The sequence below is a fragment of the Macaca mulatta genome, chromosome 19 (assembly GCF_049350105.2).
Source record: "Macaca mulatta isolate MMU2019108-1 chromosome 19, T2T-MMU8v2.0, whole genome shotgun sequence".
Lineage (NCBI taxonomy): Eukaryota > Metazoa > Chordata > Mammalia > Primates > Cercopithecidae > Macaca > Macaca mulatta.
Genome location: NC_133424.1, coordinates 44,423,402 through 44,563,492, shown reverse-complemented (window position 1 = coordinate 44,563,492; position 140,091 = coordinate 44,423,402). Strand labels below are relative to the sequence as shown.

Below are 140,091 nucleotides of genomic sequence, written 5' to 3'. Positions count from 1 at the left end.
ACTCCTAAGCCCCTGCACCAGTTCCCCACTAAGGATAGAAGAGGGGCGCAGACAGCTGCCCACCGGAGGGGTGCCAGGGCCTGGGAAGGATCTCACAGGTTCCTGGGCTCAGGTCTTCCGTTGGGGACAAAGAGGGTTCCCAGAGCAACCAAATCAGGGGCTCCGGGCTTAGCAGAGGGGAAGGGGCAGGGGGCGCCCCGCCCCCGACCCCAGTCCTCAGAGCTGGTGGGAGAAGGGGGTCCTATGCAGAGGAAACTTGATGAGCAGGTGCCAAAGAAGCAGGGGCCGAGGAGCAAATCACGAAGCCCAGGGGGACTTCACTCTGAGTGCAGAGAGGAGCGCAGGGGCACTCCCAACCAGGGGAGCCTTGGTGCTGTTGGTGTTCTAGTATGTTCCTCCATCCCCCAGGGCCTTCAGCCCAACGCATGAAGGCTGACAGCACACGGGGCCCAGCCGGGGACCCCAGCTCCTTGCCCCTCCAAGCTAGGGCAGTCACCCCTCTGATTTGCCGTGCCCGCCCTGATGCCCTGCCTGCCGCGACCACAGGAAGCACTGCCCCAGCTCAGCACTTCCCTTTTCTGAAATCTGCCCCCAGCAGCCCGGTGGCCAGGGAAGCCAGACTTCCCGCTGCCCCCCCCCACCGGGCTCTTCCCACCGGTCACAAGTGGTTTGTTCCTGAGCTTCCCTGGGCAGAGGTGACCTTCTTGCCTCAACCACAGATCAGTTATTTATCAGAACAGGAAAGATGGCACCAGAGATATGTCCTCACCACCCCCAGGAGGGCCTGGCCTGCTCCAACGACCACACGCCCGTTCCCCACATCATACGGGGCCTGCTCACCACATCACACGGGCGTGCGTGTGGCCGGCGCGTGTGTGCAAGGCTGCACCCGGGAGGGGCCGGGTGGGAGGCCTCATGGGCAGGTAGGGTGGGATGTGGGATGCACCCTGGCTCGTGGGCTCAGATGAGGCTCCGTATGCCAGCCCGGAGCAGTCAGGATATCTGGCGCCCTCCAGATCTGATGAAAGTCGTCCTTCCTCCAGTCCCAGCCTCAGTCCCAAAATTCCCAGCAGGGAACACTCTGGGATAGGGCCCTGGCTGGCTCCTCTATCCCTCCGTCCAGGGCGGACAGAAGGCTCACCCCCTCGGGATTCAGGACTCACTGTGGGTGTTTGGGGTTGGATACTTCTGTGTTGTTAGGGCCATCCTGTGCATTATAAGATATTTAGCTGCATCTCTGGCCTATATCCACTAGATACCAGGAACGAGTTTCCCATCACCACCACCAACTGCAATGATCGAAAATGTTTCCAGGGCACGGTGGCTCATGCTTGTAATCTTAGCACTTTGGGAGGCAGAGACAGGAGGATCACTTGAGCCCAGGAGTTCGAGACCAGCCTGGGTAACATAGCAAGACCCCCCACTCTTCAAAAAATATAAGTATTAGCCAGGTGTGGTGGTGTACACCTGGACTTGCAGCTTACTCAAGAGGCTGAGGCAGGAGGATCACTTAAGCCCAGGAGGTTCGGGCTGCAGTGAGCTATGATCATACCAGAGTGACATAGTGAGACCCCTTCTCTTAAAAAAAAAAAAAAAAAAAAAAGTCTGCAGACATGCCAAATGTCTTCTGAGAGTACAAGATTATCCTAGGTCAAGAATCACTGATCCAGGCACACCAAAAGGCCCTGGCTTCCATGACTAGAAAGTTCTAGGTCTTAGTTGGCCTGCTTTACGATTTTTTGCTATAAAGCTATGGACTAAGTTGACTCATGAACCAGAGCCTGAAGTTCTTGGGAGGTGGAGGCTGTGCCTGTCTGCAGGATCTGTGCTGTAGGGCCTGCTGCGGGGCTCTGAGCGTAACTGCCTTGCAGAGCCTGGAGCCGGAAAGAGCACCCTTGTGACCGGAAGGGGGATGGTGAAACTGGGAGGTTTCATTCAAGAGCAGATCCAGGAGCTGTACTGTGGAGCATAAGTGAGGCACTTGGGGCCACAAGGCACAGGGTTGGGGCTTAGGCCAGAAAGAACAGGAAAAACTTCAGAATCAGGACAGAACACAGGTCCGGGATATGAGTCCTGGACTCCCCAAGGTGATGAGCCGGAACTGACCCCCTTCAATAAACCGCAGAGCTGGAAGGGCTGCTCTGCACAAAAAGGGATGTGTAAAGCTGATCCAAAAAAAAGTAGTAGCGAGGCCAACGTAGTGTCTCACGCCTGTAATCCCAGCACTCTGGGAGGCTGAGGCAGGAGGATCACTTGAGGTCAGGAGTTCAAGACCAGCCTGGGCAACATGGCAAAACCGCATCTCTGCAAAAAATGCAAAAATTAGCTGGGAGTGGTGGCACATGCCTGTAGTCCCAGCTACTCAGGAGACAGAGGTGGAAGGATCTTGCTTGAGCTTAGGAGGTGGAGGTTGCTGTGAGCCAAGATCATGTCACTGCACTCCAGCCTGGACAACAGAGCAAGACTCAATCTCAAAAAAAAAAAAAAAAAAAAAAAAGTGCTAGTGAAGCTTTCTATCCTCCTGAGGCAATGAGAGGAAAAAGTTAAGTGTGGATTCAAATGCACACAATCCAGTAGTTCTAAAACTCCAAATCCGGAAATTAACATAAAAATGTATATACAGCCATGGCTGGGTGCAGTGGCTCACACCTGTAATCCCAGCACTTTAGGAGGCTGAGGTAGGCAGATCATGAGGTCAGGAATTCGAGACCAGCCTGGTCAACATGGTGAAACCCTGTCTCTACTAAAAATACAAAAATTAGCCAGGCATGGTGGCACGCACCTGTGGTCTCAGCTACTTGAGAGGCTGAGGCAGGAGAATCGCTTGAACACAGGAGGCGGAGGTTGCAGTGAGTGGAGATCACGCCATTGCACTCCACCCTGGGTGACAGAGCAAGACTCCATCTCAAAAAAAAAAAAAAATGTACATACAGCCATGAAAGAAACTTACTTCCAAGCCACTTTGCATGGACACTTTCACAGCCCAGAAACAGATCACAGGAAAATTAATCCCTGATGAAGATGAGCTCACAATGAAAAGTAATCATGAATGACCCAAAAAAACAAGCAACCATGTCAGTGGGAGATCTTAGATCTAGAGATATTAGAACAATTTGTAAAAGACTACATAATAATAAGTACACTTAAAATAATTAAGATAGAAAAGGGAGTGGAAGACGTAATAAAAATATTATTTTAAAATAACAAGTAGATTTCAAAAGAAATCAAAGAGTCCTTCAAAAAATACTCATTGCAGTATAAAATAGAAACTCAGTGAATGGGTTACATAGTAATTAGTTGTAGCTCAAAGGGGAATAAGAAAAATATGAAGCATGTCTGAGGAAATTTCATGAAATGCAGCACAGAGCTATGAAAACAAGAAACATACGAGAGTCTAAGATTCTTGGAGACATGAATGAGAAGGGCCAAGAAGGGCTAACACACATATAATAAGAATTGCAGAAGGTGAAAACTGGAAAACCTCAAAACCTAATTAATAGTTGAGAAATTTCCAGAACTAGGGAATGAAGTCCTCACATTGAAGATGCACACTGAATCCTAAGAAGGATAAATTAAGAACAAACACACCATAGTAAAATGAAAGGCCATTGACAATTAGCCAAATTGTGGCACACACCTGTGGTCACAGCTACTTTGGAGGCTGAGGTGGGAGGATCTCTTGAGCCCAGGAGGTGGAGGCTGCAGTGAGCTATGACTGTGCCACTGCACTCCAGCCTGGGTGACAGAAGACCTTGTCAATACATAAATAAGCAAACAAATAAATAAATAAATAAGTAATTTTTAAAAAAGGATTAAAGACAAAAATGCTATCTTGAAAGTACCAGAAAAAAATGCATACTACAAAAGAATGACAAATGCATACTACAAAGAAACGCATACTACAAAGGAATTTGTGTCACAATAGACATAGCAGCAGCAGCAACTGGTCAGAAGACTAGTGGATAACACCTTCTAGGTGCAAAGGAAAAATTTCCAGCAAGAATCCTATGTGGCCAGGCACTGTGGCTCATACCTATAATCCCAACAATTTGGAAGGCCAAGGCAGGTGGATCACCTGAGGTCAGGAGTTCCAGACCAGCCTGGCCAACATGGTGAAACCTCGTCTCTACTAAAAATACAAAAATTAGCTGGGCATGGTAGTGGACGCCTGTAAACCCAGTTACTCGGGAGGCTGAGGCAGGAGAATTGCTTGAACCTGGGAGGCGGATGTTGCAGTGAGCCGAGATCACACCATTGCACTCCAGCCTGGGTGACAGAGCGAGACTTCGTTTCAAAAAAAAAAAAAAGAAGAATCCTATGTGATGCTTGCAGATGCTTTCTTTTGGGGGGAAAAAAAAAGAAAAGAAAAAGAAAACAAAGGAATCCTATCTGTACCTAAACTACACTGAAATAATGAATTGAGGCTGGGCAAGGTGGCTCATGCCTATAATCCCAGCACTTTGGGAAGCTGAGGTGGGAGGATCACTTGAGGCCAGGAGTTCGAGACCAACCTGGGCAACACAGGGAGACCCTGCCTCTACAAAAACATGTTTATAAAGGAAAAAAAAAAAGAATTGGGATACAAAGATGTGTGCTTGAAGCCGAGTGTGTGGTAAGAAGGCGGGGTCTTTATAAGAAGTCATGGGTGATGAGACAGATGGCAAGGTGCGTTCATCTGTGTTTTTGGAGGGTGGCTTCGCTTTGGATGGACACTTCAGATAGGAAAGTGCTGAAGGCCAAGGTCAGACTCTGAGCTACGTTCCTGAGAAGAATGAGATAAAGTGGCAAGAGAGTCCCACCCAGCCAGCCCTGTGTCTGCTCCTGGCAAGGTGTTGAGAACACTCTCAGAGTTCAGAGTCAGAGGCTGTGAGGGACCAGTTTAGCCTTGGACCCGCTCTGGCTTCTGGACACAGTCACACTGTCCCCGCATCTCTGCCTGGGCCGTCACCTGCCCTCAGGGCTTCTTTCCAGGGCTTCCCCGGCCTCCTCACCCGCTGCAACTTCTCTCCTCTATGCCAGCTCAGAGATTATTTTCCTCTGGCCCTCTACATTCCCTTCCCCTCTGAGACACCCACCCCTGGCTCAATGGAAACTCATCAGTACTTTCCACCCAAGACTCCCATGGCTCACTTTCCCTGGGGAGATTCCCATGGCTTCACTTTCCCAAGAGGGGTGGATTTCTCAGTCCTCAGAGGCTGTTCACAGGCTTGGCTGCACTTAGTCAGGGCAGGCTGCAATGGGTCCTGAGAGCTGGCGTGCCTTCCACTGCCCCAGGACCACCCTCCATGCCTCACGCAGAGGGTCAGAAGGCTCTGTGGGTCAGCTTGGGGGCACAGCGGGGAATGGGTGAGCCATCTGCTACGGTCATGTCAAGCTGCCATCAGTGCCTGTATTCCCCCGGCCCGTCCTCCCGGGAAGAGGTGGGAAAAGTCACAAGCCTCCATCTATTGGTCCTTGGCGGCAGGAACCCTCCACACACTTCAAGATCCAGGGCATCCTCCGTTGACCGGAGCTGGACAGAACCCAACCCCACTCAGATCCGGGGCAAGATTCAGGTCATCTGCATGGTGGGAGCGGCTGCTTCTGAGAACCACATCACCTGGCCTGTCTGTTCCTGAAATACACCAAACCCATTCCTGCCACAGGGCCTTGGCACTGGCAGCTCCCTCTGCCTGGTACACTCTTCCCCTTCTAGACTCTTGGTCAGCTCATTCTTGTCCTTTCTTGGCTGAAGTATCACTCCACCCCACTCCCGCCAGGGATCCCTTTCCTGACTTCCTTAGCTAAAGTCTTCACCGTTACAGTCACTCACTCACTCATCACACTGATTTATGTCTCTTGTGGCCTTTATTAAACGCGAAACTGACCAGATGTAGAGGCTCATGCTTATAATTGCAGTGCTTTGGGAGGCCAGGGTGGGAGAATCACTTAAGGCCAGGAGTTCGAAACCAGCCTAGGCAACATAGAACATTGTCTCTAAAAAAAAGTAAAATAAAATAGTAGCTGGATGTAGCGTGCGCACCTGTAGTCCCAGCTACTTGGGAGGCTGAGGCAAAAGGTTCGTCTGAGCCCAGGAGGTTGAGGCTGCAGTGAACTGTGATTGTACCCCTGCACTCCAGCCTGGGTGACAAAGTGAGATCCTGTAACCAAAAAAAGCTGCAATAGATACCAGAGCTAACACCAGCCTCAGGTGCCCCTGATGCCAAGCCCTGCCCGACTCTGGTGACCCCTCCCCACAGAGCTCCCTGGCCTCATCTCCCTGCTTCTCCCTGCGCCAGACCTTGGATTGCTGGGCCTCACTCTCCTCACACTTTGATCCTGGGCTCAGACAGACCCAAGTTCAAGTCTCAATGCCACTCGTTCTGGGTCATGGACCCTGGGCAGGTCACCTCTTCTCCCTGGGCCTTGCTTTTCTCTTCTGCAACACAGGCTTGCCTTGCAGGGGTCCCGGGAGGAAAAGCTAGAATAACGAATTCACGCTTTCAGGACGTGCTGGCTTCTAGCAGGTGCCCCAGCAGGGCTGAGGGCCAGGGGCTGCAGCAGACGACCTGCGACCTTGGGCAGTCAAGGTCTTCTCCAGCCCAGCAAGCTGTTTGAGGGTGGGGACATTCAGCAGAGTCTGGGGGCAATGACAGGGATGGAAACCCAGAGCCTGGCTCCCCTGCCTCTGCCCTTTCCCTCTTAGGGCCTCAGTTTCCCTATCTGTGAGATGGAGCACTCAACATCTCTTTGGCCTGGTGGCTACATCCTGCAGTGTCTGGGGAAGTGTGAGCGGTCAGCGTCCAGGGGCTGCTATCTACATCCCCTTATGGGGTTAGAGGAGGAGTCCCCCGTGCTGGGGAGCTGGGAGCCACAGCCCCAAGCTAGGAATGGGGAGGATGCCAGGTCCTGGTCTGGCCTTGTCCTCACACCTGTGGGTACTGACTGGGTTGAGCTTGGTGCCCTGTCTTCTGCAACTGCAGAAGAAGGGGCTGACTGGGCTGGGCTGAGCTGCACGTGACCTGCAGAACTTGGCTTGGGCCAACCCTGAGCCCAGCCTCTCTCTACCCCGCACAGACTAACTGTTTTGGGGCCTGGTCGCTCCCTCACACCAACAGCTCCTGCTGCTCCCCACGGCCCCCACCTGGCTGCCTCTGGGAGCTTGGCCTCCTGAGTCTCCCTTTGCCGGGCTTGCTGCGCAGATCCTCCACAGTGGGGTCTGCAGGGGCCTCATGGGGGCCGAGGTCAGGGAACAGAGGTGGAGACCTTGTGCAAGGGAGAGTGGGGCTCTGGCGTCAGACACACGGGCCTCCGGCTGTAGGTGTATCCAGGTGAGAGGGCCGCATGGGGAGAGGGGACAGGGCCACAGGCTGCATGGCACCCTTGGCTAGAAGTGCCTCTCACGGAGGGTGCCCAGCCCCAGGCTGATTCCTCTTCCTGCATTGGGCTAGACTGAAATAGCAGCCATGACAGTAACTAGCACAGACGGAGCACCTGCCCTACCCAACACTGTTCCAGGCCCCCTGCATACGAACCAGTGTCACTGCTGTATGGTGTGTGCACAAACACGACCCCCATTTGGGGCAGACGATGAAAGGGGGACACAGGCAGGCTCCGAGGGCTGCTGGGACCAGATGAGCTGGGAATCAAAGTCAAGTCATCCGCCTCCAGGGCCAGCCCCCTACCCACCCCACAGGGAGGTGCTGTGGCCTGGGAGTGCCCGAAGAGGGATGGCGGGCTTCAGAGCTGTGGGGAGGGGCTCCTGCCAGCCTGGGCTTCAATGAGCCCCCAGTTCTCAGTGGATGAACCGGACTAGACAGGACATCTACAATCTTCCAGTCTTCCAAGGAGCGTGCTATGCGCTGGTGGGACGGCCGCCCCTCACCCAGATGTTTGGGGCACCCTAGAGAGACAGGACTGCCATGGGACCTGCAGGCTGGGGAGGGGTGGGTGGGACTGGCTCTGTTCAGGTCTGGGGCAGGACAGAGGAGGGATGTCCAGGACCGCTTGGCTGAGGCAGGGGCCAGGAACAGAGGGGGGTGGTCACAGAGGTCGGCAGCATGAAAGTGGCAAAAACCCCGAGTGTCAGGCTTTATCCTGGGTACATGGGCGCCAAGAAGGGCTCTGGAGCCAGGCAAGTGCAGGTCAAAGCTCTGTGCCCCACACCAAGGGCAGGCAGAGGCGGTGGGCAGCTTGGCAGTTAGCTTGGGGGCAGCGGGGACCCTGGAGAGCCTGCCTGGCCCGTTCCAAGCAGGTGCTTGCAATGTGGTCCTTGGGGTCTACCCCAGGGCAAGGTGGGGGGGTCCCACTGGAAAAACCTGTGACGTTTCCCAGAGACTGGGGGCTGGGTTCCAGGAAGCCGCTGCTGGGTGACTAAGGCCCTTCCCAGAGGCAGCCGCCCCCACAGCCAAGAAGAATGGCAGGCACCCACCAGGCACTGGGGGCCACTTCCCATTTTCATCCCATCCTGGCCATGAGTGTGACTCCTGCCCAGACAGGCCAGCCCACTGTCCTCTAGAAGGGTCGGAGCCCAGGGCTGAGGACTGTGGCCTACAGCTGACCAGGAGGAGGGCCAGGGTTCAACAGGAGCCAACTATGGGCACTGTGCCCTCACCCTCAGTACCTGCCAAGGTTGCATCCTCCCCTAGACCCTGTGCTGGGCAAGGGGAGCCTCTCAGGAATCTGGGCGCTTTTGCTGTCTTTGTCCAGGTCATTATTCTAAAGACCTAGTGGCCACTACCACTGCCAATGCCAACCCTCCTCTGCCAGTGAAGCCCAGTAGGCAGTGACTGGCACTGGCAGTTGTGAGTCTGAATGGGCTGTGATGCCCAGTCAGGAGTGCTGGCCACTAGGCCAGGTGTGGTAGCTTATGCCTATAATCCCATTGCCTTGGGAAGCCTAGGTGGGAGGATTGCTGGAGGCCAGAATTTCGAGACCAACCTGGGCAACATAGCAAGACCCCATCTCTACAAAAAATTAAAAATTAGCTGAGGGCATGGTGGCACGTGCCTGTAACCCCAGCTACTCGGGAGGCGCCTGAGCCCAGGAGTTTGAGCCTGCAGTGCGCTATGATGGCACCACCACACTCCAGCCTGAGTGACAGAGTGAGACCCCCGTCTCTGAAAAGTAATAATAATAATTAACAAAGAGTTAGCCAGGTGAGTTGGCTCACACCTGTAATCCCAGCACTTTGGGAGGCTGAGACAGGTAGATCACCTGAGGTCAGGCGTTCAAGACCAGCCTGGCCAACATGGGGAAACTCCGTCTCCACTAAAAATACAAAAATTAGTTGGGCATGGTGGCAGGCACCTGTAATCTCAAGCTACTCAGGAAGCTGAGGCAGGAGAATTGCTTGAACCTGGGAAGGGACGTTGCTTGGACCTGCGAGATCGTATCACTGCACTCCAGCCTGGGCGACGGAGCCAGACTCTGTCTCTAAAATAATAATAATAATTAGTAAAAAGTGATGATCAATGACAGTGGTGGCCTTGGTGAACAGGGCCGCCCCTAGGCAGTGACTGCTCTGCTCTGCCCAGGAGGGCAGGGCGTCCACCCTAAAAACGCCTCGGGAGCTGGAGCCCAGCACCTGCACATTTGCAAGCCTGTTCCTGCCGTTCTGGGCCACCTGTGCCACCGGGAGGGAGGACAGCACTAAGGCTTCGGAACCCCACTGCCCACTCTCTGCAGCCTCGGGGAAGAACCCCACCGGACTAGGGAGAAGTGAGTCCTTCCAGCACCGCGCCCCACCCCTGCAACGCCGTCACAAGTAGCCCAGGAGCGTTCATATCTTCACGTCTTCGTGGCGCCTTGGGCACTTTGCAGCGGAAGAATCTGGCTGGGGTGGTGGAATGTCACACGGAGGCAGCAGGTCACAGGTCCCCGGCGCCCTGATGGCCAAGCTGGGGCTTCTGCCCTGACCGGCTTAGAGTCAGAGAACCGAGTCCGGCCTGGACGAAGAGCCCGGGGAAGGCGTCTCCACGGCCTGGAGCAGAGGGTGGGTCTTGGCCCAGGCCAGGGCAGCCCCGATGGGCCAGGCCCCACACAGTGTGGGGGCCGCTTCATCTGAACTCCCTTGTCCCAAGCAAGGACATCAGTGAGGTGGGGCCCACAGGCCACCGTAGGCCAGCATGAGGGGAATATGGAGAGTCAAAGACCAGGGCCCCTTTGGTGCCCACCCAGACCCCAGGAGGTGCGGAGGGGGACTCACCCTCTAGAGAGGGCGGGAGGTTTCTCAGGGCAGTCCCAAGGAGGTGACAAGCCCCAGGCTGGAGGCTTCAGGGGGCCAGTATCCAACTCCCCACACACAAAGCCACCCCAGCCTTCCCCCCGGGGGACCCCTGGAAGTGCCCCTTTGCCCGGCACGTCTTCCCAGACACCCAGCAGGAGACCTGCCTGGAGCTCCAGCCTTGGCCAGTGGGGGCTGATGGGACTGAGGGGGAGGGGAGGGGACACGTGGCTGAGTACCCTGCAGGGTGACTGACTGTGAGTGTGTGTGGGCGTGTGCAGCCTGCAGGGAGGCACGGTCCGTGTGGTTTGGTGGTCACGGTGTCAGGGTGGCGTGTGTGTGTGCCCGTGTGTGTGTGGTGTGTGCTTGGTGTATCTATGAGTGTGGTGTGTGTGTTTATATCTGTCTGTGAGTGTGGTGTGTGTCTGTATCTGTGTGTGTGGTGTGAGTGTGGTGTGTCTGTGTGTGGTGTGTGTGTGGTGTGTATCAGTCTCTCTGTGTGGCATGTGTCTGTGTCTGTGTGGTGTGTGTGTGTGGTGTGTGTCTGTGAGTGTTGTGTGTGTTTATATGTATGTGGTGTGTGTGTATGTGTGGTGTCTTTGTGTGTTTGGTGTCTGTATGCTGTGTGTGTGTGCGATGTGTATCTGTGTGTCTGTGTGTGTCTATGTCTATGTGTATCTGTCTACATGTGTCTGTGTGTGCCTCTGTGTGTGTGTGTGCCTGTGTCTGTGTGTGGTGTGTATCTGTGTGTCTGTGTGTGTGGTGTGTGTGTCTGTGTCTGTGTGTGGTTTGTGTGTGGTGTGTATCTGTGTGTCTGTGTATGTGGTGTATGATGTGTGTGTGTATCTGTCGACATGTGTCTGTGTGTGCCTCTGTGTGTGTGTGGTGTGTGTATCTGTCTGTGTGTGTGGTGTGTATGTCTGTGTGTGGTATGTGTGAGATGCGTATCTGTGTGTCTGTGTGTGGTGTGTGTGTGGTGTGTATCTGTGTATGTGTGTGGTGTGTGTATGAGGTGTGTATCTGTGTGTCTGTGTGTGGTGTGTATCTGTGTGTCTGTGTGTGGTGTGTATCTGTGTATGTGTGTGGTATATGTATGAGGTGTGTATCTGTGTGTCTGTGTGTGGTGTGTATCTGTGCACCTGTGTGGTGTGTGTGAAGTGTGTATCTGTGTGTCTGTGTGTGGTGTGTGTGAGGTGTGTATCTGTGTATGTGTGTAGTGTGTGTGTGAGGTGTGTATCTGTGTGTCTGTGTGTGGTGTGTATCTGTGTATGTGTGTGGTGTATGTGAAGTGTGTATCTGTGTGTATGTGTGTGGTATGTGTGTGGTGTGTATCTATCTGTGTATGTGTGTAGTGTGTGTGTGAGGTGTGTATCTGTGTGTCTGTGTGTGGTGTGTATCTGTGCACCTGTGTGATATGTGTGTGAAGTGTGTATCTGTGTGTCTGTGTGTGGTGTGTATCTGTGTGTCTGTGTGTGGTGTGTGTGTGGTGTGTGTGTGGTGTGTGTCTATCTGTGTATGTGTGTGGTGTGTGTGTGGTGTGTATCTATCTGTGTATGTGTGTAGTGTGTGTGTGAGGTGTGTATCTGTGTGTCTGTGTGTGGTGTGTGTGAGGTGTGTGTCTATCTGTGTATTGTGTAGTGTGTGTGTGAGGTGTGTATCTGTGTGTCTGTGTGATATGTGTGTGAGGTGTGTATCTATCTGTGTATGTGTGTAGTGTGTGTGTGAGGTGTGTATCTGTGTGTCTGTGTGTGGTGTGTATCTGTGTGTCTGTGTGTGGTGTGTGTGAGGTGTGTATCTATCTGTGTATGTGTGTGGTGTGTGTGTGTGGTGTGTATCTATCTGTGTCTGTGTGTGGTGTGTGTGTGGTGTGTATCTGTGTGTCTGTGTGTGGTGTGTGTGAGGTGTGTATCTATCTGTGTATGTGTGTGGTGTGTGTGTGTGGTGTGTATCTATCTGTGTCTATGTGTAGTGTGTGTGTGGTGTGTATCTGTGTATGTGTGTGGTGTGTGTGAGGTGTGTATCTATCTGTGTCTGTGTGTAGTGTGTGTGTGTGGTGTGTATCTGTGTGTCTGTGTGTGGTGTGTGTGAGGTGTGTATCTATCTGTGTATGTGTGTGGTGTGTGTGTGGTGTGTATCTATCTGTGTCTGTGTGTGGTGTGTGTGTGGTGTGTATCTGTGTATGTGTGTGGTGTGTGTGGTGTGTATCTATCTGTGTCTGTGTGTGGTGTGTGTGTGGTGTGTATCTATGTATATGTGTGGTGTGTGTGTGGTGTGTATCTATCTGTGTCTGTGTGTGGTGTGTGTGTGTGGTGTGTATCTATCTGTGTCTGTGTAGTGTGTGTGTGAGGTGTGTATCTGTGTATGTGTGTGGTGTGTGTGTGGTGTGTATCTATCTGTGTCTGTGTGTAGTGTGTGTGTGAGGTGTGTATCTGTGTGTCTGTGTGATATGTGTGTGTGGTGTGTATCTATCTGTGTATGTGTGTAGTGTGTGTGTGAGGTGTGTATCTGTGTGTCTGTGTGAGGTGTGTATCTGTGTATGTGTGTGGTGTGTGTGTGGTGTGTATCTGTGTCTGTGTGTGGTGTGTGTGTGTGTGGTGTGTATCTATCTGTGTCTGTGTGTGGTGTGTGTGTGTGTGGTGTGTATCTATCTGTGTCTGTGTGTGGTGTGTGTGTGTGTGGTGTGTATCTATCTGTGTCTGTGTGTGGTGTGTGTGTGAGGTGTGTATCTGTGTATGTGTGTGGTGTGTGTGTGAGGTGTGTATCTGTGTATGTGTGTGGTGTGTGTGTGAGGTGTGTATCTGTGTATGTGTGTGGTGTGTGTGTGGTGTGTATCTGTGTCTGTGGGTGGTGTGTGTGTGTGTGGTGTGTATCTATCTGTGTCTGTGTGTGGTGTGTGTGTGAGGTGTGTATCTGTGTATGTGTGTGGTGTGTGTGAGGTGTGTATCTATCTGTGTATGTGTGTGGTGTGTGTGTGGTGTGTATCTATCTGTGTATGTGTGTAGTGTGTGTGTGAGGTGTGTATCTGTGTGTCTGTGTGTGGTGTGTATCTGTGTGTCTGTGTGTGGTGTGTGTGAGGTGTGTATCTATCTGTGTATGTGTGTGGTGTGTGTGTGGTGTGTATCTATCTGTGTATGTGTGTAGTGTGTGTGTGAGGTGTGTATCTGTGTGTCTGTGTGTGGTGTGTATCTGTGTGTCTGTGTGATATGTGTGTGTGGTGTGTATCTATCTGTGTATATCTGTAGTGTGTGTGTGAGGTGTGTATCTGTGTGTCTGTGTGTGGTGTGTATCTGTGTGTCTGTGTGATATGTGTGTGTGGTATGTATCTATCTGTGTATGTGTGTAGTGTGTGTGTGAGGTGTGTATCTGTGTGTATGTGTGTGGTGTGTGTGAGGTGTGTATCTATCTGTGTCTGTGTGTGGTGTGTGTGAGGTGTGTATCTATCTGTGTATTGTGTAGTGTGTGTGTGAGGTGTGTATCTGTGTGTCTGTGTGTGGTGTGTATCTGTGTGTATGTGTGTGGTGTGTGTGTGGTGTGTATCTATCTGTGTATGTGTGTAGTGTGTGTGTGAGGTGTGTATCTGTGTGTCTGTGTGAGGTGTGTATCTGTGTATGTGTGTGGTGTGTGTGTGGTGTGTATCTGTGTCTGTGTGTGGTGTGTGTGTGTGTGGTGTGTATCTATCTGTGTCTGTGTGTAGTGTGTGTGTGAGGTGTGTATCTGTGTGTCTGTGTGTGGTGTGTGTGAGGTGTGTATCTATCTGTGTCTGTGTGTGGTGTGTGTGGTGTGTATCTATCTGTGTCTGTGTGTGGTGTGTGTGTGAGGTGTGTATCTGTGTGTCTGTGTGTGGTGTGTGTGAGGTGTGTATCTATCTGTGTCTGTGTGTGGTGTGTGTGTGGTGTGTATCTATCTGTGTCTGTGTGTGGTGTGTGTGTGAGGTGTGTATCTGTGTGTCTGTGTGTGGTGTGTATCTGTGTGTATCTGTCTATGCGTGTCTACATGTGCCTGTGTGTTGAAGCATGGGTCTTCAGGAGCCCCCATCTGGGGCTGGGGTGTGGTGTGTTGTGCAGAGCGCAGACCCTCCAGGGCACAGCAAGGGGAACTAGGAAGTCTTCTAGGGCTCATGGGACTAGAACGAGGCTAAGACCCCCGGTTGGCACCAGGCCCCAGCCCTCGTGGGTGCTAAGCAGGGCAGGCACACGTCAGAACCCAGCTCCACGCCCTCTGCTCCTCACCTCCTCCTTCCCTCCAGATGTTGCCCAACAGCTGCGGGCTGGCCGCCCGGGGCACACTTCCCCTCTCTGGCCAGCCAGGCAGGGTCCTGGGCACCGGGTCGGAGGAGCTGGGTGCAGACCCGCAGCCTCCCGGGTGCCCGCACAGTGAGCTCTTCCGGCAGGATTTTCCTGGCAGAGGCTGGAATGCCCAGCCCCAGCTCCCAATGCGGTTCCATCTCCTGGGTCACCTCTGTGAGTCACCTCCCCTCTCCAAGGCTCAGTTCCCCGTCGGTGGCATGGGTGTCACACAGGCCCGGGTGGGGTCATCGAGTGCAAGACTAAGCCCAAGGTCGGCAGAGAGGCTCCCAGGGTGCCCCCCACCCGCTGCTTCTCCCACCTCCTCCTCTGCACCAGGCACCCCCGTGGCTGCTGGCTTTTCCCACCTGACTGGCCCAGGTCCCAGGTGGAGAAGAAACCAAGGCTCCTGGAAAAGCCCAGAGGACTGCTTGGGGGAGGAGGGACGGCCAAGGTCATACCCGAGGCCAGTGTGAAATGTAGCCTTAGAATGACGTGTTGCTCTGCAGGGGCCTCCTGGACAACCCCCACCCCCCGAACACCCAGTGACCTCAGGGCCGGCTGCCCACACCTCCACCTGGCCTGGACTCATCCAAACAGTCCTCTGCCCCCTGCCTGGCTTGGTCCCTCCTGCCTCCTGAGAAGGCCCCGGTAAGCAGAGAGGCAGGCCCCGAGGGGCTCTGCAGTGCGTCAGCACCCTGCCCTGGCCCAGCATACCCAGAGGTCAAGGTTGAGGCTGATGCAGTCAGGAGAAACGAGGATCCTGGAGTTAGGCACACTGGAGCACACACGCACGGCTCTGCCTCTGACTACCCTCCCTGAGCCTCAGTTTCCAGCGTAGTCTCCACTCCAAGCACCCCTCGCCTGCCTGTCCCATTTTACTGAGGGGCCCCAACCATCCTCCCTCCTCTCCCTCTCCTTCCGCCTCCTGCTCCTCTTCTTCCCCTCCTCCTAGGACAGGGAAGTGTCTCGCTGCTGGAGTCTCTGAGCCACTGCCCCTTGTCCTACCGCAGACCCAGCTGGCACCAGCACAGAGCTGCTGGAACCCATGGCCTTCAGAATACCCCATGGGTGAGTGGAGGCGGAGGCGTCTCCTCCTAGGAGCAGGAGCAAGGGAAGGCGGCCAGGAAAGGGCCACACGTGAGCTGACCTGGACACCAGAGGGGCAGGTCCTGTTGTCCTGGCCGGATTTCCTGAAGGCAGGGTCCCTGGTCAGTGGTGTCTGCCAGAGAGCCCAGGACTCCCGAGGCTGTATCCCAGGGTGGTTCGGGATGTGGGGCTCTCAGCAGCACCACTGGGGTCCACCACGGCTTCTGTGGGACAGTGGACTAGACCCTCAGTTGGGGCAGGATGGGTGGGCAGGACGGGGACCCTCCCAGCTGAGCTGCAAGGAACAAGGCTCAGAGGAGGCAGTCTGTACAACCCCCTTTTCATTCCCAGGTCAGGACTGCAAGGCTGCTGGGTCCCAGATCGATCCGGAGGGCCCAATGCAGAAAGGGGTGGGCACCTCTGTGGGCTTTGGAGAGAGGATGGGAAGCCATCCTCTTCGCTGATGACTCTTTGCTGATGGCTGGAGCTCCCAGGGCCCCTGGGCTCCAGAAGGAATCCCCGAGTCCTTCATCACAGCCTGCTTGGCATAGGTGGCACATCCTCCACTGCATCCACCCCCCACCAACACCAACCACTGTGGCCCTGAGTGTGGAGTGAAGGGAAGAGGCCGGGCTGGTGGGGGCGGATGACCTCACCCTCTCCCTGCCCCTAACAGCCCGGGCCAGAGCCACAGGGTCAGCCCCTCACCCACCCCAGAGACCAGAGCAAGGGTTGGTGGAAAGACCAACAGGTTCAGGGGTCACTGTGTGTGGCCAGGTCAGAGGTCAAAGATTTGCTGACAGCAGCCTTGGAGGTATTGATCTGGTGGGGGAGGGGGCAGAACTGTGTCCCCTGCCAGGGACTGTGGGCATGGGCTGGTGGTTAGCAAACTGGATTCAGCAGAACCCACCAGAGCTGGCCTCCTGGACTGAGGAGATGGGGGTGTCAGCAGGGGACTGGTTGTCATGCTGAAAATGAGCTCAGTGCCACCCCTGGGCTGACACTCCAGATGGCCAGGGGACAACAGGGATCAAGAGGCCTCTGAGGCTCTCACGGGGTCGAGGTGACTGAGGAGTGAGGGGTTCAGAAGCCCCAGCCTGCCAGCAGGGACGGAGGCCGGGAAGGAGCATCTTCAAGAGGGCAGGAGGCTGCGGGCTAGGCTGGCTTCCTGGGGGAGAGGGTGCCAACTGCAGCAAGCCTCAAAGGCCTCTCCCAGGCTGACCTGCTTCAGGGATGGCCCCGGGTCCCTCCAATGCCTGACAGTGACCACAGCACCCACCTCGGCCCTCTGCCCAGCTTGCTTCTATGGGATGCAGGAACCATCCCAGCGCCCCCCACCCAGAAAGATGCAGCCAGGGAGTCCAGCAAAGGTGCCATCCCCTGCCTCTGCCCAGGGGTGGTAGGACACTCCTACTGCCCCTTCCTCCTCCCATACACATGCCCACCAGTTCAGACAGGGGAGAAGCCTGGCCCGGAAGGGAGGAGCTGCCAGGACTGGGGAGAGAGGGAAGAGGCCCCTCCCCCAGCTGATCTCACCCCAAACACACTGGATGCAAAGGCATTTCTCCATTCCTGGAGCCTGCCTGGGGAGGGAGAGTGAGGAGTGTTTGTCCGTGTGAGGGTGTGCCCATATGTGATTTGTACACGCATCACTGTACATTTGCATGTGTGTGCATTGATGCGCGGGTTAGTACATGTGCTTGCATGTGTACGTGTTATTTGTGTGTGTGTGTTCCTTTATGCATGGAGTACATGTGTGAGCATGTGTTCAAGCACACGTGTATTTGTGTGTGCCTGTGGACACGTGTCCTGTGGACACGTGTGTGCACGTTTGCATGTACTCACATGTGTTCAGCCCCAGGTCTGAGGCTGGGCTGGCTACCTTCCAGGTGCTGACTGGAGAGACACTGCAGCTGTCCCTTGGAATGGCTTGGCCAGGACTTAGCCAGAAACTCTTACCAGTCCCCATGGTCCACACCCTGGCAGCTGTCCTGAAACTGAAGGTTTCTGATCAGCTCTAGCCAGCTGGCGGCATGGCCAGAGGGCAGCTCTGTCCACTGGGAGGGCATGTAGTGGCGCCTGGCTCAAAGCAGACCCAAGCTTGAGGTCACTGGTACTGAGGCACAAATACACACACGTGGGCCCACTTGGGCCTGGAGCCCTCCTTGATTACACCAGGGTCTGGTGGAGGCTTCCTCCTAGAAGTGACCCTTACTGGGAACATCAGGTACTGCAGACTGGCTCTACTAGCCATTGTCATAAAAATAGGCCTTGGAATGTGGTTCCTCCCTGCAATGAGGGTATCTTGAGTTTAATCAGTGGTTTTCAAATTATGCTCCAAGAAATCTCTGGGGTTCCTTCAGGTCCCTTCAAGGGCTCCCAAAAGTGAGGCTTCCCACCTCTCACCTCAAAAAGAGCATTGAGCTTTTTGAATATATTTCTTTTTTTTTTTTTTTTTTTGAGACGGAGTCTCGCTCTGTCGCCCAGGCTGGAGTGCAGTGGCCGGATCTCAGCTCACTGCAAACTCTGCCTCCCAGGTTTACGCCATTCTCCTGCCTCAGCCTCCCGAGTAGCTGGGACTACAGGCGCCCACCACCTCGCCTGGCTAATTTTTTGTATTTTTTTAGTAGAGACGGGGTTTCACCATGTTTGCCAGGATGGTCTCGATCTCCTGACCTCGTGATCCACCCGTCTCGGCCTCCCAAAGTGCTGGGATTACAGGCTTGAGCCACCGCACCCGGCCTTGAATACATTTCTCTAAAAATGTTTTTAAATATCTAGGCTAGATTTTGACCTTTCAGCTCTAGGAGTCGGTTCATAAGTATGTCTCAATCAGATCATCTTTTAGAATGATTAATTGGGCTCTAATGCATTACTGACCCCATCTTCTCCTAAAAGGCACACAAAATTAATTTAGGGAAACTGGATAAGCCAAAAGCAAGTGGAGGCTGGGCCTGGTGGCTTACACCTGTAATCCTACCACTTTGGGAGGCTGAGCCAGGAGGATAGCTTGAGCCCAGGAGTTCGAGGCTGCAGCCAGCTGTGATCATGCCACTGCCCTCCAGCCTGAGTGACAGAGTGAGAATTTGTCTCAAAAATAAATAAAAAACAAATGGAGTTCTGCTTTAAATACCTCTTGAGAATCAGAAGAGGCAATTCAGAGAGACAGTGTCCATCAGAGGTGGGCAGCCTTGGGCTGGAGTAGATTTCATGCCCTCTAGTGAAGGGGCAGGTATGTGAGAAGCTCCCCAGGGAGGCACTACCTTGCCACTAGAAACTTGGCACGAGGGGACCCTGATAACAGAATGTCTTCACTAAATAGTCCACTGACACCTCCCCGAGGGGAGGCAGGACAGTTGAGGCCTGTCTCTCCCCGAGGCATCACCTCCTCCCTGTGATGCAGTTTCCTTCATCCTCCTACATGTCCCCAATGCCTCTGTGTAACACGTGTGGCACAGTACATTGCCCATGTTTCACACCTTGCAGTGTTTGCCTGAGGTGACTGAATGTGATTTGCTGCAGTTAAAACACAGTTCCCAGGACCATCAAGCAGGAGCAGATGTGAGGTGGTCAGTGGCTGGGCCATCCGGCCTCAGCCTGGCCCACCACCTCCAGCTTAGATTGACCCAGGAAGCTCCCCATGGGGACCATTTCTCTAGACCTCTGTGGCAGGACCTGCAGCATGCCAAGCTGACCGTGACAGCCTGGGGATCTCTTGGGGCACATGACACCTTGCTCAGGTCTTGGCCTCTGCTGGAAATGAGTGGATGCTAAGGCCCAAATCCTGGTCCTGCTGTGGCCAGATGAGGTCAGGAGAGATGGGGGAGCCTTGTTCCATTCATCCCCATTCATTCATTCAAGTATGTGTTGCTGTGTGTGCGGGCACTGCTCTAAGTGGTGTGGATGCCTCGGTAAACAAAACAGACCATTCAGCTTGCAGTGTAGTGTGGATAGTGGGAGAGATGGGCCATACAAATAAACAAGTAAAAGATCTAGAAGTTCACATGGTGATCGGGGAGAAGCAGGGCAAAGAGGATAGAAAGTACCAAGCTGGTTGGCCGAGTGCAGTGACTCACTTCACACCTGTAATCCCAGCACTATTGGAGGCCGAGGTGGGAGGATATTTTGAGGCCAGGAGCCCGAGGCCAGCCTGGGCAACATAGTGAGACCCTGTCTCTACAAAAAAAAAAAAAAAACTTAAGAAATGTTAGTCGGCCGTGGTGGTGCTCACCTGTGGTCCCCGCTACTCAGGAGGCTGAGGTGGGAGGATTGCTTGAGCCCAGGAGTTGGAGGCTGCAGTGAGGTGTGATGGCACCACTGCACTCCAGCCTGGATGACAGAGTGAGACTCTCTCTAAAAAATAAAAAAGAAAGAAAGAGAGAAAGAGACGAAAGAAAGAAAGAAAGAAAGAAAGAAAGAAAGAAAGAAAGAAAGAAAGAAAGAAAGAAAGAAAGAAAGAAAGAAAGAAAGGAAGGAAGGAAGGAAGGAAGGAAAGAAAGAAAGAAAGAAAGAAAGAAAGAAAGAAAGAAAGAAAGAAAGAAAGAAAGAAAGAAAGAAAGAAAGAAAGAGAAAGAAAGAAAGAAAGAAAGAAAGAAAGAAAGAAAGAAAGAAAGAAAGAAAGAAAGGAAGGAAGGAAGGAAGGAAGGAGAGAAAGAGAAAGAAAGAAAGAAAGAAAGAAAGAAAGAAAGAAAGAAAGAAAGAAAGAAAGAGAAAGAAAGAGAGAGAGAAAGAAAGAGAGAGAGAGAGAGAGAAAGGAAGGAAGGAAAGAAAGAAAGAAAGAAAGAAGAGGAAAAAGGAAAGGAAAGGAGGAAGGAAGCAAGGAAAAGGAGAAAGAAAGAAAGAAGAGGCCGGGCACGGTGGCTCACGCCTGTAATCCCAGCACTTTGGGAGGCCGAGGCGGGCGGATCACAAGGTCAGGAGATCGAGACCACGGTGAAACCCCGTCTCTACTAAAAATACAAAAAATTAGCCGGGCGCGGTTGTGGGCGCCTGTAGTCCCAGCTACTCGGGAGGCTGAGGCAGGAGAATGGCGTGAACCCGGGAGGCGGAGCCTGCAGTGAGCCGAGATCGCGCCACTGCACTCCAGCCTGGGCGACAGAGCGAGACTCCGTCTCAAAAAAAAAAAAAAAAGAAAGAAAGAAAGAGAGAAAAAAGAAGAAAAAGAAAGAAAGAAAGAAAGAAAGAAAGAAAGAAAGAAAGAAAGAAAGAAAGAAAGAAAGAAAGAAAGAAAGAAAGAAAGAAAGAAAGGAAGGAAAGGAAAGAAAAGAAAGGAAGGAAGGAAGGGAAGGAAGGAGAAAAGAAAAGAAAAAAAAAGACAAGAAAGTGCTGAGGTGGGGAATGTGCTTTTCGATGGAATGGGCAGAGAAAGCTTCCTGGGAAGGTGGCATTTGGCCGTCCTGCAATGGGGTGAGGGGGTGAGGAGCCCTGAGGATTTCGAGGAAAGGGCATTCCAGGCAGAGGAGCCACCAGCACAAAGGCCCTGGGGCAGGAGCGTCCCTGCTTAAGGAGTAGTGTGGTAGTGCCAACTGGGCGACAGGGAGAGTCGGATGAGGTGAACGAGCTTCTGGGACTGTGCGTAGGGTCACTGCTGTGGCAAGGTCTTTGGTTTTACTCTGGGGTTTGCAGAGATACTGCAAAGGGCTGAGCAGCAGAGGGGTGCTGGGACAGGACCTCTGCCACCCTTCCCTCTGCCTTACCCCAGCTAACCTTGCCCCCCAGCCAAGAAGACCCTGTCTAGGAGCCTGGCAGCTGGGACAGACCAGCCGTGCCCTGCCTTGGGGAGCCCTCAGCTGGTGGGGAAAGGGCCCCTCTATGTTTTTTTTTTTAATTTGAAACAGGGTCTCGCTCTGTCACTAGAGTGCAGTGATGTGATCACAGCTCACTGCAGCCTCAAACTCCTGGGCTCAAGCGATCCTCCCACCTCAGCCTCCTGAGTAACTGGGACTACAGGTACATGCCACCATGACTGGTTAAGTATTTTGGGGGGTTTTCTTGTTTGTCTTTCCACCCGTCGAGACAGGGTCCTGCTATGTTGCCCAGGCTGGACTCAAGCAATCCTCCCACACTGGCTTCCCCAAGTGCTGGGATTACAGGCGAGAGCTATCTTACCCAGCCTCTCTCGGGATTATATCTGCTCCTCAGCCTACAGGGATATGAGGGTTGGATCCTGTTTGACCCCCTGAGCCATGGCATCTTCTCCTCACCAGCCAGGACCAGCCTCAGCTAGGACAGCCCCATGTGCCAGTCAGAAGGCTCCACCACCCTGTGGCAGGGATGGCCCCTGAGGGCCTGGGGAGAAGAAGGCAGCATGGTTCAAGGCCCTCTGTTTCCTGCCACCTCCCACCTGCCTCACCTCCCCAGTCCACACAGGTCCTGGTGTTTCACTAACAGGTTTGGCTCGTTACTGCCTTGGGGGCTTAGCACGGACTGTTCCAGCTGCGCTAATGCATCTCCCTGGGGTGCTCGCCTAACTGATGCTCTTCCTCACCTGCTTACAAGGCCCTCCCTGGGGGCGCTCCCCTCCCCCAAGCCCCACCAAAGCTGCCACCTCACCCACAGCCCTTCCAGTTCCTCCATGATGTCTTCCTGTGTGTCGCTGTCTCCATTACAAATTCTCTGATTTAAGCCAGGCACAGTGGCTCACACCTGTGATCCCAGCACGTTGGGAGACCAAGGCAGGTGATCACCTGAGGTCTGGAGTTCGAGACCATCCTGCCCAGTATGGTGAAACCCTGTGTCTACAAAAAATATAAAAATTAACTGGGTGTGGTGGCTCACTCCTGTATTGGGAGGCTGAGGCAGGTGGATCACTTGAGGTCAAGAGTTCAAGACCAGCCTGACCAACATGGTGAAACCCCGTCTCTACTAAAAATACAAAAATTAGCAGGGCATGGTGGTGCATGCCTGTAGTCCCAACTACTCAGGAGGCTGAGGCAGGAGAATCACTTGAACCCAGGAGGCGGAGGTTGCAGTGAACCGAGATAGTGCCACTGCACTCCAGCCTGAAGAACAGAGCGAAACTCCGTCCCACAAATAGATAAATAGCAAATTTTCTGGTTTCTGTATTAGGCAGCTGACATTCCATCGCGCGTGAGTTCCGCCAGGCAGGGCCCTCCCAGCACACAGTAGATCTTTGCTGTGCTTTGGATGAGTGGATGCACAACAGGAGGGTGGGGACCAGCTCTGAATGGCTGCAAAAGGCCGCCAGTGGTCTGGGCGGGGCTTTGGGACCCTAATTTGCTGAGCTGGACCTAAGTGGGGATTGGGGGCAGTTGTGAGCAAGGACCCTTCCCTCCTTCATCCTGAGGCTGGCAAGCACGGCAGGTGCAGGTCCAAGCTGCTCCCTTGGAGGGGCTGGTACAAGGGGGCCCCTGCAGCAGGCACCTGGGCATCAGAGGGGCTGGGTGGGCTGGGAGGGGATGCTGCATCCCCACCTGGGCTCCGTCCTCAGTCCCGGTCTGTGTGGGCAGGAGGTGAGGATGGGGTGCTTCTGTACAGCATATGGCCTCCTGCATGGGGTAACGCCGTGCCCCCGGCTCCCCACTGCAAGTGGACCCTCAGACACTGTGACAGACCAGGGATTGCCCCCCAGCTGCGGGAGTGGGCATACCTGGGAGGTAAGGCTCCAGCCCCTCCCCTGGGGTGGGGGGGTTGCTTCTGTCCCATGGGCTCCGGGTGACACCTAGTGGCCAGGATTTCCTCTTGCACTGTGGGCCCCCATGCCCCCAAACTCCTTGGCCTGGGACATCCCAGAAAGCAAGGGCACCCCTGCCCTAGGTCTCCACCCACAGACTGGTTCTCACGGTCTCCCGCCCCCATGCGGGCTCTCCGGGCCGCACCCACAGGCACACTCACACCCGCTGTGACACTCATCCCTCCCACGCACACGGCCACAGAGCCGTGTGGGCCCATGGGGAGGGGTGTCCTGGGGTCCTCTGGGCAGAGGGTCTTCTCCAGTGCCCTACCGGGCCAGCTGCATCCCCCAGCCACCCCTCACCCCCGGGAGCGCCCGCCCAGGAGCACCCACCCCCACCCCTATGACCAACTAGTCCCCCTGGGGAGGGAGGCCTAGAGGAGGGGCCTTGGACTTTCCACCCACCTCCTCCCAGCCAGGCCTCACGGCTGCTGCTGTGAAAGTCAACCTGGGGCAGAGCCAGGAGCCCAGGTGAACACCCAAACCCAGTGGGGAAGGAGGGCACCAACCCAGCCAGAAGCCCAGGAGGGACCAGTCCCAAGGCAACACCTGCCCCAACCAGGGCCTGTCTCCTGGTGGCCCTCAAGGACATAGGCATGGAAGAGGACCCAGGAGCCAGGCCAGGCCCAGGAGCAGGCATGTGAACATCAGCCAAGAGCAGCCTCCCTTCTGGGCCAGGGCCAGGCCTCCTGCATCACCCAGGGGAGCTGGAAGAATTAGGGGAAAGGCCTGTAGGCGGGGCTGCCCAGAACCCTGCCAACCAAGGCACGGGGGCACGCATGGCCAGCAGCACGGGGCGGCACCAGGCACCTGAGACCCCCAGACCCAGCCTGCCGAAAGGGGCTGCCTTCAGGTGACACCACTGACTTTTTCCTTCCAGAGCCACCAAGAGAGGGGGGAGAAGGTCACCTGACCCGTTTCCCAGTTGCAAGCACTGGGACTTTGCAGGAACTGACAGAAACAGAAGATGTGGGCACTTTGCTTCCCAGGCTTGCAGGGGGAAGCTGGCAGCGCCTCAGGGTCTCTACCTCCTGTGCCTTCCCAGGACCCAGGCGTCCCTCACTGCCATGCACTCAGCCCTGCCAGCTGGGAGGTGGCCTCGTCGTTCACTAGAGCGCCCCCTCCCCTCCACCCTTCACCTGACCTCTAGTCCCCGCTCATGCAACGGAGGTGTCACAGAAGCCAGCCACCCACAGGGCAGGCTGGGGTCTCAGCTAGGGTTGGGCCAGGGGCTTAGTGAGCTGAGGACGGGCCGGGGGACGCAGCTGCAGCCTCTGTGTGCTCTTTCCCGCAGCCCTCACCTGTGTGCCCGGCATGGAGCTTGGCTAGAGATGGGCAGGCATGGGGGTGGATGAAGAGTGATGGGCACCGCAGCGTGCCTGCAGCTGCTGGCTGGAAGCTCATGCTCCACAAGCGCTGTGTGCCAGGGAGCTGGCCTGGAGGCCTGGGCCCCCAAAAGGGTTCTATAGGTGGGAGTTAGAGGGCCCCTGCATCCCCAGTGCCCTCCCTCAGCCCCAGTGACCATCGGGATTGGCGCAGTTCTTCCCTGGGGGGCACTTGCAGATGGAGAAGCTCCTAGGTCCACCTGAAGGGACTCCCATTCCTGTAGAAGGGGCAGAAGCCTTGGGCAGGCAGATGAGATTCCAGGTGGCTCACAAGTGGGTCTCCTCCAGCGCTGGGACGCTATCCACCCCACCTCCGCTGCTCCTCCGGTCTGCCCCAGTTTATATGGGGGAGGGGCATCGGAATCTTCGGTGAATGAACACAGAATTGAAGGGCCAATTGAATTGAATTGAATTGAATTGAATTGAATTGAATTGAATTGAAAAAGTTCACATTCGTAATCCCAACACTGGGAGGCGGAGGCTGAGGCAGGGCAGTTGCTTGAGGCCAGAAGTTCAAGACCAGCCTGGGCAACATGGCGAGACTCTGTCTCTACAAAAATTTTCTATTACTTTTTAATTAGCCAGGCATGATGGTTCACACCTGTAATCCCAGTTACTCAGGATGCTGAGTCGGAAGATTGCTTGAGCCCAGAATTTTGAGGCTGCAGTGAGCTATGACTGCACCACTGCACTCCAGCCTGGGTGACAGAGTAAGACCTTGTCTCTTTAAAAAAAAAAAAAAAAAAAGAATTGAACTGAGTGTCACAGCCTCAACTTTGCCACCAATATTTATAATAGTGCCTTTTAGGAGCCAGACTCCGGGCCAGGACTGGGATGCCACGAAGAGGAATGACTCTGGCTGGGTTAAGGGATGGTATGGGGGAGCAGGAGGCAGGGAATAAGGAACACATAATGAGTGGATGCTGTCTCACATGGGCTAGAGAAACCGGGCAGGGAGTGCTGGCCCCAGCCTATCAAGGGAGGGGCATTTCAGGAGGGCTCCCTGGAGGAGGAGGATACCTAGGCTAAGAAGGCTCCACCAACCTAAGCACTCCGCTGGAATTCCAGGGTAACTGCCGAGGAAAAGCACTGAGGACATTTGACATTCCAAGCAGCTGGAACAGGGAGGCTGGAATTAAGGGAGGCAGAAAGGCCAGCACACCAGGGCCACTGGGAGCCATGGCAGGGATGCGCCCCATGTCCCCATAGGGCCAGTGAGGATGCAGCTGTTACAGAGTAGCCAGGCCTGGGAGAGATGAGGACCGCAGATACTGCTTGCAGTGTGTGCTCAGAGGGGGAGGAGCTTCTTGGCATCACCGCCCCCACACTCACCCAGATTAGAGAATCAGGGAGGTCAGAGGCCCACAACGGCAGTTTTGCTTCTCCCTGGGGAAGTTTAGAAATGCAAGGGGGTTCACTGGCTACAGTAATGGGATGCTGTAGTCATGGGGCAGCAGGGACTTGCTATGTGAGGGGCATCCCGCCCAGCGGCAAATTGCCCTGCACCCCACACAGCATCTGAATATAGCTGTCAACTGGGAACAATTTCGCCCCTCAGGGGACATTTCTCAGTGTCTGGAGCCACTTCTGATTGTCATGACCTAGGGGCACTGCTGGCATTTAGAGGGTAGAGGCCAGGGATGCTGCCGAACATACCTCACTGCACAGCAGTTATTCTGCTCCACATGTCCACAGCGCGGAGGATGAGGGACCCTGGTGGAGGATTGGTAATAAACCCTATTGGTAATGAGCCTATCGGGAATGGCTACTTCTGTTCGACATCTTTTCCAGATGCACAATTTCCTAGGGATGCAATGAGCATGAAAGCTGAGGGGAAATGGAGCTTTGTTTTGTTTGGAAATTTACCAAGAAGCATTTGCCATTTTGGAGAAACACATCCCCAAGATGGCAGGGTGGCCCCAGCAGGCACCTGAGCCCTGAGGGTAACTCTGCTCCCATCTATGTCTGCAGCAGTGACAGCCTCTGCCATTCTGTGCAACCCACGTCTGAGTCTACTGTAGGTCACACCCAGACTTCTTTCCAACTGGATATACATAATGAACTTATAAATTACCTTCCTTTTATTTCTTCTTTATTTTATTTATTTATTGTTCTTAGAGACAGGGTCTTGCTCTGTCACCCCAGCTGGAGTGCACTGGCATAGTCGTGGTTCACTGCAGCCTTGAACTCCTGGCCTCGTGTGATCCTCCTCGGCCTCCCAATGGGACTACAGCATGAGGCACTGTGCCTGGTCTATTTCTTCCTTATTTTAAAGCTAGGGCATTAGATGGATCTTTGAAATAGATAAAAATAGAATCCCATTAGATGGGATTCTATTATCTATGAATTTTACTTTGGGGTGGTAAGGAGATACAATAAGATTCTTTACAGCAGGAGAAGGGGTCTAGTTAGATGAACCAGGTTTAGATGCTCACAGGGGGGCAGGAGATAGGGAGGACCACCCCAGGGTTCTTGTCTGCAGAACCATGGGCGGCAGAAGGAAGATGTCCCATGGCAAAGGGAAGGGAGGTGAGGCCTGGGAGTGAAGGAGGATCAATGCCTGGACCCTCAGCTAGAGCGAGGGTGCAAAGGTCTGATGCCAGGAGGAACATCTGAGTGTAGGCAACAAGGAGTGAAGACAGCAGGCCCATAAAGTGTCAAGAGTGAGGGAGGCCGGGCACAGTGGCTCACACCTATAATCCCAGCACTTTGGGAGACTGAGGCTGGTGGATCATTTGAGGCCAGGAGTTCGAGACCAGCCTAGCCAACATGGTGAAACCCCATCTGTACCAAAAATACAAAAATTAGCCAGACGTGGTTGTGCATGCCGGTAATCCCAGCTACTCAGGAGGCTGAGGCAGGAGAATCGCTTGAACCTGGGAAGCGGAGGTTGCAGTGAGCCAAAATCCCACCACTGCACTCCAGCCTGGGCAAGACAGTGAGACTCTGTCTAAAAAAAAAAAAAAAAGTGAAGAGATGGGAGTGCTGGAGGGAGCCCCAGGGCACTGCAGGGGCATGTGGAAGATGAGGGACCATGGAAGGGACCGAGAGAAACCAGGTAGTTTGGTCCAGGGAGACTCAAGAGAGAAGGTTTGAGTGGTCCTGGGGCATGGGGTTAGCACAGCAGCACCCAGATCGCCTCTCACCTATGGGGGTAGCCTCCTTTTGAGATCAAAGGCAGCTCTGGGCAGAAGCTACTGGGTCCCGCTCAGTCCCACGAGGCTGGCCACACCTGGCCATTGGCAGGCCTCGGTCTCTGACCATCAAATTGACGGGGCTGGGATGAGTGCCTCAGGCCAGCAGGGGGCCAGAAAACCCTAGGACCACATGGCCAGGCCTCCCAGGGTCACGGTTACCAGACCCCCAGGATTCAGGGTCTGGTTGCCCCAGTTCCCCACTTACCAGTGGTGAGGCCTTGGACTGATCATTCTTTCTCTCTGTGCCCAGTTTTTCCCTCTTTGAAATGGAGAGATAACATAGGACTGGCCCCACCCCCGCTCCCCCAGACAATGTCCCAATCCCATCCCATGGTCAGGCCAGGCTATCATGCCCCTTCTGCCAAGGCCCAGCCCCAGCCAGGTTGACTGGGGTCCCAGCCCATGGTCAGGGCGGAGCCCGCTGGCCAGCCTGGAGAGTCTTTATCCGAAGTTCTCCGTCCCTGTGACATGTCGTTGTGAAAGTGCTTCCACAGACATCCGTCTGCAGGGCCTGAGTGGCGGCGCTGGATAGCCCACTGGCGACTCACATAAGCACAGGATGGGGGGCCAGTTTTGAACCCTCCTCCAGCAGGTAGCTCAGTCCCCTGCAAGCAGCTGGTGCCCTGTGCTCAGAGAGGAACTCTGCAGGGAGGGTGACCTGGGCCCGAGCTGGGGTGGGGCTCTTCTGACCCTGAGACTGCTTTGCCTTAGACAGAGGGGGTCTAATCTTCTGGCTTCTCTGGACCACATTGGAAGAATCGTCTTGGGCCACACATAAAATGCACTAACACTAACGATAGCTAATGAGAAAAAAAAAAAAAAACAACGCAAAAATGTTGTTTTGAGATGGAGTCTCCCTCTGTCCTCAGGGCTAGAGTGCAGTGGTACCATCTCAGCTCACTGCAACCTCCGCCTTTGGCAGTTAGACTTTTTCTGGGGTCCCTCACCGACCTTCCACACACAGTCCCCCAGCCACGGGCAGAGCTGAGGATGCTGCCCCCCAGGGGCCACATCCAGCTGGGCCTCCACCCACAGCATCCCGTGAACCCATGCGTTTTCCGATCCGAACAACCCCTGGTGGTGTGCAAAGTCTTGTTTTTACGTTAGAAGCGTTCATTTGTTAGAAGTAAACACGTAGATTGCCCCAATTTTTTGTACCGAGTTTTGACGTGTCTTCGAGCCAGTGGGGGGAGCCCGCTGCAGCGCGCAGCCCCACGGTGCCCGCTCCCCTCCAGCCGTGGCCGCCCGCGCCTTTCCCAGGCTCATGGCCTCCCTGCCCACCAGGCAGGTGGTGAGGCTGAGCCCACGGGGCCTGCGGAGCCCCGGCCCACCGGCCGAGATGGGCCTGGCAGGGCGGCTCCGAGCTGTGAGAAACGCCAGGCCCATCAGATAAGCGCCGGGCCCTCCCGCAGCCACCGCCACCACACGGGCTCTATCGCCTCCCCGTGCCTCCCAGCCCTGCCCCGAGGCAGGTGCGCTGCACGAAATGAATCTCACTGCAAGATCTCTCTGGTTTCACTATGAATGTCCTGACCCAGGCCAGCACCCACAGCCCCTGGGGCCTCCCCTGCATCTCCCCTCTCCGGCAACAGCAGAAGGGAGCGTGAGCCGCTCTCAGGAAGGATTTTCCTGGCTCCCGGCTGACTCTAGTGGTCCCAGGAGAAGCCCAGGAATCCTAGCCTGCTCTCCTCAGCCCTTCAATGCAGGATCCAGCAGAGGCCCGGACTCTGACATCCGGAGAGTCAGGCCACTAGGTCCAGCTCAGGCACCTGGTCTCAAGGACTGACACGGAGGCTGCCCTCTGGTGGCACCTTTTGGAATGGCGGGTGTCCTTAAATGGAAGGATATGGGTAAAGGTCCCAGGGAGAGGGTACCCTGGTCCAGGAGGCTGGCCCCACAGGATGCAGGGCTGGGAACCCCTGGAAGGAGAGGAGGTCCCGGTTCCAGATCAGAAGTCCAAGCCCTACCTTCTCATGTTCCCTACTGGGCCTTACAAGGCTGTGCCTGCAGTGGCTTCAGGGGAGGACATGGGATGACAGGAAGATACAAGAAACCTGGCCTCCCTGACAGGTCACCCCCTCCTCCATGCCCCTCTTAGGACCCCAGGGCATGGGGAGCAAGAAGGGCGAGTTCAGGCAAACTGCCCGTCCAACAGCTGTGGGTACCAAGGGATCACATGCTGCCCTTTCCTTCTACCCCTCACAGGGAAAACCTGAGGCGCTCCATGTCCAATCTGTAAGTCCATGGCAGAGCCAGGACCAGAACCTGCATCTCGAAGCTCCTGAGGCAGACACTTGGAGCCTGGGGAGGTGGCGATGTGCACACAGAGTGGGCACTCTTCCATTCTGGGGACCAGGTGGTTTCCTGGCCAAGGTGATGCCTGGCCTGATTCATGAGGAACAAGTGAGCATGAAGGTGTGACAAGGTACAGCCAAGGAGGCAGCAGGAGCAGGCAAGGTGTGACCAACACCTGCTGTATCTGGGCACGCAGAGTCTGAGGCACTAGCTTGAGAGTGACCACCCATCCAGTTTGCTGGGACATCCTGGTTTATGTCTGTCAGTTACACCCTGCTGTAATTATAAAGAGCGCCTCCTTTCACTAGCAAACCTGTCTCAGTTTGGACCATGAGTTAAATGATCTCCCTCCTGACACCTGCCTGTGGGGTCATTCACAGCCTGTGGCTGCGCTGAAAGAAGAGGATCCGAGACAGGGCGGGTTCCATTTGTACCTTGGAGCAGCAGCCCTGGGTTGGGGAGGAGCTGTTTCAGCCCCCAGGATGGGGTTGGGGGGTGGAGTGCACGGGGAGGTGGGTGTATGGTGAAGGGCCCAGGTGGGGTGGTCGGAGCTCTGGGTGTAGCAACTGGGATCCCGATCCCACCCACAGGAGGGATGGGTTGGGGCTGGGTGGGATGTCATAGCCTGAAAATTACAGGGAACAACACCCTGTGGTCATTCTAGAAGCCCCACCAGCTATGGAGGCCAGGCCAACCTTAGACTTGGGCAAGGGGGTCCCTGCCATGGATCCCATCCCCTGGAGAGCCAGGACGTCACCAGCAGCAAATGCAAAGGGTCTCGCTCTGTCACCCAGGCTGGAGTGCAGTGGCCAGATCTCAGCTCACTACAAGCTCCACCTGCCCGGATTTACGCCATTCTCCCGCCTCAGCCTCCCGAGTAGCTGGGACTACAGGCGCCCGCCACCTCGCCCGGCTAGTTTTTTGTATTTTTTAGTAGAGACGGGTTTCACCGGGTTAGCCAGGATGGTCTCGATCTCCTGACCTCGTGATCTGCCCGTCTGGGCCTCCCAAAGTGCTGGGATTACAGGCTTGAGCCACCGCGCCCGGCCCAATAATTTTTTTTTTATTTCAGTCTCATTAAGAGTGTTTTAAAGGTTGATAACTGAACAACAGTGAATTGTGGGAGAGGAGAGATGTGAAAAGATCCCCACAGGCCGGAAGATGTGGGGCTGAGTGTTGAGTGCATGTGTGGATGAGTGTGTGAATGGTTGTGTGTGATTGTGAATGTGTGGTTGTGTGACAGGTTGTGTATGGTTGTGTGTAGCTGTGAATGTGCGGTTGTGTGTATGAGTATGTGAGTGTGTGAGTATGCAGTTGTGTGTGCGGTTGTGAGTATGCAGTTGTGTGTGGTTATGAGGGTGCAGTCGTGTGTGGTTGTGTGTATGTCACTGTGTGAGAGTGAATATGAGTGGCCGTGTAGGTGGTTGTGTGTGGCTGAGTGCATGTGGTTGTGTGTGTGGTTGTGTGTGGTTGTGAGCATGAGTGTGTAGGACTATGTGGGGTTGTGTGTGGTTGTATGTAGTGTGTGGTTGTGTGCATATGAGTGTGTGAGAGTGAGTGTGTATGTGGTCATGCATCTGGATATGTGAGTGTGTGTGTGGTTGCGCATGTGAGTGTGTGGTTGTGTGTGTGGGGTTGTATGTAGTTGTGTGTGGTTGTGTGCATGTGTGTGAGACTGAATGCGTGTGTGATTATGTATGTGTAGTTGTGCATGTGAGCATGTGAGTGTGTGAGGTATGAGTGTGTGGGTGTGTGCATGTGTGTGAGACTGAATGCGTGTGTGATTATGTATGTGTAGTTGTGCATGTGAGCATGTGAGTGTGTGAGGTATGAGTGTGTGGGTGTGTGCATGTGAGTGTGTGAGTGCATGGTGGTGCGTGTGTGTCTGAGTGTGTGGGTGTGTGCATGTGTGTGAGAGTATGTGGTTGTGCATGTGTGAGAGTGAGAGTGTGGTTGTGCATATGAATGTGTGAGAGCGAGTGTGTGGTTGTGCATGTGTGTGTGAGAGTGAGTGTGTGAGATATGAGTGTGTGGCTGGGTGATGTGTGTGAGAGTCTGTGTGGTCATGCATGTAGGTGTGAGTGTGTGGTTGTGCATGTGTGTGTGTGGTTGTGTGTGTTGTATGTGGTTGTGTGTGTTGTATGTAGTTGTTTGTGGTTGTGTGTGTGTGTTTTCTGGGCAGCCTGGTGTCCTGGTACTTGTCTGTGCTCCTTCCCTGTCTTGTTACTTGGTGAGATTCTCGGGAGGAGATTACAATGCCCTGGAAATGCCAGGTTGGAAAAGCGAGGTGGAGAAAGGGTGCCCAGGCCAGCCCCCACTCAGGAGCATGCTCACACCCAGGGGTCTCGGGCACTGTCCTAGCTCCCACCCCAGTGGATGATGGTCATGAGAACAGGCCAGGGGAGATCACGCCCCAGGGGCGGGCTGCAGGGCTAGGTGCAAATGAGGGCTGCACTGTGGGTGCAGTTTCATCTCTAACTTGGAAATATGTAGGCCTCCCGGGTGTGAGGCTTGAGTGTGTGTTTGCACCCTTGGCCCACCAGTGCAAGGGTTGAACATGGTTGTTGGGGGGAGGCCCAGGGAGGGTGCAGAGAGGAGGCAGGAAATGCAGAGCAAGGCCAGAGAAGGTGGAGAGAGAGAAAGAGGCAAGCACAACAGAAACAATGTCCAGGGCTGAGAATCCATGAGACAGAAGCAGAGAGGGGGCCATCAACTAGCAGGTGCTTGCAGCTTGGAGAGGGAGTGGTTTGGGTTCAGGATGGTAGAAACCAAGGAAAGTCTGGGGCTGCCTGAGGGAATACCTGGGCTGGACCTGGGAGTGAAAAAGAGAATGGAAGTGGCGTGGGAGTGCTGAGTGAGTTTAACACCCATAAGGGATGGTAGAGTCAGAGCAGGCCACAGATCCTCTCCCAGCATGCAGATCCTGACCTACCCAGGACCCTGCCCAGGTCATGTGTAATGTCCCACGTTTGTCAAAGTGTAATCTACACACACACACAAACATGCACCAATCACAGAGTGTTCACCTCATTGAATTTTCATAAACTGAACATATTCGTGAAACCAGCACCCAGATTAATAAGTCAGGCATGACCTGCACTCCAGGGTCCCTCCTCATGCCCCTGCCCAGTTCCTACCCCCAAGAGAGTAAGGATAAACCTCTATCTTGATTTCTAACATCATGCATTCATTTTGCCTATTCTAGAATTATAAATGGAATTATCCCAGAACTGGATCTCTTGAGCCCAAGAGTTCAAGACCAGCCTGGGCAACAGAGCCAGACCCTGTCTTTACAAAAAATTTTTTTTTAATTAGCCAGGTGTGGTGGCGCATGCCTGTAGCTGTAGCTGCTCGGGAGGCTGAGATGGGAGGATCACTTGAGCCCAGATGTTGGAGGCTGAGTGAACTATGATGATGCCATTGCACTCCAGCCTGGGCGATAAGCTGAGTCTCTGTCTCTTAAAAAAAAAAAAAAAAAAAAAATTAATGGAATCATCCTGAAATGTAATCTTGTGTCCAGCTTCTGTTGTTCAACATTGTTTATGAGATTCACCATGTTGCAACATAGTAGTAATTTGTTCATTACCTTTGTAGCACAGAACTCCGGAATCTACATGTACTCTAAACATGTTAATCTATTCTACTGTGAATGTTTATCTGGGTTGTTTCCAGTTTGGGGCTACTAGGAAGACTGCTGTGAATGATATCGTAAACGCCTTTTAGTACATTTATATGTTTACTTCTGTTGGAGACATACCTAGGGGTGTATCTTAGCTCATCCTCTCCAGAAAGCAGTGCCTGGGGCAAAAGCCTAGAAGGTACTTCTGTTTTGTTTTGTGTTTTTAGAGACAGGATCTGGCTCTGTCATCCAGGCTGGACTGCAGTGGTGCGATCATAGCTCATCACTGCAGCCTCAAACTTCTGGGCTCAAAGGCTCCTCCCACCTCAGCCTCCTGAGCAGCTGGGATTACAAGTGTGCACCACCATGCCCAGCTAATTTTTAAATTATTTGCAGAGATGGGGTCTCACTATGTTGCCCAGGCTGGTCTCAAACTCCTGGCCTCAAACAATCGTCCCCCATCAACCTCGTAAGGTACCGGGATTACAGGCGTGAGCCACGGTGCCTGGCCTTAGGTAGAACTTAATTGGGGGGTACAATTACAGGGAATCAAGAGTAAGGGGGAAAGGAAGTGAACAGGGAAGGCATGAGAGCCAGTATGAGGGTGAGTTTCAGAGCTGGCCACCACTTGGTACCAAAGGCAGCTGATGCCGAATCTTGTAGTAACATCTTCCAAGAGGTTTTATAAGGAATGTGATTCGTAACAGTTCATCTGGGATGAGGTAGAGGGAAGAATTTATCCACTGACTCCCATCTGTCATTTATCAATCTGCCATTGTCCAAGTGAGATAGGAGACCAGGGAAAATGAGGCAGGAAAATAGCAAAGGGAATTGAAAGTTGGATAAAGGGTAGAATAAGTAAAAGCAGAGAGCAGAAGAAGCAAGGTGAAGGGGCAGGTGAGCAAGAAGCCAGACAAAAAGCAAAGGTTCAGCAACCAAAACAAAAGTAAGATTAAAAAAAAAAAAAGTGAGCAGGGCTGGGCACGGTGGCTCACGCCTGTAATCCCAACACTTTGGGAGGCTGAGGCAGATGGATTACCTGAGGTCAAGAGTTCAAGACCAGCCTGGCAGACATGGTGGAAACTCAGTCTCTACTACAAATACAAAAATTAGCCAGGCATGGTGGCAGGTGCCTGTAATCCCAGCTACTCGGGAGGCTGAGGCAGGAAAATTGCTTGAACTGGGAGGCGGAGTTTGCAGTGAGCCACTGAGATTGTGCCACAGCACTCCAGCCTGGATGACAAGAGCGAGACTCCGTCTCAAAAAAATAAAATAAAATAAAGGTGAACAGGACCCAATGGCTGGCAGGATCCCGACCAAACCAGTAAGGGGCTGCTCTTCAGAAATGGGCATGCGCATTGGAGAGAAAAGGTATCCTTAACATAACCTCATTATGATAATCAGCTACTTAAGGCTCATGCATATGAGCTGCATATCATGTATGTACTTAGGATTATGGGATGGAGGCAAGGTGCAAACTCACGGGGGCCAAAGTAACCAAGCAACACACCTATCAGTCAAAAAGACAGACACTGGCTAGAGATTAGGCAGCCCTGGGAAGAGGAAAAAAAAAAAAAAAACGTAGAAAGACCCAAACTAATACCCGATGCACCTGTTCAGGAGTTTAACAGTCATTGGACATCCTCTTTTGGGAAGCACCTATTTAAAGTCCTTTTTTTTTTTTTTTTTGAGATGGAGTCTCACTCTGTTGACCAGGCTAGAGTGCAGTGGCATGATCTCAGCTCACTTCAACCTCCGCCTCATAGGTTCAAGTGATTCTCCTGCCTCAGCCTCCCGAGTAGCTGGGACCACAGGCACTCACCACCACCCTCCAGCCAATCTCTGCATTTTTACTAGAGACGGGGTTTCACCATGTTGGCTAGGCTGGTCTCAAACTCCTGACCTCAAGTGATTCACCTGCCTTGGCCTTCCAAAGTGCTGGGGTTATAGGCATGAACCACCATGTTTGGCCTATTTTAAAACTTTTTTCCGTTGACTTGATACATACTTTTCAATACAAGTTATATGCTTATATTTTTAGATATAAGTCCTTTATCAGCCATATGTATTGAAATAACTTCTCTCATATGTGGTTTACTCATTCCTCTTTAATCATGTTTTTTGACCCACAGAAGTTTCTCATATTAATGTAGTCCAATCTGTCACTTTCTTACTGTGTTTCTTGTGTCTAAGAAAATGTATCTATTATCTCCCCTAAGTTTTCTTCTAACAGCTTTGTTGTTTCACATTTCACACCTACATTTCACATGTACATCACCTGGGACTGGTTTTAGAGTATAATGTAAGGGTGACATTAAAAGGGTTTTGGTTTTTTCCTTCAACATATAGATCCACCACCACTTATTGAAAAGCCTGTCCTTTCTCCACTGTTCTGCAATATCAACTTTGTCATAATAAACCAGGATGGGTCTGTTTCTGGATTTCTGTTTTCTTCCACCGATAGATTTGTTTCTCTTTGCATCAATGCCACACTGTCTTCCTTACTGTAGTATAAGTATTCCAGATTTGTTCTTCTTCACATACTTTTTAGAATCAGCTTGTTGAGTTTCATCCCTCCAAAAAAGCCTTGTAATCAACAACAAAGTTGTCTGGTGCTTTGATCAAAATTACATTGGATGTATTTATCAATTCTATAGATCAATGGGGAGACCAACATCTTAAATTTCAATCCATGAACATGGTATATCCCTCCATTAACTTATGTCTTTAACAATTTCTCTCAGAAATGTTTTGTAGTTTCTTGCATAAAAATTGTACACGTTATTCACTAGATTTATTCTTAGGTATTTGATTTTATGCTATTATTAATCTCATTTTCTAATTATTGCTAGTATATAAAATACAATTAGTTTTTGTATATTAAACTTCTATCTAGTGACTTTGCTAAATGAACTTATCTTCCTTAAATTAACCTGTAATTTTTTTTCCTACTTACTGAATCACATCACATGTGAATGGCAGCTTTATCGCTCCCTTTCCTATCTTCATACCTTTTTACTTATTTTTCTTGCCTTATTGCTCCGGCTAGGACCTCCAGTACACAATTGTATAGAATATTGATGAGTGCCAACATCCCTTCTCATTTCCAATCTCAGTAGAAAGCATTCAAATTTTCACCATTAAACATGATGTCAGCTGTAGGGTTTTTGTTTGTTTCTTGGTTTCTTGGAGATTTGTTTTTAGATAGACACTTTTATCAGATTAAGGAGGCTCTCTTCCATTTCTATTTGCTAAGAGTTCTTTTGTTTGTTTAAATCACGGATGACTGCTTTTTGCATCTGTTGAGGTTTTCCTTTTTTCTCTCTATTATTACGGAGAATCACGCTGACTGGTTTTTGGATGGTAAACCAATCCTACTAACCTTTTGTTCCCATTGAAGTTTGCAGGTTCTAGTTCAATTCCACGAAAAGGACCTCCTGAGCTATGGGGCCTGGCCGACAACATACAAACTCCATCCTGTGCAAAGCTGTAGGCCGATCTTTCCCCCACAAACCCATACTCCACATTCCAGGTCCCAGAGAGACACCCTCCAAAACCACAGGCTTCAGAGCTGCGAGGCTTGGGCCAGCCCCTGCCCCTTGGCAAGCTGCCCCTGACTGCACCAGCCCTGGCTAGACCCTCTCCCAGCAGACCCTAGAGTTGCAAGGGCAACTGAGGGGCTGGGGATAGTCAAACCAGAAGGTCGAGGCCCCTGGCCCCTAACACCCGCGACAATCAGGGGTCTCCGGAGCCAGGGCTGCTCCCAACCTGCGCGAGGCTCCTTTAAGAGATTCGGCCTCTGAATGGTCTCTGGGGCTGGAGGTGGAGGGCGCCAAGAATGCCGGACTCCGACGACAGAAGCGAGAGGGATGCAGCTTCGCCGGGTGGCCTCCCCCTCTGCGTCCACCCAGCACGTCCACCTTGGATCCTCCAGCTCCTACTCCTACCCCAAGTCCCCGCCCCCAACTTCGAAGCTCCTGTACGCCTGCAAACGCCGGCCCCGCCCCGCTCCCACCTCCACGCTCCGCCCCTGCCCGGGACCCGCCCCCGCCCCCGCCCCTTCCCACCCGGGTCCACCCTGCGGCCGTCGGACCCCTGGCAGGGACCCAGCAAACCCAGAGGCCGCCACTGGGGGGGAGGACGGGGCGCCCGGCGCGGCCTCATCCACATGCAGGGGACGGCGCGTCGCGGCGGCCGCCAGGAAGAAACAAAGGCTGTTCCGCCGCCTGCAGCACCGTGCCAGGCTCGCCCCGCCCGCCGCCCCGGTGGCCCCGACGCGGCCCTCCTGGATCTGCTCCGCCGGCCTCAACTGCACAGTCCGGACGGCTTCCGGGAGGAGGCAGCCTCCCTCGGATCCCGGCACGCCCGACCCTCTCCCGCGACCACAGCCTCCTTCTCCATGTCCCCCCAGGCATTCAGGTCGCCTGGCCTCCTTGAGCCGGGCTGGATCGCGGGGGACCGGCACCAGAGACACGAGTTCTAGTCCGCTGAGCCCTCACTCTGACCTGGGACGAGGATCCAGTAGTGGGGACCTCGGGCCAGAGGTGGCCCAGAGCCTGGTGGGGTGGGAGAGCAGTGTCCAGGACTCCTCACGGGCCTTGAGTCCCTGTGATGAGAATGAGGGCCCCCGAGATCTTCACCTCGACCCTCAGGCCTTTGATCCAGGGTGCATAGGACACCCAGACCCCTCAGAGGAGTTCCAGACCTCAACCCCCACCCCTCCTGAGGTTGTCCGCCTGGGAGCCAAGGGGGCACGAGGAAGGGTTTGGCCTCAGCCCTGCACTTGCTTGGCGATCGCTACTAATCTTTGGGCCTCAACTTCCGCCTGTAGAATGGACTCACCCTGGGAGCTGTCTCCTACACACACACACACACAGACACACACACACACACCCCATGCAGGCATGGAGTACGAAAGGGAGCACGCACTGGATGCCCACATGCGGCCAGCTCCTATTCTTGCCGTCCCCCTCGGCCTCCCTGAGCGCAGGGATTGTCTTGTCTCGGAGCTCTGCTCCCCTACCCCGCCCCAAGAATGGATGTAACTCAGGCAACTGGAGGGTCCCTTCCTTCGCCCAACTGGGAAGTCCTTCCTAGATCTGCCCCAAGTCCTCTCCTTCCTTCCCAGGCCGGGACTGGGGGAGGGGGCGTTCCCTTTAAGGGAGGCGGGGGAGGGGGCTGCGGGCCGGCCCTCCTTCCGCCCCTCCCGGGCCCCCGCCACCCGGGGGCCCCAGTCCCGGGCCCCGCGCCAGCGCATGCGCCCGCCTGTGGGCGCTGTCCCGACTGCGAGGGCCGTGAGCTCACCGACCGACAAACGGACGGGCGGCCGGCCGGACAGACGGGGCAGCGCAGGGAGCGGGAACGCGGCGGGACAGCGACATGGCCGGCCACACGCAGCAGCCGAGCGAGCACGGGAACCCCAGCCCTGCGCCCTCGCCCTCCCAGGTCCCAGGCCCCGTCCCCGGCGCCTCGGAACGAGTGGCGCTCAAGAAGGAGATCGGGCTGCTGAGCGCCTGCACCATCATCATCGGTGAGCGGGACCCAGGTGGGCGGGCGCCGGGCGGGCGGAGGCCGAACGAGGGGCGCCGCCTCTCCGGGAGCTCGGACGGGTCTGCCTGGGGAACCTGCTCTGGCCTCAGAGAGCGCTACGACTGCTGGGAGGGCAGGGGCTGCTGGCCCAGGGTGCCAAAGCTCCGTGTTCCCACCTCCCTGCCGCCTATACCTGGGGGAGTTTTGGGTCCGTCCACCGCTGGACTCTTCCTCCTGACTCGATTTTGCTGCGGGGCTTTTGCAAGGCAGTTACCCTCAGTTTCCTCATCTGTGAAATGGCCATGACCGCAGTCCTGCAATTAGCGCAGGAACTTGACCAGTGTAGGGGCTGGTCAGGCTGCGGCAGGCTGAGCTCCCCAAGTTCTGGACTGTGGGTCGTCAGTCTGAGTACCTACTGTGGGCAGGGTCCAGGTGCCACGCAGTGCAGTGACTTATTCTTGGAAAGCAGGAGGGCCTGTGAGTAGAGTGAACAAGCTCGCAGCCGGCGCAGAGGGGATGTTCAGAGCAGGCAATGACTGCAGGGTTTGGCAGCAGGGCCCAGGAGAGGGAGCGGGTTAGCCAGCAATTGGGGGAAGGGGGCAGCAGTGGGCAGACCCAGCCTGCAGAAGGCCGGCTGCTCCCTGGGCTGGGATCCTGGTGGGCACTGGGCACTCGCCTGGTCTGGAGGCCCTGGACTCCAAAGTCTCCCTCTGAGAATGGGTCCAAAGTCCCCACCTGAGAATGGGTCCATGTCCTCCTGCCCCCACATAGGGGTTTCTGGGTAGGCAGAGAGCTCAGGGGTCATGGGAATGGCAGTGGTATTTTTCCACTCTGTCCCAAGTCATGGATACTGACTAATCCAGACTTATTTCTTTGTCTACACAGGGTGCCTCTGAGCCCCTCCAGGGAGGGACAGGAGAGATGGTTTGGGGGGATGAGTAACTGGGGCCTCGACTGTTCTCACCTTACTGCCAGCCAGTCTTCCTGGTCCCCTGCCAGTGTGAGCCGCTTGTGTCTTCACTGTCCTCCTACCCTCAGACCCCTGGAGATGGAGAAAGTTTGGAGGCTTAGTAGGGCAGACCCAGCATCTTCACCTCGTCCTCTCCCACCCCCACATTAGCAGCTCTTCCCATCCAGAGTCGCCCCTGAACACAGCCCCTGGCCAGGTCACTCCACCATCTCACCGCCTCCCCTTAGAATGCTGCCTCCTGGGCCGGGCGCGGTGGCTCAAGCCTGTAATCCCAGCACTTTGGGAGGCCGAGACGGGCGGATCACAAGGTCAGGAGATCGAGACCATCCTGGCTAACACGGCGAAACCCCGTCTCTACTAAAAACACAAAAAATTAGCCGGGCGAGGTGGCGGCGCCTGTGGTCCCAGCTACTCGGGAGGCTGAGGCAGGAGAATGGCGGGAACCCGGGAGGCGGAGCTTGCAGTGAGCTGAGATCTGGCCACTGCACTCCAGCCTGGGCGACAGAGCGAGACTCCGTCTCAAAAAAAAAAAAAAAAAAAGAATGCTGCCTCCTAGAACCTGGTCCGGACCTGGCCCTGGGAGCTTCTTGGCCTAGGATGCCCCTGCCTGACAGACGGTCTGCTGGAAGGAAGGGCTGGTTCCAGGGATTTGGCCAGGGTGCTGGTTAGAGCTTTTTCTTGGCCCACACCCCCTCCAGGAACTGTCCTCCAGGGAAGGGGAAGCTCACACCATGAGTGGGTCATAGGATTGAGACCAGGCCTAGAGCCAGCTACAGCGCCAGGCAGGTGCAGAGAGACACAGCTCTGCCTGGGCTCCTCAGCTAAGCCCAGCATCCTTGACCTGTCTTCCTACTCTATCCCCTCCCCACATCCCATCCTCCCCAGGCCACAGGGAGGCTGCCTGGCTCCTCTCTTCCCAGAAGGGGGCCCCAGTGGTGGTGGTGGTGGTGGTGGCGGCGGCGACAGTGGTGGTGGTGGTGGTGGTGGTGGAGGTGGTGGTGGTGGGAGTGGAGAAGGTCAACTCCACCATCACCCCCTCCTTTTCTAGGACAGACTCTAAGTTTCCCATGCAGCCCAGGTCTGCCCTGACAGCTCCCCCACCCTTCAGTTCCTTCCTGCTGTGCCAAGTCCACCACCTTGGCCTCCAAACCTTGAAGACTGAGCCAGGGTGAAGGGCCACTTGGCCAACCAATTCAGCTACAGAACCCAAGCCCAGGGCACTCAGTGGTGGTCTTGGGGAGCCTTGGTCTTGGCCTGGCCTGGGGAGCCTTGGAGGGTTACAGCAGGCAGGAGGCTGGACGGGGCAGGAAAAAACAAGGAGAGATCGACCTCAACCAGAAGGTGATAGGAGGTGGGGACTGGGCAGATGAGGACTGAGCTGGGGTCTGCACTGCCTTCCCCACCTTAAGTCCTAAGGGTCTCCCCTCCCCAGCCCACCCTACCTTTCTGCCCCAGGTGGGCTCACTCTCTCTCCACCAATACACTGGGGAGCCTGGTCAGAATCAAAAATGTCTGCAAAGTGTCATATTTTAGCTCTAAAAGTCTTAAAAACTTGACATCCTGCTTCATCTTTCTTTCTTTCCTTCTTTCTCTCTTTCTCTTTCTTTCTTTCTCTCTCTCTTTTTCCCTCCCTCCCTCTCTCTCTCTCTCTCTCTTTCTCTCTTCTTTCTTTCTCTTTTTTTTTTTTTCTGAGACAGAGTCTGGCTGTGTCCCCCAGGCTGGAGTGCAGTGCCGCAATCTTAGCTCATTGCAACCTCCGCCTCCAGGGTTCAAGTAATTCTCCTGCATCAGCCTCCTGAGTAGCTGGGATTACAGGCACGCACCACTGTATCCAGCTAATTTGTTGTATTTTCAGTAGAGACAGAGTTTTACCATGTTGGCCAGGCTGGTCTTGAACTCCTAACCTCGAGTGATCTGCCTGCCTCGGCCTCCCAAAGTGCTGGGATTACAGGTGTGAGCCACCCTGCCCAGCCAATGTCCTGCTTCATAATCTACCTTGGTTTGTTACTATTACTGAACATGTTATTTCCAAAACTTCCACAGCGACCCTCCCAGGAGATCCTATCACTCTCTCCCACATATACCCTCTGCTCCAGCTCAGACTGGGAAGTGAGGCTTTCGAAAATGGGAAGACCTGGAAGAGCAGGCTATGGGCCGGCGTGAGACTCACGTCAAGTGTGTTTAGGGCAGTGCCCGCCGGCCACCGCAAGCGCAGATGGAAGGGAATCGGCCAGGCTGGAGGAAATAGAACTGGCTGGGGCAGGGGCTCTGCAGGACGTGGTCACATCCAACATTTGTTCAGAAAAACACCTCTTACTACCTTATGAAAACGTGTTCTTCCATTATCTCATTTGAATCTCATGCCCACCTTGCAGGGTGGGAATTTTTATACCCATTTTACAGAGTGGAAACTAAGGTTGGAAGTGAAATGATACTGCTCCAAGTGGTAGGCTCAGGATTCGGAACCAGATTTGGACTCTATTCCCAATCCGGTGCCCTTTATTATTTTATTTTATTTTATTTATTTATTTTTTTTTTGAGACGGAGTCTCCCTCTGTCGCCCAGGCTGGAGTGCAGTGGCCGGATATCAGCTCACTGCAAGCTCCGCCTCCCAGGTTCACGCCATTCTCCTGCCTCAGCCTCCCGAGTAGCTGGGACTACAGGCACCCGCCACCGCGCCCGGCTAGTCTTTTGTATTTTTTAGTAGAGACGGGGTTTCACCGGGTTAGCCAGGATGGTCTCGATCTCCTGACCTCGTGATCCGCCCCTCTCGGCCTCCCAAAGTGCTGGGATTACAGGCTTGAGCCACCGCGCCCGGCTATTTTATTTTATTTATTTTATTTTATTTTATTTTATTTTATTTTATTTTATATTTTTAAGACAAGGTCTTGCTCCATAGCACAAACTATAGTGCAGTGGCATGCTCATAGCTCACTGCAGCCTCGACCTCCCAGGCTCAAGCAATCCTCCCACCTCAGCCTTCCAAGCAGCTGGAACCACAGGCGCCTGCCACCATGCCTGGCTAATTTTTGTATTTTTTATAGAGACTGGGTTTTGCCATATTGCCCAGGCTGATCTCAAATTCCTAGACTCAAGTGATCCTCCCACCTCAACCTCCCAGAGTGTTAGGGTTACACCGTGCCCAGTCCTGGTGCCCTTTACACTGTTCTGATGCTGGGCAAATTGGGGCTAGAGTCAGAGCCCTTGATGGGGGAGGACTGGGGACTGAGCTGGGAGTTTGTCCAACTAGGCTTCACTGAGCTCCTATCCTACTCCACTACGGGTGGAGAAACAAACAGATGGCCAGGGAAATCTGCCTCCCCCTCGGCGGCTGGACTCATAGGACCTCTCATACTGACCCAGGAACCTCGGCCAGCTCCCTCGCAGGATCCACAACTCAGGGAACACACCCAGGTCCTCCAAAGTGGGAGTCCCCCCTGGGTCTGCTGACCAGGCCCTTCCTCTGCTCTCTCTTTGACTTTAGAGTCCAGCTCCTGCAGGGGTTTGTGGGCCAGATGTGTGTTCAGGGACTCAGGAGTTGACGTCATGAACCTCATCTCCTCAGGAACCAATCCCTGCTCACCCAGCCTCAGCCAGGACCCTCCCTGGTCTCCAGGGCTGCAGGTGGCTGGGCTTCCCAGGGGGGTGGACCTCTGCAGAACCCCAGCCCCTCTTCACCGGGGCACTGGGAACTGGGCACTGGGAACTGTGCAGGGCTTGCCTGTTCCCCACCACACTCCCATTTACAGGTAAGGAAACTGAGGCAACCTGCCCTGGGCTCAGATACCCTCAGTGTGCTCCGGGACCACTATTCAACCACTACATACTGAATGGTGTCAGGCACTGGCTTACGTGCCAGAGACACTATGGGGGTCAAGACAGACAAAATCCATCTTCTGGAGCTGCCATCCCGGTGTGGGAGTCACGCAAACAAGATGAACAAGCTGAATGCGTGTCTCGTTAAGTGCTGAGACCAGACAGTGAAGCCAGGAAGGAGGATGGAGAGAGCCAGGGTGTGGGATCTCAGGTTGGAAATGAGCTGAGATCTGGGGTGGGGTTCAGTGTGAGCAGGGCATTGCAAGCTATGTTAAGGGCATTGCCTTTTGTTCGCTGTGAGGCAGGAACTCTGGGCTTTGAGCAGAGGGGTGATGGAATGGGGCTAGCAGGACTCACTATGGAGAAGAGGCAGTGGGGGGAATAAGTGGGAGGAGGAGGAAGGCCATTCAGAAGGCTACCTGGGTCTCCCCGGGCAAGAGACCACAGTGGCTCAGGGCAGGGCGGTGGCCATGGTGGTGTCAGAGGAGGTTCCATTCTGGATGAGTTTGGAAGATGACAGCCAAAGGATTTGTGATGGAATGCATGTCCTGGGGGAGAAAGAGAGGAATCGTGGGTGACTCAAGGTTGTGGTCCAAGCAATTGGGAGGATGTTTTGCCATTTATTGATCAGGGAAGACTGAGAGGAGCACTTTGTGGGCAAGGAGGTGAAAGTCGGGAATTCCATTTTGAACATGGAAAGTCTATGATGTCCGCTGCTGAGTGGTTCGTTGCATACACAGATTTCATTTAGCAGAGCGGTCTATGCTAGGGATATAAATTTAGGAGTTGCCAGCAGAAGTCAAGGTAATAGACGAGGTCTATCTATCTATCTATCTATCTATCTATCTATCTATCTATCTATCAAGAAAGCATAGAAAGAAAAAGAAGAAGCCCCAGGACTGAGCCCTGGGCACCCAGTGTCTAGAAGTCAAGCAAGATAAGGGATTCTGAAAAGGAGAAGCCGGTAAGGCTGGGGGAGGCCAGGAGGCTGAGTGAGGAGGAAGCAATCCACTTGCCACATGTTGCTGATGAGTCAATAACGTGGCCTGGGGCTCGACGGTTGCATTTGGCAACGTGGAACTCACTGGTGACCGTGAGAAGCCTCAGCCAGGAGACAGGGCCCCGGGCGAGGTTTGCTTGGCTGGGCTGGCTGGGCTGAATGAGCTGGAGAGGGCTGCGCACTTCCGCTCATCTCCTGTCTCCAAAGGAAAGTGGGTTAGGCTGGAGGCGGCTGCTGGCCAAGTGGCAGTTCCAGGCACATCCTGGATGTCCCCACTCACCTCCCTGGGGTGCTGCCCAGACCTCAGAGGTCACAGTCGTCGTCCCTTAAAGGTATCTGACACAGGCCTGCTGTGAGGACGTGAGGACACCCGTGCGTTTGGCGGGGTAGGCTTCACCCAGGCCTCAGCTGGTCACCCCGCGGTGTTGGGGTCCCTGAGACTCAGGTCTCAGAGGAAAGATGGGGCTGCCTAGGGTGTCTCCAAGGCAGATGGCAGTGCGTAGTGAGATCCAAAAGCACTTTCCATGGCCTCTGATGTGCCAGACGGGATCAAGATAATGCCTGCATCGAATAAAAGAATCCCTTTCCAGCCATCATCCAGGTACCACGGCTGTGGGGCGACATCCAGATTGCAGGGGCCAAGGTGACTGGTCAGGGAGAGCTTCCTGGAGGTGGTGTTGCTTCAGGGAGACCAGTGAGCTGGGGAGAGGCCTACCACAGTGGGGGACAGGGCCCCTGAGCAGACTGTTTCCGTGGCCCAGCACAGACATGCAGGGTGCACCCTCCCTGCTGAAGTCAGGGTTGGACTAGCCCTCTGCTGCCCCCTAGCCCAGTGGCCCCACCTGGCAAATGGGGAAACTGGGGCTCAGAAGGGCAGTACTAGCCTGAGTCACACTGTCGGGTGCGGAATGTGCTTCAAGGCATGAGGACTGGTGCCAGTGTCCTGGCCCGACAGGCCCTCCCTGCCGCCTCCCCAAATCAGACTGCACATTCCCCACACACACCACGGGAAGTGGCTCGCTCTGCAACTTGACCTCCACGGGCCGCCCCTGTGACCTCCGTGGTCTGCCACTGCCTCCAGAAATAGGTCAGCGTGCACCACAGTGGCCACGGGGAACAATGGCCCTTTCTTCGTTCCTCCAAGAAGCCGAGTAAGCCCCATCAGGCCAAACATCTTAATGTGATAAAAGCTACCCAGCGAAGGCTCAAGGAAGAGGGGCAGGTGGTGGAGACTCTGGGAAGGATGACTTGGGGGACACTCACTTCCTCGCCTACCTGCCCGGAGCTCTGGCCCCTGGAGGACCTGCAGGGACCACTGAGCTGTCATCCCACTGGGTGGACAGGAACGTAGAGGCCTCAGAACCCGCATGTCTCTGGTCAGCCATGGGTCAGACACCCAACAGGGGCTCGGTGGTATCTCCAGGCCCATCCTGCGCCCCCTCATCCTGTTCCACTCTGAGTTCCTGCCCCTTTAAACCAGGTTCCCCCAAGGGCTGGGCCTCTTCCTTGCTGCTTCCGGAACCAGGTAGATCTGCTTGGCTGAAATACGGAGTCTGGGAAGGGAGACCCTCCCTCACCACTGGGAGGAACCCCGGCAGCCCCCTTCCAGCTCCACTGATCTGGCTGGGCATGGTGGCTCAAGCCTGTAATCCCAGAACTCTGGGAGGCCGAGGTGGGTGGATCACTTGAGGTCAGGAGTTCAAGACCAGCCCGGTCAACATGGCAAAACCCCATCTCTACTAAAAGAAAAAAGAAAAAAAAAAGAAAAAAGAAATCCACCAGTCCCTCCCACACCCTTCCTATAATCACTGGAGCATTGGAGGCCCCCATCCCTGTCCACAGCCCCCTCCCTCCTCCATGCCCAAGCCCGAAGCCCCGGCTGCTCCATGCGGTGCCCCACCCACCCTTCACGGTGCCAGGAGCAGCCAGTGTGGGGGGTGCATGATGTGATTTTCTGCCCCCTTCAAACATGATCCTGGGGGAGATGCTGCGAGTGGTCTAGGCCTAGAGGGAGAAACCCCTAAGGACCTCAGAGACACCGGCTAACACCTATGGTCCTTTGAGTCACAAGGGAGGAAGTCCTGAACTGTGGCCTGAGGCCACGTGTTCAAAACAATAGTGGCCTCCCCACCCCTGGCGAGCCCAGTATCCGAGTCTTCAGCCACTGGGCACGAGGCTAGTGATACGGCCCTGGAAGATCGGGTGCCAGATATGGCTTCCCCCGGAGCTCCACCCAGGAGGCCCCGCCAAGGAGAAGCATGGTGGGCTCTCTGCAGGGTGGGTGGCGCAGGGCCTGGGATGCTCCCAGCGTGAACATGCTCAGCTCCTTCCAAGGCCACCCAGTCCCCGCTGGCTTCCAACCTCCCTGGCTTTCGGCAAATCCCACTCCGCCAGGTCCTGAGAACAGAGGCCCTGCTGCCGGATGGAGGGAACTCAAAGGCTCTTTAGAAACCTTACAGCCCACCCAGGCCTGGACCCCGCTGCCAGATGAGGGAGGCACTTCTCTCCCCCGAGAAGTAGACTAAGGGTACAGCTTACCTCTGGGGGTTGAGGCACGGGAATTAGTGCATCCTTATCTGGATGTATTTAGGGCTCCTGGGATGTGACTGGAAAACCGAGTGGGGCGTCGTAGCTGTCCAGACTGGAAATCTGTGTCGGCCGGGGCGGGGGCGGGGGGGCGGTGGGGGAGCACCGTGGACAAGGAGTGAATACAAATTGGCGGCTACAACCGTGTCCTTATCCAGCCCCCTGTGGGCCCGGCAGGTGGAGGAGGCGGGCTCCGCTCTGAAGGAGATGGACCCGTCCTCTCAGGACCTGGTCTGGTGTGGCTACTGCATAGAGGCCGAGCCGCAGGTGCTACCAGGGCTGTTTGTTCATAGCGCCCGAGGTTCCGGGTTTATTTCTTCTTGGACAGGCCCTAGTACAGATCTCCAGTGAGGTTACCTGATTCATGTCCACAGGTGGTGAGATCCATATAACCCAGAACATTGTCCCTCTTTGCGGAGCTCAGGGCTCAGCAGGCACTCCGAGTCTTGCTCATCCTGGGAACCCGTTCTACAGACCACAGCTGGCCCCTCTGAACGTTTCCCATCATGTCAGAAAGCAGAGGGGCCAGGCACAGTAGCTCTCGCCTGTAATCCCTGCACTCTGGGAGGCCAAAGTGGGTAGTCGATTGAGCCCAGGAGTTCGAGACCAGCCTCGGCAACATAGCGGAACCCCTCAAGTCTACAGTTTTTTTTTAATTAGCCAGGTGTGGTGGCACTCACCTGTAATTCTAGCACTTTGGGAAGTCAAGCAGGGAGGGCCACTTGAGCCCAGGAGTTGGAGACCAGCCTGGGCAATATAATGAGACCCTGTCTCTACAAAAAGTTAAAAAAAAAAAAAAAAGAAAAAAGGCTGGGTGTGGTAATACACCTGGAGTCCCAGCTACTAGGGAGACTGAGGTGGGAGAACCTCTTGAGCCCAGGAGTCCCAGGCTGCAGTGAGCTATGATCGCACCACTGCACCCAGCCAGGGTGGCAGAGCGAGACCCTGTCTGAATGAAAGAAAGAAGGCCGAGCACAGTGGTTCACGCCTATAATCCCAGCACTTTGGGAGGCCGAGGCGGGTGGATCACTTGAGGTCAGGAGTTTGAGACCAGCCTGATCAACATGGTGAAACCCCGTCTCTACTAAAAAAAATACAAAAAATATTAGCCAGGCGTGGTGGCTCACGCCTGTAATCCTACTACTTGGGAGAGGCTGAGGCGGCAGAATTGCTTGAATCCAGGAAGTGGAAGGAAGAAAAGGAAAGAAAGATGAGAGGAGAGGAGAGGAAACTGAAGGAGGAAGAGAAGCCCAAACCTGATGTGGTCACAGAGGGCTTCATGGAGGAGGTGCTACTTCCTGAGCCACTCCATGAGTTTGGACTTTGGCCGGTGGGAAAGCGGCAGGAGAGTGGTTGAAGTCCTATGTTAGCGGGCTGGAGGCAGGACAAGTGGCTGCAGGCTGATACGCCTGGGGCTCTGAGTAGACGTGAGGGTTGAGCATGGGCCTTGTGGGGTGCCTGGAGAGCCACCGTCTGCCATCACACAGGTAGTTCAGCCTCCTCACTTTGCTGGCCCCGCCTCACAGGGGCAATGGAGGGCTGAGGAAGTCAGATGAGGCCCGTCTCTGGCAGAGGGGCCTGGCCAGCTGGATGAGGTGCCATTTCCCATGTCAGGGACTGAGGAAGGGGCAGATAATAAGCCCAGAATGGCACTTGCCAGGCTTGGGGGCCAGTGGCATTCCACACCTCCAGCCCACTTCCTGCCTCCTCCTCCTCCAGGAAGCACCCTGGGCTCTCTTCCTCCTGGCAGCAGGCAGATCCCCACACGGAAGGCCAGGCTGTGAAGGGGACCCCAGGCCTGATGCCTCCCCATCTCTCCCCCAACAGGGAACATCATCGGCTCGGGCATCTTCATCTCGCCCAAGGGGGTCCTGGAGCACTCGGGCTCCGTAGGTCTGGCCCTGTTCGTCTGGGTCCTGGGTGGGGGCGTGACAGCTCTGGGCTCCCTCTGCTATGCAGAGCTGGGAGTCGCCATCCCCAAGTCCGGCGGGGACTACGCCTACGTCACAGAGATCTTCGGGGGCCTGGCTGGGTGAGTGTGGGGCACCAGCGGGTACACACCCTCTCAGAAACGGGATGGCCAAATGAGCCCTGGCGTCCGTTTCCACTCCTGCTTCCGGCTTCCTAGGGAGGTCGTGGGGATGGATGGAGAGAAGGGTGTGCGGGTGCTGCACAGCCTTCTGAGGCCAAGGCAGGTGGAACTGAGGCCCACCCCACCCCACTGATGTGTGTTGGGCACTCCTATAGGCCTCTGGGCATCTCTGAATCTCCTTTAAAATAGAGGTCCCTCTGAACCCCACCCCCTGCCTTATACTCAAGGAGAGGGGATGCTTACTGTCTGAAACCCCTAGGTAACATGAGTGCCCAGGCGAGGAGGGGCCTCGTTTTTGGTAAACCCATATGTTGCATGAGGAGCAAGGAGGGAAGTGTGATATTCTTATCATATACCCTGCATGAGGTGCCCCCTTTTTTTTTTTTTTTTGAGACAGAGTCTTGCTCTGTTGCCCAGGCTGGAGTGCAGTGGCATGATCTCAGCTCACTGTAACCTCTGCCTTCCGAGTTCACGTGATTCTCCTGCCTCAGCCTCCCGAGTAGCTGGGATTATAGGCGCCCGCCACCGTGCCTGGCTAATTTTTTTGTATTTTTAGTAGAGACCGGGTTTCACCATGTTGGCCAGGTTGGTCTTGAACTCCTGACCTCAGGTGATCCACCCACCTCAGCCTCCCAAGTGCTAGGATTACAAGAGTGAGCTGCCGCGCCCGGCCAGAGGTCTCCTTTCCATAGCACTCTGCTATCCTTCCTTCATTCACCAGGGAACATTTGCTGAGCACCTACTGTGAGCCTGGGGGTGGAGAGGCAGTGATAGAAATGCCTGTCACTGTACTCAAGCTGCTCACAGAACAGAGAGGAAGCAGCCCCTTAAATGGGATTAAGGCCTGGAGGAGCCTTGCTTTGAGAGTGTGTGCAAGAGGCAGCAGCCACACAGCAAAGAGAATGGTGTGCGCCACCTAGGGAGAACTCCCAGGAAAGCAATGCTTGCCCGGAGGCTGGGAGGAAGAGAATTTTCCCCGCCTGGCCTAGCTGACCAGTGAGGAAAGCATCCCAGGACGGGGGAAGTGTGAACAGAGGGTGTGGTGGCCCAGACGAGCGCAGGGAGTCTGCTGTAGCTAGAGGTGAGGTCAGGTTGGGTTTGCGGCAGGTACCGGAGCTTGGAGAGCATCGGGGGATTGAAGCTGTTGTATTTGTTCAGCTGCATTGTGGCAAGAGCCGCAAAGGTACAGGCAGATTCTAAAATCATTTAGGAGCCTGATTCGAGAGGACTGGGCAGCCAGCTTGGGAGAGGTGGGTGCAGCCAGAGTGGCACCCACTTCCCTACTGAGAGGCTCCTAGATGGTCTGGAGCTCAGAGGAAAAGTCTGGGCTGAAATTTACAAAGTTTGGTTCTGAGGGATATGAGCCAGGGGTCCTTAACTGGGCAGCCTTGCATGGGGGGACCTGCCAGGGCTTGCATGCCACTCTGGGTGCGTCTCTGGCACTCTCCTCTGGGGAGAGGGTCCTCAAAGGGGCTGGGACCCAAGAAAGCAGAATAATCATGCTTCAGGCCTGGAGAGGACATTCGGGAGAGAGAAGAGGGCCAGGACCTCATCCCTGGGCACAGAACATGGAGGGGGTGGGCAGAGGGGATGCCTGGCAGGGGAGGAGGGCCAGGGAGCTAGGATGTCCCAGAAGCCGAGCGGGGATGATTGTGCAGAGCAAGGGGCAGGTGATCCAGAGATGGCTGATGTCCCCGATGAGGCAGTCCTCTCCCTGGAGGGCTGGCCAGGGGCTAGGACCACCCCCAAGGGCAGACCCACCCCTGGGTGCAGGAGAGCCCCTGAGAACATGTCAGACTCACAGCCTGGGTACCCTGCAGAGGCAAGATTTAGGTAGAAGGGGCATCCATCACTCTCCACGCCCAGCCAGGGCTCTTGGTGAGGTCTAGTCTCTGCACCCCATAGGTCTCCCTCAGGGGGACACAGCTCGGAGTCACCCATCTTCAGCCACAGTACTCTGCGAGAGCCAGGGCTGAAGCTGAGAGGTCTGGGGACAGAGACCCTGGCTCAGGAAACAGCCTGCATCCCATGGGGAGCCTAGTTGTCATTAGAAAAGTGTTCGGTGGCTGGGCGCAGTGGCTCATGCCTGTAATCCCAGCACTTTGGGAGGCCGAGGCAGGCGGATCACGAGGTCAGGAGATCGAGACCATCCTGGCTAACACGGTGAAACCCCGCCTCTACTAAAAATATAAAATATTAGCTGGGCGTGGTGGCGGGCGCCTGTGGTCCCACTGAGGCTGAGGCAGGAGAATGACGTGAACCCGGGAGGCGGAGGTTGCAATGAGCCGAGATCATGCCACTGCACTCCAGCCTGGGCAACAGAGCGAGACTCCGTCTCAAAAAAAGAAAAGAAAAGAAAAGCGAGTGTTTGGTGCCCATGTTGTTCCCAGCGCCTGCCCCACAACAACACTGTCAATGTTTAAGTACGTGTAACACCTTCTCTGTTAAAACAGTCTATCAATGCAGCCACAAGACCTTAACAAGGTCAACCCTGCCTCCCTGGACTGGTGCCAGCCTCTGGCAGCCTCGCCAGCCCCCGGGTGCCGGGCCCAGGGCAGCCCTGCTGCACACATCAGGGCCGGGTTGGCTGGGAAGGGCTTTGGGCCGCCTGAGCCACTCCCGCCCCCGCTCCTTCCAGCTTTCTGCTGCTCTGGAGCGCCTTTCTCATCATGTACCCCACCAGCCTGGCTGTCATCTCCATGACTTTCTCCAACTACGTGCTGCAGCCCGTGTTCCCCAACTGCATCCCCCCTACCACAGCCTCCCGGGTGCTGTCCATGGCCTGCCTGAGTAAGTGTTCCCCTTGGGCCGCTGTCCCCAGATCAGCCGCCTGCCTGGCCCCACCCTGTCCTGAGTGGGAGGATAGAGGGGTGAGATTTCCCTTTGGACCTGGGGTTCTTGCATTCCAGCTGCTGGAGGGGGTGCCATTCTTAGGCCACCTGGGCTGGACTTGGCCATGGTCCAATGTAAAAGGTCCTGGCCTCAGCGCCCACCCCCCACTTCCCTCCGCAGTGCTCCTGACGTGGGTGAACAGCTCCAGCGTGCGCTGGGCCACGCGCATCCAGGACATGTTCACAGGCGGGAAGCTGCTGGCCTTGTCGCTCATCATCGGCATGGGCCTTCTCCAGATCTTCCAAGGTAGGGCCGAGTGGGGGTGAGGGCCGGGCTGGGGAGATAGTGCTGACCCCCGACTTCTGGGCCTCCAGGACACTTCGAGGAGCTGAGGCCCAGCAATGCCTTTGCTTTCTGGATGACGCCCTCCGTGGGACACCTGGCCCTGGCCTTCCTCCAAGGCTCCTTCGCCTTCAGTGGCTGGAACTTCCTCAACTATGTCACTGAGGAGATGGTTGACGCCCGAAAGTGAGTGGGGCCCCCAACCAGGCCCTGGGAAGCATCCAGGCCCTCTGGTGGGAGAGGCAGCCTCTCCGCTCAGCTCCACTGCCACCCGAGGCTCAGGCTGGTCCTCGGTGGCCCACGCCTGTTGCCCTGCAAAAATGGCCCCGGAAAGATAGCCGGGGGGCTTGCATTCTAGCCTGGCCCTGTTTTCTCTGGCTATGGACACATCACAGACCCTTGCAGGGCCTCAGAAAGGCTGAATATCATCATCCTGCTGTAAATAGATCCAGAAATTTGCATTTGGCCTAAAATTATGCATATGCACACAATATGGTCCCTACGAATGAAGCCAATGACTGCGTCTGATGCTCAGCCAGGGATCTCGACAGTGAACCTTTGCAGCTGAACGAGCTGGGACTGGAGAGTTCCAGGAAGACTCTGGGTCTACGGACTGGGCTCTGGGGCCATTTTGGGGAATTTTCCAGGCTGATTTTGGCTGTATGCAATTTTGTCTTTCTGCACAGACATCAGACCGTGTCCTCAGGATGTGATGGGGCCCCTTCCCCATCTCCCATCCTACCAGCCTGTGTCCAGGTGGGGATGGGGCAGGGCAGACAGCAGGGTCCCCTTGTCTCACACAGCACTGCTGCCCCCTTTCCTGCCCCAACACCCCCAGCAGACACAAGAGATGGAGACTCTGAGCCTCTCCCGTGGCTGGGTCTCCGGGGTCCTGCACCCTCAGGAGGTGACGCTGACACACTCCACTGCCTGTCCCCAGGAACCTACCTCGCGCCATCTTCATCTCCATCCCACTGGTGACCTTCGTGTACACCTTCACCAACATCGCCTACTTCACAGCCATGTCCCCCCAGGAGCTGCTCTCCTCCAATGCGGTGGCTGTGGTGAGTGGGCCCTTGCTCGGTCCCTGGCTCCTGCCCAGGCCCCTGCCCCGGCCTCACACACAGCCTCTCTCCTGTGCCCACCCAGACCTTCGGGGAGAAGCTGCTGGGCTACTTTTCTTGGGCCATGCCCGTCTCTGTGGCTCTGTCAACCTTCGGAGGCATCAATGGCTACCTGTTCACCTACTCCAGGTGACTACACTGGGGAGACGTGGGCATGGGGAGGGAAGGTTGGGCACAGGTGTGCGCAAGTCATGCGGGGGGGGGCCAGAGGAAGGGAAACCTGTCAGGGGCAGGGATCCGCCTGAAGCTAGGGTGATGATCCCACCAGTAACAAGTGTCTGATCACAACTGAAAGGCAAAGAAAGCAAGAGGGAGGCAGGTTGAACAAGGTGAAGAACTGCCCGGTGGGGCTGCTGGGCCCAGAGTGGGAGATCAGAGGCGACAGCTTAAGAGGGACATCAGGTCCAGAGCTGAGACCCAGGAAGTGGCCGGTGCCCATCTCTGCCCCAACACTAGGCTATGCTTCTCTGGAGCCCGAGAGGGGCACCTGCCCAGCCTGCTGGCCATGATCCACGTCAGACACTGCACCCCCATCCCCGCCCTCCTCGTCTGTGTAAGTTGGGGGACCTGGGCCAGGCAGGGTGTGGAGGCAGGGCTACCCGGCAATGCAGGACCTTCCGGGTAATGGCAGGGGTGAGCCATTCCGGGTTGGGGGTGTGGGGTGGGGCCAGGGCTCATCCTGTAGGGGTGACAGGAGGCAGGCTAGGGGCCGGCCATCAGCCCCAGGTCCTCTCCCAGTGCGCGGCCACAGCCATCATCATGCTCGTGGGCGACACGTACACGCTCATCAACTACGTGTCCTTCATCAACTACCTCTGCTACGGCGTCACCATCCTGGGCCTGCTGCTTCTGCGCTGGAGGCGGCCTGCGCTCCACAAGCCCATCAAGGTGAGGTCCTGGGACGGCTGGGCCCCGTGCTGGGTGCTGCCAGAGCCACCCCTGTATCCACAGTGGGCACCAGAGGCAGGTGGGATGGGAGGTGCCAGCTTTTGTGGAGTGTTGGGCCCTGCTCAGGGCCCTCTGTGCACTGAGGCATCCACTCCTCATAGCAGCCCCATGAGGACAGAGCTGTGAATGCTCCCAGTGTACAGATGGGGAAAATGAGGCTCAGGACTGGGTGCAGGGGCTCATGCCTATCCCAGCACTTTGGGAGGCTGAGGTGGGAGGATTGCTGGAGCCCAGGAGTTTCAGACCAGCCTGGGCAACATAGCGAGACTTCCTCTCTGCAAAAAAATTAAAAATGAAAGGATTAGCCTGGTGTGGTGGTGCGCACCTGTGGTCCCAGCTACTTGGGAGGCTCAAGTGGGAGGATTGCTTGAGCCTGGGAGGTCGAGGCTGCAGTGAGCGGTCCTAGGGCCACTGCACTCCAACCTGGGTGACAGAGGGAGACCCTGTCTCTAAAAAAATAAATAAATAAAAATTAAAGAAAATGAGACGGGAACTGTTCAAGGTAACAAAGGCTGCCAGGATTCCACGGGCCCCCAGAAAAACAGAAGACCATAGCCTGAGCTAAAAGCAAAGCCCCCCCAGTGTGTGTATAAATCCTTATATGGAGAAGTGCTCGGTGCCTGAAATGTGAAACACCAAAAAATCACTGACCTCCGGCCAAGTGCAAGCGTCAAGTCCACACACAACTGCTGTGTGGAACTCGGTGCCGCTGAGACTTTGAAAAATCCTCAGCAAAACTGGCCAACAGCCTGACGCATGAACTGGCCTCAGACACACTGGGCTGTCGCCAAGAGGAGGGGTAGGTGGGTGCAATTGCCGTTCAGGCTTCAGCTCCCAGGGAAGGGAGGAAAACTCCCCAGACCCTCAGGGGTCAGGGGTACAGACAGCTGGGGGTCCTGCACCATCGGTGTTTCTGCTCCCCCTTCCCCAGGTGAACCTTCTCATCCCCGTGGCATACTTGGTCTTCTGGGCCTTCCTGCTGGTCTTCAGCTTCATCTCCGAGCCTATGGTCTGTGGGGTCGGCATCATCATCATTCTTACGGGGGTGCCCATTTTCTTTCTGGGAGTGTACTGGAGAAGCAAACCAAAGTGTGTGCACAGACTCACAGGTGAGCCGGGCAGCCGCAGGTCACCCGGCACAGAGGGCCGGGGCCTGGAAACGGGACCTCCTTCTTAGAGGCTCACCCCAGAGCAGGGTGTCCTAGCAGCTGAGGTGGGAACACAGGGCCCAGCTGCGGCCACATGTCTCTTCCCAAGATGTACCCAAAGTTTCCAGAACCATGTGTACCGACGGAACAGCTCCCTGAGGACCCCTGCCCGAGGGGAGGTGTCCGGAGCTGGGGGTGACCCCTATCCCGAGAGGTCAGGCCCCAAGGTCCATCTGTCTGTCCTCAGAGTCCATGACACGCTGGGGCCAGGAGCTGTGTTTCGTGGTCTACCCCCAGGATGCCCCTGAAGAGGAGGAGAATAGCCCCTGCCCACCCTCCCTGCTGGCTGCCACAGACAAGCCCTTGAAGCCACAATGAGATGTTTGTAGAGACTAAAGCAGTTGTTTCTGTTTACATGTTGTTTATTGAGGAGGCGTTTTGGCAAAAAAGTTTTTGTTTTTGTTTTTGTTTTCTGGAAAAAAAAAAAAAAAAAAGATACGACTCTTAGAAGCCTGTTTTAAGGAAACCCTGAAATGTGGACTGGGTTTCCTGTCTTAGCGCTGCCCTGCTAGCTTTTCCTGAAAAAGCCTATAAATAAACAGGGCTGGCTGTTCGCTCGTGCTGTGGGGAGTCCATGATGGGCACAGATGGGAGTGGTCGGGGCGTACCTCGGTGGCTGCACACACGTTGCTGGCCGGGAAGATGCCATGACAGGCCCTGGAGGAGACTCTCGACATTAGGGGGCTTTGCTGCTTGACACAGGCGCTCCCTACCATGGCACCGAGTCCCCCTGCCCTAAAGGGACGTCGAGGGGAGCAGCTCAGTCCGCCCCTCCCCCAGGCCCCTCGATGCCAGTCTGAGCTTGGCCACCTAGGAGAGCTCAGGGGCTCCCAGCTGGGATCGTCTTTCTTCTCATAAACCACCACAGAGTGAAGGTCAGGACTTCAGAGCCCACAGTCTCACCCTGGCTTACAGGTGGGGAAACTGAGGCCCTGAGCTAGGATGGAGCAGATGTGGCCACTGCTGTTGGTGTCTCGGCTTCTCTGTCCCCAGAAAGCACAGAGCAGCATGTCCTGGGGGCTTTGAGGCCTGCAGGGAACTCCAGGGGCTTCCTGTATGCCAGGTATACACCCCAGCCCCGCCACAGTGCCCAGGAGATTGGACCCTCAAGGAAGGCAAAGGGCACCTGCCTGGTCAGGGGCCTGAGGGCTTGGCAGGAGCTGCCCAACCCAGGTCCTCCAGGGGCCTTGCTGAACAGGAAGAGGGTGAGGCATGGGCAGAACAGTCACCACGGATGAGACCCAGCGTCCCCGTGGCCCAGCCCCATCCTCATGACAGCTCCCAGCTCCGTGGGCGGCTGGTGCCACTGCAGGGCAGATGAAGCAAAAAAGCTCTGGTCCTCTGCTTCTTTGGAAATGGGTTCCCAGAATGAAGTGGGGGGAGAGAAGTGAGACCCCAGGGTGCTTGTGTACGCTGGGATCCTACAGACGGGCTCACCGCTCCGCCCTTCTCCCCACCGTTCAGTCCCAGAGCTCCCGCCCACCATGCCCACCAGTGCAGCCAGCTGGCTGAGGGCCCAGCCCCTCCGCTGGGGTCCCCGGAGGGCCTCTCCATAAGAAAGGACGCAGAGGCAGGGTAGAAATGACTGTGTATTCCCTGGTTACAAAGCGGGGCTGTGGCGGTCACCAGCGAACCCGGCGGTCAACAGACCAACAGGGCCTCGTCATCGCTGGCCTCCAGCATTGGGGAGCAAGGGGGCGGGGGGCTCCTGCAGACCCCCAGTGGCTCTGGCGAGTGGGGGCCCAGGGTGCTGCTGGCAGTGGAGGCCTGGGGGTGCGGGTCCTGGGCTGAGCAGGGCTCCCGAGGTGCATCCACAGGAGCTGGACCGTCTGCCAGTGGCTCCCTGCAGACCTTTCTGTCCTTGTCCACAGGCCTGCACTCTGGGTCTCGCAGGCCTGATGGCAAGGGTGGCCCTGAAGGTCCCACCTCCGGTGCATGGCTGGGGGCACTGGGGGGCCCATCTCCGGCCACCCTGGGGCTGCCTGTGTCCGTGAGCGGTGCTGGGGGGTCGGGGGCAGCCCCTGGAGCAGGCTGGAGGAACCCATCACCCAGCACGGTCTGTGAGGGGCGTGCTGCGGTCAGCAGTGGGATCTGGCCTCGGGGCACCCGCGGCCGGTGAAAGAGCCGGTTCCAGAGGCGGCCGAGGCGGCGGCGGGAGGGCCCCCTGCGGGAAGCGTGCCGACGCATCTGTCTCCGCATGGCTGTGCGAAGATTCTGCAGCACAGAGGCCTGTGGGGTGGGGCGGGGTGGGGCGGGGTGGGGCGGGGTGGGGCGGGGTGGGGCAGGGGGATGCGGCTGAGGGGGCGGCCAGGCTGCTCAGGGGCAGGAGTCAGCACACCCCCAAGGGACCTGAGACCCAAGAGACCACCTTGTCCATCCTCCCACCTGGCCATGGGCCCCCAGGTCACCCTGCCCAGGCCTTGCCTCCCACTCCTGTGACCGCTGGACCAGCCTCCTCCACACACTGTCCCACCTGGCCCCAGAGGGGCCTCGCGCCCTCCAGGGGCTCACCTGGGAGGCACTGTAGACAGGAAAGTCTTCCACGGGTGGAATGAGGCCCTGCGCGATGAGCTGACCATAGGATGGAGGTGCCTCCCGCCGCACGAACTCAGCCTCCAGGCGCGTCATCTGGGTCTCGAAGGCCCTGGAAGCGGTGGGCAGAGGGCGACATGGCTGGGCTGCCCGGGACCTGCAGCAGCAACAGGATTCCGGGTCCACCCTCCACCCAGACATCCCAAAATGTAGGGACCCCAGTGTGCACAGGGCAGCCTCCACGTAGCTGGTCCAGGCCCCCATCTGCAAACCCACAGCCACGGGGACAGCAAGCCTGGGCGATGAAGAAGCCCGGTCCCCTGGCTGTGGGCACAGCGCCCACCTGTACTCCTGCGTGCGCAGTGAGTAGAGCTTGAAGGCGCAGCCCAGCGCGATGACCAGCAGCAGGCCGCACACCAGGCTGCCGATGAGCGCCGCGGTGATGACCTTGCGGGGCACGGCGGCCAGGCACCCGTGCTCATCGCTGCCGTCCTGGCAGTCTTCCTGGCCGTCACAGCGCCACGTCTCGAAGATGCACAGGTTGGTACCGCAGTGGAAGGTGCCGGGCTGGCAGGAGAAGCAGTTCTTCTCGTCTGCGCCGTCGGGGCAGCTTTTCTGGTTGTTGCAGCGGTCGGCAGGCGTGTAGCACAGACCACTGCCACCCTCGCAGGGGTACTGATCGGGCGGGCAGGCAGGGCAACCCTGCTCGTCTCGGCCGCTGGCGCAGTGCCACCAGCCGTCGCAGCGCTGTGGTTCCGAGAAGCAGCCCTGGTCGCCCGCGCTGCCCCCATCACTGTCACTGCTGCTTCCGCACGGCTGCTCCCAGGGAAGGCAATAGCCCTTCACCTGATAGGTGGCGTTGAAGCCGTGGCCGGCGCTGCGGGCGCGCGCATGGTACGCCACGGTGAGGCGGCCCTGGGCGGCCTCCAGGCTCACGGGCCGGTGGTTGCTGCGGTAGGACAGCGTCTGCAGCAGGCGGTCCCCGCGCTCACCCAGGCCCTCGTATACCTGCACGTAGTCGTCGTAGCCCAGCCGCAGTTCCAGCTGCAGCAGCACCCGCCGCGAATCCTGCGTGTCCACCAGCCACGTGCAGTGAAGGTCCGAGGGCCCACGGGCCGCGCCGAACAGGTCTGGGGAGGCAAAGGAGCCGTAGAAGCTGCCCAGCCGCCTGCCACACGCCAGGTCGGGGCAGCCCGCCTCATCCGAGCCATCGCCGCAGTCCTGCAAGCCGTCACAGCGCCGCTCCACAGGCAGGCAGCGCGTGGAGCGCGCCCCGCTGCACGGAAAGGTCCCCCCGGGACACAGGCTGCCTGGAGGCTCCGAGGCGGGCGCCGAGCAGTTGCCCTCATCAGAGCCGTCTCCACACTCATCCACTGCGTTGCACTGCCACGGGCCGGGCAGGCATTTGCCATTGTCACAGCGGAACTCATCTGCCTGGCAGGACGCCTGGCCCAGCTTCCCTGTGGGGTGGAGAGGTAACAGGGGACAGTCAGGAGACAGAAGAGCCTCCCTTTGGCCAGGGGGCCTGGGGCCAAAAGTGGGCAGGTGGTTCCCCATCACCGTGGAAGCAGAGACCCCTCCAACACCAGGGTGGGCTCAGTCCCTGACCTGAGTCTGGGGTTAGGGGTGAGTTCCCACAACTAGCCAAGACCGGGAAGTGGGGCCAGTGACCTTGAGAGGTCTGAGGCATCCACATGCCCAGTCCTGCCACTGTCCTGAGATTGCCAGGGTGGTCAGGGGACATCCTGCAGGGAGCCGGAGCCCTGTGGAGGGTGCTGCCCCTGTGGGCCGGGAGCCTTTTGGCATGCACGGTGTGCTCTGTGGTGTCCTGCCTGCCCTGCGACCACTATCACCTCGGATGTAAGACAGACGGAAGCCCTGGGCCTGGCCGGAGCTGGAGGCGTCTGAGTGGAAGAAAATCCAGACGTGGTCTCGGGCAGAGATGAAGGCAGGCGGGATGGCAGAGCCACAGAGGCGGAAGGCCTCCTGGCGGGGCGGGGCCGCTGGGCCCAGCAGGAGCCAGTCCAGGGAGCACTGGTGGGACTCCTCCACGTCAAAGTTGCGGAAGCTGCGGGGAGGCGGAGAGGACCCAGACATGAGGCCGTAGGCAGGACCTCCATGGCCGAGGACTAGCAGAGAGTGGTCAGGCTGGAGCCACGGCCAGGACAGCCAGCCCCGTCCCAGCCGGCCGCCCCCACTCCTCGTGTTCCAGATTGCCTGGTTCCTCCACTCCCAGCCACTCTGTCCCCACACTGTCCCCATCCAGGTGTGCACAGGAGGCTCCATGAAGAATTGCGATGTCCATACAGGTCATTTCCAGCTCTGCTGCAGCTACCCTTCCCTCCATCAGTGCACACGGCCTGAAGCCGAAGTGCAGCAGGAAGTCAAGGGCCCCCGACCCCAACACCCTCCCCAAAAGGGCAGAGGCCCAAGGGTCCAGACCCCTCCACCTCGGGACCACTAGGATGGGCCCAGCACAAAGTCCCAGGCATGGGCAGTGAGGGTGAGACTGTGCCCAGGGGCTGGCTGAGGCTGCAGCAGGTTGACAGCTTGTCATCTCCAGAGATACACTGGCCCTGAACCACCTGGCCCTTGGGGAAACTGAGGCACAGAGACTAGGACAGACCCTGCCCATGCCCATCACATCCTCATGCATTGCAGCTATGGAGTAAGTCGGGGGTTGCACCTTTTGAGCTCTGGCATTTAGGAAAACTATGGCAGATGGAGCCTATAGTGACTCCCCAGCCAAATGTCCCCATGACCACTCCTGGCCAGGACCACCGCTCGCTGCCTGGCCCCCTTTCCCTCTGCATGTCCCTGCAGCTCGAGCACCCGGGCTTTGCCTGATTCACTCCCCTCCCCAAGGCCCCCTGTGGAAACCATGCTCTGGGCTCAGTGCCAGCCTGGCCCCCAGCCACCCCTGCAGGACAGAGAGGACACCTCTGCCACCTCAGAGACATCAGGCCATGCCCACCAGTCCCAGGCTGTGTTCCCAGTGGCATGTGTGCTGGCCCTGCCTTCCTGGCAGGGCTGAGTGACTGAGACCCCCCCATACCCCATGAACGAGGCTCAAACCAGGAAAAGGTCCAGCTTGGGCACCTCGCCACAGAGGCCCTTGGAGACCCAGGGCACTGGACACATTTGTGTGCATGCATTCACATGTACACATGCATGCTTATGGCTCACGCATGGTTATACCCGTTATCTTACATGCATGCACACATACACGCTCTCTGCACCTGTGCAGGCATGGCTCGTGTGCATACATGTGCTCACACGTGAACTCTCTCACGTGTCCTTTATGTCTCCCCCGACATGGGCTTGTATACGTACACAAGCACACGTGTGTTCACATACCTGCACAGACACGCACTCACATATGCACACACACCTACTTACCTGTGCTCACATGCATGCACATGCCACACACCTCAAATACCTACACACGCCTGTCTCACACAGGCACACATCTGCATGCACACACACCTACTCATAAATGCTCACACACATGCAAACACCCACACACCTGTTCACACCTGCTCACACATGGGCGCTCACACACACCTCACACATATGCTCACACACATGCACATGATCCCACACCTGCTCACACACACGTACACCCTCAGGCGTGTGCCCTCCACACCTGCTGTCACACACACACACATTCTCACTCACCTCACGCGTGTGGGTCCACATCGATTCCTTCCGACACCCCCGGGTGCCCCTACCTGATGGTAATCATGTCGCCACGGTCGCCCTGGATGTACCAGCTGCAGTTGGTGCCTGGCGGGTAGTTGAGGGGCCAGGCCGGGCTGTAGATGACCCCACGCCGCTCCGTATGCTGCTCCAGCTTCCCGCTGCAGGCTGCTGTCGGGAGAGGAGGCCGAGAAAGGCCGGCCCATCTTTGGTTGGGAAGCAGGTTGCAGTGGGGTTAGGAGCTTCAGCCCAGCCCTCCCCCATGGTGGGATCTAGCCCAGCCAAGGGTGGCCATGGCCAAGGGCAAGGCCACGACTTGTCACTTCATGGAGGTGGTGTGTACGGGAGGCCAAGTAGGGCCCCCTAGACTTGGGGCAGCTATAGCCCCCAACCCTAGGCAGTGGGCTAGAGCGTAGGTCCTGTCCCCCGCACCTCTGGCAGAGCTGGGAGGAAACCCACCAACAACCCCTCCTGGCAGCCGGCACCTCCAAGGTGTAGCCTCGTGGCCTCGGCTCAGTGGAGAATTCCACAGCCCTAGGCCTGCCCGGCCAGCATAGCCCATCCTGCGACAGCCCCCTGCCTGCCCTCCCTGGGGCTTTGCTCACTCAACATGTATTTACTGAGCACCTACTATGTGCCAAGCATGCATGGTAGGCACGCTGAGTAAGGTGGGAATAAGGCCTGCTCTATGGAACTCACAGGCTGGGGGTGGGAGCAGATGGACTTTACACAGATCCACTGGGTAGAATGAAGATCCTACAACAGAGAGGTGGCAAAGTCCAGCTGTGGCTGGAAACACCACCTGGGTCTGATCACACCCTGTGCAGAATTTGGGTTTTATCCTGAGTACAAGTGAGAAGCCACCAAAGGTAGATTTCGGAACCAGGTGAGGAAACAGGCTCACAGAGGGTCAGTGACTTGCCCGGGGCCACACAGCTAGAGAGGGCAGAGTCAGGAATCACTGTAGTCCTCTGGGGGCCTCAGCTTCTCACTGCAGCACTGAGCCAACATGCATTCGTGGAGTGCCAACCGTATACCGCTCAGGTTGAGCAAAGAGCATCACGCCCGCCAGCTCAAAGGAGGAGCCCTCCATGCCCAGCCCCACGGGCCTCGCTTTAATCCATCCATTCTCCATGCTGTCTGCTTCTAAACCATCCAGGGCAGCATGGTGAGCCTGCCCTGCCCCGCTGTGCCCTGGCCCTCCCAGGACCGGGCGGCTGGTCCCTGCACTTGACCACACCCCCAACCCCACAGCCCCCTGACCCTTCCCTGCACTGGTCCATCTGATTCTCACAACAGCCTGAGATGAAGGCAGGGCCCATTTTACAGATGGAGAAACTGAGGCTCGGAGAAGCAAGGGATGACGCTTTTCCCGAGCCCAGTGACACTCTCTCTTCACTTTCCCATGGCTGGCCCCTGGCACTGTGACCTTGCAAGCCGAGTTCTCACTGGTTCTCAGCAAGACTCTCTGGGACCCAGCTGCAGGACAGGGAGGAGAGCCCCCTGGCTGCCTCCCATGCTTTTAGCACAAAACCACAATTCACTGAAGGAGCCCCAGGCCCTCCCTGCCCCACACTCTGCCTTATCCCTCCCATCACCCCTAGCCCCCCGGACCTCTCCGATCTCTCACATTGGAGGGAACCTTGCTCTGGAGGCCCTGGTGGTCCCTAGTGGGTGCTATCCCCACCTTCTTATGCCATTCACGGACTCCTCAGCTTCCACCCCCAGCTCCATGGTCCCTTCCCAGGGAAGCCCTCCAGGCTGCCTCCCGCAGAGCTCCAGCCCTCCACCCCTCCCCCCAGCCTCGGCCACAGAGCATTTCCCTTTCGTTGTTGGGACTGACCGGATGAACATCGCACAGGCAGGCAGGGCCGTGCCGTGTTCCGGGAGTCTGCGCAGTGCCTGACGCACGGCAGGTGCTCCACAGATGTGGGTCCCTGAGTGGACGGGTCCATCTGAGGACCTGCTGGGCAGCTGCAGCCATGAGCTGAGAGCTGAAGCCCCTTCCCCCAGGGGGCTACTGGGACCATGAAGGCCCAGGTGATCCGGGACTGTGACTACTAGGGAGCTGGTAACCCCCATGAACAGCTCGTGAGAACATCAAGGATAAGAACAGAACTTTTGGTCCTAAAGCAAGGCCGGCCACCACTGCGTCACCATCAGACCCTTGACAGTCCCAGGTCAGTGAGGTGCAAGTCAGCGCCTCTCCACTTAGAACTCACACATGGCCCTGGGAGGCAGCCCCCCACAACCAGCCTCCGATCCTGCCCCAGAAATAGGGCGCTGTACACCCTGCTCCCAGCCCGAGAGGGCAGGAGATAAACTATCAGAGAGGGGTCTCGGGGTGCAGCCACCCAAACATGCAAAGTGGCCCCAGCCCCAGCCTGGTTCCCTCTGCCGGGTGAGGCCACTAGCCGTGAGGACCTCACAGAGCCCTGAGGTCTGAACTGGGATTCCTTGGGAGGTGTAGGGTTAAGAAATCCAAAAGAGGCCGGGTGCAGTGGCTCATGCCTGTCGTCTCAGCACTTTCGGAGGCCGAGGCGGGGGGATCATTTGAGGTCAGGAGTTTGAGATCAGCCTGACCAACATGGGAAAATCCCGTCTCTACTAAAAGTACAAAAATCAGCCAGGCGTGGTAGTGGGCGTCTGTGATCCACAGCTACTCGGGAGGCTGAGGCAGGAGAATCGCTTGAACCCAGGAGGTGGAGATTGCGGTGAACCATGATCATACCACTGCACTCCAGCCTGGGTGACAGAGCAAGACTTTTTCTCCAAAAAAAAAAAAAAAGAAGGAGGAAATCCAAAAGAAGAGATCTTTCCTGCTGGAGGGGTCCGAAAAGGAGGTTCCACAAAAGGGAAGGCCCAGTGAGGCTGGGGTGGTAACATCCCCCACATTGCATCTCTAAAGCACATGCTAAGCCAAAGTGTCAGCCTCTGAGTCAGCACAGCTGGGAACCTCCCACGTTCACCTTTTTGCCGAGGGGTAAAAACCTATGAGGTGCCCTGTCCTCCATAGGGGCAGGACAAGGCACTGTCCATTCCTACCCAGCCCTGGAGGCCTTCCCTAGGGGATAGACATAGACCTGTCCCTCTCCTTGGGGCCCTTGGGGGCCAGGTGTCTCACCCACACTTTCTAGGAAAAGCCAGGTATCACCTGCCACCTTTGTCTCTTCCCACTCACCTAGGCCAGAACGCTTCTCCCTTGTAGACCTATGTCTGGCCCCTTCATCAGGGGTTGGGAGGCCACCAGCCACATCAGGAGCAGAGGAAGGGACAACTGCCAGCCGCTCTGCCTCTCAGCAAAGCCCTGGCAATGGGTGCCTCCAACCAGCCTCACTCCTGGGGGCTCCCCGGAAATTTCCACATCAGGGCAACTTGGTTAAACTGTGTGCTCTTCTCCAAAGTGGGTTGGCAGAGACCACGGTGGGTGCAGCAGCAGCCCAGCCTCATGCAGAGGGGATGCGGGGTCAGAGGGAGGCTGGGCTCTGTGCAGGGAGCTGCGAGTTCTAGGCAGGGACTCTTTCTTTTTTTTTTTTTTCTGAGACAGGGTCTAGCTCTGTCTCCCAGGCTGCAGTGCAGTGGTGCGATCACAGCTTACTGCAGCCTCAACTTCCAGGCTCAAGTGATCCTCCCACCTCAGCCTCCCAAAGTGCTCACACTACAGGTGTGCCCCACCGTGCCCAGCCTAGGCAAGGACCCTGCTTGACCTGAGGCAGATGTGCATGTGGTGGGGGACTGGGGTCAGGGGCTGCCAGTGAGGAGGGCGTCTCCAGGAATGCCCCATGGAGGTGAGGTTCATGATGGGCTGTGTAGCAGTGGGCAGGCAGTGAGGGCAGATGGGAGGACTGCATGATTTGCGGGATAATGGGGAAGAGGGAGGGATTTGGGGGTGTTGGGGGCAGTCGAGAGGTCTGTCTGAGCTTCAGCTGGAGGTGACCTGCCTTCTCTCAGGCAGAAGATGGCCTGGGCCCTGGGAGCCATGGTGGCCCACACAGGTAGGGAAGGAATGACCGGGCACTTTTAGGCCAGTGTCCTTTCCTGGTCCAAAGAGTCATCAAATATTCCTGAGAGGACACTGCAAGGCCTGAGGAAGTACAATTTGCAGATCCAATTTCCAAAGCTGATCAATATCCCCGCCAACCTGCCTGGTGTAACCCGACGACGGGGAGCTGGGAGTCCCACCCCAGATGTGCCAGGGAAGCTGCCAGCTGCCTGCAAATTGCATGAAGCCCGTGCCCAGGCTCTCCCCGTTGGGGCCACAGTAGCTTCAGGGCTGAGCCCAGAGGCCGGGGGGATGCAGGAGGTGCTCTGACCAGTCAGGGCCCCACATACCTACGCTTAGGATGGGGTTTGCTGGGGGGTAAAAAACCTGTGAGGTCCCCAGACAGCCCTGCCAGACCCCTCTGGAGCCTAGTGAGGGTGGAGAAGGGGCTGGGGGAAGGGTTCCCAATCCAGGGTCCCACGCAGCAGGAATCCCAGGGAAAGCCGTGGAAATGCAGGGTCATGGAGCCGTGCTGGGAGGGGGGTATCTTGGGCCACCTGCAGCTGGTCAGTAACGCTGGAGGTGTCAGAAGTGGACTCTAGGACAGCGAGGATCCCAGACCACCACCCATGGCCTTGCACACTGGCTGTGCAGCTCCCATCACAGAGGGCACCAGGGGCTGCAACGAGGACCCTGTTGGGACCTGAGGTCTTGACAGCTAAGGACCTGGACAGTGTCCTCTTCGCCCAAGCTCCATGAGTGGCCCTAGTCCTCAGGGAAGCACTTTTCTAAACGTGGGGTATATGTGCATTTGGGGTGACACACCCACCAGCAGGAGGGTGCCCTGGGACTCACATTCGTAAGCTGTGACAGCCTCATTCCCCCTTCCCCTGACCTTCTACCATGCCCACAGACATCTGACCCAGGCCGGGCCAGTAAGCCTTTTCCTGGAAATTGGGATGGGAGACTGGGCCACCATCAGTTGTGGGGACCAGGACAGCAGACAGGGCTGGGGCTAGGTCAGCACTGAGCGAGGCCTGGCCCTCGGCCAGCCCGAAGCAGCAGACGAGGCTGGGCTCCCGAGAGCACAGCTCAGGGCAGAGAGAAAGGGAAAGAGGCCCGAGCCTGCCAGAGGAGCCAGTGAGCACAGCTTCTGTGCACCCTGGGCCTTCCCCTCAACCACAGCCAGCAGCAGGGGTCCCGCTGCCTGACAGCTCCAGGTCCTTTCTCCAGCAAGCCGGGTCCTGCACAGAACTAGAAACCCAGGCCCCTCCTGCCCCACCGAGCAGAACAGCAGGCAACGAACAAGTCAGAGGCCCCCCTTGTTCTCCCCGGCTGCACCTTGACCTCAGGTTTTGCTTTTTGTTTTACAGACGGGGTCTCGCTCTGTCACCCGGGCTGGAGTACAGCGGAGCCGTCATAGCCCACTACAATCTCAAACTCCTGGGCTCAAGCAATCATCCTGCCTCAGTCTCCCGAGTAGCTAAGACTACAGGCACATGCCAACGTGCCCAGCTAATTTTCAGATTTTTTTTGAGAGATGGAGTCTCACTATGTTGCTCAGGCTGGTCTCAAACTCCAGGGCTCAAGCATTCTCTTGCCTTAGCCTCTCAAAGTGCTGGGGTTACAGGTGTGAGCCACCACACCCAACCAGACTTAACATTTTTATGGAAATACTTATGCTTACTTTAATACCTTTTTAAGGGTTGTTGGAAATGGCAGTATATAGGCGGAATTAGCAAGAGATGCAGAGGTCTATGGGGACTTGTCAGTGATAGAATAGGCTCCCTCAGGCCCCCCTCAGACTCTCCAGGTGGCACTCAGGGCCCTGGGGGGCCTGGGCTTATCCACTTGCCAACCAGCAGCCCCTTACCTCCAGTAGTGAAGGATGGATGGGCTTGGCCGCCCCTCTAGCTCTTGATGGCCTTTGTTGTGCTTGGGGCTAGGCTGGAGCTTAAAGACAGCCAGCGGCTGGACAGACCCATGCCAACAGGTAGAGGCGGGGGCAGCGTGCTCACTGTGTCCTCCCGGATTCTGTATGTACTTTTGGCCAAAATGTTTACCTCTCTCTCGAAAGTCAGCTGCCTGAAACTCACTTTTCACGTGCAGCTGATGCAAGGCCACGCCCTCTACCCACCTTCTTACCTAACCTCCCACACCAAGCCAATATCTTCCCTGCCCTGAAGCACCCCCAGACCAGCTACCAGGCAACCAGCGGGCACCCCTATAGCCCAAGCCCAGCAGAATGACTCAATCCAGCCAATCCTAAACTGTTTACTCTGCCCTGCCTTTTCTTTTTCTTAGAGACAGAGTTTTGCTCTATTGCCCAGGCTGGAGTACAGTGGTGCAATCTCAGCTAGTTTACTGCAACCTCTGCCTCCCAGGTTCAAGCGATTCTCCTGCTTCAGCCTCCCAAGTAGATGGGATTATAGCTACCTTTCAGTAGAGGTGGAGTTTCGCCATGATAGCCAGGCTGGTCTCGAACTCCTAAACTCACTCAATCCGCCCGCCTCCCAAAGTGCTGGGATTACAGGCGTGAGCCACAGCACCTGGCTGCCGCGTCTTTCCCATGAAGCTGTGATGCCAGCTCTAACTTACACCTTTCTTCCACCCTTGCTCCTGCTTGTCCAAACCTAGTAATTCCCAGGTGGCCCTGCATGGCATGGCATGTCCCCTCCTCTCAAGAAAATCAATAAAGTGTTCTTTCCATGGCATGGGCCTCTCTGTGTCATCCCTCAGTCATACCCCTATAAATTAAATCCTAGGAAGCCCACAGCCTGCGTGAAGCACAAGATGTCAATTCCACGGGACCCTCGGCAGCTTGCCAGTGGTATAAAGTCACCATGTGCCAGGCACTGCACTAAGAGCTTGCCTTACTGGCTCACGGAATACTAGGAGCCAGGTTTTCAGTAGACCTTGTTATTTCACCCACTTTACAGATGAGGAAACTGAGGCTCAGAGAAGTTGAAGCCTGCCCAAAGCCAAACAGCTCCTTTGTGATGTAGAAAAGATGCACACAGGAACTCGGGGTGGAGCCAGGACCCTGAAGGCCTGTCCTCAGGGCCCACTCACCCAAAAGGGCCCGGAGGAATGGAGGAAGGAGACAAAGTGCTTACTTACCTAAGGCAGGAACCGCACTGCTGAGCCTCCCGGTGAGAAAGATGTTCACTGTGGGAGAGACAAAGAAAGGGTCAGGGGTCTCAGGTTCCTGCTGGGGACCAGCAGCAGCCCATGAGGGACACCACAGGTAAACCCAAGGCTGGCCCGCTGGTCCCCTTCCTCTTATAGGGCAAGGCCCAGAGCGTAGCCCAAGACCACCCATCAAGAGGGCCCCTATCCACCTCAACCCCAACTCCCTGCCTTCCCTGCTCTGTTTTCCAGGCTGGAGTGCATAGCTCACTGCAGCTTCAAATTCCTGGGCTCAAGCAATCTTCCCACCTGAGCCTCCCAAGTAGCTGGAACTACAGGTGTGCACCACATTGCTTGGTTATTTTTTTATTTTTTATTTTTGTAAAGATGAGGTATCACTGTGTTGCTCAGGCTGGTCTCAAACTCCTGGCCTCAAGCGATTCTCCTGCCTTGGTCTCCCAAAGTGCTGGGATTACAGGCACCTGCCACCGCACCTGGCCTGCTCCTACTACTTTGACTGGCTTCCCCCTCCAAGGGGAAAGCAGCAGCAGGGGCAGGAGAGAAGACAGTTCTGCTTATCGCCATTTACAGGGCATGCAGCTAGTGACGGAACCATCCTCTTCCCCCCCGTGCCACGCTGACCTTCAGAAGGAAAGCAAAACTCCCCAGCCACCCCTCAAGTGCCCACCTCTATGGGGTTTGGCCCTTACTTTCACCTTCTGCTCTGGCCGGGGGGGTTACGGGCCCAGAGCCGAGGGGCAAGCCCAGCTTCCCAGGGTTCAGGATGCGGGTCAGATCCCGCCTGGCCAGGAAGCAGGAACCGCTGCCCCCACGCAGGACACCCAGGGCCCCTGGTCAGAGCCAGGCCAAAGCTCCTAAGCATGGAGCGCCTGTCCCCCTGTCCTGCTCACCATGGATGCCAGCACCCAGCAGCTCAGAGCCCAACACACACGACCCTGCACCCAGGTTGGGGTGGGCGCGCTGAGGTTACACCCTCCATGCTCCCCAGTGGCACATTCCCATTGAGCCGGGCTCACACAGCTGGGGCACGGGCCTGCCGGAGCCTCAGAGCTCCCTGAGGCCTGGGGGTGATTACTTTGTCATTTCAGTGGCTTCGGCAAACCTGTCAGGTTACAGAGCCCTCACTGGTGACATCATAGGGTGTCCCCTAATAACCCCCAGTTCTTATAATGGCCTCCCTCCTTCATCACAGTAAATAAAGGAGCCATGTGGGTTGGGGATTTAACTCCTTCTCCTCTCGCCCACACAGGGCGCTGGAAAGCTGGACAGAAAAACTCCCGGACAGGGCGGGAGCCCCTCCCACCCCATGCCTGGCCTGGACCGGTCCCTGGCCCAACCCAAGCACCCTCCTAAACTGAACAGGCCTGCCCAGGGGCTGAAAGACACAAAGGGAAAACAGGAGTCCCCTGGAAGCCGCCTCCACACTGGCATCCTCCTCCAGCCCTGCCCCGAGTCCCCATCTGCGGCTCACACCCGCCCCCACCCCAACTCCAGGCCGGAAACAGCTTCTTCTTCAGGGGACAGCCGGCCTGGCCTTTGTCCCCAGCTCCCGGGGGCCCCCTCGACTCCAGGCTCAGCGCGGGCGGGCCGGGTAAAGGCTGCCGCCTGCACGAAGGGCCGCCTGCCAGCGCTCAGCCCGGGCTCCGGGCACTACTCCGAGCGGGGCGCGAGCCGGGGCTGCGCCACCAGAGTCGCCCTCCCAGGCCCGGGGCCAGGCGGGCAAGCGGTGCTGGCCGCTCTCTGGGCCTCCGCGCGGGAGCCACCGCGGTGCGGAGCCCCGGGATGCCGCGGCTGGAGAGGGGGGTAGGTCAGGGCGCGGGGCGGAGCTGCCACGCGGGGGACCCGGACCCATCCGGCCCTCGCGGCCCACTCACCCAAACAGACGACGGCCAGCTGCGCCCGGGCGCCCGGCGCGCCCTCCAGCCCCGCGGCCGCGCGCTTCTCCATACCGGGCCCGGCCGCCCGCGGGCGCCGCCTCCTGCCCCCCGGCTCCGGGTCCGGATCCGGATCCGGCTCCGGCTGAGGCTCCTGCTCTGGCTCTGGCTGTGGCTCGGGCTCGGGTTTGGGCTCGGGCTCCGGCTGGCGCGGCTGTTGCGGCCCGGGTGCAGGCGGCGGCTCCCGAGGCGTCTTTGTGCGGTGGCGGTGCAGGCCCGTAGCGCGCGCGGGGCCACATCGGCCGCGGCGTCACGGGCCCCGCGGGGGCTCAGCGGCGGCCGCCAGGGAAGACCCCCGCCCGCCGCTGCCCCCGCGCCCCGGGAGCCCCGCCGCGGCCGGCCTGGGCCCGGGGACCCCCGGCGCGCCCATGCCCCGCGGCGCGCAGCCCGCCCGGCCCCGGCGTCCCCGGGCCGCCCCGCGCTGCGCCCAGCCCACCCGGCTGGGTGCCGCCGGTGGAGCGTCCGTGGGTCTGTCCGTCCTCCCGCCCGGCCCCTCGCCCGCTCCCGGAGCCTGGAGGCCGCGCTGCGCCAGACACGTGACGCGACCGCCGAGCCGCAGTGGCGCTGACAGGGCGGGCGGAGGCGGCTGGGGCGGGCCGGGGGCGCACGCCCCGCCTCGGGGTGCTGGACAGCTCTGCTCACCAGCCCCGCCCCGCCCGCGCCCCCCGCCGCGCTCTCTGAGCTCCAGCCCAGCGCTCCAGGCGGCCAGTGCTCGCCTGGCCTCCTCCCGGGCCCACGAATTGATCCCTCCTGGAGCCAGCTGTGCTAGAAGGGTCGAGGAGCGAGGATTGGGAAAACGTGGGAGAGAGAGGGCTGCTTAGGGAACCTCATACGGGTGGCACAAGGCTAAGGCCTGTCTTCCTCGCAAGGTGTCCCTGTTCCTGCCCCTCCGTCTCTTTCATTTGCCGCGGTTCAAGTGCCCTGTCACGTCTCTTAAGAAGAACCCCCTGTGCCGAGCAGGACCTGTGAGGGGACATTGGTGAACACGCCAGAGGCCTTTGGAGATCTCCCAGGGCCCCCTGAGCCCACCGTGTTACCCACTATCCTTGTGAGGCTGAGGACTTGGGAAGAGGCCTGCTTCTTAGGCTGGGGCTGCCCTCTGGGGAGCTGCCCACCAAGAGGTTGAATCTGGTGAGGCAGGAACCAGGAGAGACAGGGGGAAGGTTGAGAAGGCCATTTAGGGTCAAGACGGATGTGAAATCAGAGGTGCCCAAAGGCTCCATGGCACAGAGGGCCCACCAACATGAGCTGAGGCTCCCAACCCTTTTCTGACACCCCTAGCCCCCTCATGTGATATTCTCCGTTTATGGAGAGAAGGTTGAGAGAAACTGATGGTCCGTTAAGTGAAAGCGTAGACAGTCACTCACTCACTCACTCGCACTGTGCAGGTTGATTGCATTTTAATAAAAAATGGGGGGAAGAAAAATCTTTTTAGTTTTTCTGGGTTTTCTTATTCTCTCTCTTCTAATTCCTTTGGTGATTTTTCCAAAGCAGACTTCTTAGGAAATGTATTAAAGGATGTACAAATCAAATAACAAGATACATTACAGATTGACGGCATAGAGCACTAGCCTCTGTGTAATTTGGTTTCAGAATTTCCTCAGACTGCTGACTGCAGAAGAGCAGGCATTTATTTACGCATGGCAAAAATGCTCAACAGAGGCAGGGGCAATGGTAGGGTGGATCTGCGGTTTGTTCATTTCTTCTTGTTGTTGTTGTTGTTGTCATTGTGGCTGCTGCTGCTGCTGCTTAGTGTTTTTAGAAACAGAGCCTCACTTTTTCTCCCAGGCTAGAGTGCAGAGCTGCAACCATAGCTCACTGTACCCTCAAACTCCTGGGCTCAAGCAATCCTCTCCACCTCAGCCTCCCAACTAGGTGGGATGACAGGTGTGCACCACCATGCCAGGCTAATTTTTTTCATTTTTTTTTGTAGAGACAAGGTCTTGCTCTGTTGCCCAGGCTGGAGTGCAGTGGTGCAATCATGGCTCACTGCAGCCTCAAATTCCTGGACTCAAGGGATCCTCTTGCCTCAGCCTCCCAAAGTGCTGGGGTTACAGACATGAGCCACCACACCTGGCCAAAATATGCGGTTTTGTTGAAGATGCTGCCTGCTTCAATGCAAGTCATGTAAGGAATCTAGGGTCTAGACCACTGGCTAATATGGGATTCATGTTGGAGCCTGAAGCAAAAGGAAAATGTGAGCCCCTAGACACACTTATCAAAATATCCTCCCATATTTTGAACCAAGCGGAAAGGCTAATAAAAGCTCTACAATCACAACAAGACTTTATCTAAATCCCCATGCTCCCCAATCTATGCCCATTCCATTGTGAACCCTCATAAACCCATATGGCAAGAAACGGCCAAGGTACCCAGGACTCTTGGACTGATTGGAAACAACTGTCCCCATTGCACACACACACAAAATTTGCATTAAAGCTGATTTATCTTCATTATTGAGTTTTTTTGGCATTTCCTTCAATTCTGTGCCCAAGGTGCCTCACTCCCCTATCCTACTCCCGGCCCATACAGAGATCTTGGCTATCTGACCCCCCATTTCCGGTTTGTCTCATGATGGTCTAGTGCCCCCTAGAGGCTGCTGTGCTGGCAAGACCCTTGCTGGGGTCCCTAATGCAGCTGTGGCCCAGTCCTCTCCCCCACCGCCCTCTCACCACTTCTGGAAAGGTTCCTGGTATTCCTGTCTCTGCTTGGACACTCTTCCACCCTAGCTACAGTCGCCTGGGTCTCTCCACCTCTGGAACCTTTTCATAAACCTCCCTCACAGACTTAAGCTATATCCAGAACGTGTCTATTCATCACAACCCAAAAACTTCTAACTAGTTGAGAATTCAGTACTGGGAAGGAGATGATGGGTGTGGACCCATAATATGGGAACTGGCTGGGGCAGGTGAGGGAGCAGTGGTGGGGCCAAGGGGCTCAGACATGAGAGCAGGGTCTTCCTGGCAAGAAGCTGACCTTCCCAGTTAGCAGGAAGCAAAGCTGCTGTCACAGTCTCTGTGGGCCTGTGATGCCTTCAGGAATCTGCTCCAGGAGTGAGGGGCCAGAGGACACGCAGAGAGGAGACGGAAGGACATAGAGGCATCCCATGTAAGTCCCCACTCCATCCCAAACAAGAGGGCCACCACCATTGCCCACTCATCAGCCACATACCCCAAGCCCTCATGTGACACAGAAGAAACCAGTGACTCAGGAGAGTCCCACATCCTCCTCCAACATTCACCCGCAGGCAGATGCACACTCAAGCACTCTCTTATCCAACTGCTTACCAGACACTAATGAAGAGGACTCTGCGTTGAATGGTAAGTGTCTTTCCTGATTTCAAATAACTAGAATCATCCAGATGTGGTAGCTCACACTTGTAATCCCAGCACTCTGGGAGGCCGAGGTGGGAAGATCAGTTGAGGCTAGGAATTCGAGACCAGCCTGGGCAACATAGCAAGACCCTGGCTCTACAAAAAAAAAAAAAAAAAAAAATTTAATGTGCTGGGCATGGTGATACGCATCTGTAGTCTGAGCTACTCAGGAAGCTGAGGTGGAAGGATTGCTTGAGCCCAGGAGTTAGAGGCTGCAGTGACCATGATTGCACACTGCACTCCAGCCTGGGCAATAGAGTGAGACCCTGTCTCAAAAACAACAACAAAAATCCTACTATCTATTTGAAGGTCAAAGGCCAAAAGTGACTTTGGCAAATACAACTGAAAAAAAAATTGTTTTATGATCACCTGCCCAGGTTTATCAGAGGTGACTTCCAGGAGGGCACACCCCTCATTGATCCATTATCCTAATTGAGCCATAGACCAGACACCCCTCACCCCCACATCTGCCCCTTCTCTACTGTGCTCTAGTCAGTTCATGGCCACATCCATTACTGAGTTGATAATTTTTACTCCAATCTCCCTACATCCAATCCATCACTATAACCCACAATGACCCAGCTCTCTCCATCACCATGACCACCTCCCTGGTCCCGGCCACCATCTCCTCTCTCCTGGACCTCCACAGAGGTGTCCCCTCCATGTGGTCCCTTGCCTCTCAATTCATTGCTCACATTTTTAACATGCAAATTGGTTCATTCCCACTGCTGAAAATGCTCCAGAGCAGACTTCAAAGTTTTTAGCTCAAGCTTCATGATCCTGTGGAATAGCCCTGCCTGCACCTTCTCCAAGCCCCCGTCATCACCAGTTTGCTCTGGCCTCAGAACGTTTCCGCTTCTCCCAGAGCTAATTCCTATCCTTCTACCTGTTCCATCAGGCAAATCGTCAAGCCAGAGAGCATTTGGAGGGAAGTTCTTGATCCTTCCAGCAGCCCCTCCAGCATATGGACATACTGATGGCCCCCGGGTCTCCAGGGTCCCCTTGGAGAGAAGAACTGCAAGCACCTGGGGCCAGCAGTGAAAGAGGAAAGTCTGTCTGCCTAGTCTCTCCTTGGGCAGAAACTGTCCTGAAGTGCTTTGTGCAGTGGTGTGATTATAGTTTGTTGTAGCCTTGATCCCTCCCAGGACCCTAGCAGATGTGCCTCACAGGATGATGTCTTCTAAATGGCTATTTTGCTCTCGTATACATTATTTTTTTAATTTTTTGTTTGTTTGTTTGAGACAGAGTCTCATTCTGTCACCCAGGCTGGAGTGCAATGGCGTGATCTTGGCTCACTGCAACTTCCGCCTCCTGGGTTCAAACGATTCTCCTGCCTCAGTCTCCTGAGTAGCTGGGATTACAAGCACGCGCCACCATACCCCGCTAATTTTTGTATTTTTAGTAGAGACGAGGTTTCACCACGTTGACCAGGCTGGTCTTGAACTCCTGACCTCAAATGATTCACCCGCCTCGGCCTCCCAAAGTGCTGGGATTACAGGAGTGAGCCACCACGCCCGGCCCTCATATATATTAAAATCCATGTTTCTCCAATGACATTTGAAAAGCTCAGCCATTTGGGAAGAAATTAACATGAGGGCCTGCGACTGTGGGATTTCTGAACAGAAGTTAATGTCCAACTTTGGAGTAAGATGGTGAAAGGACAAGAAAAAAAAGAAGACAAAAAATGGAGCTTTTGAGAAAGGGTGTTGATATGGTTTGGCTGTGTTCCCACCCAAATCTCATCTTGAATTGTAACTCCCACAATTCCCAAGTGTTGTGGGAGGGACCTGGTGGGAGGCAATTGGATGATGGGGGTGGATTTTCCCATGCTGTTCTTGTGATAGTGAATGAATCTGATGAGATCTGATGGTTTTAGAAAGAGGAGTTCCCCTGCACAAGTCCTCTCTTGCCTGCTGACATGTTAGAAGTCACTTTGCTCTCCCTTCCTCTTCCACCATGATTGTGAGGCCTCCCCAGCCATACAGAACTGTGAGTCCATTAAACCTCTTTCCTTTATAAATTACCCAGTCTCGGGTATGTCTTTAACAGCAGTGTGAAAACGGACTGATGCAGGTGCTAAGGGTTATTTGAATTAAAAATATCAAAACCATAACGAGATACCACCTTTGCCTCCATTAGGATGGCTACGGGGAGGGGGGAATACACAGAAAACAACACATGTTGGCAAGGATGTGGAGAAATTGACATTTTTGTGCATTGCTGGTGGGAGTGCAAAATGGTGCGGCTACTGTGGAAACCAGTATACTGGTTCCTTAAAAAATTAAAAATGGAATTACCATGTAATCCAGCCATTCCACTTCAGGGTATATACCCAGAATAACTGAAAGCAGGATTAGACAGATCCTTGTACACCCATGTTCATTGTGTCATCATTCACAATGGCCAGAAGGTAGGAGTAACCAAGTGTTCCTTGATGGATGATGAATGAATAGGCAAAATATGGTTCATCCATACAATGGAATATTATTCAGTTTTTTGTTTCTTTGGTTTTTTGGGGTTTTTTTTGTTTTTGTTTTTGTTTTTTAGACAAAGTCTCGCTCTGTCGCCCTGACTGGAGTGTGGTTGTGCAATCTCAGCTCACTGCAACCTCCATCTCCCAGGTTCAAGAGATTCTCCTGCCTCAGCCTCCTGAGTAGCTGGGATTATAGGTGCGCGCCACCACGCCTGGCTAATTTTTGTATTTTTAGTAGAGACAGTGTTTCGCCATATTGGCCAGGCTGTTCTCAAAGTCCTATCCTAAGGTGATCCACCTGCCTCAGCCTCCCTAAGTGCTGGGATTACAGGCGTGAGCCATCTATTCAGTCTTAACAGAAGGAAATTCTGACACATACTATGACATGGATGAAACTTGAAGACATTATGCTAAGAGAAATAAGCCAGTCACAAAAGGACAAATATTGTCTGATTCCATTTACAGGGGGACCTTGCATAGTCAAATTCGTACAGACAGTAAACAGAATGATAGCTGCCAGGGGCTGAGAGGAGGGGCAAACAGAGAGTTATTTAATGGGTAAGGAGTTTTAGTTTAGGAAAATTAAGAGTTGTTGAGATGGACGTGTGGATGGTTGTACAACAATGTGAATGTATTTAATGTCGCTAAACTGTACAGCTACAAATGGTTAAAATAGTAAATTTCATATGTGTCTTTTACCATAAAAACAAATAACAGCAACAAAAAATCAAACAAAAAAAAACAAGGCCAGAATCAGTAGCTCACACCTGTAATCCTAGCACTTTCGGAGGCCAAAGTGGGCAGACCACTTCAGGTCAGGAATTCGAGACCAGCCTGGTCATAGTGAAACCCCATCTCTACTAAAAATACAAAAATTAGCTGGGCCTGAAGGTGCGTGCCTGTAATCCCAGCTACTCGGGAGGCTGAGGCAGGAGAATGGCGTGAACCCGGGAGGCAGAGCTTGCAGTGAGCTGAGATCCGGCCACTGCACTCCAGCCTGGGCGACAGAGCGAGACTCCGTCTCAAAAAATAAATAAATAAATAAATAAATAAATAATAATAATAAAAATAAATTTAAGGCCAGGCACGGTGGCTCACGCCTGTAATCCCAGCACTTTGGGAGGCCAAGGCAGGCGGATCACAAGGTCTGGAGTTCGAGACCATCCTGGCCAACATGGTGAAACCCCATCTCTACTAAAAATACAAAAAATGAGCCAGGCCTGGTGGCGCACTCCTGTAGTCCCAGCTACACGGGAGGCTGAGGCAGGAGAATCGCTTGAACCCGGGAGGTGGAGGTTGCAGTGAGCCCAGATCACGCCACTGCACTCCAACCTGGTGACAGAGCAAGACTCCATCTCAAAAAATAAACAAATAAGTAAATAAATAAATAATAAAAATAAAAATAAATTTAAAATACTACAAATAAACTGGCAACATATATGGTTGCAATCACAGCATTTCTTCCTGAGCTCAATGGGGTGGGGCAAGCCAGCCCAGGTTGCTGCTTTGACTTCAGTGCAACTTCCTAGCATTTCTGCAATCCTGGGGCAGTGGTGGGGGCGGGAGGGGCAGTGGAGATTGGTCAGTTCAGGTGGGAACTGCAAAGCTCAGAGCTGAGTGCCTGCTCGCCTGTGGAAGTGCCCGGACACACCCAGCCACAGGGCACCCATCCAGCCTGCTGTGTCTGCAGGCACGTCCGGGGCAGTGGGCACAGTGTGCCCAAGTGCATCTAGCCATAGACACTCTCCAAGCTGCAGCCAGTTCCTAGAACCTTAATAGACCAGCGGCAGTAAAATCATTTTACCTTCAATATTGAGCAGTAATTTTAAAATTATAGGCCTGAAACGGTGATAGTAAGTATGTCATAAAAGCACCATTCCAAAAAAAAAAAAGTGTTTTATTGCAATGAAAATGTTAGCAGCAGGTCGCCCCTTGGTTTACATAACCCTCTCTGCAGGAAGTTCCAGTGCTGAGTGCAGTTTCCATTTTCAACCGAAAAGCTCCCTCGGCCTTGCTGAAGCACTCAGAAATACCCTGAAGCAATAATCATTTGTGTATTGATTTGGGGGAGAATCAATCCAATCCCGTCCGTCCACCTCACTAAATTATTAATGAAGTCAAGTACATCAGAAACCCCAAGACGGGTTAACAGGTAAGGTTTATTCTTTAACCCTTTTGGCGCCTGATATGGTTTGGATATTTGTCCCTTCCAAACCTCATGTTGAAATGTGGCCCTCCAGTGTTGGAGGTGGGGCCTCGTGGGAGGTGTTTGGGTCTTGGGGGTGGATTCCTCACAAATGCCTTGGTGCCCTCCACACAGTAATGAATGAGTGAGAGCTGATTGCTTAAAAGAGCCTGGCACTTCCTCTCACTTCCATCCTCTCTCGCCACGTGGCACTGCTCCCCCATTGCCTTCCACCTTGATTGGAATTTTTTTTTTTTTTTTTTTTTTAGACCAAGTCTCACTCTGTCGCTCAGGCTGGAGGGCAGTGGCACAATCTCGGCTCACTGCAACCTCCGCCTCCCAGGTTCAAGCAATTCTCCTGCTTCAGCCTCCTACGTAGCTGAAATTACAGGCACCTGCCACCACGCCCAGCTAATTTTCGTAATTTTTAGTAGAGATGAGATTTCACTATGTTGGCCAGGCTGGTCTCGAACTCCTGGCCTCAAGTGATCTGCTTGCCTTGGCCTCCCAAAGTGTGGGGATTACAGGCATGAGCCACCATGTCTGGCCTTAATTGGAAGCCTCCTGAGGCACTCGCCAGAAGCAGATGCTAGTGCCAAGCCTCATGTACAGTCTGCAGAACTGTAAGCCAAATAAACCTCTTTTATTTGTAAATTACCCAGCCTCAGGCATTCCTTTACAGCAACACAAAACAGGTTACTACAGACTCACAAGAATAAAGGTGACACCCTGAGACAGCCTGAGTCTCGAGGCTTAAGTACAGATTGTGGGAATGCAAGGCTGGACGGGTGGATGAAGAAAGCCATGGACAAGCCCTCTGTCCTAAGGAGTGACCCCTCCTTAATCATAGCAGGTGAGAGGAGCAGACTAAGCTCACTTTCAGCTAAGCTCAAAGCAGCTGGTGGAGGGGCTCCAGGTGTCTGGTAGCAAGACCACCAGCCCTGGGAGAGACCCTGGGATTCCCTGGGGGGATGCAATAGGGAGGAGTCAGTGCTACCCACCTGCCGGGACTCTGTGGGCCCCTCCGCCACCACAGACAGCCCATCTTTATTATGAGCCTAATTGCCGTATTTAAATCCATTCATTTTTATATTATTTAAGAACAGTGTTATGTTGGAACCAAATGAAACATCATTACAAAGGGGGAAAGGGCTGGGCACGATGGCTCACACCTGTAGTCCCAGCACTTTGGAGGGCCAAGGCAGGAGGATCACTTCAGCTCGGGAGTTTGAGACCAGCCTGGGCAACTTAGCAAGACCCCCATCTCTATAAAAATAAAAAATAATAATATATAAATAAAAATAACCACGCACAGGGTGCATGCCTGTAGTCCCAGCTACTCAGGAGGCTGAGGTAGGAGGATAGCTTGAGCCCAGGAGTTCAAGACTGTAGTGAGCCATGATTGCACCACTGCAGTCCAGCCTGAGGGACAGAGTAAGACCCTGTCTCTAAAAGGGGGGAGGGAGAGGATTATTATGACACGTGAACTAAATCTTTTTAAAAGAAAATAAACTAGGCTGGGCGTGTTAGCTCACACCTGTAATCCCAGCACTTTGGCAGGTCCAGGTGGGCGGGTCACTTGAGGTCAGGAGTTTGAGATCAGCCTGGCCAACATGGTGAAACCCTGTCTCTACTAAAAATAAAAAAAGTAGCCTGGCATGGTGGTGCACACCTGTAGTCCCAGCTATTCAGGAGGCTGAGGCCCAAGAATAGCCTGAATCTGGAAGGCAGAGGTTGCAGTGAGTTGGGGGATCACGCCACTGCACTCCAGCCTGAGCGACAGAGCGAGACACCATCTCACACACACACACAGAGGAATTCAATTTCCCACAAATGAAGTGTGGCAAAGCTTATGGAATTCACTGGTGTTGCCATGTTCCCCACCAATCTGAAGCTCCCCACCAATCTTTCTTTTTTTTTTTTTTAGACGGAGTCTCTGTCACCCAGGCTGGAGTGCAATGATGTGATCTCAGCTCACTGCAACCTCTGCCTCCTGGGATCAAGCGATTCTCCTGCCGCAGGCTCCCAAGCAGCTGGGATTACAGGCGAGCGCCACCCCGCCCTGCTAGTTTTGGATTTTTAGTAGAGACAGGGTTTCCCCATGTTGGTCAGGCTGGTCTCGAACTCCTGACCTCGTGATCCACCGGGCTCAGCCTCCCAAAGTGCCGGGTATACTGGTGTGAGCCACCGCGCCCGGCCTGGAATGGCCTTTTGAAAACGCAGTTACAGCATCAGCTCAGAGGCGATACCTTGCAGAGTTGGAGCAAGGTTGTTCAGAAGGCCTCATAAACTCTGAATCAGTGTCCGATAGATGGCGCTGCTGCTTCTAGCCAGGACTCGATGGTCCAGGAATCAAGGAATGGAAAAGGAATGGCACCGTTCACCATTACCCTTAATGAGCCACTAGGAAATTTTGTTTCTTGTTCCCCCCAGCTCATGCTCTGTTGCCCTAGAGCACTTAGCTCCACAGGAAGGAATGATTCCGCCAGGAGTCACAGCACTGATTCCACCGAACTGGAAGTTGAGGCTGACTCCTGGCCACTCTGAGCTTCCCATGTCTCTGAATCAATGAGCAAAGAAGGGAGGGACTGGGCTGGCTAGGGTGATGGAGCCTGCCTGCCAGGGGGAAATTGGAACACCACTCACACTGGAGGTGAGTAAAAGTGTTTGGAACTCCGGAGATCCCTTAGGGGGATCTCGGTGTATGTGTTCCAGATTTCTCTCCCAGTCTATGACTTACTTTTTTTTTTTTTTTTTTTTTTTTTTTTGGGACAGAGTCTTGCTCTGTTGCCCAGGCTAGAGTGCAGTGGCACAATCCTGGCTCACTGCAACCTCTGCCTCCTGAGTTCAAGTGATTCTCCTGCCTCAGCCTCCCGAGTAGCTGGAATTACAGACATCCACCATCATGCCCAGCTAATTTTTGTATTTTGAGTAGAGACAGGGTTTCACCATGTTGGCCAGGCTGGTCTCTAACTCCTGACCTCAAGTGCTCTGCCTGCCTCGGCCTCCCAGAGTGCTGGGATTACAGGCGTGAGCCACCACACCTGGCCCTATGGTTTACATTTTTACTTTCTCTTTAAAAAAATTTAGGCTGGGTGTGGTGGCTTACACCTGTAACCCCATCACTCTGGGAAGTCAAGGCAGGTGGATCAGTTGAGCTCAGGAGTTCGAGACCAGCCTGGCCAACATGGTGAAACTCCGTCTCTACTAAAAATATTTTAAAAATTAGCCGGGTGTGGTGGCGGGCACCTGTAATCCCAGCTACTTGGGTGGCTGAGGTAGGAGAATCACTTGAACCCGGGAGGCATAGGTTGCAGATTGTGCCACTGCACTCCAGCCTAGGTGACAGAGTGAGACTTCATCTCAGAAAAAAGCTTTGGGATTCACTGAAAGAGGGAAATCAGAAGTGCGCATTCCAGCATCAGAGGAATCTGATCAGCCTGGCTGTCTCCAGGGCTTGATTTTCCTAGGTGTGGATTTACTGAACATCAGCTGCTGGGCAGCCATCCCAGATGTCCACCCCAACGCCTGCAGTCACCCTTAGCTGTGTGCCTGTGGGACTGAGCCAGAGAAGCTCTACCGAGGAATTCAAGAGCAGACAGGCTCCTGGAGCATCAGCTGCCCTCCAAACCATCCTTAAAGCAAGGCTCCCAACCTGCTTATGCAATTCAATCCGGGATACACACATGTGCCCCAGGTAATCTGCCACACACAGCACAGTAAGCCCAGCCAGTGGCCAGCTTGGCATAATTTTATTTTTTTAAGTAACTGATCACAACCGCTTCTTAGGAGCCACTCTAAATTTAGGAGAAGGTGATACATTCTCTCAGAGGCACAGATCCGTGAAGAACAAAACAACATTGAAAGTCAGTCCACACTAATTCCAACACCACCCTTCTCTCCCCGCCTGCCTGAATTTGCCTATCCTAGGCATTGTTTTCAGGGGTGGCTGTGGGACAGGGACAGGCCACTTCTGGTGGAAACCAAAAGCATGCTCCCATTCAGCCCCCAGAATATGTAGTAAACTATCTTACACCTCATAGACATCCCATGTTTGCTAAAGTTCAATTCAGTTTTAATGAGTTTTTTGTATTAAAGTATAATCTAATTGACTGTAGGAAATAAAATGTGGTGCTAAATGATGTTTCTGTTTCCACACTAGTCAACCTTTTAAATTAAATGATGGAATCTGGTAAATACAGTCTGTACAAATACATTCACCATGACATTCTGATTTATAAAAATCACCCATCACTGGCCAGGCACGGTGGCTGACGACTGCAATACTCTGGGAGGCCCAAGAGGGAGGATCACTTGAGTTCAGGAGTTTAAGACAGCCTGAGTAACATGGCAGGACCCTGTCTCTACAAAAAAATTAGAAATTTACCCTGGCATGGTGGCTCATGCCTATAGTCTCAGCTACTCAGAAGGCTAAGGCAGGAGGATGGCTTGAGCCCTGGAGTTAGAGGCTACAGTGAGCCATGATCGAATCACCACACTCCAGACTGGATGACAGAGTGAGTGAAACCCTGTCTTTAAGAAAGCAAAACATCGGCCTGTCACTGTGGCTCATACCTGTAATCCCAGCACTTTGGGAGGCCGAGACGGGCGGATCACAAGGTCAGGAGATCGAGACCATCCTGGCTAACACGGTGAAACCCCATCTCTACTTAAAAAAAAATACAAAAAACTAGCCAGGCGAGGTGGCGGGCACCTGTAGTCCCAGCTACTCGGGAGGCTGAGGCAGGAGAATGGCGTAAACCCGGGAGGCGGAGCTTGCAGTGAGCTGAGATCCGGCCATTGCACTCCAGCCTGGGCGACAGAGCGAGACTCTGTCTCAAAAAAAAAAGAAAGCAAAAAATCGGCCTGTCACTGTGGTTCACACCTGTAATCCCAGCACTTTGGGAGCCTGAGGCAGGCAGATCACTTGAGGTCAGGAGTTCGAGACCAGCATGGCCAATATGGAGAAATCCTGTCTCTACTAAAAATACAAAAATTAGCCAGGCGGTAGTGGCACATGCCCATAGTCCAAGCTACTTGGGAGGCTGAGGCGGGAGAATTGCTTGGACCCAGGAGGCAGAGGTTGCAGTAAGCTGAGATTGTACTACTGCACTCCAGCCTGGGCAATAGAGCAAAACTCCATTTCAAAAAAAAAAAAAAAAAGGAAAAATCACCATCATTGAACAGAGGTGGGTGAGGGGAATGGATGAGTGGTTCTGCCTCCTGCAACTGAGAACTCAGTATACTGGGCCGGGCGCGGTGGCTCAAGCCTGTAATCCCACCACTTTGGGAGGCCGAGACGGGCGGATCACGAGGTCAGGAGATCGAGACCATCCTGGCTAACACGGTGAAACCCCATCTCTACTAAAAATACAAGAAAACTAGCCGGGCGAGGTGGCGGGCGCCTGTAGTCCCAGCTACTTGGGAGGCTGAGGCAGGAGAATGGCGTGAACCCGGGGGGGCGGAGCTTGCAGTGAGCCGAGATCGCGCCACTGCACTCCAGCCTGGGGCACAGAGCAAGACTCCGTCTCAAAAAAAAAAAAAAAAAAAAAGAACTCAGTATACTGGAGACCACACTCTCAGTCTTCTCTGGCAGCGAGGAGGCACTGCTCCTCCGGAGAGGCTGTAGGAGGGTTTTTCCCCAAGGTTGAGGCCACCTCTCAGTCATTAAAGCTGACACCCTCTCCTGGAAGCAGCTGATGGGGTGTGCGTATCTCTACCCTCCTAGCCCAGATGAAACCTCTCTTCCCCTCTGTGGAACCCTTCAGGCCACAGTTGCATGGGAGGTAGAAACAGAGGGAAATGGGACAGCCCACCGCCCAGCAAATGCAGGCCCTGCCCTGCTGGAAGAGCATGGGCCATGGGCAAGAAATAGTTAAATCCACATGGAGCTGATGGGGACAGGCTGGGATGACGAACCAGACTGCTGTCAACATGACTTTTATTATTTTAAGTTGTTTTTTAAGAGAGATGAAGTCTCGCTATGTTGACCAGGCTGGTCTTGAACATTTTATTTTATGTTATGTTATGTTATGTTATGTTATTTTAATTTTATTTTATTTATGTTAGAGTCTTGCTCTTTCACCCAGGCTGGAGTGCAGTGGCGCAATCTCAGTTCACTGTAACCTCCACCTCCCAGGTTCAGGCAATTCTTGTGGCTCAGCCTCCCAAGTAGCCGGGACTACAGGTGCGCACCACCACGCCCTGCTACTTTTGTATTTCTAGTAGAGACAGGGTTTTGCCATGTTGGCCAGGCTGGTCTCGAACTCCTGAGCTCAAGCGATCCACACTCCTTGGCCTCCCAAAGTGCTGGGATTACTGGCATGAGCCACCACACCCAGCCTTTAATATTTTTGTTTAGATTAGATTGATTTTTGTGCTGTGAAATGCATAGATCTTAAGCATATAATTTAATGAGTTTTGATAAACACACACCCAAACTCCTACAAAATAAAGAGCATTTCCATCAACCCCCAAAGATCTTTTTGTACCCCTTTTGAAGAAATCAATCTCTACCACCAACGCAACCATTGCTCTGCTGTCACTATAGATAAATTTGCATTTCCTAGAGTTTTGTGTAAGTGAAATAATAAATGATGTACTGTTTCACTCCACACGACGTGCAATTTCACCCATGTCTGTGTAAGTGTCAGCATCTCATCCCTTTCTCTTGCTGTGTAGTGATCCACTGCCTGGATAACCCATGGTTTATTCATCTCCTATGACACCTGAGCTGTTCATAGTTTTTTGCTATTGTATTAAGAGCATCTGTGACGTTTTCTTAAGGACGTTGTTTTCATTTCTTCTGGATAAATACTGAAGGCTGGGATTGTTCATAACCCAGCTTTTCAGATTCTGATAGAATGTGGTAATTTTCACTGCTTTGCTATACCCCTTGGGCCCTTCCTCTGCTGAAAATTATTTTGTCACTTATATGTGTTGTAGATATCTTTTTCTTGTTTGTAAGTTGTCTTTTTTTTCCCCCTTTAAGATCAAAGTTATCATTCACTATCTCAATTTGCACAATTCAGAATCTGTCAAAAAATCAAACAAGCAATCAGCAGTAATAAGACAGTCAAGACAGGCAAGAGGGCTGCTTTGAAGAGCCACATTTAAACATCAAAGCCATTCCTATTTAGCAGGAGTATGCAATTAAAAAAAATTGGAATTATCCTATTCACAGTATCTAGAAATAACCCCAGCAAGAAATATATATGACCCAGGCTGGGCACAGTGGCTCTTGCATGTAATCCCAGCACTTTGGGAGGCCAAGGCGGGCAGATCTGTTGATGCCAGGAGTCAGAGACCAGCCTGCGCAACGTGGTGAAGCCCCGTCTCTACTAAAAATACAAAAATTAGCCAGGTGTGATAGCACACGCCTGTAATCCCAGCTACCTGGGAGGGTGAGGCAGGAGAATCGCTCAAACCTGGGAGGTGAAGGTTGCAGTGAGCCAAGATTGCGCCACGGCACTCCAGTCTGGGTGACAGAGCAAGACTTGTGTCTCAAAAAAACCGAAAAAAAAAAGAAGAAAAAAGAAATATAGAGTACCTAGATTACAGAACACTGTAAACTTGACCAAAGGACTTGAAGGATGACTTAAATAAATAAAAAGAGTTTAAAAGACACTGTAACAAATTTGAAAGGCAAATGATAGACTGAGAGGTAATATTGATCATATCTATAAAAGGCAAAGGACTCTTATCTAAAACAAATTCCACCTATACATCAGTAAGGAAAACAAACAAGACAACTGATTTGCTGAGCAAAGGATGTGAACTGCGCCCGGGTGTGGTGGCTCACGTCTGAAATCCCAACACTTTGGGAGGCCAAGATGAGCGAATTGCTTGAGGCCAGGAGTTTGAGACCAGCCTGGCCAACATGGTGAAACTCCGTCTCTACTAAAAATACAAAACTTAGCCGGGTATGGTGGCGCATCTGTAATTCTAGCTACTCGGGAGGCTGAGGCAGGAGAATTGCTTGAACCTGGGAGGCAGAGGTTGCAGTGAGCCGAGATAGTGCTGCTGTACTCCAGCCTGGGCAACAGAGCGAGACTCTGTATGAAAAACAAACAAACAAACAAAACCACACACACACAAAAAGGATGTGAACTGGCAATTCATAGAAGGAATACAAATGGCCAAGAAACACATAAAAGAATGCCCAACTACATTGTTAAGCAAGGGAAATGTGGATTAAAACAATAAGATAGCATTTTGCAAAGCTTTCCATGTTGTTGCCGGGCTCCGATACTGGCAGCTGTGAAGGAGGAAGCGGAAACCAGTGTGGTCTTTGGAGAGAGCTGTTTGGCAGCAGCTATTAAATACAAAGTATGTACAAGCTATGCTCAGTTATCCCCTCTCATCTTTGTCCCAGAAAAAGTGATGTATAGAAAGAACCCTGTGTCGGGGGTTGTGCCATTCCTCTGTGTTAATTGCGGTGAGATTCAGAGACAAACCCTATACCGCCACAGTGTCCACCAACAAGGGAGAGCTCTTCTCATTCACGTAACAGCCACAGCCAAGCCAAGAATGCTGCAGCTCTGTAAGTGGGAATATAAGGAATCTAGGGGCACTCACCTGAAAAGACTTCCAAAATGAACATGTTGATCATTTATGTTAAAAACACCTGTGCATGGGATCGATCCCAGGAATGCAAGATTGGTTTAACATCTAAGATGAATTAATGTATTACACCATATCAATAAAATAAAAAACAAAAATCACATGATCCTCTCAACAGATGCAGAAAAGCATTTAACAAAATCCAATACCCTTTCATGATAAACAGACTAACAAGGAATAGAAAGCAACTTCTTCAACCAATAAAAAGTATCTATGAAAAACCCACAGCCAACATCATACTTAGTGGTGAAAGACTGAATGCTTTGCCCATAAGATAAGGAACAAGACGAGAATGTCTGCTCTCACCATTTCTATTCAACATTGTACTAGAGATTTTAGCCAGAGCAATTAGGCGAGAAAAAAATTGCATTAAAAGCATCCAGAATGAAAAAGAAAGGAGGAAAACTATCTCTATTCATAGATGACGTGATTTGCATATATAAAATATACAAACTAAGGAATTCACTTAAAAATAATTAGAATTAATAGAAGAGCTCATCTAAGTTGTGGGATACAAAATCAAGATACAGAAAACAATTGTATGTCTAACATTTGCAATTAAGAATCTGAAAATACAATTTAAAAAACAATTCTGGCCAGGCACGGTGGCTCACGCCTGTAATTCCAGCACTTTGGGAGGCCAAGGCAGGCCTTGAGGTCAGGCTTTGGAGACCATCCTGACCAACAGGATGAAACCCTGTCTCTACTAAAACTACAAAATTAGCTGGGCATTGCAGCACATGCCTGTAATCCCAGCTACTTAGGAGGCTGAGGCAGGAGAATTGCTTGAACCCAGGAAGCAGAGGTTGCAGTGAGCCAAGATCGTGCCATTGCACTCCAGCCTGGGCAACAAGAGCGAAACTCCGTCTCAAAAAAAAAAAGAAAAAGAAAAAGAAAAAATCTATTTATAATGGCATCAAAAAGAAAATACTTAGAAATGTACTTAACAAAAGAGGTATAAAACTTATGCTCTGAAAACTAAAACATTGTTGAAAGAAATTAAAGAAGACCTAAATAAATTGAAAGGTATTCCATGTTCATGGATTAGAAAACTTAACATTATTAAGATAACAATATCTCCCCAAATGATCTATTTCTATCAAATGCAATTTCCATCAAAATCCCAGCTGGGTTGTTTGCAGAAATTTACAGGCTAATTCTAAGATTCATATGGAAATTCAACAGACCCAGAATAGCCAGAACAATCTTGAAAAGAACAACTTTGAAGGACTCATACTTCCCAATTTGAAGATTTAGTACACAGCTATAGTTATCAACACAGGCATAAAGCTAGACATGTAGATTAAGGGACTAGAATTGGAAATCCACAAGTAAACCCTCATATTTATGGTCAATTGATTTTCCACAAGGGTGCCAAGACCTTTGGGAACAGAATGGTCTTTTCGACAAATGGTGTTTGGAAGAATGAAAGTGCACATACAAAAGAACGTAGTTGGACCCCTCCTTCACATCATATACAAAATTGACTCAAAGTAGATCCAAAACTTAAATGTAACAGCAAAAGCTATAAAACCCTATAAGAAAACATTAGTATAAATCTCTGTGACCTTGAACTTGGCAACGGAATCTTGAATATGACATCATAAGCATAAGCAAAAAGGAAAAGTAGATACATTAGACTTGATCGATATTAAAACGTTTGCACTTCAAATGACAGTATCAAGAAAGCAAAGAAGACCGGGCGCGGTGGTTCACACCTGTAATCCCGGCACTTTGGGAGGCCAAGGCGGGGGGAATCAAGAGGTCAAGAGATCGAGACCATCCTAGCCAACATGGTGAAACCCCCGTCTCTACTAAAAATACAAAAATTAGTTGGGTGTGGCGGCGCGCGCCTGTAGTCCCAGCTACTCTGGAGGCTGAGGCAGGAGAATCGCTTGAACCTGGTAGGCGGAGGTTGCAGTGAGCCGAGATCACACCACTGCACTCCATCCTGGTGACAGAGCGAGACTCCCTCTCAAAAAAAAAAAAAAAAAAGAAAAAAAAGAAAAGAAAAGAAAAAGAAAAAAAAACAGCGGTGGCTCACACCCGTAATCCCCACACTTTGGGAGACCGAAGTGGGCAGGGCGGATCACCTGAGGTCAGGAATTCGAGACCAGCCTGGCCAACATGATGAAACCTCGTCTGTACTAAAAATGCAAAAATTAGCCAAGTGTGGTGGCGTGCACCTGTAATCCCAGCTGAGGCTGAGGCAGGAGAAACGCTTGAACCGGGGAGGCGGAGGCTGCAGTGAGGCAAGATCATGCCATTGCACTCCAGCCTGGGCAACAGAGACTCCATCTCAGTAAATAAATAAATAAATAAATAAATAAATAGCAAAGAGAAAAAGAAAGGGAGAAAAGATTTCAAATCCTGTATCCAATGAGGGACTTTTTTATTTTTATTTTTTCTTCGAGATGGAGTCTCTCTCTGTCTCTCAGGCTGGCGTAACCATGAGCCAGAAATAAACCAGCTCCACAATGACGCAAGCCGAGTTTCCAATAAATTCATCCCTGATTGGATCCAGGTGAATGCTCCTATCAGCACTGCAAAGCGTCAAAGTCTCCTTGCAAGCTTTCCTGGGCAATGTCAATCAAAAACCACCAAGATACAAAGGCGCAAGAATTGACTGGAAAACGAGAGAAATAAACAAACAAACAAAAACAATAAACCCAGATCCATAGAGGCGGCAGAAAGAGGAACTGCTTCCGGGGCAGGTGAATTTGACTGTTTGGAACACAGCCTCATGCCATGCCTGCAATTTCTGCATTGGGACTATCCTGTCGGGTTTGACATGTGACTCCCTGGAGAATGTAAAAACTCCAATGCCTCACCCAACCCTACCCCACCACCCCCAAAGCCTCGAATGCACTTGCTCGGGAATTGGTTCCCACATGCAAATATGGGTAGAACCCCAGCGCTAAGCAACCAACCCCAGCCCAGGCAGCTGGCTTCAGCCCACACCGGGCCGTCTGCAGTGAGGACAGAGTCCCCTGCGATCTTTCCCCGGTCTGGAGTTTCCACGCAGTCATCGGACTGACGGTCACGCTGACCGGACTCAGTCCCGCACCCCTTCCCCATGGGGTCTCCTTGGCCTTGCCGGCCCAGGTCTTGCATTTGTGAAACGGCTGCAACCACTGCGCGGCTGCAGGGAGACGGGCAATCTTCAGGCCTTTGCGAGGCTCTGCTAAGCCCGGCGACCGTCGGGGATCGGCACCTGCATGGGCTCTCCCAAGTGGCAGCTTGGAGCCAGGAAGACTAGTGCGAGGAACCCATGCCACAGAAGGCGGCGCAGGAGAGCGCGTCCACCGCCCGCCTTGAGGAAGCAGCCTCGGGGCGAACACCGGCTGCTCGGTGGACTCTCAGGGCTGCTTCCCCGCCCGCCCACCTCCCAAGGCCAGCCAGCACCATGACAACCGCAGTCGCCTAGGTCCCCGCGCCGCCCACGCCCCTCAGCGCCTGAGACCCGAGTAGGTGGAGTCCAAAGCCTGCCTGCACCCGTTGGGGGACCCAGCTACAGCGGCGTCTCGGGCTCCCCCTCACATCCACATGGTATCGGGCAGCCGGGTGAGGGCACAGAGCACAAAAGCGCAGGAGCAAAAGTTGAAAGAGCTTGGACGCTCGGTTGAGGCACCGCTGGGATTCGAACCCAGGATCTCCTGTTTACTAGACAGGCGCTTTAACCAACTAAGCCACGGCGCCGCCCGTGCAAACACCTCAGGAAATGAGTCCTCATTACTATTTACCATATGGGCCGCGCGCACGCGCACAGACTCGGCCTGTTGTGGCGCACGCGTAGTGTGGCTCCCGATTCACACCGGCATCTGAGACAGACCGGAAGCTCGGGCTGCAAGGAGCGGGCAGCCTGGGAAGGCGAAGCTTACTGGTCACAATGTCTTTTTCAACGTGGAGCCAGGACCCTCCGCCTTTGGGGAACGCTGGCGCAGGGCTTGCGCCTCGGCAGGGCGGCAGAGCCCCTACCCACTCCGGAGAACCCCCGGCCCCGCCAGCGCGGCCGGGCTGCTGGCTCCCCTGGCGTCAAGTCGGGGCGCACACCCGCCTGGGTCCGACGGTGACCCCGGTGAGCTTCGGACCGTTCCGCCCGGGGACCTCAGCCTGAGAAGGTCGAGGCCCTGCCAGCTCCCGCAGCCATAACTTCAGTTGAGTCGCTTCTTCCGGGGATCCTGAGCTGGGCAAAAGTTGAGGAGTCAGGAAGGCTCAGAGGAGGGATCGTGGGCTTCGGAGTTCCCAGGCTGCTGGCGTAGGGCACCAACACCTTATATGGAGGGGTTTCTGCTGCCAGAGCAGGCAAGGCCCTCCCCTCCCTGGTTTCTCACTTGCGCCTTCTGGGTGTCCTCACGCAACTACACCAGCCACTGGTTTCCGCACTTTCCAGAGGGCCTGTGGCAACTACGAAGCCGAACACTGCCAACCCATCCACCCAGCATCCCCGCAGCATGCACAGAAAGGTTCGCCCAGCATGGTGTGCAATAGGAACCTAAGCTTCTATCTCAGCCTATTTATGGACTGATGCACGCTGTGCAAAATGCCGTGGCAGCAGGAAGAGGGCTGCACATAGGCATGGGCGTTCTGGAAATTGAGACATCTAGAGGAGAAAGCATGTGACATCCCGTGATGGCAATGCCACCGCCACCCCCTTGCCTTATCAAACGGTCCTCTGCGCCGGGCAGGTGGCCATCTGGGAGCATTAGCCAGGGAGGCACCCATTGTGTCTTGCCATCTCGCCCACAGAGGGGGCCCCACACCTTGTCATACTCATTTGACAAACTGTCCAGAACTGTTGGTGCCAGCCCCCACGGGTCATCTTACACGCAACTGCAGACTCCACAATGTGAGTCTAATATACGTTCCAAGTATCAAACAGGATGAGCACCAAGGCATAAAGCTTAGAAATAGCAAGACCGCTTTTCAAATGCACGTGCACACTTGTTTTCCAAAGGAATTAGATTTATTCTGCATGAAAACGGAAAGTCAAGTGTTCACTCCCCAAGCTGAAAGCTGAGGAGGTGGCACTGTGCTGAGAGCCCAGCCAGGGCTTGTGTCCTGCCCCAGTCTGACAGGCCTACTGAGCCTGGGAGGGGCCCAAGAGAAAGTCCCTGCAGAGCCCCAAAACCTACATGCTAGGAAGCATGTGCTGGAGTCACTCAAAGGGGCCTGTAGCTGTCAATCATCCTTGCTTCCCCCGGGCGGCGGTGGCAAGTTCTCCCTCTCCGATGATGATGATGATGAAGTGTCTGCTGGCAAGCCCCTTGTATCTATCCGGCAGAACACGCATTGGGTGAACACTTCAGAAGAGGTGTCACTCTTGAAGATGGAGAAAGGCCTGTCACATCTTTCGCACTGACATGGGATATTTTAAAAGAGCAGAAAGGAGGTGCTGGTCAGAGGGGATCCAGGCAAGCCGTTAGAATTCTCCCACCTGATCCAGCTACTTTGAGCTGGGGCAAGGGAAGGGTTCCCCTCTCTGGAATCTCTTTTTTGTTTGTGTTTTTTTGGTTTTTGTTTTTTTGAGACAGAGTCTCACTCTGTTGCCCAGGCTGGAGTGCAGTGGTGCCATCTTGGCTCACTGCAACCTCCGCCTCCCAGGTTCAAGCGCTTTTCCTGCCTCAGCTAACCTGAGTAGCTGGGATTACAGTCATGCACCACCACATCCAGCTAATTTTTGTATTTCTAGTAGAGATGGGGTTTCTGCATGTTGGCCAGGCTGGTCTCGAACTCCTGGCCTCAAGTGATCCACCCACCTCAGCTGCCCAAAGTGCTGGGATTACAGGCGTGAGCCACCGGGCCCAGCGCCTCTCTGGAATCTCTAACCCCACAAAGGCGGAAATTGCAGAGAGAATGAGCACAGCTTCTTCCCCACCAATGGCTAAGCAGGTCCTGCCAGCTCATGTCTCCTGCCATGGGGGCCCTGAGGACATGCGTGGCAAGCCCCTTGACAGTCAGGAGGATGGGGGTGGGTGTCCAGCCCCATCCATGGTTCTGTGCAGAGTAAAATTGTGGGACTGAGAGGATTACTCCCTGACATCCTGAGAACACCCAACTTTTACAGAACCATGAGACTAAAGTAGGCAAGATTTCTGAACAAAGCAGGGGTGTGAAGTAGATTGACGCGGGTGCTAGGCGCCCTCCTGTGTCCGTGAGCCTGTTTCTGGTCAAAGCTCACAGAGAACACTGGAAACAAATGGCACAACTCACCCACCACGTCTGCTTCCCACTAACAAGCAAGAATCCCATGGGATGGGGTCTCCCAGGCTATGGGCAGAGGCCCCTCAGGGGTTCCCGCCATGCATGGTCCCCTGGAGAAGAGCCTGCAAGGTGGCACGCCCCTGCTCTGGCTTTCCCAGCCCCTAGGCTTTGCTGTCTTGCCCGCTCCAGGACACTGAGGCCTGCTGGAGAGAGGGGTAAACCCCACCTGGGGCAGGCCTCGGGGCAGCCTGGTCTCTGAGGCTTCTCATGTTGATTGATTCAGAGCAAGTCAAATGCAGCAGGTTCATCCTTGCTTCAGCTTCAGGTAGGCCTCTTTCTTTTCCTTTTTTTGCAAGAAATAAATTAGATCCCAGTTCGGGCGCGGATAGCTCACGCCTGTAGTCCCAGCACTTTGGGAGGCTGAGGTGGGTGGATCTCTTGAGCTCAGGAGTTCGAGACCAGCCTGGCCAACATGGTGAAACCCCGTCTCCAGTAAAAACACAAAACAATTAGCCGGGCGTAGTGGCGGGCGCCTGTAGTCCCAGCTACTCAGGAGGCTGAGTCAGGAGAATCGCTTGAACCTGGAAGGCGGAGGTTGCAGTGAGATGAGATCGCGCGACTGCACTCCGGCCTGGGTGACAGAGCTAGACTCCCTCTCGAAAAAGAAATAGAGAAAAAGAAAAAAGAAATGTGATCTTTACCTACCTTATCCTACATTCCTACATCTCATGGTCCAACCCCAGAACAGCAGGGCTGACAGAGGAGGTGGCTCCCAGGCCCTGCCCTAGGTGGCCGGTGAAAGACAAGGGCCATCCCTGCTCTGTGGCAAGTCAGCTTTCGGGGTTTAATGGCTAACACGGCCACAGGGACAAGGTCGTTTGAGTCCGACCCCCATACTCCTGCCTTGCTGTGCGGCTCCCAAATTAGCCATTCCCAGAAGCCGTGGCTCCCAGCCAAACCTGAAAGGAGGTCAAGTCTAGGTGGCTCCAGGATTCCCAGGGAAGGACTCAAGCGGGCCCAGCCCACACTCCAAGGCAGCAGCCAGGTGTGTGCACAGAGAGGCTCCAGTGGGGAGTTGCCTCCACTGCCCAGGGACAGCCTCTGTGGCCAGCCCGGGCTGGGCCTGGTGAAGCAGAAAATTTGCTGGCCCGACCACCAAGCTCTTGCACTAGAGAAGCGCAGGCACCTGAGCCTCCTGCATGGGAAGTGGGGCACTGGGGACCTACCCAGGGTAGGAGGCTCACGCAGTGCCCAGTTGTGTACCTGGCCATTCCTCCACTGACCAGTGCTCCTGCAGGCTTCATCCCCTCCACGCCCCCTCACTCCATCCCTCCGACACACCAGACTGGCTCCCGCCTCTCAGGCTCTGCATTGGCTGTTCTCTTTGCTGGGAAGTTCTTTCCTTTTTTTTTTTTTTTTTTTTTTTTTTGAGACAGAGTCTCGCTCTGTTGCCCAGGCTGGAGTGCAGTGGCGAAATCTCGACTCACTGCAACTTCCACCTCCCAGTCCCAGGTTCAAGGGATTATCCTGCCTTAGCCTCCCGAGTAGCTGAAATGACAGGCCTGCACCACTACGCCTGGCTAATTTGTTTGTATTTTTAGTAGAGATGGGGCTTCACCATGTTGTCCAGGCTAGTCTTAAACTCCTACCTCAGGTAATCTGCCTGCTTCAGCCCCCCAAAATGTTGGGATTACAGGCGTGAGCCACTGCATCCAGCTGGAAGTTCTTTCCTTTAAATATCTACATGGCTCACCCCCTCACCACCTTCAAGTCGACACAGCGGTCACCTCTCAATGAGACTTATCCTGACCACCCTTTAAAATCTGGCAACCTCCAGCACTCCTATTCCCGTTTCTTGTGTATTTTTCTGTCAATTACTTATCACCATGCGACTTACTACACATTTTTCTTGTGTCTTTCCTCTATGTGTCCTCTCTTTTAGAATCTAAGCTCCCCCGGGGCAAAAATGTCAGTCCGTTTGTTCACAGTTGCATCTCCAGGTGCCCAAAGTTCATTTAAATGACAAATTAATTTATAGAGGGAACTAATGAAAGCCTTCCCTGGGCTTAATTTTACCCGATACCAACCTGTTTCACCTTTAAGCCCATAGCCTTTTTGTACTTGATTACCAAAGGAATTTCGTCAATTTCTTCAATGTTCCACAGTCTCATGGTCGTATCCTAAAACAAATAGCAAACCAACGGTCACAAAACAGGCTGTGGTACATCCATACAAAGGAATATCATTCAACAATCCAAAGACATGGGCTGTCAAGGCACCAAAAGACAGAGAAGCCTTCAATGCACATTGTTAAGCCATAGAAGCCAACCTGAAGAGGCTACAGAGTATAATTCCAACCACATGACATTCTGGAAAAGGCAAAACTAAAGTAAATAGATCAGTGGTTGCCCAGGATTATGGGAAAGAGGAGGAGGGATGAATAGTAAAACTATTCTGTGTGGCCAGGCGCGGTGGCTCATGCTTGTAATCCCAGCACTTTGAGAGGCCAAGGTGGGTGAGGTAGAAGTTCAAGACCAGCCTGACCAATAATGGCGAAACCCCGTCTCTACTAAAAATACAAAAATAGCTGGGTATGGTGGCGTACACCTGTAGTCCCAGCTACTTGGGAGGCCAAGACAGGAGAATTGCTTGAACCCAGGAGGCAGAGGTTACAGTGAGACAAGATCGTGCCACTGCACTCAAGCCTGGGCGATAGAGCGAGACTCTGTCTCAAAAAAAAAACAAAAAAAACAAAAAAAAACCAAAAACAAAAACAACTATTCTGTATGACACTATATTGGTGGATATATGATATACATTTGGCAAAACCCGTAGAACTATACAACACAAAGCATGAAACGATGTAAACCATGGACTTTAGTTAATAAATAATAGTTCCTGAAAGGAATGCAGTCCTGTTAATACCTGGATTTTAGCCCAGCGAGAGCTTGTCAGACTTCTGTCTTACAGAACTGTAAGATATTAAATTTGTGTTGTTTAATGTTTAAACAGTACAGTCTGGTAACTTATTATTATAGCAGCAATAAAAAAACGGATACACTGAGTATGTTACATTTCTTGATTCAGCAGTTGCAACTAAATGTCCTATGGGAAAACAAAGGGGACATTTTTGTAATAGATGTGTTGGCTTTTTTTTGGTAATAGATGTGTTGGCTTCGTGCTGAGTACAGCGGTCAGATCTTACCAATAAGCATACTTCCTACAGTATAGCAAGTGATTTGCCAAATCGTGGCAACAAAAAATGTCCTCCTTGCTCTTAGCTACTTTAATTTGAAAGTTAGTTTCAAGCTGGGCATGGTGGCTCACACCTGTAATCCCAGCACTTTGAGAGGCAGATGCGGGAGGATGGCTTCAGCCCAAGAATTCAAGACCAGCCTGGGCAATATAGCGAGACCTTGTGTCTGCAGAATAAAAAAAAAAAAAATTTGTTAGGCCGGGCATGGTGGCTCACACCTGCAATCCCAGCACTTTTGGAGGCCAAGGCATGCGGATCACCTGAGGTCAGGAGTTTGAGACTAGCCTGGCCAACATGGCGAAACCCTGTCTCTACTAAAAATACAAAAATTAGCCAGGTATGGTGCTGCATGCCCATAATCCCAGCTACTCAGGAGACTGAGGCAGGAGAATCGCTTGAACCTGGGAGGCAGAGGTTGCAGTAAGCTGAGATTGTACCATTGCACTCCAGCCTGGGTGACAGAGCGAGACTGTGTCTCAAAAAATTAATAATAATAATTTTTTTTAATTAGCTGGGTGTGGTGATGCACACCTGTAGTCCCAGCTACTCGGAAGGCTGAGGCAAGAGGATTACCTGAGCCCAGGAGTTTGAAGCTGCAGTGAGCTATGATCGCGCCACTGCACTGCAGCCTGAGTGACATGGTGAGACCCTGTCTCTAAAAAAATTAAGTTGGAGTTTTTAATCTTCTGGATTTCTATGAAGATTTTGATAAAACTGCAGAAAACCAAAGCATGTTGGTCCTCATCTAAATGCAAACTAGACTTTGCTTGTCTATCTCCATATTCAGCAGACAGTGCCGTTGTAAATTTTGGCAAATTCCATTCCTTCTGTAAATTTCTTACCGAAGCAAATGCAATGCCAAATGGCCTGCACACTTTGTACACAAAACTCCTAAAAAGGGAGTGTGGTTTTCTTACCTATAATGTTGGGTCTTTCATAATAAAAGTTTGGGGCCACTTTTCACCTTCCTCAAAATGTACAGAAGCACTTAATGAGATTTTTTTTTTTTTCTTTCTATAAGACAAGGTTTTATTTTGTCACCCAGGCTGGAGTGCAGTGGTGTGCTCTCAGCTCACTACAACCTCTGCCTCCCAGGCTCCAGTGATTCTCCTGCCTTGGCCTCCTGAATAGCTGGGACTACAGGCACACACCACTATATCCCACTAATTTTTTGTATTTTTAGTAGAGACGGGATTTTGGCATGTTACCCAGGCTGGTCTCAAACTCCTGGGCTCAGGCAATCTGTCCACCTCAGCCTCCCAAATTGCTGGCATTACAGGCATGAAACAACATGCCCAGCCAAGATTTTCAATTAGCGAAATGGAGATATCTTCCTTAAACATGTGCCTACAAGATGGCTATTATCATTTCTGAGCATAGAAAAGATGTTAAAATGGGCCGGGCACAGTGGCTCATGCCTGTAATCCCAGCACATTGGGAGGCCAAGGCGGGTGAATCACTTGAGGCCAGGAGTTTGAGATCAGCCTGGAGAACAAGGCCAAACCCCGTTTCCACTAAAAATACAAAAAATTAGCCAGGCATGGTGGCAGGCACCTGTAATCCCAGCTACTGGGGAGGCTAAGGAAGGAGGATTGCCTGAGCCTGGGAGACTGAGGCTGCAGTGAGCTGAGATTGTGCCACTGCACTCCAGTCTGGGCAACATAGCAAGACCCTGTCTCTTTAAAACATAAATAAATGGGCCAGACGCAGTGGCTCGCGCCTGTAATGCCAGCATTTTTGGGAGGCCGAGGTGGGTAGATCACCAGAGGACAGGAGTTCGAGACCAGCCTGACCAACATGGAGAAACCCCATCTCTACTAAAAATACAAAATCAGCCGGGCATGGTGGCACATGCCTGTGATCCCAGCTACTCAGGAGGCTGAGGCAGGAGAATCGCTTGAACCCAGGAGGCAGAGGTTGCGGTGAGCCAAGATTGCACCATTGCACTCCAGCCTGGGCAACAAGAGAGAAACTCCGTCTCAAAAATAAAATTAAATAAATAAATAAATAATGCACATTTTAGATAGATAGAGCCTATACCATGAGTTTATAGTGCAAAGGACTTCACTGACAAATACCTGGTCTTTTAAAGCAAGCTTATAGATTTAGTGCATTGAACATTTTTGGAGTGCTGGGAAATAAAGCCTGCAAATCAAAGAACCTGTTGTTGCCAGTAAGTAAAATCTTTTTTTTTTTTTTTTTTTTTTTGAGACTGGGTCTCACCCTGTCACCCAGGCTAGAGTGCCATGACTTGATCTTGGCTCACTGCAACCTCCCCTTCCCTAGTTCAAGCGATTCTCCTGCCTCAGTCTCCCAAGTAGTTGGGACTACAGTCACGCGCCACCAAGCCTGGCTAATTTTTGTATTTTTAGTACACACGGGGTTTCACCATGTTGGCTAGGCTGGTCTCGAACTCCTGACCCCAGGTGATCCACTTGCCTCGGCCTCCCAAAGCGCTGAGATTATAGGCATGAGCCACCATCCCCAGCCAGTAAGTGAAATGTTAAGTATCCATGCTCAAATGATTTTGCTGAGGGGATATTTAGCTTGAAGTTATCACATTGGGCTGACACCAGGAATCAGTATAATGTGGGCTTGATAAGAACAGAGCTGCGAATCAAAGCGAGTTTTACATTTGACAGTGTTCAGTTTTACCACTACAGAAACTAAAAGGATGTCCTGAAGGTTGCAAGCAGTTCAGAGAAGTATTATTTGCCATGGAAACAGAAAAGCAAAGATATCCTACTGTATTAAGGGACAGAAAGAAACATGTCATTGTTGGTTTTTTTAACTTGTGATAAAATATATACAACATAATATCATTTTAACAATTTGTAAGTATACAATTAAGTCACATTAAATACATTCACAATCTTCTGTCACCATAACCACTCTCTATACTCAAAACTTTTTCATCATCCCCAACAAAAACTCCATTACCCATTAAATAATTACTTTCTCCCCACCCTCCAGCCTCTGGCAACCACCATTCTACCTTCTGTCTCTGAATTTGGCTATGCTGGATTCCTGGTCTAAGAAGAATCATTACCGTATTTGCCCTTTTGTGACTGGCTTATTTCACTTAGCATGTCATCAAGATTCATCCATGATGTAGCATGTCAGAATTTCCCCCTTTTTATGGCTGAATTCCCTTGTATGGATAGATCACACTTTATGTATCCATTCATCCAACACCTAGGTCTCTTCTACCTTTTAGCTATTATAAATAATGCTACTGTGAACGTTGGCATATAAGTATCAATAAGGCCCTGCCTTCAGTTCTTTTGAATATAAACCCAAAAGTGGGCAGGGCATAGTGGCTCACACCTATAATCCCAGCACTTTGGGAGGCCGAGGCGGGTGGATCACCTGAGGTCAGGAGTTCGCGACCAGCCTGGCTAACATGGTGAAACCCTGTCTCTACTGAAAACCCAAAAATTAGCTGGGCATAGTGGCACACACCTGTAATCCCAGCTACTCAGGAGGCTGAGGCAGGTGAATCACTTGAACCCAGGAGGAGTAGGGTGCAGTAAGTGGACATCACGCCATTGCACTCTAGCCTGGGCGACAAGAGTGAAACTCCGTCTCAAACAAACCAACCAACCAACCCAACAAAACACCCAAAAGTGGAGTTGCCGGATCACATGGTAGTTCCGCTTAAGCTTTTGCGGAACTGCCAAACCATTTCCCACAGCAGCTGCACTATTTTACATTCCCATCAGTCATGCACAAGCGTTCCAGTTGCTCCACATCCTTTGCCAACATTCATTATTTTCTGAATATTTTTTATTATAGACCTCCTAGTAGATGTGAAGTGGTACCTCACAATGCTTTTGATGTGCGTTTCCCTAATGACTAATGATGTTGAGCATCTTGTCATATGCTTCTTGGCCATTTGTATATCTTCTTTGGAGAAATGTCTATTCGAGTCTTTTGCCTATCCTTGAATTGGGTTGTTTTTTGTTGTTGAGTCTTCAAAGTTCTTTATGTATTCTGCATATTAATCCCTTATCAGATACATGATGTGCAACTATTTTCTCCCATTCTCTAAGCTGTCTTTTCACTTTCTTGATATTACCCTTTGATGCACAAAAGTTCTTAATTTTGACGAAGGTTAGGTTGTCTCTTTTTGCTCTCATTGCCTGTACTTTTGTTGTCATATCCATGAAATCACTGCCAAATTCAATATCATGAAGATTTTCTCTACTGTTTTCTTCTAAGGGTTTTACATTTTAGCTCTCAAGTTAAGGTGTTTGATCCTGAGTTAATTTTTCTACACAGTATTAGGTAAGGGTGCAGTTTCATCCTTTGCATGTAAATTTCCAATTTTCCTAGAAGCATTTGTTGAAAAGACTGTCCCTTCTCCATTGAATGGTCTCAGCACCCTTGTCAAAAATCCCTTATTTCTGGGCTTTCTATTCTAAGCCATCAGTCTATATGTCTGTCCCTATACCAGAACCACACTGTTTTAATTACTATAGACTTGCAGTAACTTCAAAGTCAGGAAGTGTGAGTCCTCCAATTTGCTTCTTCTCCTTCTCCCGCTTATTCTTCTCCTTCCCCCTCTTATTCTTCTCCTTCCCCTTCTCCTTCTCCTTCTCCTTCTTCAGGATTGTTTTGGCTATTCGGGGCCCCTTGCAATTTCATATGAAAATGCTGTTGGAATTTTGATAGGGATTATGCAGAATCTGTAGATTACTTTGAGTGGTACTGACATCTTAATGATGAGTCTTCCTGTCCATGAATATAGGGTGTCTTTCCATTCATTCAGGTCTTCTTTAATTTCTTTAAGCAATACTTTACAGTATTCATTGTGCCAGTCTTTCACCGCCTTTGTTAGATTTATTCATAAGTATTGTTTTAGATGCCATTGTAAATGGAATTGCTTTTTCTTTTCAGATTGTTCATTGCTGGTGTATAGAAACACAACTGCTTTTTTTGTGTTGATTTTGTACCCTGAAACTTTGTTGAATTCATTTATTAGCTTTAGTAGCTTTCGTGTGAATTCTTTGGGATTTTCTATATTTATGATCATGCCACCTACGAATAGAAATAATTTTGGGGCCAGGCATGGTTGCTCATGCCTGTAATCCCAGCACTTTGGGAGGCAGAGGCAGGCGGATCATGGGGTCAGGAGTTCAAGGCCAGCCTTGCCAACATGGTGAAACCCCGTCTCTATTAAAAATGCAAAAAATTAGCCGGGCATAGTGGCACATGCCTGTAATCCCAGCTACTCAGGAGGCTGAGGCAGGAGAATTGCTTGAACCCAGAAGATGGAGGTTGCAATGAGCCGAGATCATGCCACTGCACGCCAGCCTAGGCGACAGAGCAAGACTCCATCTCAAAAAAAAAAAAAAAAGAAAGAAATCATTTTGACTGGGCCTAGTGGCTCACACCTGTAATCCCAGCACTTTGAGAGGCCAAGGCCGGCAGATCACTTGAAGTCAGGAGTTCAAGGCCAGCCTGGACAACATGGTGAAATCCCGTTTCTACCAAAAGGAGATGGAGGTTTCAGTGAGCTGAGATTGTGCCACTGCACTCTAGCCTGGATGACAGAATGAGACCCTGGGAAGAAAGAAAGAAGAAGGAAGGAAGGAAGGAAGGAAGGAAGGAAGGAAGGAAGGAAGGAAGGAAGGAAGGAAGGAAGGAAGGGAGAGAGAGAGAAGAAAAGAGGAGGGGAGGGGAGGAGAGGGGAGGGGAGGGGAGAGGAGAGAGAAGAGGAGAGGAGGAAGACAGGAAGGAGAGGCAGGCAGGCAAGTTGGGAGGGAGGGAACGAAGGGAAGGAAGAAAATTTTACCTCTTCCTTTTCAATTTGGATGCCTTTTATTTATTTTTTTCTTGTCTAATAGCTCTGGCTAGCACTTCCAGTACAATACTGAATAGTAGCAGTGAAAGTAGGCATCCTTGTCCTGATCCTGATCTTAAGGAAGAAAAATTTTAGTCTTTTACCACTGAGAATCATGTTAGCTGCAGATTTTTTATAAACACTCTTTATCATGTTGAGGAATTTTCCCTTTATTCCTAGCTTTCTGAGTTTTTTATTATTATCATGAAAGGGTTTTGGATTTTTTCAAATGCTTTTCTGTGTCAGTTGAAATGATCGTATAGGTGTTTTTCCCTTTGTTCTATTAATGTGATATATCACACTGATTTTATGTTGAGCCACCCTGTATCCCTGGAACAAATCCCACTTGGTCATGGTAAACAATCCTTTTAATGTACTATTGGATTTTATCTGCCCATATTATGTTGAGCATATTTGCATCTATATTAACAAGAGACATTGGTCTGTAATTTTCTTTTCTTGTGACATTTGTACTTGGCTTTGATATCCAACTGGTGCTGGCCTCATAGAATGAAGTCACTGCTTTATATTAAATATAAGTGATATGTGTTTAATCAGTTCTATTTTATTTGTGTTTGCTGTTTTAAACAGTCTTACCTCTATGTATGTTAAGAATATATAATATAACCTACAAAATTTATTTATTTATTTGTTGGACACAGGGTCTAGCTCTGTCACCCAGGATAGAGTGTAGTGGCATGATTATGGCTCACTGCAGCCTCCGCCTCCCATACTCAAACCATCCTCCCATCTCAGACTCCTGAGTAGCTGGAACTACAGGTGTGCACCACCATTCCTAGCTAATTTTTTGTATTTCTGGTAAAGACAGGGTTTCACTATGTTGCCCAAGCTGGTCCTAAACCCCTGGGCTCATGCGAACCTCCTGCCTCTGCCTCCCAAAGTGCTAGGATTACAGGCATGAGCCACTGTGCCTAGCCAAAAGTTTAAATATTCAATACTTTTTTTTTTTTAAGAGACAAGTTCTCACTCTGTCACCCAGGCTGGAGTATAATGGCATGGTCACAGCTCACTGCAGCCTCAGCCTCCTAAGCTGAAGCATTCCTCCCATCTCAGCCTCCCAAGTAGGTGGGCCTGGAGTAACTGAGACTGTAGGCTCACATCACTATGCCTGGCTAATTTTTTGTAGAGACAGGGTTTCGCCACATTGCCTAGGCTGGTCTCAAATTCCTGAGCTCAAGCTATCTGCCTACCTTGGCCTCCCAAAGTGCTGGGATTACAGACATGAGCAGCCACCACACCCAGCTTTTTGTTTTTAGACAGGGTCTCATTGTTTGGCCCAGGCTGGAGTGCAGTGATGCCATCACGACTTACTGCAGCCTCGACCTGCCAGGCTCAGGCCATCCTCCCACCTCAGCCTCCCAAGTAGCTGGGTGGTCTCCAAGGCTTATCCATTAGCTAATGCTTTCCCTTCAAGCCCCCCATTGGCTCCACTGCTCACCGATCCAGTCAGACTCTTTTTCCAACAAAGTTCAAATGTCAACAGTGCAGACACAGAAATACCTGGAAACTCCTTGCATTTGCGGACGGAAGGACACGCTCTCCCCATTCCCAGGCAGCTCCGTGAACACTATGGCCCAGCCAGGTACAGCTCACCGAGCCCACCCAGGAATTTTATACATGGCAATAACTCTTCCGCTATCACCAATTCTGACGAATGTGATCGATATTGTAAGCTTGTCCACTTTTACCTTGGAAGCAGACAGGATCCATTTCTTGTTGTTGCTAATGGCAACATCCATCACCCAGTCATTATGGCCCTGAAGAAATAACAAATTTTAATGAAAACCTGGAGAAAATAATTTTGAAAAAACAACAAAAACAAGCTGGGTGTGGTGGCTCACACCTGCAACCTGCCCTTTGGGAAGCCGAGGCGGGAGGGTCACCTGAGCCCAGGAGATAGAAGCTTCAGTGAGCCATGATTGTACCACTGCACTTTAGCCTGGGCAACAGAGTGAGGTCCCATTCTAAAAAAACAACAAAGAGTCAAGAACCCAGGGTTGCTAACATTTCAGAGTAGCTGGCTGAGCGCAGTGGCTCATGCCTGTAATCCCAGCACTCTGGGAGGTTGAGGTGGACAGATCGCTTGAGTCCAGGAGTTTGAGACCAGCCTGGACAACGTAGTGAAATCCCGTCTCTACTAAAAATACAAAATATTAACTGGGCATGGTGTGACATGCCTCTGTAATCCCAACTACTCAGGAGGCTAAAGTGGGAGAGTCACCTGAGCCCGGGGAGGTTGAGGCTGCAGTGAGTCATGATCATGCCACTGCACTCCAGCCTCGGCGACAGAGCGAGACTGTCTCAAAAAAAAAAAAAAAAAAAAAAAAAAAAGAGCAGAGCAGCTCATTGTACTTCCTTGGTTTCATCAACAACATTTAGGGTGGAATACAAAGTGTAAAGATGTGGGATATATGTACATTCTATGTTTTTTTGCTGTAGTTTTTTGGGGGTTTTTTTTTTTGGTTTGTTTTTGAGACAGAGTTTTGCTCTTGTCGCCCAGGCTGGAGTGCAGTGGCGCAATCTCCACTCACTGCAACCTTCACCTCCTGGGTTCAAGCGATTCTCCAGCCTCGGCCTCCCAAGTAGCTGGGATTACAGGTGCCCATCACCATGCCCAGCTAATGTTTCTATTTTTAGTAGAGACGGGGTTTCACCATGTTGGCCAGGCTGGTCTCAAACTCCTGACCTCAAGTGATCTGCCCGCCTAATCCTCACACAGTGCTAGAATTACAGGCATGAGCCACCACGCCCTGCCCACTCTATATTTATTTATTTAGTTATTTTTATTTTGAGACAGGGTCTCACTCTGTCCCCCAGGCTGGAGTGTAGCAGCTCAATCATAGCTCACCGCAGCCTCTACCTCCTGAGCTCAAGTGCTTCTCCTGCCTCAGCCTCCCAAGTAGCTAGGACCACAAATCTGTGTGCCACTGTGTATGGTTTCTTAATATAGTACTCGGGTGTTTAGCAGGATTGGGGGAGAAATATTATATTCCCAGCTGGTCTCAGGTTTTCGTTTGTGTTCTTTGTTCTAGGGAATACCCCTCAGAGGCCCTGTAAGTGAGGGGCTTTTGGCTCCCAGTAACTGTAGACTTGATCCACTGTGGCTTAAGCAGAGGAGGAGTGGGATGTTTTCTTTAGGTAAATAGGAGCTCAGAGCAGGCCGGGCGCGGTGCCTCACAACTGTCATCCCAGCACTTTGGGAGGCCGAGGCAGGCGGATCACAAGGTCAGGAGATCGAGACCATCCTGGCTAACACGGTGAAACCCCGTCTCTACTAAAAAATACAAAATATATATATATATATATGTATAGCCAGGTGTGGTGGCAGGCGCCTGTAGTCCCAGCTACTCGGGAGGCTGAGGCAGGAGAATGGCGTGAACCTGGGAGGCAGAGGTTGCAGTGAGCTGAGATCGCGCCACTGCACTCCAGCAGAGACTCCATCTTAAAAAAAAAAGGAGCTCAGAGCAGATAGCTGCTATTGCTGCCTCAGGCACTGAATGATGGCTGGGTTTTATGCCAGCATCTCTGTCCTTCTTCGGCCTTCCCCCTACGGAAAGAGGCAGAAAGTGAGGCCATCGTGTGGTCAGAGAAAAAGGAATCAGAGAGAAGGTTAAACCGCTTAGTGTGATAAAAGGACAGGAGTTTGGAGATGGGAGAACAGACAGAGAGGAGAGAAGAGGAGAGAGAATAGAACAACCAGCTCTGTCACCCAGGCTGGAGTCCAGTGGTGCAGTCTCAGCTCACTGCAGCCTTGCCTCCCAGGCTTTAGAGATTCTTATGCCTCAGCCTCCCAAGTAGCTGGGGCTACAGGTGGGCATCACCACATCTGGCTAATTTTTATATTTTTAGTAGAGATAGGGTTTCACTATGTTGGCCAGGCTGGTCTCGAACTCCTGACTTCCAATGATCCTCCAGCCTCAGCCTCCCAAACTGCTGGGATTACAGGCATGAGCCACTGTGCCCAGATGACAGACAGATTTTAAGCACAGAGAGGTTTAACATTCCATTTTAAGCTGTTTATTTGCTGTGAGTAAACTCGCTTTGTCTCCCCAAGTCCTAGGAGAAGACAGCTCAGATAGACCAGCCCCAGGGACCTGAACATGGGCTGCTGGAGGACACATGTCTACTTTGTGTCCCTGGGGACAGAAAGACCAAGAATCAGGGATGCACGCATTCACAGCCGAAGGTGACAGTGAGATCGTGAAACCAGGGAGTGTGCAGAAATCCTGGCGTGCAGGGCCCCTTGGGGGAACAGGGGCACAGCATGAGGCAATCGTGGGTTCTTGCTGTGTTGGATAACACATCCCCTTATCATAGAGCCACTCTGAGTTGGGGCTCCTCTCACATGTACCCCAGAGCATCCAGTTGACATCTCCATTTTGGAGCCCCACGCTTTCTGTGCATGCCTCACTATGGTATGTGTCGCTCTTCATGGTCATTTCTGGTTTTTGTTTGTTTTGTTTTGTTAGAGACACAGCCTCGCTCGATCACCCAGGCTGGAGTGCAATGGCACAATCTCAGCCCACTGCAACCTCTGCCTCCTGGGTTCAAACGATCCTCCCACCTCAGCCTCCCAAGTAGCTGGGACTACAGGTTCGCACCACCACACCCAGCTGATTTTTGTATTTTTAGTAAAGACAGGGGTTTCACCATGTTGGCCAGGCTGGTCTCAAACTCCTGACCTCAGGTGATCCACCCACCTCAGCCTCCCAAAGTACTGGGATTACAGGCGTGAGCCACCGCGCCCAGCCCTGCACAGTAACTTCTGCTGTTCTTGGACACTCCCACCTCGGGGTTTTTGCATCAGCTGTTCCTTCTGCTTGGACTGCCCTTCTTCTTCAAGATCCCCACTTAGGCAGTCCTTTCTGTGCTCAGCTCAAACACCTCCTTCTGCGGGAAGCTCTCCCTGCCCGTGCAGTGTGGATGGGTCCCCCGCATCTGTCACCATCATGTCACCCTGTTGTGGTTTCTCCATTTCACTCCTCACTGTCGGTGGTGTATTTGCTGGCTTCCTGTCTGTCCTTCATCAGCCCACGGAGGCATCTAGACCTGTGTCGCCCATGGCTGTGTCCCCAGCACCCAGCACTGAGCACGGGAAGGACTCAGGAGGGAAGTTCAGATCCTCAATCTCATGCTGGCCACATGTACCTTCAAGGAGAGCTTCCGGTAGCCTTCTGCTACGTCCCAAATAGCCACAGTCCTATCAAATCCTCCAGAAATGAGAAAAGAGCCTGCAGCAGAAAATGAAAGGGTGGAGATGGGGGTCATATTTCTAAGCCAAGTGAGCCCAAAGCCAGCTGAAGATGCCTTGGCAACGTGCCACCTCAGCCTATTCTGATGACACTGAAACCCCATCCTGGGGTGGCTCCATCACCCCAAGCCAATTACATCTGATTCTCATCATTCACGGTAGTTATGTTCTATGACAGGGGTCCCCAACCCCTGGGCCACAGACTGGTACCAATCCGTGGCCTGTTGGGAGCTGGGCCACACAGCAGACAGTGAGCAGTGGGCAAGCGAGCCAAAGCTTCATCTGTATTTACAGCCGCTCCCCATCGCTCATATTACCATCTGAGCTCTGCCTCCGGTCAGATCAGCTGCAGCATTCGATTCTCACAGGAGCATGAACCGTATTGTGAACTGCACATGCGAGGGATCTAGGCTGTGCACTCTTTATGAGAATCTAATGCCTGACGAATCTGTCACTGTCTCCCATCAGCCCCGGATGGGACCATCTCGTTGCAGGAAAACAAGCTCAGGGCTCCCACTGATTCTACATGATGGTGACTTGTAGTTCACTGTATATTACAATGTAATAATAATAAAAATAATGGGCACAATAAATGAAATACACTTGGATCATCCCGAAACCATCCCCCACACCTCCCGTTTATGGAAAAGTTGTTTTCCATGAAACCGGTCCCTGGCCCCAAAAAGGTTGGCGGCCTCTGTAGTTTTTGCAGACACTAAATTAACAAATACTGAGCCATCACTCGTAGGGGAAATACAGGGTCAGGTTCCTGTGAGCCTCTGGTCACATTCTCATCAGTTGATCAGTACGTAACCTTGTTTTATGTGTGTTTCTGTTTAAAGACACCTTATTGCATATACACTGTTGATTTGTTTACATTGAACTCACAGCCAACAGCTATAACTCATGCATGAATGGATGCATGCATTTTCCCCGTCATAGCGCTCTTGCACTTAGGAACAGTAAACAGCACTTCCGCACTGTGGTTAGGGATCATTTTATTTATTTATTTATTTATTATTTATTTATTTATTTATTTATTTATTTATTTATGTTTAGAGACAAGGTCTTGCTCTGTCACCCAAGCTAGAGTGCAGTGGTGCAATCCTAGCTCATAGCAGCTTCAAACTCCTGGTCTCAAGTGATCCTCCCACTTCAGTTCCCCAGTAGCTGGGACTACAAGCAGGTGCCAGCATACCTAGCTAAATTTTTTTTTTTTTTGGTAGAGATGGGGTCTCACTATGTTGCCCAGGCTGATCTCGAACTCCTGGGCTCAAGCAATATTCCCGCCTCAGCCTCCCCAGCACTGAAATTCAAGCTGTGAGCCACCACGCATGGCCAAGGGAGCCATTTTACACAGGAAAATCACCAAAAGAAAGCCTGGGTGTGGTGGCTCATGTCTGTAATCCCAGCACTTTGGGAGGTGGAGGCAGGCAGATCACATGAGGACAGGAGTTCACGACCAGCCTAGCCAACATGGTGAAACCCCATCTCTACTAAAAACACAAAAATTAGCCAGGCATGGTAGTGTGCACCTGTAATCCCAGCTTCTTGGAAGGCTGAGACAGGAGAATCACTTGAACCCGGGAGGCGGGGGTTGCAGTGAGCCAAGATCGCGCAACTGCACTCCAGCCTGGGCAACAGAGGGAGCAAAACAAACAAACAAACAATCAAACAAACGGTGGCACTAAATAGAACACATAAAGGACATTTTACCACGTGGGAGATGAAACAAGAAGGCAGAGTGTTGCCTTGTCCAACCTCAGCTGGGAGGTGACTTAGATTTTTTGCTGCTTTTCACATCTGTGAGTGACCTCGAAAGTGCCATGAATGTTGACTTTAAGTTTCCAAATAGATATCAGCAAGAAGGTGAATTCACAAATACAGAATCTGGAATAATAATGATTGACTGCACGTGATTCTTTTTTTTTTTTTTTTTGAGACAGAGTCTCACTCCGTCACACAGGTTGGAGTACAGGAGCGCAGTGGCATGATTTTGGCTCAACTGCATGTGATTCTGAACCCCGTAAAGCCAAGGACAGAAGGTGGCAGGGCGTCTCACAGTGGGACTTAGACAAGGGGTGCTGCTGAAGAGGGAAAGTTGCCCAGAAACACCCTAGCGCTTCTCAAGCCAGGCCCCAATGGCATGTGTGCCAGCTGAGGCCCCCAGACACACAGAGCTTCTCACCAGGATAGGGGAGCATACGTTTGGCTCCTGAGTGTCAAGAGCACCCGCTTTCCTCCCTGGAGCTGGCTAGCCGCGGTGGCTTCCTGTCACTGCCCCCATTCACATCTATGTCCCTTTATCTGGCAACAGCTCCCCAATTTCCTGTGGGGAAACACTCCTTGCCTACTCTTAGTCCCTCTGCATCAGGGGGTTCTGACCCCAAACCCTAGCTCTGCAGGTGGGCAAGTCACCCAGACCTGGCCAATCAGAGGCTGTCATTGCCCCCTCAGTGATTCGTTAAGAGATAGACGTGTGTCCCAAGCTGAGCCAATGGGAGTCTTCCCTGGGACTTGTTCTGGCACCATCAGACAAAGGGTCTCTTTCTCCAGGACTGCCAGGGGCCAGAACCAGGCTGAGCTGGACCACTAGAGGTCCTCTTTATCTCTTTTATTTTATATATATACACACAAACACATATATATATTAAAATATATAAAATAAAATTATATATAATTATATATGATTAAAAAATATATATATAATTATATATATACTTTTTTTTTTTGAGACAGAGTCTCTGTCACCCAGGCTGGAGTGCAGTGGTGCTATCTTGGCTCACTGCAGCCTCCGCCTCCCGGATTCAAGTGATTCTCCTGCCTCAGTCTTCTGAGTAGCTGGGATTATAGGCACCCACCACCACACCTGGCTAATTTTTGTATTTTTTAGTAGAGATGGGGTTTCACCATGTTGGCCAGGCTGATCTTGAACTCCTGACCTCAGGTGATCCGCCCACCTCAGCCTCCCAAAGTGCTGGGATTACAGGCGCGAGCCATTGTGCCTGGCCTTTTTTTTTTTTTTTTTTTTTAAAGACACAGGGTCTCACTCTGTTGCCCAGGCTGGAGTACAGTAGCACAATCACAGCTCACTGCAGTCTCAAACTCCTGGGCTCAAGTGATCCTCCCACCTCAGCCTCTTGAGCTGAGACTACAGGTGTGCACCACCACACTCAGCTAATTTTTTAGTGTTTTTGTAGAGACAGGGTCTTGCTATGTTGCCCAGGCTGGTCTTGAACTCCTGGCTTCAAGCAATCCTCCCACCTCGGCCTCCCAAAGCATTGGGATTACAGGCATGAGCCACCACATCTGGCCATCTTTGCCTCCTTGCGGGTAAAGGCTGATACACAGGGAAGCTAGGTTGAGAGACAGAGTGGAAGAGTTGGGTTCCCAGCAGCATTGACTCTCTTGTCCCATCGATGCCTGAAGTCAGACCTGCTCTTGGAGTTTTCCATTACAGGATTAATCAATTTCTTTGGTTGCATAAGCCACATTGAGCTGAGTTTCTACCACTGTAAACCGGTGCCTGTGGTCTTCCCTCTTGGCTTTTTTGTTCTCGTGGGGAAGAATCCGCCCTCCCCGTCAGCATCATTGGAAATCGCTTCTCCATTTGAACGGAACATGGAGAACTCTGCCCAGCACTCCCACAGGAATGGAGGCCTTCTGTGTGTTAATTACTCACTGTCTCTGGCAAAGTGACAGGAACTGACAGAACCTTCGTGGCCCTGCATCAGGGTCACACAGGCTCCACGGTTTCGAAACTCCCCTGTGTGGACGTTCCATATTTTTAAGTTTTTATCCCAGGAGCTTGTACACAGGAAATGGCCACTGAAGGTAAAACAGCAGTTTGAGATTGCATTGGAATGTGCCCTGAAACACAGATGGTGAGGTGCACACATTAGTGCTTTGCTCCTGGAGGACCTGAAGACATACCTAAGTGGGGGTCAGTCAGCATCTCCTGTGAGCTCATGTTCGTCTTGCCTTTGATCACTGCCTACTGTGGTCCAGACGTGAATTGCTCAGCCTGTCACACTGTTCCAGCGTTTCTCAACCGCACCAATTTTTAGAAAAATAAAATAACAGAGACAGTGTTTCGCTATGTTACCCAGGCTGCTCTCAAAACTCCTGGGCTCCAGTGATCCACCTGCCTTGGCCTCCCAAAGTTGTACTGTGATTACAGGCGTGAGCCACGGCACCTGGCCAGCCACACCAAGGTGGACATTTTGTGCTGGGTCACTGAGTTGTGGGGGCCGTCCTATGTTCTGTAGGAGGTGGAGCAGCATCCCTGTCCTCACTAGATGCCAGGAATCCCCACACCCAGTTGTGACCACAAAAGACGTGTCCAGACATTGTCAAATGTCCACTGGGGCACAAATTGCCCTCTTTTTTTTTTTTTTTTTTTGAGGCGGAGTCTTCACTCTGTCGCCCAGGCTGGAGCGCAGTGGCCTGATCTCAGCTCACTGCAAGCTCCGCCTCCCAGGTTCGCGCCATTCTCCTGCCTCAGCCTCCCGAGGAGCTGGGACTACAGGCGCCCGCCACCACTTCCGGCTAATTTTTTGTATTTTAGTAGAGATGGGGTTTCACCGTGTTAGCCAGGATGGTCTCGATCTCCTGACCTCGTGATCCGCCCGCCTCGGCCTCCCAAAGTGCAGGGATTACAGGCGTGAGCCACCGCGCCCGGCCTTGCCCTCATTTGAGAAGATTCTGCAGTATTCCCTTGGCACTGGAGGGAAAAGCAGCTGGTGTCAGGAGCGGTTGATTGTCAGGCAGCTTTTGGGACTTGGTGCTGGATCGTGCTTACACAGAGGCTCTCTCCTGCTCCCCATCTTTCCCCCCACAGTGTCAGGCGCGGTCTCCCCCTGTTCCACCCCTCTCTTCCTTACTCCTCTGCTTCTCCACCCCAACTATTCACTCTCCCTTTTTCTTGCTCGTATCCTCATTTGTCTTCAGTGCTATTCAAGTATATTTCAGTGTTGTATATTTAATTAATACAATTTTGGGTTATTCGGCTGGGTGCGGTGGCTCATGCCTGTAATCCCATCACTTTGGGAGGCCTAGGTGGAAGGATTGCTTGAGCCCAGGATTTTGACACCAACCTGGGCTACATAGCAAGACCTCATCTCTACAAAAAATATGAAAATTAGCTGGGCATGGTAGCACGTTCCGGTAGTCCCAGCTACTCTGGAGGCTGAGGCAGGAGAATCACTTGAACCCAGGAGGTGGAGGTTGCAGTGAGCCAAGATTGTGCCATTGCACTCCAGCCTGGGCAACAGAGCAAGACTCTATCTCAGAAAAAACAAAAAAACAAAAAAAACATGGGATTATTCATTCCCATTTTTAAGCATCTTCCTTTTCAGAAAAATAATAATAATAAAAAGCCTATCTGTATTTTGCCACTTTTTGTTTGTAACCCTCAATGTCTTTCTCCTGTGATTCACACCTCCTCTTGTAAGCAGAGTTTTCTCTGAGTTCTGAGTAACCCGGATCATAAAATCAATCATTTGAGTGGAAGAAAAGGTTGAGCGAAATGATTTTCTACAGCTCAGGTCAGAGTTTTGGAACCCATTTTGGTTCTTTGAAATGCACAAACTAAGCAAGGCCAAAGGAGAAGAAATGTCAACTTCGCAGGGGCATCCAGGATAAACCTCACCAATTCCCAGTGCCTGGTGAGGTAAGAACCATGCTGGCATATCATGGAGGTTGACTGCAAGCTCTGCCAGAAGCCAGACACTGTCACTGAGGTTTAAACCAGAGGTATACCCAAAGGGATTATAAATCATTCTACTATAAAGACACATGCACACATGTGTTTATTGCAGCATTATTCACAATAGCAAAGACTTGGTATCAACCCAAATGCCCATCAGTGATAGACTGGATAAAGAAAATGTGGTATATACACACCATGGAATACTATGCAGCCATAAAAAGGAACGAGATCATGTCTTTTGCAGGGACATCATTCTCAGCAGACTAACACAGGAACAGAAGACCAAACACCACATATTCTCATTCATAAGTGGGAGTTGAACAGTGAGAACACGTGGACACAGGGAGGGGAACATCACACACTGAGGCCTGCCAGGAGGTCGGGGGCAAAGGGAGGGAGAGCATTAGGACAAATACCTAACACATGTGGGGCTTAAAACCTAGATGACGGGTTGACAGGTGCAGCAAACCACCATGGCACAAACCTGCACATTCTGCACATGTATCCCAGAGCTTAAAGTAAAAAAAAAAAAAAAAAAAGACATAGCAATTTTTAAATAAATAGGCCGGGCGTGGTGGCTCACACCTGTAATCTCAGCACTTTGGGAGGCCGAGGCAGGCAGATCACCTGAGGTCAGGAGTTCGAGACCAGCATGGCCAACATGGTGACACCCCATCTCTACTAAAAATACAAAAATAGCCGGGCGCGGTGGCTCAAGCCTGTAATCCCAGCACTTTGGGAGGCCGAGACGGGCGGATCACGAGGTCAGGAGATCGAGACCATCCTGGCTAACATGGTGAAACCCCGTCTCTACTAAAAAATACAAAAAAAACTAGCCGGGCGAAGTGGCGGGCGCCTGTAGTCCCAGCTACTCGGGAGGCTGAGGCAGGAGAATGGTGTGAACCCGAGAGGAGGAGCTTGCAGTGAGCCGAGATCCGGCCACTGCACTCCAGCCTGGGTGACAGAGCAAGACTCTGTCTCAAAAAATAATAATAATAATAATAATAATAATAATAATAAGCTGGGCCTGGTGGTGGGCGCCTGTAATCTCAGCTACTCGGGTGGCTGAGGCAAGAGAATCGCTTGAACCCGTGGTCTATCAAGAGATGGAGGCTGCAGTGAGCCGAGATCGTGCCATTGCACTCCAGTCTGGGAGACAAGAGTGAGACTTCATCTCAAAAATAAAATAAAATAAAATAAAATAAATAAATAAACCAGAGGTATCTCTATGGACTCTCATCTCACATAAATCCCACTTCTCACAGAAGGCCATTTCACCTGTACAGAAGTTTGGTGAAAATGGCTATGCTGCACGTACAATTCTGGACAAGACGGAGTCAACTTCATAAGTGACTTTTTTAAATGGCTGAAATTTTACCAAATTTGGCAAAATATATAAACTTACAGATTCAAGAATCTGAGTAAAACCCAACAAGATAAATCCAAAGAAATCTACACCCAGACACATAATTACACGTCTGAAAACTAACGACAACAAAAATACCTTGAGAGCAGCAAGAGAGAAATGACTTTTTACCTATAGGAGAAAAACAATATGAATGAGAGTGTAAATGAAAACCACAGTGTGGCCAGGCACAGTGGCTCACACCTGTCATCCCAGCACTTTGGGAGGCCGAGGCGGGCGGATCACAAGGTCAGGAGTTTAAGACCAGCCTGGCCAATACGGTGAAACCCTGTCTCTACTAAAAATACAAAAATTAGCTGGGCATGGGGGCGGGCGCCTATAGTCCCAGCTACTCAGGAGGCTGAGGCAGGAGAACTGCTTGAACCCGGGAGGCAGAGGTTGCAGTGAGCCGAGATTGCACCACTGCAAATGTTATAGCTGGTCTTGCTGGAGGATTTACAAAATTCATAATCTCAGTCAGGCTATATCATTTTCAGTTCTCAGTGCAAAATTAATAAGCAAGGTCCCCATTCCTGAAAAAGCTAAGCACAGTATTACCATATGATCCAACAATTCCACTCCTGGGTATACAGAGTAAAGAATTAAAAACAGGCCAGGTGCAGTGGCTCACACCTGTCATCCCAGAACTTTGGAAGGCCAAAGTGAGAGAATCACTTGAGTTGAAAAGTTCAGGACTAGCTTGGGAGACATCATGAGACCCTGTCTCTACAAAAAAACCCACAAAACTTAAAAATTAGCCAGGTACGGTGGTGTGCACCCGTAGTCTCAGCTACTCAGGAAGTTGAGGCAAGAGGATCACTTGAGCCCGTGAATCCGAGGCTCCAGTAAGCTATGATCACACCACTGCACTCCAGCCTGGGCAACAGGGCAAGACCCTGTCTCAAAAGAAATGAAATAAAATGAAAAGAATTGAAAGCAGGAACTCAAAGTTACATGTACATGTGTTCACAGCAGCATTATTCCCAATAACTAAAAGGCAGAAACAGCCTAAGAGTTCATCAACAGATGAACAGATAAACAAAATATGGTGTGTACACCTATAATGAAGTACTGTTCAGTCATCAAAAGGAATGAAGTTCTTAATCCCAGCACTGTGGGAGGCCGAGGCCAGGAGTTTGAGACCAGCCTGGTCAACACGGTGAAACCCTGTCTTTACTAAAAATACAGAAATTAGCCAGGCGTGGTGGTGGGCGCCTGTAATCCCAGCTACTCAGGAGGCTGAAGCAGGAAAATCACTTGAACCTGGGAGGCGGAGGTTGCAGTGAGCCGAGATGGCACCACTGCACTCCAGCCTGGGCGACACAGAGAGACTAAGTCTCAAAGGAAAAAAAAAAAAAAAAACAGGAATGAAGTTCTGATGTTCCAATGCAGGCTACAACACAGATGAACCTTGAGGACATTAGTTTAAGTGAAATAACCCCATCGCAAGAGGACAAATAATGTATGATTCTACTTATATGAAATACCCAGAATAGGCAAATTCATAGAGACAGAAAGTAGAATAAACATTACCCAGGGCTGGGGGCATGGGCAATGGGGAGTTATTGCTTAACGGGTAAGAGCTTCTGTCTGAGATGATGAAATCATTTTGGAAATAAATAGTGGTGATGGTTGCACAACACTGTGAATGTAATGAATGCCAGAGAATTGCACACTTACAAATGGTTAAAATGTCATGTTTTATGTTGTGTGTATATATATATATATATTTTTTTTTTTTGAGACAAGAGTCTCACTCTGTCACCTAGGCTGGAGTGCAGTGGCACAATCTCGGCTCACTGCAACCTCCTCCTCCTAGGTTCAAGCGATTCTCTTGCCTCAGCCACCGCACCCGGCCCAAAATTTTTTTAAATGATAATGTAGTATCTCCAAAATGACTTAATTCATTTTATTTATTTATTTATTTATTTATTTTATTTTTTGAGAAGGAGTCTTGCTCTGTTACCCAGGCTAGAGTGCAGTGGTGCTATTTCAGCTCACTGTAACCTCTGATTTCCGGGTTCACGCCATTCTCCTGCCTGAGCCTCCCGAGTAGCTGGGACTACAGGCGCCCACTACCTCACCCGGCTAATTTTTTATATTTTTAGTAGAGATGGGGTTTCACCGTGTTAGCCAGGAGGATCTCGATCTCCTGATCTCGTGATCCTCCCACCTAGGCCTCCCAAAGTGCTGGGATTACAGGCGTGAGCCACCATGCCTGGCCTATTTATTTTTTTTAGACAGGGTCTTACTTCATTGTCCAGGCTGGGGTGTACTGGTGCAATCATAGCTCACAGCAGCCTCAAACTCCTGGGCTCAAGCAATCCTCCAGCCTCAGCCTCATGAGTAGCTGGGACTACAGGTGTGTGACACCACACCCAGCTAATTTTTAAATTTTTTGCAGAGATGAGGTCTCATGACATTGCCCAGGCTGGTGTTGAACTCCTGGCCTGAAGTGATCCTCCCACTTTGGCCTCCCAAAGCTCTGGGATTACAGCCATGAGCCACACACCCAGCCAGACCTTCCCATTTTACAGGAGATGCTGGAACTTCACATTTTGTGGGCTTCTCTGCACAATGGTTTCCACTAGTGGCTCACATTGAAACAAATGCATCTGAGGCCCAGCCAAGCTCACAGGCTGCAGCTGATGGCTCCCTCCCACCTGCCTGTCCCCAACCTCCTCGGAGCACCCATGACCAAGCTACAGACGTGTCCACATGGATGCTGGCTTGTGTGGAATCCAAGAGGGCATGAATGGGGATGCCCCACCCAAACTCCGTTCTGATCTCCTGGGGTCCAACTCACTTGGTGATGGTGAGCAGTGTGGCCTGGGATGTAACGTCCCAGATCTTGATGCACCTGTCCAATGAGACAGAAGCCACCCTCTGGCTGTCGGGGTCAAAGCAGCATGACGTGATGGTCCTTGTGTGATGATCTGCGGAACACAGAAGAAAGGGACTCGAGAGCACGCCTTCCACATGCTGGGCTGGAGGACTCCCACCACTTCCCCAGCCAGCGACAAGATGACAAAACACAATTCCAGTTTTCATCAGGAGCTACACACCTGCACAAATATTCCTGAGTGACTACTATGTTCCAGGCTTTGAACCGGGAGCACATGTGGCCCGTTCCCTGCCCCTGCAGAGCTCCCAGTCTGATGGAGGGGACACCCTGGAGCAGGCAATGACCTGCCACATGCCACGGGTCATGAGATGAGTGCACGGACCACCAAGGCCCAGACAACAGAAGCCTGGCCACCCTGAGGGGTCCAGGAAGGGCCCGAAAAGGCGGCGAGGGAAGCAGAAATGGAAGAGCACTCTAGAAAGAAGGAACGGTGCTTGCAAAGGCCTGGGCTGGATCACAGAGCAGTGTGGGGCAAAGCAGGAGTCTGAAGCGTGGTGGGGGCATAGTGTCAGGTGGGCTATTAGAGGCTACTAGGGAGGCTGTGGGGCAGTGTATGTGGCATAATGCCATGTCGTTAAAAAGAAACACAAAGCACATACGAGAAGCAGTGTTGTGTGTGCAAATGTGTACGCACAGGGACACACACAGGGTTCAGCAAGGCCACCCAGCAGCGTATGGTTCATAACAGTTGCCTCTGGGGAGGAGACAGGACAGACACAGCAGCCTTTTGCTTTTTTCTTTATATAATGAATGATTTCTTTTTTTTTTTTTTTTTTTTTTGAGACGGAGTCTCGCTCTGTCGCCCGGGCTGGAGTGCAGTGGCCAGATCTCAGCTCACTGCAAGCTCCGCCTCCCGGGTTCACGCCATTCTCCTGCCTCAGCCTCCCGTGTAGCTGGGACTACAGGCGCCCGCCACCTCGCCCGGCTAGTTTTTTGTATTTTTTAGTAGAGACGGGGTTTCACCGTGTTAGCCAGGATGGTCTCGATCTCCTGACCTCGTGATCCGCCCATCTCGGCCTCCCAAAGTGCTGGGATTACAGGCTTGAGCCACCGCGCCCGGCCTCTTTTTTATTTTTGAGACAGAGTTTTGCTCTGTCACCTGGGCTGGAGCGCAGTGGTGCAATCTCAGTTCACTGCAACCTCCGCCTCCTGGGTTCCAACAATTCAACCTCAGCCTCCTGAGTAACTGGGATTACAGGCGCCCACCACCATGCCCAGCTAATTTTTGTATTTTTAGTAGAGATGGGGTTTCACCATGTTGGTCAGGCTGGTCTTGAACTTTTGAGCTCAGGTGATCCACCCGCCTTGGCCTCCCAAAGTGCTGGGATTACAGGCGTGAGCCACCGCGCCCAGCCCATAATGAATGTCTTTACAATGAGTACACATTTTTTTAACTTTAATTTTAAGATAATTGTGAACTCACATGGAGGTGTAAGGAAAAACAGAGAGATCAGCCATATCCTTCACCCAGCAGCCCCTATAGCAGTAATTGTCATATGACAATTACTATTCCTATATTTTAAAAATATAGGGTGCAGTGGCTCATGCCCACTCGAGGCCAGGAGTTTGACATCAGCCTGGGCCACGTAGCGAGGCCCCGTCTCTACAAAAAAAAAAAGAAAAAAAAAAACACCAGGTAAAAATGTCAAGAAAGCTGAGCCTCCATTCAATAAAAGATTAGGCTTCAATGACCACATGAGGTTGGAGTCAAACATTGTGTCATTTGTTAAAAGCACAAGACTGAATGAATGGAAAAGCATTAACTGAAGAGGATCAGTTTTGGGGTGTTTTTTGGGTTGTTTTTTGGTTTTTGGTTTGAGATGGAGTCTCACTCTGTCTCCCAGGCTAGAGTCCAGTGGCTCAATCTCAGCTCATTACATCGTCCACCTCTGGGCTCAAGTGATCCTCCCACTTCAGCCTCCCAAGCAGCTGGGACTACAGGTGCACGCCATCACACCTGGCTAATTTTTGTACTGTTTTTGGTAGGGACAGGGTTTCATCCTGTTGCCCAGGCTGGTCTCAAACTCCTAGGCTCAAGCAACCTCTCAAAGTGCTGGGATTACAGGTGTAATCCCAGCCACCGCACCTAGCCTAGTGTCCCAGCTTTAATGATGTGCTTCATACCATTACAGTTTCACCAAATAAAGCAATGGAAGGTCACTGTCAGTCAGTGACAAGTGGCTATTCCTATGGCCGACTGAAGAGTCAGGGAGCCTGCACCCTCACCTTTGATGACAGAAACGGTGGTGATGTTCTCAGCGTCCATTATGCAGATTCCATGATCCACGTCGAAGCCTGAGACCACGTATTTACCATCAGGAGAAAACTTACAGGAGACGATGAAGGTATCATACCTGACCTTCCACTGAAATGAGCCAACAGTCAAAGGTTGTTTTAAGCCAGGTGTGGTGCGTCGCACCTATAAACCCAGTGCTGGAAGATCGCTTGAGACCAGGAGCCTGAGACCAGCCTGGGCAACATGCAAGATCTCCATCTCTACAAAAGTAAATCATTAGCCAGGTATGGTTGTGCTCGCCTGTAGTCCCAGCTACTTGGGAGGCTGTGGCGGGAGGATCATCTGAGTTTGAAGCTGCAGTGAGCTACGATGACACCACTGCACTCCAGCCTGGGTGACAGAGTTTGCAAGATCCTGTCTCTAAAAATCGTCATCATCATCATAAAATAAAAACTTGGCTTATCTTATCTTTCTAAAAATGTTTACAATGAATATAAACTGACCTTTGCACTAACAAGAAAGGTTTTTTGTTTTTTTTTTTTGAGACAGAGTCTCACTCTGTGTCCCAGGCTGGAGTGCAGTGGCCGGATCTCAGCTCACTGCAAGCTCCGCCTCCCGGGTTTACACCATTCTCCTGCCTCAGCCTCCCGAGTAGCTGGGACTACGGGCGCCCGCCACCTCATCCAGCTAGTTTTTTGGGTTTTTTTTTTTTTTGTATTTTTTAGTAGAGACGGGGTTTCACCATGTTAGCCAGGATGGTCTCGATCTCCTGACCTCGTGATCCGCCCGTCTCGGCCTCCCAAAGTGCTGGGATTACAGGCTTGAGCCACCGCGCCCGGCCAAAAGGTTGTTTTTTTAAGGAAAGGAAGGAGGAAGGGAGAGGAAAGGCCTGCAGGAGCTGAGCGGGAGGGACCGCAGGGGTGAGGCAGGAGACCCCGAGGAGGCCCCTGAGCAGGGCTGAGGCTGCCTGGGGCAGGTGCAGGGCCAAGTGAGAGTCTTGGGCCTGTGGGATGGATGGAGAGCGGCCCCCTCCAAGATATAAAGAGAACAGACTGGTAAGGGCCAGAACCCTGGTTCTTGGGGGCACATGGCCTTTGTCCCATGGCCTCAGCCCCACTTCCTCTCTAATCAAATCCAAACATCTTACCGGGGAGCCTGGAATACCAGCCCCCACCCCCCACCCCCCATTCTGGCTTCTTTCTGTGTATCCAAACGCGTCCCATCTTTCAAGCAAAAGCCTTGGTTCCATCTGCCTCCTCCAGGAGTCTTCCTCCCCCAGTGCCCAGCCTCTCACCCTCCAGACTTTTTGCAAGCAATGGCTGTTGTGGGGTGCAGTTCACATCTGTACCTTCCATCCCCAGGAACACGCTTCCTTCCTAGAAGAATGGAGTTCTATCACCTCCCCCTACCGGGGATCCAACCCAAAGCTGACTGAGACTTGGTCAAGCTGCAACGCGCCCACTGGGCAGGCATACGTACCAGCAGCTTGCCTGTCTCCAGGTCCCAGGCCCTCACAGTCTTATCATAGGATGCGGCAATGACTCTGGAAATAAGATGATGAACATTGTTTCTTTTTTTTTTTTTTTTTTTTTGAGACAGGGTCTCCTTCTGTTGCCCAGGCTGGAGTGCAGTGCAGTGGTGCAATCCTGGCTCACTGCAACCTCCGCCTCCCAGGTTCAAACGACCCTCCTGCCTCAGCCTCCTGAGTAGCTGAGATTACAGGCGCCCACCACCATGCCCAGCTAATTTTTGTATTTTTAGTAGAAACAGGGTTTTGCCATGTTGGCCAGGCTGGTCTCACACTCCTGACCTCAAGTGATCCACCTGCCTCGGCCTCCCAAAGTGCTAGTATCATAGGCGTGAGCCACCGTGCCTGGCCAAACATTGCTTCTTAACAACAGAGACAGGTCTGTGGTCCTTTCCATCCTCACCTCCCCTCCTTTCCTTTCCTTTTTTGAGACAGGATGTCACTCTGTCATCTAGGCTGCAGTCCAGTGGGGCAATCCTAGCTCACTGCCACCTTGAGCTTCTGGGCTCAAGTGATCCTCCTACCTCAGCCTCCTGAGTAGCTGGGACTGTGAGCACTCACCATCATGCCTGGCTTTTTTTTGTTTTTTTTTTTAAAGAGACAGAGTCTCACTATGTTGCCCAGGCTAGTCTCTCCTGGCCTCAAGCGATCCTCCCACCTCAGCCTCCCGAAGCACTGGAATTATAAGAATGAGCCACCATGTCTGGCCTGCCTGTGACTTCTATGAAGACTTTTTTCATTTTTCTAATTTAGGACCAAGATTATAAATAATACAATCATCTTTAAAAGACTGCTCCATCACTCACCCTAGGGACCATTCTGTTCTCATTGAAACTAGAGAGAACCAGCCAAGCAAGGTGGCTCATGTCTGTAATCCCAACATTTTGGGAGGCTGAGGCAGGCAGAACACCTGAGGTCAGGAGTTCAAGATCAGCCTGGCCAACATGGTGAAACCCCATCTCTACTAAAAATACAAAAATTAGCCAGGCGTGGTGGTGCGCACCTGTAATCCCAGCTACTCGGGAGGCTGAGGCATGAAAATATCTTGAACCAGGAGGCGGAGGTTACAGTGAGCCGAGATCACACCACTGCAGTCCAGCGTGAGCAGGAGAGGCTCCATCAAAAATAAAAGGAAAGAAGGAAGGAAGGAAGGAAGGAAGGAACGAAGGAAGGAACGAAGGAAGGAAGGAAGGAAATATAACGTAACACACAAGGAACCACAGCACCATCATCCCCCATACTCTTCAGCCACCCACACATGCTCCTTTATATCAAGGGCTTTCAAAGTATCATTTCTTCTGTTTTCCTCTTCTTCTTCTTTTTTTTTTTAAGACGGAGTTTCGCTTGTCGCCCAGGCTGGAATGCAACGGCATGACCTCGGCTCACCACAAACTCCACCTTCCAGGTTCAAGCGATTCTCCTGCCTCAGCCTGCTGAGTAGCTGGGATTACAGGCATGCCCCACCATGCCCGGCTAATTTTTTGTTTTTAGTAGAGACGGGGTTTCTCCATGTTGGTCCGGCTAGCCTTGAACTCCCGACCTCAGGTGATCCGACCGCCTCGGCCTCCCAGCTGTTTTCCTCTTCTAAAGGGGTCTCTGCACCCACAAGGATCAATCACTTTCCTCTCTGCTCACATGTCTGTCTTTTCACAGGAATATAGTTTAAGAGACTACTTATTTTGTTCTGAAATGTTTTCTTGTACAAAAAAACATAAATGTATCCTTGTCTTCTTACATGGCATGTTTCTGTGGCAAAGTTTGTCCTCTGTATAAGACAAATTCCCATGTGGGCATGGTGACTCATGCCTGTAATCCCAGCACTTTGGGAGGCTGAGGTGGGTGGATCACCTGAGGTCAAGAGTTCGAGAACACCCTGGACAACATGGTGAAACCTCTCTCTACTAAAAATACAAAAATTAGCCAGGTGTGGTGGTGTGCACCTGTAGTCCCAGGTACTCAGGAAGCTGAGGCAGGAGAATCACTCGAACCCGGGAGTTGGAGGTTGCAGTGAGCCAAGATCGTACCACTATACTCCAGCCTGGGCAACAGAGCAGGACTCCATCTCAAAAAAAAAAAAAAAAAGATAAATTCCCATGAAACTTACATTTTCATACCAGTTTTCTGCTAACTATTTTATAGCTGCTGTTCAGGGTTAAAGTAAATCCATTTTAAAACAAATTCCTAGTAAGGGTGGTGGCTTATACCTATAATCACTGTATTTGGGAGGCCAAGACAGGAGGATTGTTTGAGCTCCGGAGTTGGAGGCTGCAGTGAGCTGTGATTACACCACCACACTACAGCCCGGGTGACAAAGCAAGACCCTATCTCAAAACCAAAAGAGGCCGAGCACAGTGGCTCACGCCTGTAATCCCAGCACTTTGAGGCGCCAAGGCAGGATTGTTTGAGCCTAGGAGTTTGAGACTAGCCTGGGCAACATGGCAAAACCCATCTCTACAAAAATACAAAAATTAGCCAGGTGTGGTGGTGCACACTTGTAATCCCAGCTACTCAGGGGGCTGAGGCAAGAGGATCACTGAGCCCAGGAGTCCATGGCTGCAGTGAACCATGTTTGCATCACTGCACTCCAGCCTGGGCAACATAGCAGAATCCTGTCTAAATAAAAAATTAAAATTAAAAAACGCCAGGTGTGGTGGCTCATACCTGTAATGCCAACACTTTGGGAGGCCAATGCAGGAGGAGAATCGCTTGAGGCCACAGGTTTGAGACCAGCTTAGGCCACATGGTAAGACCCCATGTCTATTACTTAAAACAAAAACAAAAATGTCACAGGCATGCCTATCTACAGCCTGCCTGCTCGCCCTCCCTCTTCCCAGTGTAAGACGAGGCAAAGATCACCTGCTGCTGTCGGCTGTGATGCTGCACTCTACAACAGGAGCCTTGGGCCTGTGCTCAAAATTGCGAACCACGGAACCATCCACCGCATCCTCAAATCAATGGGAGAGAGAGGAGAAGAGAGTGGTCACTGCCGTGTTTGCTGAAGTCATAAATCGAGGTCAACATTAGCCCTTAGCTTATCTCTGGTAGCAAAATCTGAGAACTCCACGGTCCTGGGACTCTCACTCAGCTCCGAAAGAGGAAAGGACTTTGCAACATGTCCCCTGAGCGGGAAGGACACCCTTGCCATTCTTGGCATCCATGGGAAATTACCCCGCAATTCCACAGACACCAGGTGGAAACTGGCCATGCTGGGGGCAGAGATGCAAACGGATGGTGTTTGCCTTTCCTACCGGCCAAAAAGGCTTTGCAGAATCTAGCAGTGTTTTCCGGGCCGGGCGCAGTAGCTCACGCCTGTAATCCCAGCACTTTGGGAGGCCGAGGTGGGTGGATCACTTGAGATCAGGAGTTCGAGACCAGCCTGGCCAACATGGTGAAACCCCATCTCTACTAAAAATGCAAAAATTAGCTGGGTGTGGTGGCGCACGCCTGTAGTCCCAGTTACTGGTGAAGCTGAGGCAGGAGAATCGCTTGAACCCAGAAGATGGAGGTTTCAGTGAGCTAAGATTGTGCCACTTCATTCCGGCCTGGGCGACAGAGTGAGACTCCGTCTCAAAAAAAAAAAAAGAAAAGAAAAGAAAAGAAAATGATCGTCTTGGGGTGTGGGATCGAGGCCCATGCACGCACTCTGGGCGGGCCCGGGCCAGCTCAGGGCAGCGCCAGAATGGATCAGGGTCCGTGGGGCTGTGCAGCTTTAGACTCGACAGTGACACCACGTGGCCAAGAGCAGGAACAGCCACTGTGCACAGATCGGCCCACTCCCTCCACACTGGGCATTTGGAAGCAGGACCCCACCCTGTGGACCCAGACAATTTAAAGGGCAAATACTGGTTAGACTTCAAATGAATGAGGGAAAGGGGGTCTAATAAATAGTTGGAAAATAAAGGAGATGTGACAATATTTGGCGTCTAAGTTTATGGTGAGTACATATTCAGTATTTCGGTACAGTCCCAATTTCATAAATGTATGTGGATGTGCATGGACAGGAAAAAAATACCTATGCCAACATTTTCACAGCCGTTAACTCTGGGGTCAATGGAAAGATGGGTTTTTTCTTTCTTGTATTTTCATGTGTTTCCTGTAATAAAATCATATTACCTTTGTAATAATATGAGAAAAACTACCAAACTTTTTTTTTTTTTTTTTGAGACAGGGTTTGCTCTATCACCCAGGCTGGAGTGCAGTGGCAAGAACACGGCTCACTGCACCCCTTGGCCTCCTGGGCCAAAGCCATCCTCCCATCTCAGCCTCCCAAGTCACTAGGACCACAGGCACACGCCACCGCACCCGGCTAATTTTTTGGTTTTGGTAGAAACAAGGTCTCACTATATTGCCCAGGCTGGTCTCAAACTCCTTGGCTCAAGCGATCCTCTTGCCTCAACATCCAAAAGTGCTGCAATTACAGGCATGAGTCACTGTGATCAGCATTTTTATTGTTTTGTTTTGTTGTTTTGTTTTGTTTTTGACACTGGATCTCACTCTGTTACCCAGGCTTCAGTGCAGAGTTGCAATTATGGCTCACTGCAGGCACCACTTCCTGGGCTCAAGCAATCCTCCCAGCTCAACTTCCGGAGTAGCTAGGACGACAGAAGTGCACCACCATGCCTGGCTAATTTTTTATTTTGTATTTTGTAGAGATGAGGGTCTTGCTATGTTGCCCAGGCTGGTCTCAAACTCTTGGCCTCAAGCAACCCTCTCGCCTCAGCCTCCCAAAGCGCTGGGATTACAGACGTGGGCCATTGCACTCAGCTTTCTGGGAGCTTTAAACCCTTTCTTAATCCTCTGGGGTGACTGAGAGGCCCCGGGGCAAGGGAGCCTCTCCCCTTGTCATTGCCCAGGGGATGGGATGGTAACTTACCACCTGTACAGTCCACCTTGTATCTTCCAATTCCCCCACATGATTCCCCCTCCCACCACCACCCCACCTTTTTTTTTTTTTTTTTTTTTTTTTTGTATTTTTAGTAGAGAAGGGGTTTCACCATGTTGGCCATGCTGGTCTCGAACTACTGACCTTGTGATCCACCCGCCTGGGCCTCCCAAAGTGCTGGGAATACAGGCATGAGCCACTACGCCCGGCCCTTCTTTCCCCTTTTGAGTTGGCGAAAGGACCCCCCGGGGCTGCTGTCTGTGTTGGTCAAAGGGCTCTTTTCTCCATGAAGGGAAAGATGCCTGTTTTCACCTTGGTTGTTTTCCCAAGATTAGAGACCCTAATCTTGGAGAGACCCTCGGTCCCCACAGCAGCCTCCTTGTTCTCGTTCCCTGCCCGTTCCATGCCACATCCACAATGCGGGCACTGCCACCTCTGCCACCTCGTATGCCCTCCTTCCCATAAGCCGTCCTTCTCCACGTCCCAGGAAGCACATCCAAGTGTTCCCCACCCACACCATGGACCACTCCCAGCCCTCCTCCCTCCACCACCTTCTCCAGGCAGCCCCCATCCCTGTGCTCCCTCCCTCTGCCCTCCTACCTCTCTTCTGAGCCCCTACCTTTGCTGGTCCCATTGGCTGCCACTCCAGGGACCTGTCTCCTCCCCTGGCTCTCTCCTCTCATCTTCGTCCCCTCCTGCTGGCTCCTTGAGACCCTCAGTTGTGGCTCCCACCATGCGCTCCATGTCCCTCCGTAGGGGGTGAACCCATAACCCTACATAGTCACCTCCTCTTGTCACAGTATCTTGGCCAAAATCTCCGCTGGCCTCCCCTCTCTGCCTCATCCACTGACCCCATTTCCAGTCCCTGCCCCCAGTAACACCTCAAATCCAAATACCTTTAAATCTTTTAAAAGCCCGTTTTCCTCTAGGTGCGGTGGCTCACGCCTGTAATCCCAGCACTTTGGGAGGCCAAGGCAGGCAGATCACCTGAGGTCAGGAGTTTGAGACAAGCCTGGCCAACATGGTGAAACCCCATCTCTACTAAAAATACAAAAATTAGCCAGGCGTGGTGGTGGGTGCCTGTAATCCCAGCTACTTGGGAGGCTGAGGCAGGAGAATCGCTTGAACTCAGGAGGCGGAGGTTGCAGTGAGCCGAGACCATGCCATTGCACTCCAGCCTGGGCCACAAGAGTAAAACGCTGTCTCAAACAAAAACAAAAACAATAAAAACCCTTTTTCCCTAATTGGAGATTACTGTGAATAACTTGGAAAGTCCATAAATGTACAGAGAAGCTGGGGAAAATATTCTTAATCCTATGTCCCATCTCCCTCTAATATATTGCCGCCTTTTTTCTGGTCATTTAAAAATAAGTTTGGGGCTGGGTTGTGGTAGCTCATGCTGTATCCCAGTGTTTTGGGAGGCCAAGGAGGAAGGATGGCTTGAGGCCAGGAGCTCAAGACCAGCCCAGGCAACAGAGGGAGATCCCCTCTATATAAAAAATGATAATATTAGCAGGACATGGCAGCCCATGCCTGTGGTCCCAGATACTCAGGAGGCTGAGGTGGGAGGATCACTTGAGCCCAGGAGGTCGAGGCTGCAGTGAGCCATAATTGCACCGCTGCACTTTAGCCTGGGCAACAGACTGAGATCCTACGTCAAAAAAAAAAAAAAAAAAAAAGTGCTCCCACACCTGTAATCCCAGCACTTTTGGAGGCTGAGGCAGGAGGGTCGCTTGAACCAAGGAGTTTGAGACCAGCCTGGGCAATGTAGTGAGACCCTGTCTCTACCTAAAACAAAAAAATTAGCCAGGCGTGGTGGTGTGTGCCTGTGGTCCCAGCGACTTGGGAGGCTGAGATGGGAGGATGCCTTTAGCAAAGGAGGTAAAAGGCTCAGTGAGCCATGTTCTTGCCACTGCATTCCAGCCTGGGTGATAGAGCAATACCCTGTCTCAAAAAAAGAAAAAAAAAAATGCAAGTTTGGTAGTTTTTCTCATGTTATTACAAAGGTAATATGATTTTATTACAGGAAACACATGAAAACACAAGAAAGAAAAACAATCGTCCTTCCATGACCCCAGAGCTAACAGCTGTGACTATGTTGGCATGTTTGTCTTTTTTTTTTTTTTTTGAGATGGGGTCCCTCTCTGTCTCCCAGGCTGGAGTGCAGTGGTACAATCTTGGGTCACTGCAACCTCTGCCTCCCAGGTTCAAGCAATTCTCCTGTCTCAGCCTCCAGAGTAGCTGGGACTACAGGCACCCGCCACCACACCCGGCTATTTTTAGTAGAGACGGGGTTTCACCATATTGGTCAGGCTGGTCTTGAACTCCTGACCTCAGGTGATTCGATCACCTCAGCCTCCCAAAGTGCTGGGATTACAGGCGTGAGCCACCACGCCCAGCCAGCATGCGTCTGTTCTTGTCCACACAAGTCCGCATACATTTATGAAACTGGGACCTTGGTGGCCCATGCCTGAAATTCCAGCACTTTGGGAGGCTGAGGCAGGAGGATTGCTTGAGGGCAAGAGTTGGAGACTAGCCTGGGCAATGTAGCAAGACCCTCATCTCTACAATATAAAATATAAAAAATTAGCTAGGTGTGGTGGTGCACTCCTGCAGTCCCAGCTACTCGGGGTGTTGAGATGGGAGGATTGCTTGAGTCCAGGAGGTTGAGGCTGCAGTGAGCCATAATTGCATCACTGCACTCCAGCCTGGGTGACAGAGAAAGACTCTGTCTCTAAAACAAAACAAACAAAAAATGCCTCTAGTGTCATCCTGTGGGGTGTGGGGGTGAGGCGCCCAGAGAAATCAGTAGTTTTTCTAACAAGATCTTGAGGCTCTGGGCTCTGTGGGCCAGGTGTCCATAAGGACAGCTACAGAGGGCAGGAGTGGAGGTGAGTTGAGCCCCGGGGCAGCCCCTTCACACAACTGGTCCTGTGCAGCACAGGCAGACCCAAGGAGGCCCAGGAGGTCATGCAACCCCCCGGGGTCACACAGCTAAACGTGGGGTCCACCACAAACCCTCCTGCCCAGTTGGCATGGCCTTGGCACAGATTGTACCTTGTGGCTGTGTGTGTGTGTGTGTGTGTGTATGCGTATTTTCTTCCATTTCCATTTCACAAAAGAACAAGTATGACGATATAGGCCAATGGTCTTAAATTCATTTAAAAAAAAAAAAAAAAGACAACAGTGGGGATTGACTGATAATGTCTCCAAAAAATCCTCTGTTTCAAACCCTTAAATCCTTTTGCCTGTACTGCCCTAAGAACCACTCAACTGATGTCTTTATTTCGGATCTCCGTGTAGTGTCTGTCCCCCTAGCAGGAAGTACCACGGAAAGCACTCCTTCAAGGTCGTCTGTAGGGTGAGGGGCTATCCTCTTCCCCGTTACCCAAACCAGAACCCAGGAACCAGCCCCAGCTCCCTCCACTCCCGTCCCTGAAGCCAGATGCTGCAAAACTCAGAACGGAGCGTCCTCTCCTGTGAGCCCCAGCCAGCCACACAGCCTTCTGTGGCCTGGCCCCATGGCCACTGCCTTCCCCCAGCCCTGCTCCTCCCCAGCCCTCCTGAGCGACCGGCACTGCCCGGGCCTGCTGGCCATGCCCCGCAGTCCCCTGGAGGGCTCCAGGAGCCACCTCTGCCAACCTCATCTGAACATCACAGCCCCATCCCCGGTGCCCCTGCCTCCGCACCTTGGGGTGCTGATCTGAACCCAGGCCTACCTCTTCCAACCACCCCTCATGAACAGGTCCCAGGGCTGGACACCTTTCTGTCCTCTGTGACCACACAGACCTGGCCATCCAGTCTCTGTGGATGGAACTCAGTTTTCCAGATGAGAAGGAGACTCAGAGAGATGACATCCTAGGCCCCAAACACAGCCAGGACTTTCGTTCTCTGACAGGTGTGTGGGGTGGCCGGGCGCCGTGGCTCACGCCTGTAATCCCAACAATTTGGAAGGCCGAAGCAGGCGGATCACTTAAGGCTAGGAGTTTGAGACCATCTTGGCCAATACAGTGAAACCCTGTCTCTACTAAAAAAAAAAATAGCTGGAGTTTGAGACCATCTTGGCCAATATAGTGAAACCCTGTCTCTACTAAAAAAAAATTAGCTGGGCATGGTGGCATGCCTCTGTATTCCCAGCTACTAGGGAGGCTGAGGCAGGAGAATCACTTGAACCCAGAGGCGAAAATTGTAGTGAACCGAGATTGCACCACTATACTCCAGCCTGGGCGACAGAGCAAGACTCTGTCTCAAAAAAAAAAAAAAAAGAAAAAGAAAAGAAAAAGAAAAAGAAAAAAAGGTGTGGGGGCCAGGCACGGTGGCTCACACCTGTCATCCCTGCACTTTGGGAGGCCGAGGTAGGTGGATCATCTGAAGTCAGGATTTCAAGACCAGCCTGGCTAACATGGTTAAACTCTGTTTCTACTAAAAATATAAAATTAGCCAGGAGTGGTGGTACACACCTGTAGTCCTAGCTACTCAGGAGGCTGAGGCAGGACAATCACTTGAACCTGGGAGGCGGAGGTTGTAGTGAACTGAGATCACGCCATGACACTCCAGCCTGGGTGACAAGAACGAAACTCGGTCTCAAAAAAAAAAAAAAAAAAAAAAGGCCTGGCGCCGTGGTTCACGCCTGTAATCCCAGCACTTTGGGAGGCTGAGGTGGGTGGATCACCTGAGGTCAGGAGTTCAAGACCAGCCTGACCAACATGGTGAAACCCGATCTCTACTAAAAAAAAAAAAAATTAGCTGGGTGTGGTGGCACATGCCTGTAATCCCAGCTACTGTAATCCCAGCTACTTGGGAGGCTGAGGCAGGAGAATGGCTTGAACCCAGTAGGCGGAGGTTGCAGTGAGCCGAGATCACACCAATGCACTCCAGCCTGGGCAACAAGATCAAAACCCCGTCTCAAAACAAAAAAGTGTGGCGCTCTCAGTCCAGAGGTCTCCATCCCATTCCCACTGTTTCCAGGCCCACAAGCTGGCAGCAGCCACCTTAACTTCATCCAGGCTGGGCTCTCACCTTCCCCTCCTTCTGGCACTTTGCTCAGAAGACCTGCAAACCAGGACCCACAAGTGCCTGCGAGTTTAGTGCTGAGGAACTCGACATGGGAGGTGCCTAAGCTTAAGAAAGGTTTTCGCTCCGGGAGCACCTGCCAGTGGGCCACCTACCCACAGCTTCACCGTGCAGTCATGGGAGCCACTGAGGAGCTTTGTGTCATCCACACAGAAGTGACAGGTGCTCACAGCATGCTCGTGCCCACTCAGAATTTTAAATGGGATCTGAAAAAAGGAGAGACCAGATGAGTTAAACATATTGCAGGACACAAGATCAATGTACAACAGTTAATTTTATTTCTAAACACTTACAATAGGCCGGGCGCGGTGGCTCACGCCTGTAATCCCAGCACTTTGGGAGGCCGAGGCGGGCGGATCACAAGGTCAGGAGATCGAGACCACGGTGAAACCCCGTCTCTACTAAAAATACAAAAAATTAGCCGGGCGCGGTTGTGGGCGCCTGTAGTCCCAGCTACTCGGGAGGCTGAGGCAGGAGAATGGCGTGAACCCGGGAGGCGGAGCTTGCAGTGAGCCGAGATCGCGCCACTGCACTCCAGCCTGGGCGACAGAGGGAGACTCCGTCTCAAAAAAAAAAAAAAAAAAAAAAAAAACACTTACAATAAACCAACTGGAAAAAAATGAATTTAAAAAATTCTGGCCAAAGAGGGGTGGCTCACGTCTGTAATCCCAGCACTTTGGGAGGCCAAGGCGGGCAGATCACCTGAGGTCAGGAGTTCGAGACCAGCCTGGCCAACATGGCAAAACTCCATCTCTACTAAAAATACAAAAATTAGCTGGGCATGGTGGCACACACCTGTAATCCCAGCTACTTGGAGGCTGAGGCAGGAGAATCACTTGAACACAGGAGGCGGAGGTTGCAGTAAGCCAAGATTGCACCACTGCACTCCAGCCTGGGCAACAGAGTGAGACTCCATCTGAAAAAAAAAAATTCTGCCTGGGCATAATGGTTTATCCCTGTAATCCCAGCACTCTGGGAGGCTGGGGCAGGAGGATTGCTTGAGCCTGGGAGTTCAAGACTAGTCTGGGCAACACAGTGAGACTGTCTGTACAAAATTGGAAAAAAAAAAAAAAAAAAAAGACAATGAGCCAGGCATGGTGGCGCACACTTGTAGTCCCAGCCACTCAGGAGGCTGAGACAGGAGGACTACTTGAGCCCAGAAGGTTAAGGTTACAGTGAGCTATGATTGCAGCACTGCACTCCAGCCTGGGTGACAGAGCAAGACCCTACCTTTAAATAATTAAAATTAAAATTAAAATTAAAAATTTAAATGGGCAAAGGATTTGAACAGATATATCTCCAAAGAAGATATGCAAGGGCTGGGTGCGGTGGCTCACAACTATAATCTCAGCACTTTGGGAGGCTGAGGCAGATGGATCACTTGAGGCCAGGAGTTCAAGACCAGCCTGGCCAACATGGCGAAACCCCATCTCTACTAAAAAAAAAAAAAAAGTAGCCTGCTGTCGTGGTGTGCTCCTGTAATCCCAACTATTCAGGAGGCTGAAGCATGAGAATTGCTTGAACCTGGGAGGCAGAGGTTACAATGAGCTATGATCATGTCACTGCACTCCAGCCTGGGCAATAGAGTGAGACCTGTCTCAAAAAGAAAAACAAAACAAACAAAAACAAAAACTATATATATATATATATATGCAAATAGTTGATAGCACATGAAAAGATTCTCAACATCACTCACCACATCAGGAAAGTGCAAATGAAAACCACAGTGTGGCCGGGCGCAGTGGCTCATGCCTGTAATCCCAGCACTTTGGGAGGCCAAGGTAGGTGGATCACCTGAGGTCGGGAGTTTGAGACCAGCCTCATCAACATGGAGAAACCCAGTCTCTACTAGAAATACAAAATTAGCCGGGCATGGTGGCGCATGCCTGTAATCCCAGCTACTCGGGAGGCTGAGGCAGGAGAATCGCTTGAATCGCTACTCAGGAGGTGGAGGTTGCGGTGAGCCGAGGTCGTGCCACTGCGCTCCAGCCTGGGCAACAAGAGCAAAACTCCATCTCCAAAAAAAAAAGCCTGGGTGACAGAGCAAGACTCCATCTAAAAAACAAAAAAAGAAAAAGAAAAAAAGAAAAAAAGAAAAAACAGAAAGAAAGAAAAGAAAACCAGAGTGTGATACCATGTCATATCTGTTAGGATGGCTATGATCAAAGTCCCATAACAAGTGTTGGCAAGGATGTGAATAGTTGAAACCCTCCTAACATTGCTGGTAGGAACGTAAAGTAGTGCAGTTACTTTGAAAAATAGGCAGTTTGACCGGGCACAGTGGCTCACACCTGTAATCCCAGCACTTTGGGAGGCCGAGGTATGTGGATCACCTGAGGTCAGGTGTTTGAGACCAGCCTGGCCAATGTGGTGAAACCCTGTCTCTACTAAAAGTACAAAAATTAGCCAGGCAGGGTGGCATGTGCCTGTAATCCCAGCTACTGGGGGACTGAGGCAGGAGAATCACTTGAACCTGGGAGGCAGAGGCTGCAGCGAGCCGAGATCATGCCACTGCACTCCAGTCTGGGCAACAGAGCAAGACTCTGTCTCAAAAAAAAAAAATGTGTCATGGCCATGCAACAGAATATTACTTGGTAATGAAAAGGGAAGGAAGCACTGCTACAGGCTACAACATGGATGAACCTTGAGGAAGTTATGCTAAGGAAACGAAGCCAGTCACAAGAGACCACATATGGCTTGATTCTATCACTATAAAAGGTCTAGAATAGACAAATCTATGGACAGAAAGTAGAATTGCCTGGTCTGGGCAGGATGGGTATTGGGGAACTGGGGAGTACAGTACTCTGTGAATACCCTAGAAACCACTACAGCTTCTATGGTTAAATTATATGGTATGTGAATTATATCTCAGTAAAACTGGAAGAAAAAAAAGAGGACAGAGCGCGGAAGCCTGAAGTGTTCCCCCCGACCCGCCCATGGCGACACGTCCCAGGTTGAGTTGTGGAAGTGTAGCGGTGGGGGAAATGTTGGAGGCAAGACGAGGGGTGTGGCCTGGAAGGCAGTGTCAGGGTGCTGGGCTGAGTCGGCAGGAGGGCAGGGGTGAGGGGATGCGACGGTTCAGGGCGGCGGTGGCCTTCGGGTTGCAGGTGATATGCGGGGTGTTGATGTGCAGGGTGTTCGGGAAGCGCAGGTGAGGATGCAGGGGATGAGAGGATACCCCGCTTCTAGGGGACTCGGGGACACGGGGACACTGGAACGTGGGCTCGGGCCTCCAGGGCGCGGGAACACGGGCTCCGTTGCCAGGGAGCGCGGAGAGCTGGGACTGGGCTTTTCTCCGGTAGAGTTCGCTAACCCCGGGCGGTCCGGGGCCGCGCGTGCAGGAACGGCTTCCTACCCCAGGAGCGGCCCCAGTCCCCGGGACGGGATGTGACCTGCGCAGCCCTCCCGCACCGCCCCCGCCCCTGGCGACCCCAGCCCCCGCCGCTCCTGCAGGGTTTGGGTTATCTCTCTCATTAGGAAAACCGAACTATCATTAAAAATTGAAATTAAATTTGCTGGATGCAGTGGCTCACGCATGCAATTCCATGAGTGAGGAGGAGGACTGCTTGAAGCCAGGAGTTTAAGACCAGCCTGGGCAACAAGGGAGACCTCCCTCTCTACAAAAAAATTAAAAATAAAAAAAAAACCATAAATAAATAAATAATCAAAATTAAAATTAAATAATTTTAAAAATATATAATTTAATTTAAAAAATAGGAAGCCGGGCGCGGTGGCTCACGCCTGTAATCCCAGCACTTTGGGAGGCCGAGGCGGGCGGATCACAAGGTCAGGAGATCGAGACCACGGTGAAACCCCGTCTCTACTAAAAATACAAAAAATTAGCCGGGCGCGGTTGTGGGCGCCTGTAGTCCCAGCTACTCGGGAGGCTGAGGCAGGAGAATGGCGTGAACCCGGGAGGCGGAGCTTGCAGTGAGCCGAGATCGTGCCACTGCACTCCAGCCTGGGCAACAGAGCGAGACTCCGTCTCAAAAAAAAAAAATAAATAAATAAAAAATAAAAAATAAAAAGTAGGAAAACACACACACACACACACACACACACCCGCCCAGAACTCCATCATGGGAAAACGTCAGCAAGAGGGAGAAACCATTCCACTACCCCCACCACAGGCTTTTCTGGGGCCCTCCTTTCAGGTTTTTTTCTGCACACAGTCCCTTGGGATCCACTAGGTAAAGGGGTCCCAGGGGTTGCAGAGAGAAGTCCCCAACACATAATTACATTTCAGAGGCACTGACATAGCTCATGCAGAGGACAGAGAATTTGGGCTAAAACAAAACGGTTCTTCTATGTGTAGCATTCATTCATGTATTCCACAAATAAACCTAGAGAACCTCCTCCCCCATGGGGCCTGGACTTGATGCTGCAGCTCAGCAGCCACCTAGGAGCAAAGTCTCCAACTTTGAAGTGTCAGTTGCTGGCAGCCAGATGACATCTTGAGGACAAAACGGGGATGTCAGGCCATGGCAAGAGGCACAGAGGAGACAGTGGCCCCGGCTACTTTAGACGGGCAGTCAGGGAGGGCCTCCCCAAGAGCGCAATACCGTGGAGGCAGGGACCTGCCAAGAGCCCTGAGGCCAGATCTGCTTATAGGTCAGCAAGACAGGGGGACCGGGGAGGAGAACATGGAGAGGGGCCAGATTTGAAATGGCCTGGAAGGCCACAGGCAGATCACCAGACTTCATCTTAAACATGCTGGGAAGCCAGGCAGAGGTTTCGAGGAAATTATTAAAAACACACTCTGACATCTACATGTGAGTGCATGAAATCAAGGCCAAGCAAGAAACGCTACTTACTGAGAATGTTCTTTGTTGGGTTTTTGTTTTGTTTTGTTTTTGAGACGGAGTGAGATGATCTTGGCTCACTGCAACCTCTGCCTCCCAGGTTCAAGTGATCCTCCCGCCGTGGCCTCCTCAGTAGCTGGGATTACAGGCATATACCACCACGCCCAGCTAATTTTTGCATTTTTAGTAGAGAAAGGGTTTCACCATATTGGCCAGGCTGGTCTCAAACCCCTGACCGCATGTGCTCATCTCGGCTTCCCAAAGTGCTGGGATTACAGGCATGAGCCACCACACCCAGCCAGTTTTTCTCTCTCTCTCTCTCTCTCTCTCTCTGTGTGTGTGTGTGTGTGTGTGTGTGTGTACGTATATATATATATATTCAGCATATATATATATATATTTATTATGGAGACAGAGTCTCACTCTGTTGCCCCGGCTGGAGAGCAGTGATGCAATCATAGCTCACTGCAGCCTTAAACTCCTGGGTTCAAGGGATCCTCCTGCCTCAGCCTGTCAAGCGGCTGGGAACACAAGTGCGCCCCATCACACTGGGCTAAGTTTATTTTTTGTAGAGATGACCTCTCACTATGTTGCCCAGGCTGGTCTCAAACTCCTGGGCTCAAGTGATCCTCCCACCTGGGCCTCCCAAAGGGCTGGGATTACAGTTGTGAGTCACTTTGCCTGGCCCAATTCATTGTTGTTATTATTAATTATTATTCTGAGTTTCCCGTTTCTTCTGACGCTAACTCTATCTCCTGGAGGGGGAGAGCTGAGCCACCCACCCTTGGGCTGCACTTAGGAGCATCACTCTGGATGGTCCTACGGAGACTGTAAGGTCTAGGTGGGGTCAGGGTGCACATGGAGGCGCAGAGCCTCTTCCCAGCCAAGAGTCCTGGTTCCCCAGCAGGTGGCAGTGCGGGGAGCCCTCGCCAGCATCTCCAGCAGGCCCTGCTCGGCTGTCTGACCTTTTCCCACTGATGTACCACAGATGGGGGAATGGGCCTAGGGACTCTGGAGGCCCTGGTGAAGCCAGGTGGGTTTTCCATGGGTTCCCCCGACAGCCCGAGCGCCTTCCTCACGTGTGGGGAACAGGCCACTGCCCCCTGCGGCGGTTCTGACCTTGGAGAGAGGCTCCTGGTCGCCCCAAATCAATTTCTCCGGCATCTGCTGCTTCTCAGGCGACAGCTGCAGCGGTGGTTCCCTGTCCAAGGCCAGGGGGTCGAGGGTGGCCAGCAGGCGCGTGTGCGGGATGGACATCCTGAAGCGGCCTAAGGCCCTCGCCAGGGTTCCCCAGGACAGCTTGCCGGGAGGATACTCGCCGGCAGGGGCCGAGGGTGGCGGCAACTTGCATTCCCTGTCCGGGGCTGTCGGGGAGCACCGCCGCGGCGAGGCCATCTCAAAGCCCTGCCCGCCGGTGGCCGCCCGCAAGCCTAGATGGGAACGGTGGCGCCGCGCGCCCGCGCCTGCACCAAGCACTTAGGAGGCGCGCGCTACGCTGGGCCCGCAACTTCGCTGCCTCCTCACCCGCTGGGTGAAATATGGTGCCACCCCGCGCAGCACAGGTTACCCATAGAAAAATGCGCTTTGCAGCTGGGCGCGGTGGCTCATGCCCATAATCCCGGCACTTTGGGAGGCTGAGGCGGGCGGATCACCTGAGGTCAGGAGTTTGAGACCAGCCTGGCAGGGTTTAGTGAAACCCCGTCTCTACTAAAAAAAATAAAATAAAATAAATACAAAAATTAGCCGGACATGGGGGCGTGCGCCTGTAGTTCCAGCTACATGGAAGGCTGAGGCAGGAGGATGGCTTGAACCCAGGAGGCAGAGGTTGCAAAAAAAAGAAAAATGGGCTTTGCATTCTGGGAACCAGGCCGAGCCAGCAAAACCAGTGCCCCAGCCTCCAGCCCTCCCCTGTGGTTTCCGTGACTCCGTCACAGGGCAATTTCTTCATGTCCTCTGCCTGGGTACAGCTCCTGGCCAGCCCACTTCAGGTCAAAACAGAAAAGGTCAATAAGTTATGGGGTAGCCCCTGCACGAAATAAGATAGTTATTAGGGGCGGGTTTGCAACATTTATAATAGCATGAGGGAAGTATCTGTCACAACCCCAACAACAGTAACAGGGAATAAAATGCTACCACCAGTCAGATAACAGCCCCATAGCTAGAAAAGGACAGGGTGGAGTGATTCAAGATATTGAAGGGTGCCATCTTTGGATGATAAAAAAGTGATTTTCTTCGTGTGTGTGTGTGTGTGTGTGTGTGTGCGTGTAGATAAGAGTCTCTGTGTCACTCAGGCTGGAGTGCAGTGGTGCAATTTCGGCTCACTGCAACCTCCACCTCCAGGGTTCAAGGGATTCTTGTGCCTCAGCCTCCCACACAGCTGGGATCACAGGCGTATGCTCCACAGATCTGGCTAATTTTTTTTTTTTTTTTTGTATTTTTAGTAGAGACAAGGTTTCACCATGCTAGCCAGGCTGTTTTCAAACTCCTGGTGTCAAGTGATCCGCTGGCCTCGGCCTCCCAAAGCACTGGGATTACAAGCATGGGCCACCACACCCGGCCTCTTCCTTTTTCCTGCTTTTAAAATTGTTGTGATGCTACTTTCATAATGTAAAACACAAAGGCTCAGTACTTTATTTTTTGTGGAGACAAGGGTCTCTATGTAGCTCAGGCTGGTCTGGAATTCCTGGGCCCAAGCAGTCCTCCTGCCTCGGCCTCCCAAAGCTCTGGGATTACAGGCATGAGCCACCACACCTGGTCTGCACTTTATTTTTGGAAAAGGTCTCCTTGGTGCACATGAAATGGCCTCAGAG

The 140,091-nt window shown here is 52.6% G+C and overlaps 3 protein-coding genes, 1 long non-coding RNA gene and 1 other non-coding gene across 29 annotated transcripts; 2 read left to right on the top strand and 3 right to left on the bottom strand.

The window, feature by feature from the left end:
- The first annotated feature begins 39,003 nt into the window (after positions 1 to 39,003).
- Positions 39,004 to 56,766, top strand: SLC7A10 (solute carrier family 7 member 10). Of its 5 annotated transcripts, none has more exons than XM_077982060.1 (12): positions 39,039 to 39,295; positions 49,494 to 49,698; positions 52,442 to 52,548; positions 52,771 to 52,896; positions 52,965 to 53,118; positions 53,619 to 53,688; positions 53,873 to 53,996; positions 54,082 to 54,185; positions 54,513 to 54,609; positions 54,795 to 54,944; positions 55,936 to 56,113; positions 56,400 to 56,766. In XM_077982060.1, the coding sequence occupies exons 1-12, from the start codon at positions 39,145 to 39,147 to the stop codon at positions 56,458 to 56,460; spliced, it is 1,527 nt and encodes a 508-aa protein (XP_077838186.1). In that variant the 5' UTR covers positions 39,039 to 39,144; the 3' UTR covers positions 56,461 to 56,766. The 5 variants fall into 5 exon arrangements, with proteins under 5 accessions (XP_028695784.1, XP_077838186.1, XP_014978994.2 ...); XM_015123508.3 differs by having other exon boundaries at positions 52,397 to 52,548; XM_077982059.1 differs by lacking the exon at positions 53,619 to 53,688.
- Positions 56,767 to 57,788: 1,022 nt separating this feature from the next.
- LRP3 (LDL receptor related protein 3) lies at positions 57,789 to 92,698 on the bottom strand. Of its 20 annotated transcripts, none has more exons than XM_077976194.1 (8): positions 91,907 to 92,423; positions 74,797 to 74,979; positions 69,546 to 69,593; positions 62,476 to 62,614; positions 60,598 to 60,812; positions 59,088 to 60,204; positions 58,724 to 58,856; positions 57,789 to 58,441 (listed from the first exon to the last, which is right to left on the bottom strand). In XM_077976194.1, the coding sequence occupies exons 4-8, from the start codon at positions 62,487 to 62,489 to the stop codon at positions 57,854 to 57,856; spliced, it is 2,067 nt and encodes a 688-aa protein (XP_077832320.1). In that variant the 5' UTR covers positions 62,490 to 62,614; positions 69,546 to 69,593; positions 74,797 to 74,979; positions 91,907 to 92,423; the 3' UTR covers positions 57,789 to 57,853.
- Positions 91,789 to 91,862, bottom strand: TRNAT-AGU (transfer RNA threonine (anticodon AGU)). Its single transcript has one exon. It is a non-coding gene; the product is annotated as a tRNA-Thr (tRNA).
- Positions 91,961 to 95,056, top strand: LOC144337378 (uncharacterized). The gene is made up of 3 exons (XR_013410424.1): positions 91,961 to 92,803; positions 93,382 to 93,767; positions 94,830 to 95,056. It is a non-coding gene; the product is annotated as an uncharacterized LOC144337378 (long non-coding RNA).
- WDR88 (WD repeat domain 88) lies at positions 92,031 to 138,802 on the bottom strand. Of its 2 annotated transcripts, XR_013410418.1 has the most exons (12): positions 138,401 to 138,802; positions 132,575 to 132,685; positions 125,381 to 125,469; positions 122,476 to 122,539; positions 120,987 to 121,125; positions 118,662 to 118,791; positions 112,423 to 112,610; positions 108,638 to 108,720; positions 105,178 to 105,246; positions 96,455 to 96,547; positions 94,594 to 94,710; positions 93,111 to 93,521 (listed from the first exon to the last, which is right to left on the bottom strand). XR_013410418.1 is itself a non-coding variant. In XM_015123506.3 (11 exons), the coding sequence occupies exons 1-11, from the start codon at positions 138,674 to 138,676 to the stop codon at positions 93,345 to 93,347; spliced, it is 1,419 nt and encodes a 472-aa protein (XP_014978992.3). In that variant the 5' UTR covers positions 138,677 to 138,801; the 3' UTR covers positions 92,031 to 93,344. The 2 variants fall into 2 exon arrangements, 1 of the variants encoding a protein (XP_014978992.3); XM_015123506.3 differs by lacking the exon at positions 94,594 to 94,710 and having other exon boundaries at positions 92,031 to 93,521; positions 138,401 to 138,801.
- Positions 138,803 to 140,091: the final 1,289 nt, after the last annotated feature.

Excerpts from the sequence above, each read along its gene's own strand:
- SLC7A10 (XM_015123507.3), top strand. The coding sequence starts at position 39,145 with ATGGCCGGCCACACGCAGCAGCCGAGCGAGCACGGGAACCCCAGCCCT. Across the intron at positions 53,119-53,872 it reads GAGATGGTTGACGCCCGAAA|GAACCTACCTCGCGCCATCT; the intron begins GTGAGTGGGGCC and ends GCCTGTCCCCAG. Across the intron at positions 53,997-54,081 it reads CCTCCAATGCGGTGGCTGTG|ACCTTCGGGGAGAAGCTGCT; the intron begins GTGAGTGGGCCC and ends GTGCCCACCCAG.
- WDR88 (XM_015123506.3), bottom strand. The coding sequence starts at position 138,676 with ATGGCCTCGCCGCGGCGGTGCTCCCCGACAGCCCCGGACAGGGAATGC. Across the intron at positions 125,470-132,574 it reads ACTGCACGGTGAAGCTGTGG|GATGCGGTGGATGGTTCCGT; the intron begins GTAGGTGGCCCA and ends CATTGATTTGAG. Across the intron at positions 118,792-120,986 it reads CACCGTTTCTGTCATCAAAG|ATCATCACACAAGGACCATC; the intron begins GTGAGGGTGCAG and ends TGTGTTCCGCAG.
- LRP3 (XM_028838404.2), bottom strand. The coding sequence starts at position 71,522 with ATGGAGAAGCGCGCGGCCGCGGGGCTGGAGGGCGCGCCGGGCGCCCGG. Across the intron at positions 69,594-71,449 it reads GCTGGCCGTCGTCTGTTTGG|TGAACATCTTTCTCACCGGG; the intron begins GTGAGTGGGCCG and ends TCTCTCCCACAG. Across the intron at positions 60,813-62,475 it reads GGCGACATGATTACCATCAG|CTTCCGCAACTTTGACGTGG; the intron begins GTAGGGGCACCC and ends GCCTCCCCGCAG.